Raw genomic sequence first — 144,179 nt, forward strand, 5'->3', positions numbered from 1 at the left:
TACAGTATCACTGGGGAACGTACGTACAAATGAACCGAGGTTTCCTCTTTAGAATCCGGTTACATCAGGAGATGAGTCTGGTAGGCGATAGAAGAATACAATTATTATTTTACTCCCACCCCTGATACTGAAACTACCCAAACAGTCTCACATATAGCTTCAATTTATGCTTCGGTGAATTTGAGTTTATATTTACTGCGACAAGTACACCACATCCATTTCCTATTTGCTTATCCTTTCCATATACAATTAAATTTTCCCTCAAAATTATACACTGCTGCTAATTTCAGCTTTCAACCAGCTTTCTGTACCTAGTATTATGTGAGCGTGATTGCTTTTCATGAGTGCTGCAAACACTGACACTTTGCTTCGGCAGTTCACCATTAGGATTTTAATATTGTCAAATGTGGGAGGCATTTATTTTGAAATTACACTAATTCTTACACCATGACTGGGTGTTGTGTGATGTCCTTAGGTTAGTTAGGTTTAAGTAGTTCTAAGTTCTAGGGGACTGATGACCATAGATGTTAAGTCCCATAGTGCTCAGAGCGATTTGAACCATTTGAACCTACACCTATCGTTATATACACTGAGTGGAGAGCCACCTAACCTAAAAAAAAAAAAGATCACGCTTTGTGCACCCCACACAAATTCAGCTACCTGAGTAGTGCACACCTAACCCATTTAGGGGACCTTGCAGTTCTCAACCATTTGGTGCAAGTCCAGGAAGTTACAGACTAGCTTTTCACTGAACCTTCGAAGTCTCTGGTTCAGTTCTTCTAGTTGACTCAGAACCAAAGGGCCACGATCAGTTCTGGGGCCAATGCTGGAAATTGTGAGCTTCACTGAAACTCCACGTCCAAGGCTGGTATTCTCAACCTTCTCAGCCAGTCGCTGGAATGATCCAAGAATGACCTCGGTGACCAGACAACAGGTATCATCTGTTCCAACGTGCGCCACAGTCTGCAGTTGGTTGCAACCTGTTCCCTCAATAGCTGCCGGAATAGCCTCTTCAACATGCTGAATGAGGCCCCCAGGCATACACACTGAGTGCACCTGGTGTCCTTACCTGTCCCTTGCTACCATTTCCCGAAGGGGTACTATCATTCGCCGTACGTTTCAACAGCCGACGATTAAAAGACCCCTACAGAACTTTTCTGTTTGCTTCCTCCTCACACCAGATGGAACAGGTTTCCTCAAAACAGGTGAAGTGAATCCCACTGGCTCATCTTCAGTTTCAGTGAAAGACAGCACCTCAGACTTGTTGGTTAAGGGGATCAGTACAACAATCTGAGCCCTCCCTGGTCGTCAACCAATCCTACTTTTGAACAAAAAGATTAGCTATGTAAATTACTTTTTATGTGTGTGATACCAATGAATGTGGCTATTTGTAAATGCAGGTGAATCTAAAGAAGGGTCATCAATGATACGCAGGATGGCGTCCTCGTCAGACGGTTGCACGCAAAGCTAACTACTGCGTATTAAAACTGTGCCCTGTTAGAAAAACGCGTCAAAGCTCGTTTAGGCCCTACAATTGTTTCTTACCTTGCAACGGATAACTCTGCTCGCTGCTTACTGCGTACTGAAGTGTAAGACCCTGAAATGAATCGCTGGTCGGCTATTGCTTTATCTTGCTTTTGGCTGCTTTGCCAAGTGACAGTTTTGTTATCTTTCCAAAAATGCGGATACACGTTCACTCAGCAGTGCAAGACGAGACAATGCAGTAAAATTATACTTTTCGCTCAAATTCTGAGGATAAGCTTCACTGAAATATTTGGAAATAAATAAAAGGATATTTCGAAATTACTGTGAAGTCCTTTCAATAACACGAAAGTGACTTGTACCACCATTAAGTATGGTATTTTTCTAGGATTGTCAGACACCAAAAATACTAATTCATACAAATAATATTTAAAATTACGTAAAATTTACTATTTGCTTCATTAATTACGTATTTTAACTGAATGTGGGAGGTGAAGAATGGTAAGATTCTGAACACATGTGTAATGATTCGCCGTGCACACCAAAACGTAGATATTATTGAACACAATGTAATGTTTGCTCTACATTAATTATTCAGCTAGCGTTTGCAGCCAATAAAACTCAGTGCATATTACCTTTTTCCAAAAGTTTCGTATCTCTGTAAAATCATATCAAATATGCATCGTCTATATTCAGTTACAACAGGGAGCATCTCAAAATTCATTCTCTGTACGCCAGGTGCACCATCAAAACTCTTCATTCTGCGGCGACTCAACACTCACTCTCTCAAGAGTACTGCTCATTTCACTCAAACGTGACGTCATTTTGACGTCACGCGCAGTATCGACAACCACATGACCGGCTAACAACATTGTGATAAGGAAAAATATGAATTTTATGGCTCCTCGATTCACTCGCAGCAGTTGAAGACGTCCTCTTAGGTTCCTGCCTAACCGCACAATCGGAAATCGCCACATATTCGGAAATAAACAGCCAAATATTTCTGAAAACACAGTATATGAATTTTATTGCACCTCGTTTTAGTCACCGCAATTAAAGATGTGGTTCCCGCTTGATCACATATTCGGTCGGGCACACAGTTTTAATCTGCCAGGAAGTTTCATATCAGCGTACACTCCGCTGCAGAGTGAAAATCTCATTCTGGAAACAGCGAAATATTTGTGACCAGGAAGAATATGCATTGAATTGCTGTTTGTTTCAGTCGCTGCAGTTTAAACGGTCTTCTGCAGTTCCTGCCTAATCAAATACTCGAAAATTGCTAAATATTTATGTCTTCCTTCATTCTCAAACAACAAGGAATGTAAATAACAGTGGATATTGCAGAACATACTTTTTTACATTCATAAGCATGCGCTAACTACGCTAACATGAAAAAAAATATTTGTGTGTGGTGGGATGCGAACCTGCGCTAGTACTTAATCATGTGATGTTTGTCGCCTGTCTTGTTATGATATTCTTTCTTGAAGGCGTATATCGTTGATGCATTATTAAATGACATTCAATGGCAGTGGGGACGTGTTTGTGAAATTTTCAGTGCTCCGTTACCTTGAAATGGCATACTATAAATTATACAAGTGCGGATCATGTTTAATTTGTAAATTATTAACGATAATAACTCACCGTTGAAAGAGCACTCTTATATGAAGGCGCAAACCATCGATAAATCACTGTGTAACGTTTTATTGCAGCAATAATTATGATAAATCATTCCAAGAATAACTAATTTTTTACAAAACTCCGGTACCCGTACATTATTCCATGTGAGAGATCCGTATTTAAAGCTAACAAAAGTCGATAGCCGATCATGCGGTCGTCGATATTGCGTTTAATGTCAAAATGATGTCACGTTTGCGGAAACTGTTATGAGACGAGCATTACCCCTCTCCCTCTCCATCTCTCCCTCCCTCCCTCCCTCCCCCCCTCTCTCTCTCTCTCTCTCTCTCTCTCTCTCTCTCTCTCTCAATCGCTTGTGCTCTACTAATAACACAACCTTTCGTAGCCAAAGTATACGTATGACTCACGTGGTCGGGCTTCCAAAAGCGCTCATAGTGTCAAACATTTCAAACAAACTGCCATTTCTCATTATAAACTCCTGGAAATGGAAAAAAGAACACATTGACACCGGTGTGTCAGACCCACCATACTTGCTCCGGACACTGCGAGAGGGCTGTACAAGCAATGATCACACGCACGGCACAGCGGACACACCAGGAACCGCGGTGTTGGCCGTCGAATGGCGCTAGCTGCGCAGCATTTGTGCACCGCCGCCGTCAGTGTCAGCCAGTTTGCCGTGGCATACGGAGCTCCATCGCAGTCTTTAACACTGGTAGCATGCCGCGACAGCGTGGACGTGAACCGTATGTGCAGTTGACGGACTTTGAGCGAGGGCGTATAGTGGGCATGCGGGAGGCCGGGTGGACGTACCGCCGAATTGCTCAACACATGGGTTGTGAGGTCTCCGCAGTACATCGATGTTGTCGCCAGTGGTCGGCGGAAGGTGCACGTGCCCGTCGACCTGGGACCGGACCGCAGCGACGCACGGATGCACGCCAAGACCGTAGGATCCTACGCAGTGCCGTAGGGGACCGCACCGCCACTTCCCAGCAAATTAGGGACACTGTTGCTCCTTGGGTATCGGCGAGGACCATTCGCAACCGTCTCCATGAAGCTGGGCTACGGTCCCGCACACCGTTAGGCCGTCTTCCGCTCACGCCCCAACATCGTGCAGCCCGCCTCCAGTGGTGTCGCGACAGGCGTGAATGGAGGGACGAATGGAGACGTGTCGTCTTCAGCGATGAGAGTCGCTTCTGCCTTGGTGCCAATGATGGTCGTATGCGTGTTTGGCGCCGTGCAGGTGAGCGCCACAATCAGGACTGCATACGACCGAGGCACACAGGGCCAACACCCGGCATCATGGTGTGGGGAGCGATCTCCTACACTGGCCGTACACCACTGGTGATCGTCGAGGGGACACTGAATAGTGCACAGTACATCCAAACCGTCATCGAACCCATCGTTCTACCATTCCTAGACCGGCAAGGGAACTTGCTGTTCCAACAGGACAATGCACGTCCGCATGTATCCCGTGCCACCCAACGTGCTCTAGAAGGTGTAAGTCAACTACCCTGGCCAGCAAGATCTCCGGATCTGTCCCCCATTGAGCATGTTTGGGACTGGATGAAGCGTCGTCTCACGCGGTCTGCACGTCCAGCACGAACGCTGGTCCAACTGAGGCGCCAGGTGGAAATGGCATGGCAAGCCGTTCCACAGGACTACATCCAGCATCTCTAGGATCGTCTCCATGGGAGAATAGCAGCCTGCATTGCTGCGAAAGGTGGATATACACTGTACTAGTGCCGACATTGTGCATGCTCTGTTGCCTGTGTCTATGTGCCTGTGGTTCTGTCAGTGTGATCATGTGATGTATCTAACCCCAGGAATGTGTCAATAAAGTTTCCCCTTCCTGGGACAATGAATTCACGGTGTTCTTATTTCAATTTCCAGGAGTGTATATACAGCTTTTACGAACTTTCATTTTTGTAAAAGAAAAGATAGTTCAAATGGCTCTGAGCACTGTGGGACTTAATATCTGTGGTCATCAGTCCCCTAGAACTTAGAACTACTTGAACCTAACTAACCTAAGGACATCACACACATCCATGCCCGAGGCAGGATTCGAACCTGCGACCGTAGCAGTCGCACGATTCCGGACTGAAGCGCCTAGAACCGCTCGGCCACTCCGGCCGGCGAAAAGAAAAGCATTCGACTCAGATCGTCTCCGCGGCAAAAATTACAAATGAACAACTGCAGGATTGAACAAACGACTGTTGATGGATCATCAATTGAAGGCTTGTGATGGCTTGGTGGAGAAAGTTGACAGTGAAATAAATGGCACTTTTTGCACTTTTTGCTGACGCTCTGGACAGGGGCGGTGAAGGGGGGGGGGGGACGAGGACTGAAAAAAAATTGTTTATGATAGTAGCCAAAATTCGTTTCAAAAATAGTCGAACACATACGATGGCTTGATCTGGCATTGCGAATATTCATGGATGGTGGACGGACAGCGCTTTCGGCTCGTAAGTAGCCTTTAAAAATATAAATGGAAGGAAAACCAGTGTTTGCAACATTAAGGCAAAAACGATACGAATATGCGAAACTATTATTTGGCACGAATACACAATTACTCGAAATAAGACTCTAAGCAGCTCTTGAAGGGACTGTAAGAAAGCCAAAAAAAAAAAAAAATCAGTTGCTTTTAGGATCCCTTGTGGCTCTTGCTAGTGACTTTATAGCAAACTCTTGCAGTTACACCAAAATCGGCTTACGTGGATAAACTCTACACCAGTGGAAGTTCGTAAAAAATCATTAGAAAGAAATTTTGTAATCATTTTGCAACAGTACAAGAACAGATAAACACAATAAACGCATATGTTGTCATAAATTATCGAAACTTTGTATGGTTGTGCGAAAAATCCATCCTTGTACCTAAAGATGACGCTGTGTGTGATTTAAACAGCCGAGTTCCAAATATGATACCGGATCCAGTTAATGAATTTAAATCTTTAGATACGGTAACGGACACTGATGATTCAGTCAATTTTCACCACACAATTTTCGAACGTCCTTACGGAATGCCACCTAATCTCTGACTACTCTGAAATTCGTATCTAATCGCCTGGCGTACGGTTCATAGAACCACTTTCACTATTTCTCTGATGTTTCACTTTCAAACAGCACATGGGGAAACGAACACTTTCGTCTTTCTGTGCGACCTCTGGTTTCTTTTACTTTACTACAATGATCATTTCCCCTATGTAGGTGGGTATCAACAAAATATTTTCGCATTATGAGAAAACTGGAGATTGAAATTTCGTCAAAAGATCACCCCGCAACTAAAAATGCCTTTGTTTTAATGATTGCCACCCTAATTCGCGAATCATATTCTCGACACCCTCTCCCCCTGCCCCGCCTGCCGCCCCTCACCTTTGTCGAAGGAATTTCGGAAAACCGTGTGTAGTAACTTCACTTTAGTGGCACTGGCATCTGTAACATTACCGTTGCTATCGTACAATGAAGGGATTGATTTTGTATCACCGCTGGCGTACTTTGCATACAAACAGAAATCTCTCTGCGTTTTATGTTATATTCCGGCACAGTTGCAATGTGGGATGTGTTAAAAGCATCTCACATTTAAGTCCATACTAAATTTCGACCTTCAGTAAAACACGGCCAATCTTAGAGATTTGGCGTCCTTTTAAATTTGGCACAATGTTTTCGTAGCTTCAGCAGCTGTTCTCTTACCTGTTTTGTGTGCCGTGTGGATGAGTTCCATCTCTTATTAATTTATTGACATAAATCTCTCAATAGCCTTCAATACTATTTCTTTGAATTTAAGCCACATCTCATCTATATTAACGTAGTTTGGAAGGCATTACGACACTCTTAGGAAAGCACCAGACGATTTTTTATTTGATTTTGTAATTAGATACATTTTGCGTTTATTTTTGGTGTGTCTGGATGTTACGGTATTCAGTATGACTAACGACCTTCTGGTCACTAATCCCTGAATCCGTCGTAATGATTATTATTTGCTCGGGATTCTTTTTGCTAAAAGATCAAAAATATATCTTCGCAACCATTTACAGTTCTAGTTGGCTCCTGAATTAATTGTTCAAAACAGCTTCAGAGTAAGCTATTAGAACGATTTTGGACGATATATTATGCTTACCATTGACTTTAAACATGTATTTTCAGCATCATATCGAGAGTAAATTGAAGTCATCACCATGTATAGTTGTACGTGTGGGAGGGGTGCCTATCTGAAATGAGACTCAAATAGTCTTTGAGCTGTTCAGCAACTGTGTCATCGCACTTGGCAGGTCGGTAAAACGAAAATGGGGTCAATAACGGTGCTCCTACAAAATTAAGATCTGCCAATGTTTTGCTATGGTACGAAGTTAACGCTAGAGAGATTGTTGCTAATGGCATAAAAACTTCAGTACCAACATGAATAATTGGATTAGATTAGATTCAGTTTTCGTTCCACATATCCAAAAATGAGATGATCCTCGTGGGTGTGGAGCAAGTCAGAAAGTATAATATAAAAACAGAAAAAAATGAATATAACACTCACTACTCTGATCATTTGTCAGAATATTATCAAAATAGCTGAATACATTACAGTAAACTGGAACTGCTAATATTTACAGAATTAACACACTATCAGAAAGAGCCGCAGTTACACTCTTAATAAATTTGTATACAAAAAGCACCTAATCTTCACTGCTGTGACCACGTGCTGACAAAGCTGAAATCTAACAGACATTTTTACTGAAGCTGATCTAACAATCCCTGTTAAGATATTCATCTATAGAATAGAAAGAGTTGCCTATCAAAAAGTCTTTCAAACTCTGTTTAAACTGTGCTTTATCTGAAACCAAGTTTTTAATGGTTGCTGGCAATTTATTGAAATTGTTGGTTCCTGAATATTGGAGGCCTTTTTGGAGCAACATAAATTATTTTAGATCTTTGTGTAAATTTCACTTATTCCTCGTACTGATACTATGTATTGACCCACTGACTGGAAATAGGGACATTTTACTAGCGACAAATTTCATTACAGAATAAATATATTGAGAGGCAACGGTTAGAATAACCAGTTCCTTGAACAGGTTTCTATAATATGATCTTGAATTTACACTGCAAATGAGGCTTGCTCTCTAAAAATTTTTGCTCGGTTTGACGAGATACAGCAGAATATGATCCCACACGACGTAATAGAATGAAAGTAAGCGAAGTATGCAAGCTTTTTTTATATTTATATCTCACATGTGACGTCATTCACACTGCGAATACAGAGCTGTTCAGGCGCTCTACCAATCTGTGATCATAGAAATTTAACATTGTCAACCACTTTGATCCGCATCTCTTCATTTGTTATACAAATTCTGGAAGGGAATCTCTTACAGGTTTTGAATTGCATGTAGTGGATCTGTTCAAAGTTTAATGACAGTGAATTAGCTTTAAACCATTTAGTTATACAATGGAGGAGAAAGGTTAGTCATTCAACGAATACCAGTACCAAATTCCGATTTTCCCTTAGCTTTCACAAGGTTTCTATTGCGGTTAGACTAATTTTTGCCAAAACAAATAACCAAGTTCATGGACAGCCTAACTGCATGACATGTGTGTAGTATACAATACGTCCGATTACTAGACATCGTGATCCACTGTAATTTTTTTTCTTTATCGAGTTGAGCCTGTATGGACTGCGTGGTAACATCCAATTAAATTTTAGTGTCTAGGTCTTGTTCCAGCTTTGTCTTCCTGCCAGCATCTTCTGAGCCTCTCAAGAAGTGCCTGTTCATGCTCTTCGGACAAAGGTCCTCTCCGTCTTTTGGACGTAATTTTATTACATTTTTGTTATATAATTATCATCATGTCTATTTTTAATTTACACTAATTATTGTGTAAGAAAATTTGAGACAACACAGAAAATATAAAAATGATCGTTGAGAATACGAGCGTGTCAGTATGGGAATCAGAATGAGTGAGTCAGAAGGTGTGCTATTGAATTCAGGTTGCTTTAAAAAAGGAAATTAGTTGTTTCAAGCCTTTAATTGAGGAGGCTCCTCGCAAACACCTGTGAACTTCTGCAACGAACGTAAATAATATTTAAATATGACTAACAAACCTCGACACCTCCGATTCAATCAGCTGAGGAACTGGATATTTTCGATACTTTTCCTGCTCCAAAAACTCCATATCTCATTTTGCACAAACCACGATATTATGATATGGATACTGCAAATAATATTGTTGAACTTAAAGTTTGAGTTCATACACATCTGTATTGATACAGAAGTGTAGTGATTGGTGGAATGGATCAAGTATGTAAGTACTGTCTTCATACGAAATCCTGCATAAAGAAGAACCTCGAGATAAGTGTCGTTTCACTGGTAAAGCGTCTACCATCACTCATTGCAAATCCAGAACTGTTTCTCTCTTACAGGCGTGGGGCTACATCAGATTACGAGAACTACCTCAACAATTCAAGGACATTCCCACTGATCTGTGGGAACACTATGACCACCTGCCTGATAGCCGGCATGTCTACTTCTGGCACGGATGACAGTGGTAAATGGTCATGGCATGGAAACAATGAATCCTCGATAAGTGGCTGGAGGGAGTTAGTACCACATTTGCACACACAAGTCACCTAATTCCCTTAAATTCCAGGGAGGAAGGCGATAAGCTCTGACGCCACATCTAATTACATCCCAGATGAATTCGATAGGGTTCAGATCTGGAGAGTTGGGGCTGGCCAGCGCATCAACTGCAGCTCGTCACTTTGTTCCTCGAAGCACTATCACTCTCCTGGCCTTGTGACATGGTGCATTATCTTGTTGAAAAATTCTACTGCCGTCGGGAAATATGATCATCAATAAGGGGTGAAAGTGATATGCAACCAGTGTACGATACCCCTTGGTCGTCACTGTGCCTTCCACCAGCTCCATTTGACCCACGGATGCGCAAGCGAATGTTCCCCAGGGCATAATGGAGCCACAGCCAGCTTGTCCCCATCCAGGAGTACAGGTGTCAAGGAGCTGTTCACCTGGAAAATGACGGATTTGTGCCCTCCCACTGGCATGATGAAGAAGGTATCGGGATTTATGAGACAATGCTAGTCTCTGCTATTGCGCCAACGTCCAATGCCGGTAATCACGCGCTTGTTTCAGTCGTAGTTTGCAATGTCGTGGTGTTAACATTGGAACACGGATGGGATGGGTCGTTGGCTGAGGAGAAACATCGTTAGGAGAGTCCGGTGTAATGTGTGTTCAGACACACTTGTACGCTACCCAGCATAAAATTCTGATGTTAGTTCCGCCGCAGATCGAAGCCTGTCGAGTTTTACCAGCCTGCCCAGCCTCCTACGTCCGTGATCTGTAATGAGGGTGACAACCCAACCCCACGACGTATGGAAGTGGTTTCACCTCGGTTTCGCTGCGTGTTGCAGACACCACAGCACTCCACAGACACCCAACAGGATGTGTGATTTCCTAAATGCTAGTGCCGAGCCTCCGGACCATCACAATCTGCCCGTGGTCAAACTCACATACATCATACACCTTGCCCATTCCGCTCAAGGACAGAGCACACTCACAGAGGCTATATGCACTGTGTGTGTCTGACTAGCAGTCCTTCCTTGCCAAGTAACGCTGCTATAGCCTGGGAGGGTGCATATCGATAGTACGTCGATGGTCATAATGTTCTGGCTGATCGGCGTAATTCAAGCTTTCAAATAACTTCACTTGGAGCGCAATTTGTTTTAGACCAACGTTGGCTTACAAAAACTTTCAAGGTTCAGGATCAAAAATATCACAGTGTGGGTCAGTGCCCTCCCTAGCAAATGAAAATGCAAAGCTGCTACAGCTGGGAGATGAAGGACTGGAGAATCATCGAAGACGTCGCTTTGTAGTAGGAGTAAGGCGCTATGTACTGAACTTTCAACTAATGTTTCGCGAAAACAATGAGCAAATTTTTTTGGCACACTGTTTAAGTTCCAATACATGTTGCTTTCAAACCTCGACGTTTCATTTAATTTCGAACTCCTACGACAAACGAAAGTTAATAAAACGAAGGAATGTGAGTGAATAAGAGGAAATGAGATGAAATAATGACACTATTATACATTTAAAAGTGTTTCATTTTTCATTTTAACATCTAAAGAGATCGAACCATTGTTCACAACTTTTTATACTTTTGCAGAGGCAGAATTGTACGTCGGCGAAGCCACGGGCAAAATGCTACTTTTTTAATAAAGTACTGTAATTAGTGTACGTATGGCAATAACATACTGAAATTAGTGTAAGTACGGTAAACCCCTCCTCTAGAAAAGTTGTCTCTTCTTTATTGTATTAAAACTACAGATCACTGTGAAAGAAATTACACAAATAACCAACGTATCAAATTTATAAGAATATTTAATGCTGTGGTTTTCTCGCCACAGCTACCATAGAAATGTAATGGTAGAAGACCGTTATCTGTCCTGACTTTTCGTCCTTTTCTTTTGTCAGCATCTTCACTTTGTAGCAGTCCTCTAAAAAATCATCAATGTACGATTCCTTTTCGTCGTCTGGAATGCGACTGACGAACGCGTTCACAGATTTCACTGCGCCTGAAACAAGAGAATTAAAGCTCTTAATGTTCTGATACCCAGCCTGTTTTTCCAGGACTTACGATTATATTTAAAACCAGATTCCTTGCAGAACTGATTTGAAATCTCACAGCAGTTACGTAACTGAACTCAGATGTCAGAGAATGTCAGGAGAGACCCATAAATGGCTGTCTGAACTACAGAAAGGAAATAACGAACGAAGTACTCAACTGTTACCGCAGCCCTCATATAAAATGAGAAATGTGGAAGAGAAAGTAAAGCACTTGTTACAATGGGAAGCCTCTACAGAATACGACAAAGTAAAGATTCAGAGGTTTCCTGAGAGTAGAAGGGAAGATACTGTAAGTAGGCTGTTTATGTTTTCTTATTGGCAAAGTTACGTAGCGCTCTGTATGAAAATCACTGGCTGTGCTGTGTGCCGTCTGTGGCTAGTTTGCATTGTTGTCTGCCATTGTAGTGTTGGGCAGCTGGATGTTAACAGCGCGTAGCGTTGCGCAGTTGGAGGTGAGCCGCCAGCAGTGGTGGATGTGGGGAGAGAGATGGCGGAGTTTTGAAATTTGTAAGACTGGATGTCATGAACTGCTGTATATATAATGACTTTTGAACACTAGTAAGGTAAATACATTGTTTGTTCTCTATCAAAATCTTTCATTTGCTAACTATGCCTATTAGTAGTTAGTGCCTTCAGTAGTTTGAATCTTTTATTTAGCTGGCAGTAGTGGCGCTCGCTGTATTGCAGTAGTTCGAGTAACGAAGATTTTTGGTGAGGTAAGTGATTTGTGAAAGGTATAGGTTAATGTTAGTCAGGGCCATTCTTTTCTAGGGATTTTTGAAAGTCATATTGCGTTGCGCTAAACATATTGTGTGTCAGTTTAAACACAGTCATGTATAATTTTCTAAGGGGACGTTTCATAATAGTGGAATATAGAAGAAGTTGAAATCTGAGTTGGGGGACGAAACCAGACAGCGAGGTCATCGGTCTCATCGGATTAGAGAAGGACGGGGAAGGAAGTCGGCCGTGCCCTTTCAAAGGAACCATCCCGGCATTTACCTGGAGCGATTTAGGGAAATCACGGAAAACCTACGTCAGGATGGCCGGACGCAGGATTGAACCGTCGTCCTCCCGAATGCGATATGAAATCTTAGCAGCTGGTACTGGAGGTAAAAATCTGTACAGAACTCATGCTGGAAATATCACTAACAAAAATTTAAAGGTGTTTTGTATAGGAGAAATTTAGAGACAATGGGATTTTAAGGAGGCATTTTGTTAAACTATACTCACATGAGACCAACTTCTTCCTGCTGAAATAAATGAAACTAAATACAAGGGCTGGAGCTGGACCTAACATTTAACCATGAATTGCACAACAATCCATTCGTGAGGTACTACCATCAATCTAAAAATTGTCAAAATTTACCAAATCGAGATAAAATCTGGTTGCTGATAGCTATAATTTTACTATTCCTTTCCCAGTCATCAGCTGTATTTCTAGTTTTTCAGACGGTTAGTACAATTTACACCAAGCAAATTTTCACATCTGTTTTACAGGCGACAGAAGATCTAATATTCTTCCCACAAGCCATTATTACAGTAATGTTTCTTCATTTCTCATTGCATCAACAGTTTTCCACGAATATTAATTTATATGACCAAAATTTTTAACTCTGTCTTGGAACATTATTCAGTTTTGTCGACTTTAAAGGGTCTTTCTGAAATAAACTGCAGAGTTGAATTTACGCTCTATTGTCTTCGTGGTTCCTTGAATTCCGGTACTTTTCGTTTTGCGTGCTGGTTCTGAAGTCTGGCAGAACAACGCCTAGCAGCTATTTCCCATCATTGGGCAATTTACCTCTGGTCTCTTGTACAGAAATCTTATGTTTCTCACTTCCCAAGAAACTTTGATTGGCATTTCAAAATGAATAAATATGAAAAAGTAGCTGTCATTGTTTCAGTTGTGTGTTCTATATTTTCATATATTTTACCATTGACTCCTAATTTTTTGAACCCTATTTGCGTTAATTCCTTCTCGTAACTTCTTTAGCTTAGAGAAATTTCTTTCTGAATAAATTTTAGTGTTTTTATGTTAGCAACAAATTTGGTTTTCTCTATAGTGGTTCTCAAACCTCGCTTTAATATTTCAGGCATTTTTATTTGGTTAGCAGTGAACTGCTTTTACATCTATAGGATGTAAATATTATTAATTTAGTTTCGGCTGTTACAATCAATACCTCACATTCAGCACGACTTCGCATTCCTGGCATAAGATATTTTGATGTCAGATGTTTATCACCGTTGTTCCTCATTACTTTCCAATTCAAGTTCTTAGATGTCAGAGTTATGACGACAAAGCCCTGTAGGATTACATTGAAGATGTAAACAAATTTCTCAGCTGCTGTAACTGTCTGATGAACGTCATCCCAATCTACTGTCTTGGAACTCTGTCAGTTTTCTGAGCTGTGCTTATGATTCTTTCGTGTAGTAGCGTTCCTGTATTAACTGTAAGTAACTACTAGGTTACGAAACAGAGATGATACAAACCATTTATAATTGCTTTTGTAAGTAAAGTGGCAAGCAGATGAATATAAATAAAAGATGTATCACGTTTTGCTTCAAGAAGATTAAATCAGATTCTGAAACCACTTTCTACAACGTACAACTGCATTTGCACTAACAAGCATTTCTATTAAAACTTGAAATATCATTTACTCAAACCACAATCAGTAGCGGTCGTTTTCACTTTCTGCAAATACTAATGTGTATTGATTTATTTGATATCTCCTCAAGTGTCACAATGTGAGGATATTGTGCAAGCAGCACGAGGTCCCTGAACCAGCAACAGAAGGGAAATTCTTATGAGAAGTCTTTTCTTGTCAGAAGACTTGTGGATATCGTAATGCAGATCTATATCACAGACTATGAACAAGATAGGTATGAGAGCAATACAAGAATGAAATATTACCATGTGAAGTCTACCGTTTTTAGGTTCTCTACTAGAGCATTCTATTCAAAACGCTGACGTTTCATACTGAAGCCTTTGTGGATGTCTTTTGTAGCTGTTGTTCCAATCCTGGCAGTTTACGAAATGCTTCAGACTGCAAATTTACAACACATCCGTTACAAATATTAACTCTACAGCTGTGTAACCTTTACATCATTGCAATTTCTACATCCCATCTTCCCAGTTGCATCAAGCTGGAGCAATTTTCTATAACGTGAGTTGTTGATTCATTCAGTTGTCAGATTTACGAACCATAAACGAAGCGTCATGAATTCACTGCCTAACATATTATAACAGAGCTTTTGAGAAAAGCACCCACATTAAAACACGTTCACAAGGAAGGACACGTTCATTAGATGCTACTCACCTCTGGTTTCAGAATCAGAATGAAATATGTAAGTTCGAGGCTCCGCCTTGACTATCACTGGTTCAAATCCCTCTTCAATCAACATGTTACGAAGATCACAGGCAGGATCCTTCGAATTCTGATATGGAGTAATGTATTTGTCGAAATCCTAAAATTACAAATCATAATACATTTTACTGATAATTATTTTAAAAACAAATTCATGCATTAGAGCAGAAAAAACACAAGAAACAAAGTGGGCTGGCGTAGATACAGATGTCAGGCCCCAGAAACTTCCAGCAGCTCATGACACTATACTAATTATTTCAAATAATTAGATTTAAGGGAATGGTCACCATACATTGATTATCCTATGCCGATAAAACTTTTCATGTACATTGCTCTATAAAATTTCAGGCATTGTAACAGAATACGCTAGCTGACACTAGCATTTATCTCAAAACCTGCTGAATGACTCATATAGAAAGTTTAGTATTTATCCTGTGATCATTCACAATAAACAAATGAAGAAAGTAAACGTGAACGGTTCAGGCACCATGTACTTTAAATTTTATGTAATTTAGTTATAAGAGTCTTGTCCAGGAAGTAAGTTCCAATCGGTCGTGAAATGGACTCCACAATGAAAACCCATTGAAGCTTTGCACAGGTGTGTTTGGCAGTGTCTCTAGTATGACCGTCGACCGCATCAAGATGGTCTTTTCATTTCTGAGCGCACTATGAGCGAGTAAAGGTGCCTAGAACAAGGCTGTCTCCCCCCCAAGGAGGAGGGCCCACTGAGAGGCTTCGCCTTAATGAATGCAGCCCACCTAACACAACTGCCACGCACTACCTTCATGACAATTCTCAGCCGCATTCTGCAGGGGCAGTGAAGACGCTCCTGCAGCCTTTTCGATGGGAAGTGTTCGATCACCCACAACACAGCCCTAATTGGTTCGTCCTGAGTATCATTCCTGTTCACATGAAACGCTGGATACGAAGGAAACACTTGGGCGCAGGCTACGCGCTATAGACCAGCACAGAGAATTATCGGGAAGCACAGGTGGCTGCCTTCTATGACAATGGTGTTGGAAATTCGGTATAACGCTCCGACAAATGTCTATGTCAGAGCAGTGAATATGTAGAGAAGTATCTGGAAAGTGTAGCTAACTCTTGCAAATAAAATGTTTCTGATTTTCACTGTGGTTTCCATTTAGCGACCGATCGGAACTTACTTTCTGGACAACTCTAGTATATGAAAAAATTGTGTATATTGCCTAATTGCATAGAAATTCTCATTTAAAAACAACAGCATTTAATTTTTTGTCATGAAATTACATAGTGAATTTTTTATAACAAAATCGTTTCATTTAAATTTCTTGTACAATATGATACTCATCAGTTATACAGATTTTTATTTGTATATTTACTTCATCTGGCAAGATTTGGAACTTCAGTTGCTGTCTTCAGTGTAACCAGACTTCCTAAGTTAGTACAAATAATAATAATAATAATAATATAGAGTAATGACACATGGAATTCAAGAAATGTCATGAATGGGTCAAAGGACGAAAAAGATGAAAAAAGATTTAGTGGTGAGTAAAGATATGTCCAACGTGCTGGACGTATCTCGTCTGGTACTGCAGTTGTGGAATAATGATAGGTATCTGATATGTGAGTTGAGATACTGAGAAGACCAGTGACTAAGGAACCTATTAGGTGAATCTAGCATAACAATGTAGAAGGGACGGATATGACCAAAGAAGCAAATTTTGCACACCTATCTTCATTCATCCCTAGCTTGCGTCATCAGTAGTTTTAGTTATTTGTGCCATTTTTAACTACATCACAGTAGTTCAGATTTGGTAGGACAAAACAGTTGACTAATTTTAGTTTCATTTAAGGTGAAACAACTTTTCTAAATCTGGATTACATCTAGGCACGAGAGGAATTTCTGCAGAACACTGTAAAATGTGTTCATATCCTTCCGCATTTGGAATTTTCTTAAGCGCAATAAGGCAACCACGCCCTAACCATTATGGAACACCCAATCACCCAATCCTGTAACCGTCACCTCATTCGTACTTCACTGTTGGCACCACACACGACGACAGATCACTTCGACAACCCACACCCTTTCATCGAATTGGTGTGCATACAGAGTTTTACATTACTTTGAATCACTCGTTTCCAGCCATCCAGTACATAGTGACGTTGCTCCTTACACCACCTCAAGCGTTGTTCAGGCAATGACTTCAGAGGTGTGTGGCTTGTGTGGAGCTGCTCGACCATTGTGTCCAGTTCTCTTTTTCATTCGTAAGTCAGTGTGTTAGCTGGACTGATGGTAGCACTTTAGAGCCGACAAGTGATTACTGTCGTTTTCACCAGATTTTTTACAATCACCCTCCGCAGTGCTCAAAACTCCTGTCTTTCGGTATTTAACGTCTGCCTGGTTTAGCTGTGCTTGTTCGTTCATGTTTCCACTTCGCAATCACATCACCAACAGTAGACTTTAGCAGCTTTAGAATTGCGGAAATGTCCCAGATTTATTACTCAGGTGACACCTCACGACTATTCCACGTTCGACGTCACTGAGCTCTCCTGCCCGACGCCCTGTGGTGCTGCTTCTTCTCTATTGACAACACAGTAACCCCCCAGTCCCTCCTTTCACAGTGGCGGGTCCACCTCTCGTGACCTCTACCGGTCAGTTCCGCATTACATAGGGCTGTTCGGATACTTTTGACTAGATATTATGTCACAGACGGTTCGTTCGCACACCGGCGTGGAGACTGACCTGCGCCGCAGTTACCCGCCTGCCGGAAGGCACACAGAGTTCGGTAGTTGTTGAGGTACACAGTCTTCAGGGGGCGACCAGAGTTAGCTGGCAGCTGTGACGGAGCGATTCTAGGCGTTTCAGTCCGGAACCACGTGGCTGCTACGGTCGCAGGTTCGTATCCTGCCTCGGGCATGGAGGTTTGTGATATCCTTAGGTTGGTTAGGTTTAATTAGTTCTTAGTCTAGGGAACTGATGACCTCAGATGTTAAGTCCCATAGTGTTTACAGTCATTTTTGAGCGACCAGAGTTAGGGTTGTCACGATCGTCTGTAGGCTGCGGGGACCGACCGACAGACACACAGACAGACAAATTTCGAAGGAGGAGTGGATACGTAGTAGTTTCAACAATACCGGATAATCGAGTCCACTCTAAGTGTGTCATAAGAAACAATTGGGATATTGCAGAGTAAAACTTAACTACAATTAATTGTAAGATTCAGAAACAAGTGATTACTATAATTCTACGATGCTGCCAGAAGATGGAAGTATAAATCAAGTTGTGATAAACGAAGCCACTTACACCTGTTGAGCACTGAAACAATTTAATTAGACAATAGTAGTGAGAAAAATCAAAAATTTGGTTTTAAAAAGGTAGATTGAGGTAATTATTTCGAGCATAGAATATCTATAGCAACCAGACTGACACATGAAGATAGGAGTACATAAAAAACGAAGAAAATAAGTAGTAACAACTAACTAAAGTAGTTCTTGAAACAAAAAATATAATGAACAAAAGACGGAAGTGTTAGTGTGTATTGTGAGATTCCACTTCATGTCTTTCAGTTGACATATGTTTGTTTTTGATCCTTCACTTTCTACTTTCTTTAGTGTGATCCTGCAGTCATATCACACACTGTTTATACTAAACTCTGATATGGCGACCTTCAACAACTTCTCTTTCGTGTGTGAGATCTTTCCTGGCAGTGGTTTCAGTCTTCGCGATTTTTCTCTTCTGGCTGAATATTTCCCTTCATTCCCGGTAGGGAGCAAATGTAATTATACCCCTGTGTTTCGTGGCACCAGGTCCTCTGCGTCCAACACGCTGGCTTCTGTCGATGTCAGTCATGTTAACCTGTTTGTTGCGAGCGATAGTGATTAAAAGGTCATCAGTGTTCTACCGATAGGTTTCATCCGCTATGAACAGGCCCGAGTTGCTTCTCTAGTAGTTCGTCGGCGATCAAACGAAGCATATTTCCTACATTGACATTTTTTTGTTTGTTTCGTATTCAGGCAGGGACTTCCTTAGAGATCGTATTTTGACACGTAATTACTTCCGTCAGACCCGATGACGGATTCTACAATGAGATCTACACCGTCGTCTATGTGAGATCTACCGTGTCGTGTATGTGCAACGCTGCACTTACCTGGGACCGACCAGCTCCCAGATGTCAGGAATAAAGGACATACACCCTTGATGTTGCGGCCTGTTGGTTTTTCTCATTACAATTCGTTGCCACTAGTGATACCCAACAGAAGAAATCACAGCGAAGCAAATAGCATTTCTATCCTACGTTACCATCTTAGTTCTCTACCGTACTACTCTAGAACACTATCATTATTGTTAAAAACTCTCGAACCAAAGGCACACATGCAGCGGCCACCATCACACAGGTTGTACGAAGGAGAATTTTTTTATTTAGACGAAGAAACGATTTCCTACAGTTATTACTACTTCTGTTTGTCACCAAAGAATGACAGTAAATATCTATAACCCTAGGCTATCGTTTCCAAGCCTGTGGTCCACGAACCCCCTGGGGGTTCGTAAAATATTTAAAGGTGTTCGTCAAAACACTTTTTCATAAGGTCAGGTTTCGAAGTTAGACCCAGTACTGTTTACTTAGCTTCTGCAGCACTGTTATTATTATTATTATTATAAAATTAAATTAACTCTGTCACACATATGTAACATCGGGAATTTTTCACATTATTTCCACCGTAAATTAACATTTACCGGGAATGCTTGACTTACAGTTATGTAACAACGTTAGGAACGTATTTGATTTCACTACAATGGAAATTTAGTCTGCCAGCTTCTTGATGTTCTAACAATACTAACAACAGTACCACAATCCCGCTGAGGAACGCTGACATGGCGGTCAGGCCCTTGATTTTCAACAATAGCCCACTACTTCCTTCCTTGTGTCAAGTGCAGCAAGTCGTCAGTTGTGTATCAGAATCGTTCCCATTCACATTCAAATGGAAAAACTTGAAGTTCTAAAAGGAAACATGGTTTAACAAAATCGCAAGTTAGTGCTGTGACAGCTTGTGATTCAGCTTCTAGAGACGCGTGTCAGTCCAAAAAAACTGAACTGTATGTAACGAAAAAGAGCAGTGATAATTGCATTAGGTTTGGATTTTCGTATAGAAGTGACAAGGACTGTCTGTGACCACAGAATGCCGTTTGTACAGATATGCTTGTTAACAGTAGTCTGAAACCTTTACCACTTAAAAGCCATTTAGAAACTGATCACTCTACCCACGTAAACAACATTTTTTTATAATTTTTCATTTTCTCTTACAAGAAAAACTGTTGTTGTTGTTGTTGTGGTCTTCAGTCCTGAGACTGGTTTGATGCAGCTCTCCATGCTACTCTATCCTGTGCAAGCTTCTTCATCTCCCAGTACTTACTGCAACCTACATCCTTCTGAATCTGCTTAGTGTATTCATCTCTTGGTCTCCCTCTACGATTTTTACCCTCCACGCTGCCCTCCAACGCTAAATTTGTGATCCCTTGATGCCTCATAACATGTCCTACCAACCGATCCCTTCTTCTTGTCAAGTTTTGTCACAAACTTCTCTTCTCCCCAATTCTATTCAGTACCTCCTCATTAGTTATGTGATCTACCCATCTAATCTTCAGCATTCTTCCGTAGCACCACATTTCGAAAGCTTCTATTCTCTTCTTGTCCAAACTATTTATCGTCCATGTTTCACTTCCATACGAGTACATGGCTACACTCCATACAAATACTTTCAGAAATGACTTCCTGACACTTAAATCTATAGCCGATGTTAACAAATTTCTCGTCTTCAGAAACACTTTCCTTGCCATTGCCAGTCTACATATTATATCCTCTCTACTTCGACCATCATCAGTTATTTTGCTCCCCAAATAGCAAAACTCCTTCACTACATCAAGTGTCTCATTTCGTAATCTAATTCCCTCAGCATCACCCGACTTAACTCGACTACATTCCATGATCCTCGTTTTGCTTTTGTTGATGTTCATCTTATATCCTCCTTTCAAGACACTGTCCATTCCGTTCAACTGCTCTTCCAAGTCCTTTGCTGTGTCTGACAGAATTACAATGTGATCGGCGAACCTCAAAGTTTTTATTTCTTCTCCATGGATTTTAATACCTACTCCGAATTTTTCTTTTGTTTCCTTTACTGCTTGCTCAATATACAGATTGAATAACATCGGGGAGAGGCTACAACCCTGTCTCACTCCCTTCCCAACCGCTGCTCCCTTTCATGCCCCTCGACTCTTATAACTGCCATCTGGTTAGCTAACGAGTGGAAAATGATTTAACTACTTGTGCATCCGCTGCAAACGGTGACGATGAAAATGCTCTTGAAGCGTCTTATTGCGTTAGCTACAGAACTGTTAAAACTACAAAATCTGATTCAATATCTTAAGATTAGTGCGAGCATGTATCAATGATGTAGTGTAGTGCATGCTTGGAGAACCTTTCACAAACGAAGTCAATATGGTACCACTATCGGATAACACGGTCAACCGCCACATTAAAAGCATGTTATGTCGAAAACGAAATTCTGGAAACAGTTCGTGCCAATCCTTTTGGGATTCAACTTGATGAATCGACGGAGGTCGCCAATTTGTTACGTTTCGGCCGTTATATTGATGGGAAGTGTAGCAGAGGAGCTACTATGTTGCAGACCCTTAAAAGAGAGAACGATGAGATGAGATATATTTAAATGAACATCGAATACTTTCGCGAAAATTCAATAGACTCGACTAGCTGTGTATGTATTGGTTCAGATGGAGCGAAATCTATGACAGTGTGGTATGCTGGGTTTGTCGCCAAAGTGAATTCGGTAGCGCCGAACGCTTCTTGGACACATTATTGCGTTCATAGACAGACTCTTGTTTCTAAACACGTTCTCGATGGACTCAAACCTATGCTGGACGATGCAGTGAAAATAATTTTATTAAGGCTTGTGCTACAGATTCCGTCATTCTTGCAGTGCTTTTTGAGGAAATAGGAAGCATTTATAAGTGTTTATTGACTCACACTGAGGTCGGGTGGCTATCTCGAGGTAAAACACTTTCTAGACTGTATGAGCTTAAAGACGGAAGTTCACGTTTTTCTCACAAAGCAAAGTACATGGAAGATGAAGCTTCTGCCTCTGAATCACTGGGTCCCGGGTTCGATTCGCGGCAGGGTTTCGGATTTTCTCTGCCCGGGGACTGTTTGTGTTGTCATCATCATTCGCGACAGTGGCTAGGTTGGATATTGTAAAGATTAGGACTTTGTAACCTACATCTACATGATTACTCTGCAATTCACATTTTAGTGCTTGGCAGAGGGTTCATCGAACCACAATCACACTATGTGTCTACCATTCCACTCCCGAACAGCGCACGGGAAAAACGATTACCTAAACCTTTCTGTTTGAGCTCTGATTTCTCTTATTTTATTTTGATGATCATTCCTACCTATGTAGGTTGGGTTCAACAAAATATTTTCGCATTCGGAAGAGAAAGTTGGTGACTGAAATTTCGTAAATAGATCTCGCCGCGACGAAAAACGTCTTTGCTTTAATGACTTTCATCCCAACCCGCGTATATTTGCCACACTCTCTCCCCTATTACGTGATAATACAAAACGAGCTACCTTTTTTGCACCCTTTCGATGTCCTCCGTCAATCCCACCTGGTAAGGATCCCACACCGCGCAGCAATATTGTAACAGAGGACGAACGAGTGTAGTGTAAGCTGTCTCTTTAGTGGACTTGTTGCATCTTCTAAGTGTCCTGCCAATGAAACACAACCTTTGGCTCGCCTTCCCCACAATATTATCTATGTGGTCTTTCCAACTGAAGTTGTTCGTAATTTTAACACCCAGGTACTTAGTTGAATTGACAGCCTTGATAATTGCACTATTTATCGAGTAATCGAATTCCAACGAATTTCTTTTGGAACTCTTGTGGATCACCTCACACTTTTCGTTATTTAGCGTCAACTGCCACCTGCCACGCCATACAGCAATCTTTTCTAAATCGCTTTGCAACTGATACTGGTCTTCGGATGACCTTACTAGACGGTAAATTACAGCATCATCTGCGATCAACCTAAGAGAACTGCTCAGACTGTCACCCAGGTCATTTATATAGATCAGGAACAGCAGAGGTCCCAGGACGCTTCCCTGGGGAACACCTGATATCACTTCAGTTTTACTCGATGATTTGCCGTCTATTACTACGAACTGCGAACTTCCTGACAGGAAATAACGAATCCAGTCGCACAACTGAGACGATACCCCGTAGGCCCGCAGCTTGATTAGTAGTTGCTTGTGAGGAACGGTGTCAAAAGCTTTCCGGAAATCTAGAAATACGGAATCAACTTGCGATCCCCAGTCGATAGCGGTCATTACTTCGTGCGAATAAAGAGCTAGCTGCGTTGCACAAGAACGATGTTTCCTGAAACCATGCTGATTACGTATCAATAGATCGTTCCCTTCCAGGTGATTCATAATGTTTGAATACAGTATATGCTCCAAAACCCTACTGCAAACCGACGTCAATGATATAGGTCTGTAGTCCGATGGATTACTCCTACTACCCTTCTTAAACACTGATGCGACCTGCGCAATTTTCCAATCTGTAGGTACACATCTATCGGTGAGCGAGCGGTTGTGTATGATTCCTAAGTAGGGAGCTATTGTATCAGTGCAATCTGAAAGGAACCTAATCGGTATGCAATCTGGACCTGAAGACTTGCTCATATCAGGCGATTTGAGTTGCTTCGCAACCCATAAGGTATCTACTTCTAAGAAACTCATGCTAGCAGCTGTACGTGTTTCAAATTCTGGAATATTCCATTCGTCTTCCCTGGTGAAGGAATTTCGGAAAACTGCGTTCAATAACTCCGCTTTAGCGGCACAGTCGTCGGTAACAGTTGTAAGTAGGCTGTTTAGGTTTTTTTTTGGTAACGCCACCTCTGTATGAAAATCACTGGCTGTGCTGTGTGCAGTCTGTGGCTGCTTTGCATTGTTGTAATACTCGCCATTGTAGTGTTAGGCAGCTGGCTGTGAACAGCGCGTAGCGTTGCGCAGTTGGAGGTGAGCCGCCAGCAGTGGTGGATGTGGGGAGAGAGATGGCGGAGTTTTGAAATTTGTCATGAACTGCTATATATACATACATATATATATATATATATATATATATATATATATATATATATATATATATATATATATATATATATATATATATATATATATATATATATATATGATGACTATTAAGGTAAATACAACGTTTGTTCTCTATTAATATCTTTCATTTGCTAGCTATCCCTATCAGTAGTTAGTGCCTTCCATAGTTTGAATCTTTTATTTAGCTGGCAGTAGTGGCGCTAGCTGTATTGCAGTAGTGGGAGTAACCAAGATTTTTGTGAGGTAAGTGATTTGTGAAAAGTACGGGTTAATGTTAGTCAGGGCCATTCTCTTGTAGAGATTATTTAAAGTCAGATTGCGTTGCGCTAAAAAAAATATTGTGTGTCAGTTTAAGCACAGTCGAGTAAAATTGTTCAAAAAGGGGACGTTTCATATGGCGACCCTGCCAGGATACCTCATTGGAATCTTCTGATTTTTTCTTGTAGTTTGTGTAATTAGTGTAGATTTTGTTTATTGCTAGCGCGTAATTGTAGAGAGAATCTCCTTTGTAGTTGCAGTCTTTCATTGTTGTACAGTAAAACAGGTGTGGCATGCATGTAGATTTGCACCAAGTATTTCGCAGCTGTAATTAACTAGATATTATTTTCAGTGCTATGTTAATGTGTTTTCTTATTTTTGCTCTTCAAATTGTGTTTTTCTGTGTTGTCGTGTGAAATACTGTGACAATAATGGCGTGTGAAAAACGTAATACTAGGCTCCAAAGTAAACTGCGAAATGACAGTGAAAACGAAAGCAGTGTGTTAGCGCCACCAAGTAATGAATTAACTGATGTTCAAAGTAATGATTTGGTAATTGTGCATAGGGAAATGGAGTGGGCGGCAAACAATGGCGTAGACAGTGAAACAATTAGTGAGCAGGGAAGCATTATCGATCGGTCGGTCGGCAACAGCTCGCCTCAGGAATCCGAAATGACAGGACACAATTTCACAAATACTATAGATTCAGGTTCTGGGTCATCACCGTTTTCTCAAATGAGTCAAGACACATTTTCTGCTTGTCAAAATGTGAATGTTGCCGGTGAAAATGCACTGCCAAAAAGCATAGAGAAACAGATTCCAGACACTAATACATTATTATTGCAATTAATGCAACAAATGGAACAAAATCAGAGACAAACACAGCAACAGTTAGACACAATGGAACTAAATCAGAGACAAACACAGCAACAGCTTCAAAAGTTAGACTCATTGGAGCAAACTCTTGAACAAACACGTGAGGATTTAACTACTGAGTTACATCACATTGAATCGAAATGTCAAAAAGTCGGTAATGACGTAAAAACACAAATTTGTGAGCATTTCCAACCTATTTTTTCACGTCATGAAAATGCACTACAGAATCACGAAGCAGCCATAAAAGAACTGCAAACTACTGTTCATGAAAATCATGAGACCTTGCAAGCTAAATTTGACTCAGTTGCATCTACCGATTCGGTTACGCAACTTGCAAAAACTCAGGAAAACTTGAAGGACACAGTAGATTCGATTTCAACACAAATGGACACTCTGAAACTTGGTTCAGAAAAACACACTGAGGAAATGTGTTCACTATCGGAGAAAGGAGCCGAACTTTCGGATCAGCTAAATAATTTATCTACGAAGGTAGATGATAATCTGAATGACACAAAACCGGTAGTCTTTAATGACACAGAAGAGAGTGAACAAATTAGGAAACTGAAACAAAAACTGAATCAAATTAATACGCAACACCAAAGAGAAATCCGCGAAGTACAAGATCAGCTGACGCAGGTAATACAAGAATTACATATTTCAGAGGACACTCGCACTCCAGTACAGGAAGGGGGACACAGAAATATGGAACAGCCACAAAATAATAACACAGCGCATTTCGGAAATTATGAAAGAAATTGGCAAGGCACACCGAATTTTGAGATGGAACAGCCGACACGACCTAACAATGACCGATATGCGACTCGCCGACATGATGACTTTGACTATAAGCTGTTCATTACTACACGTAAATTCAAAACATTTAAGAATTCTGCCAACGACATTCATCCACAAGCGTGGCTCCATCAATTCTCTCATTGTTTTCCTCCCAACTGGTCATTGGAGCACAGGTTAGAATTTATGTGTCGCTACTTGGAGAATGAACCAGCTGTAAGAATGCGATCGGTCATTCACGACTGTCACAGTGAAGGAGAATTTTATCATGCCTTCCTCTCAGCGTATTGGTCTCAAGCTACACAAGACCGAGTAAAACATAGCATCATAATGATGAAACGTTTCGAACAATCTGAATTTTCCAGTATTATGAAATATTTTGAAGACATGTTGCATAAGAATCAGTATCTTTCAAACCCATACAGCCCCTCAGAACTCATCCGCATTTGCTTAATCAAATTACCTGAACATTTACGGCGTGTTATTTTAGCAGGACGTTGCAAAGACGACATTGAAGCTTTTCAGGGACTGTTACAAGAACTGGAAATTGACACTGACAATCGCGGAACGCGGGAACAGGAGCACAACAATTACAGGTCACATCTGTTACAATTCCGCGATGACAGAAATAATACACGACAAGGCTATTCTTATAACGTAAATCGTGACCGAAACAGACACCACCCGTATGACAACCATTGGCAGAGTAGTAATAATTACAGGGAAAGATCACCTCTCCGCGGTAATGACTATTACAGAGACAATCAGAGAAACAGACAATATGGGAACCAAAATAATTATTATTACGGGAGACAGAATAACTTTAGACGCAACGGTCCAGCGTGCAGTTACGATTCAGGGAGAAATTCTCCACCACTTAACCGACAAGAAAGAAACTACAGGAATTACCAACATGACGACAGACGATGTGAGCGTAACGACAGACCTGAATTGCATCAGAACTGGCGGGATTTAAACAGGGCAGGGCCCTCTCGTCACGGTGAATTTGTAGATGTTAGGTCTCCTAATTCCAATAACGACGCGCGCCAACAAAGGAACAGACAATGACTCGCACCGCAGGCAGGCACCTGCGCCGGCTGGCTCAGGAAAAAAGAACATAGACGCTAACCTTGAGAAAAATTCCAGTATTCTTTAACGACGTATACCGCATGATAATTGCATTGTTCAAACTCTGAGTACTATGAAGAGTAAAGGATTGCACCACCCTTCACATGTAAAACCGTTTATTGAAAAATAATCTGCTTTTTAACTTTGTCTTTGCCATATAACTTTTCACTTTACATTGCTAGTGAGCTTTGTCAGACTTAAGAAACTGTTAACATGCAACTATGTTTTAAAATTAACTATCCAGTCAAGAACCAAGAGAACTTATTTAAACAGAAATTACGAATGTAATGTTATTGTGAACAGGCGACACACTGTTGTATTTGTACATTCTTGCTTGTTTGTTGCACGATTACGTAACGACTATAAGGCTCACATACTTAGAACATTTACCAGTAATGTTAATGAGATTTTAATGCAACATTTTGGTTTATTTGAAAATACATTCTGGATTTAAAGTGCTTTCTGAGAGATACCAGATGACACAGAGGTTACTTTATGTGACAGCTACACGATTTTATCACGACGCTACTAATAAGTGACAATTTACAATGTTGCTTTTGCGGTGTATCTGTTTTATATCTGCACAGTTTTCCGAATTCTTCTGGAAAGAAAAACATGTTTTAGTAGTAACTTTTGTGGTATAGCTGCAATGAGTCAGCCTTTTCCGTAGCACAACAATACGTTACATTATAGTACTTTCTTGATCACGGTAAGGTACGTAATAACTAAGATATCTATACGCAAAGCATTTCACTTTAGTTTATCATGAGGTAAGTACATTGACTTCTGCAGAACTTAGCTTTCGGAGGACGATAATTACGACACTTCCACAGAATTATCTTACAGCAAGACGCACATTTAGCGCTACAGGACACGTATTTGAGTGATTAATTTTGTACTTAAAACATTTATTTTTAAAGATTTTTTAATTGCAAAGAAGGTTTTCCGTGATACATCTCATTCCATTGCTGTAATCTGTAACACCTGAGGGTATAATTACATTAATCCTCAGGGGGGTACACGCTTACTTTGTGTACCATGTGTTTGGCAAGCACAAGGAGCCCTAGCTAATATGGTATTTGCTTATACAACTTTACACATCGGTACCATATTTCTCTAACACACAAATTACACAGCTATCTGATCATTTAACTGAGAGATAAACTTTTTTTTTACTACATCAGTGACACATGTTTACGCAATTACACAGTTGGGTAACTTCACACTTACGAAATTGTATTTTGTCTGTAGTTTGTGAACTGTTCATATTTTTTTGGAACCATTGTGATATTATGAGAGCTTTGAATGATATATTTGTTATGGGATCACGATTTTTAAAGTACGTTTGAGGTAGATGACACTATTGAAATGAGCAGAGAATATGTTTTAGGGTTTTGAAATTATTGCAGAAAGCTACGACGTTTTTGAGATTTGACTGAGGTGTTATGATGTTATTTTTACGACGACGATGTGTATTATGCTGTTGAGGTATGTTTATGATAAATAAGCTGATGCTATATGAGGAATTTGATTATGCTACCTATCTGTTATGATGAAATATTGTCGAAGTGTCGACGATATGTATATGTATAATAAGGTAAGGAGTAATGAGTAGCGGTTAGGGCCTCTGACTTGTGAAGAAGTATGTTGGAAACCAAGAATCGTACTTTAAGAGTTATGAAATTTGTGTAAATGCGTGACTGTATCACAATGCTGACGAATATGTTTTTTGGACACTTATATTTATAGGATTTTGTTTCTACAGATTTGTAACCCAAATTCTTGACCTGTGAAATATATTTATATGAGACTGTCATTGTAGCGGAAACTGGTGTCGTAAATATTTCGGTAAGAAAGTTCAGTGACCACGTGCACTAATGCGTCGTGGGCACCCAGCTGAGCGGCCAGGTGTGTCAGCCGCCTTGAGAAAAAGCCATTAGGTGGTAGAAGAAAAAAAAAGGGAGGCCATTATCCTCGCTATTGACGTTCCTTTGTAGAGAGCATCGCAAAAACGACACGGTCGAACTTGAAAACATATGTTGACACTGTGTAGCTCTTAATTTATGATATTTACAGAAATGCCTAATGAAATGACGAGAAATATTTTTACATCTGCACACCTGATTATGACAAGCGTCTTTCTACGAGAGTTGAGAGATTTTCTGTACTACCTTATGAAATGCCCTATGGCTAATGAATGATGTTTCATGCCTTCCTTTGTACATATTTACTCATTTTGTTTAATATCTAGTTTCTAGCTGCACTGCAGCATTGGTTAAAATAAAATTTTATAGATGTACTAATATAAATATTTTCTGTCTACAGATCGAGTAAATAATTTTTTCAAAAAAAAAAATGAGGGAGCACAAAAAGACATTTACCTTCACAGGAACTGCAATCATAGTTTTCTTTTCAAGTACTTGTTAATTTCTTTTGTAGAATAAATTGTGATGCATCACTCTAGTGTTAAGATGTGACATAGGTATTAGACATGGCCATTTTTAGTGTAATACTTTTTCTGCTTGAACTTTGTCATGTTTAGGTATAAGTTATGCTGTTTGCCAGGCATAGTGCTACTGAATTTTAATTTGTGTTACTCTACTAAGCCAGATTTATTTTTCTTGTTTGCTTCACATTGCCTTATATTAGTCGTAATATTGCAATTGCTTCGCTAATTTCTAAAATGCTGCTTCCTTTGCAAATCTGCACTTTTTTGTCATTGCTGTTTGCGTTAATTGTTTTATGTGCTGCTGCATTGCCTCGTCCCTTAGTTTAGCATCTGAGCTCAGTAGATTTAAGTTAGCTTAAGAGGGGGTAGACTATATAAGAAACTAGTTGTGATGAATGGAAAGAAATGCATTGAAGGTATATGAAAACGTTTTGGGCCAAAATGAGTATTGTACAATGATCCGTAATTATTTTGAAAGAAATATGAACAGAGTAGAGAAAGCAGGTATTGATAGGACTTTTTGGAAATAATGAGGAACGAAGGGAGATCTCCGAGAAGTAAAGAAAGTTTTGTTTGCAAAATACTGCAGTAAAAGAAACCCTGTCCTTTCCTTGTGTTATCCCACTATGTGTTTGTGTTCCCTTGTGTATTTGTGTTTTTCCTGTCTTTGTGTGTTTAGCTGATGTTGTTATGTTGTAGAATTTTTCAAATACCATGTTATTTACCTTGTAAATATGTTTAGACATTATTTATTCTGTTTTGTTTTAATGCTCATGTGTAAAGTTGATGTTTCAAAAGTTATTCTGATCTTTTATGTATTTACTTATGTCATAATTCCTGTAACACTGTTGTATAAGTTATTTTGATTCTTTTGTAAAGCCTGTACTACAAATGTTATCTGTATTGTTATGTTCTTTAATGATGTATTTTGTACCTTTGTAATTGTATTCTTATGTTATAAAATTGTAATTGACACCAGGTCATCAAATTAAGTAACTTGTAAGTTCCATTTCACTGCACACGTTTCTGTTGGTCATAGTATATGGACAATATGTGAGAAGTAGGGACTGTTAGTGTTTCCATGTGTGTTAATAAATCAGCAAGGGACTGGATAACTGGTTCTAAGGACAATTCCAAAAACTCTGTGAGTGCACAAGTGGTGGTTATGGACTTGCTATATTATCCGCAAGACTCTTCAATGGTGATTGTGCACCTGCACAGTCACAACAGATGGCTGCTGGCCATCTCTACAAGGACTGCAGTGGGTCTGCACCTCTGGTGGCCCACCAGTACCATTATCTCTACAAGGACTACAGTGGGTCTGCATCTTTGATGACTCACCAGTACCATTATTTCTGCAAGGACTGCAGTGGGTCTGCGCCTCTGGTGGCCCACCAATACCGTAATCTCTACAAGGACTACAGTGGGTCTGCATCTTTGATGACCCACCAGTACCATCATCTCTACAAGGACTGCAGTGGGTCTGCATCTTTGATGACCCACCAGTACCATTATCTCTACAAGGACTACAGTGGGTCTACATCTTTGATGATCCATCAATATCATTATTTCTACAAGGATTGCAGTGGGTCTGCACCTCTGGTGGCCCACCAATACCGTAATCTCTACCAGGACTACAGTGGGTCTGCTCTGTGATGACCTACCCACCGATACTCTTCAAAACTTCGACTGACTCCGCTGTGGGTTTGCTCTGTTGTGGCCCATGACCTGTCTGCATGCCGAGAGTCAGCATTGTCTTTCCGTTGGAAGGACAACGCTACTTCTTCAAGACTGCATTGAAATCCACTACTTCCGTGTGCATTTTCTTTTACTGCTCAGACTTTGAGAAAAACACTGATATTTTACGGTGATGAACGATTAGGACTGTCTTTATGGACTGTGAGAAAATTTTAGCTTTTGACCAACATTGTATCAATAAGTGTGTGCATTTGATTTCTTTGTTATTGTAATTACGATTATGAAAAATTTTAACACATATGTATTGCCCAGTGCCCAAACCAATTTGTAAAATTTTTTGTGGGGAGCATGGGGGCTATGTAAGTAGGCTGTTTAGGTTTTTTTTTTGGTAACGCCACCTCTGTATGAAAATCACTGGCTTTGCTGTGTGCAGTCTGTGGCTGCTTTGCAATGTTGTAATACTCGCCATTGTAGTGTTAGGCAGCTGGCTGTGAACAGCGCGTAGCGTTGCGCAGTTGGAGGTGAGCCGCCAGCAGTGGTGGATGTGGGGAGAGAGATGGCGGAGTTTTGAAATTTGTCATGAACTGATATATATATATATGACTATTAAGGTAAATACAACGTTTGTTCTCTATTAATATCTTTCATTTGCTAACTACCCCTATCAGTAGTTAGTGCCTTCCATAGCTTGAATCTTTTATTTAGCTGGCAGTAGTGGCGCTAGCTGTATTGCAGTAGTGGGAGTAACCAAGATTTTTGTGAGGTAAGTGATTTGTGAAAAGTACAGGTTAATGTTAGTCAAGGCCATTCTCTTGTAGAGATTATTTAAAGTCAGATTGCGTTGCGCTAAAAAAAATATTGTGTGTCAGTTTAAGCACAGTCGAGTAAAATTGTTCAAAAAGGGGACGTTTCACAGTACCATCGGCACTGCGCAGCGAAGGTATTGACTGCGTCTTGCCGCTTGTGTACTTTACATACGACCAGAATTTCTTCGGATTTTCTACCAAATTTCGAGACAACGTTTCGTTGTGGAACCTATTAAAGGCATCTCGCATTGAAGTCCGTGCCAAATTTTGCGCGTCTGTAAAATTTAGCCAATCTTCGGGATTTCGCGTTCTTCTGAAATTTGCATGGTTTTTCCGTTGCCTCTGCAACAGCGTTCGGACCTGTTTTGTGTACCATGGGGGATCCGTTCCATCTCTTACCAGTTTATGAGGTATGAATCTCCCAATTGCTGTTGCTACTATGTCTTTGAATTTGAGGCACATCTCGTCTACATTTGCATAGTCAGTTCGGAAGGAATGGAGATTGTCACTTAGGAAGGCTTCTAGTGACACTTTATCCGTTGTTTTAAATAAAATTATTTTGCGTTTGTTTCTGTGTCACTTAGGAAGGCTTATAGTGACACTTTATCCGCTTTTTTAAATAAAATTATTTTGCGTTTGTGTCTGGTGGATTTGGAAGAAACAGTATTGAGCCTAGCTACAACGAACTTGTGATCACTAATCCCTGTATCAGTCATGATGCTCTCTATTAGCTCTGGATTGTTTGTGGCTAAGAGGTCAAGTGAGTTCTCGCAACCATTTAAAATTCGCGTGGGTTCGTGGACTGCTCGAAATAATTTTCGGAGAAAGCATTTAGGACAATCTCAGAAGATGTTTTCTGCCTACCACCGCTTTTGAACAAGTATTTTTGCCAACATATCGAGGGAAGGTTGAAGTCCCCATCAACTATAACCGTGTGAGTGGGGTATTTATTTGTTACGAGACTCAAATTTTCTCTGAACTGTTCAGCAACTATATCATCGGAGTCTGGGGGTGGGTAGAAGGAGCCAATTATTAACTTAGTTTGGCTATTAAGTATAACCTCCACCCATACCAATTCGCACGGAGTAACTACTTAAACTGCACTAAAAGATAAACCACTACTGACAGACACAAACACTCCACCACCAATTCTGCCTAATCTATCTTTCCTAAACACCGACTGAGACTTCGTAAAAATTTCTGCAGAACTTATTTCAGGCTTTAGCCAGCTTTCTGTACCTATAAGCGATTTCAGCTTCTATGCTTTCTATTAGCGCTTGAAGCTCAGGGACTTTCCCAGCACAACTACAACAATTTACAACTACAATTCCGACTGTTCCCTGATCCAAGCACGTCCTGTATTTGCCATGCACCCTTTGAGATTGCAGCCCACCCCGTACTTTCCCGAGGCCTTCTAACCTAAAAAAACCGCCCAGTCCACGCCACACAGCCTCCGCTACCCGTGTTGCCGCCAGCTGAGTGTAGTGAACTCCTGACCTATTCAGCGGAACCCGAAACCCCACCACCCTATGGCGCAAGTCAAGGAATCTGCATCCAACACGGTCGCAAAACCGTCTGAGCCTCTGATTCAGACCTTCCACCCGGCTCTGCACCAAAGGTCCGCAGTCGGTTCTGTCAACGATGCTGCAGATGGTGAGCTCTGCCTTCATCTCGTAAGCAAGACCAGCAGCCTTCACCCAAACAGATAGCCGCTGGAATCCAGAGAGAATTTCCTCAGATCCAAAGCGACACACGTCATTAGTGCCGACATGTGCCACCACCTGCAGCTGGCTGCACCCTGTGCTCTTCATGGCATCCGGAAGGACCCTTTCCATATCAGGAACGACTCCACCCGGAATGCACACGGAGTGCACACTGGATTTCTTCCCCTCCTTAGCCGCCATATCCCTAAGGGGCCCCATTACGCGCCTAACATTGGAGCTCCGAACTACCAAAATAAGCCCACCCTCTGCGATTGCCCCACAAACCAAACATCGTCACTGAAGAGTCATCAATTTTAGCGTAAATGAAAATGTGCGTTTTATTTAAATTTCCACAGATTTTCAGTTACAGAAAATTTATAAGTCTTGTCATTAATCGGTTTTCCGTTAAGTTTAAATGAGTTATGAGTGTTAGCGAATAAAGGCATAACGGATTTATTACCATTTTCATCCACATACTTGTGGGAAAAGTCGCTTTCTTCGTACTCCTATTGAAAAAATAAATACAGAAACAGACTTCGTGCTGAAAGTGATTTGAGGCTTTATTTAACATCTGTGGTTCCTGACTTCAAGGCTCTTTGCCATGCAAAGAAGGCGCAACATTCTCACTGAATTCCAAGGAAGCGGTGAGTAATTTCAATGAAAACTTGTATTTAAGCATTGCAACTAGGTCCACATGTTGTGCAACATTTAAACCGTAAGTAGAGTAACTTTAGGTTTTAATCATTAACGATTAAGTTAATGTAAGGTTATACAACGTTTTGCTTGGAATTAAATTTTATGCATGTCTGCTGTATGTTATATTTAAAAGCCAGTGGTTCACCCAACTCAGATCGTTGTATAAGAGATCGCGACTCTAAAACGGTTAGGAACCGCTGCCCTAAGCTGTTCTGTGTTGTGCTGTGCTGTGCTGTGCTGGTCAGCCAATACAATTAACCACACGAAAATCAGAGGATTTGCATTCTAAAGCAGGGAAGTGGTTTGATATCAGTAGCTTAAATTTTAATGACAAAAAAAATGGGTCGTCAACCTTACCTTCATATACTTACTCCACCGGGAGTTCTTTGCCATGTATTGGTAGACGTCGAACATCGTACAATAAGCCTTCAGAGTAAACACCGCTTCACCACCCGGTGCCAGAAGTTTGTATATATTATGGAAGGCCCGCCTGCAAAAATTGCACGTCAAAGTGTAAGGTGTTTTTGTAAAACAATTAACAAAATTCACAGTAAATATTTAGCTGAGTGATTTGTCTGGTTTTCTCGGCGCGACTGTAACTCTGTACGAGGGTGTTCAGCATCGTTGTTTCTATTTATCTGCAGATATTTTGACGACTGATTTAACCTTTTTCACCTGTTTCGAAATGTTCTAGGGGCAGAAAATGGAAATGACTCCGGTGAGCACCCGAAGGTACGCCCTCAATGAACACAAGTGTTGAGGCAACATGAGAGTACCTCAACTCTTAAAACTTCAAACTTCTAGCAACTTCATCAAGGAGAATATTATATTAGGCAAATAAGCTGAGCGGAAATAAATATTTTTCTGAGAACATCGAAATGCAACATTACAAAACAATAATGGATCACAGATTCAGAATAACCCAATTTTCTTAACAGAACCTGTAAATCTCGTCGATTTTCTTTCGGTTTGATCGAACAGTTCCATTCTGCAGTCTTCAGTGGTTTTTCATAAATCGAGGAAACGAACTAAAGTGCCATTACCTCGTAAAAAAGAAAAACTCATATGAAAATCGGCTAAGCTGTCAATACAGTACTATTTATACCTAAGTTTGACTACTAACGCCCAATACGAAGTTTGATGGTTTTCTTTCCACAGACAGCACTGGCATTCCATGTAGAGCTCATCAGACCTAGAGGATATGTTTATATTTTAGAACTGGGGAAACGAAAGAGTGCCTGTTAATGGAAAGTATAGTGCAGACTGCTGTTCATTGCAGAATGCTAGGGAAATGCAATCAAGTTTACAAAAGCAGTTGCTTAAAATACTCTTGTGAGCCATCCCAGAACATTGTTCATCTGCATGGGACCAATACCAAATAGCACTAGAAGGGGATACTGAATGGATAAATATTCAGCAAGAATAGTTGTCTGACCCTCCGGTGAACAGATGCTAAAAAAAATAATCTGCCAGACGCTTGAAGACAGACGGACATTATGACGTAAAACCTATTAAAAGTTTCAAGAATCATGCTACAACATTCCACGTATCGCTCCCATAGGGATCGCAAAGATTACTACTGTATATGCACACAGAGGTTCTGAAGTAAGCTTTAATCCCGCTCTCCATACATAAATAGAACAGCAAGCTACCAAACTGTTACAATGGGACTTACTCTCTGCCACGCAACTCAGTGATTTGCACAATATGGATGCAGATGGACAAATATATCCACCAGTGAATGTCAATTGTATGACGATATTAATTATAATTTTCAGACTGAATTTCTTTCAACCTCATCAGCATTTATAAGAGAGACGTAGACCTACATTTAGAACTTCCCCTTCGGTATTAGGTATTTTCTTGTAACTCGAAACATTATCCAAAACTGATTAAAGAAACACTTACAGGTTGATATAAATTTTTGGCGTTAATTTTAGACGATTAATTTACTGTTTAATATTGCAAAACTGACGGCAGCGGTGTAGAAACAGATAGAAAATCACCAATTAAATTTCTAGTAAAGAAAGGACACTTAGTCATTGTTTCCTTATGTAAGTTAAATAAAATACAATGACATCAAGGCGGTGCTCGTATACCGCGACAGTGCATAAGAATATCGGTGCAAATATGGCCGAGATGAAGTCTGTTTCGTCATTAGAGTTGCTGCTGGTTTTAATTCCAGGAGAAGCAAGTAGGGTGGCAGTGAGAGAACCAGCACAAAGTACTGATATAGCACATAGCAGTGATATGCACATCTGTTTGTGGAATTCTGATACCGCTATCAGGTGTTATAGTACACAGATTTGCGACATGTGGCTTTTACCACCACTTACATCCATCGAATTCTGCGATTACGATATTACGATACTTCAGCCGCCTTATAGGCACGTCTGTTTCCGAAATTCTGTACCGGTATCCCTTAATGTCTGGTAACGTCTGCAGAGCCTGGGAAGCAGAGAGACAGAGAGCACATCTTCTTATGAGCATCAAGTCACAGTGTTTGTCCAGCGACCAGTGAGGGCCACCCGGCGTCCTTGCCACAGTTGTGTCATGATCCCGGCTTTGAGTGCCCCCACAGAGAGCACTGGGCCAACAGCATCCATGTTTGTTTTGTACCCAGCTATATGTATATAAATTACAATCAAATGAACACCCTTAGCGGCTTACAGGCGTTGACATACGTCAACGGGGACACATGAAAATGTGTGCCCTAACCGGGACTCGAACCCGGGATCTCCTGCTTACATGGCAGACGCTCTATCCATCTGAGCCACCGAGGACACAGAGGATAGCGCGACTGGAGGGATTTATCTCTGGCACGCCTCCCGCGAAACCCACATTCTCAACGTATTGTTCCGCACTACATTCGTAGTGCCCCCGCCCATTATACTCATTACTTGCGGCGCGTTGCCGATTCCCGTAAGAGTTCGGGCAATGTTTATGCATTCGCACAGAAGAAGCAGATGGTCAAGTGGCTGGTGAGCCTTAACTGTATATATACTAAGATGGTATCTGTTCTTTCGGACATCTGTCCCCGTTGACGTATGTCAACGCCTGAAAGCAGCAAAGGGTGTTCATTTGATTGTAATTTCACTCTAACGAGCTGCATGATCACCGATGGTATCTGTTCTGTCGGACATGTCCGAAAGAACAGATATCTTAATATCTATATGTATATGTTTGTCTATAAACAGCTAAACGTGTGTTTTTTCTATAAGGCCTCTTGCATACTAATGTAACCACCTAGATGCTGGCCGGCCAGTGTGGCCGAGCAGTTCTAGGCACTTCAGTCTGGAACCGCGTGACCGCTATGGTCGCAGGTTCGAATCCTGCCTCGGGCATGGATGTGTGTGATGTCCTTAGGTTAGGTAGGTTTAAGTAGTTCTAAGTTCTAGGGGACTAATGATCTCAGATGTTAACTCCCATAGTGCTCAGAGCCATTTGAACCTAGTTGCTGGTTATGACCAAGTGGACGAAATACACTCACCACAAATATCTTATCATAACCAACCTTGTCCTCCAATAACACTGGAGGCTGTGAGAAGAATAAAAATGCTTCACTACTTCCCAAAGAAATGCGCTGCTTGATTTCTGGGCCTTCTGGCTGTGTAAAGAAGAATCTCGTTCTTTCACTGTTAACACAACATGAGGCGTACGTTCCAAACGTATATATTTTCAAAGACTACTTTTCAGCCAAAATATCAATTTTTACAAGAAATTTTGCACAGAGTAGCCTACCAGACATTTGGTGGAAGCAGTGATATTCCACCAACAGAGAAAGTAAAGCCATAAAATATGTTCGTATTTGATGATGTCATAGTGGAGAGCAAAGACAAGATACAAAGATATTTTTGTTTGGGCCATCATATAAAAGTCGACGTCATTTATTTAAGCCATATGTATTCCAAGATTCCTCAGAAGGTGGAGGAGATAAAGTCAACCTTATTATCATTATTCAAAGAGGACAATGTGAATGTAAAATACATTTACCCAGAACATGTTGAGGCTGACATGCCATCAAACGAATTTGTTAAGGGAACCTGGACGTCGAGACCTGTACTGTTTAATAGTATTTTAAAATTTAATAACACAAGACTTTAATAGATAATTAAACTTTAACCAGAAAAAAGTCTATATGAAGAAATTTAAAAACTGTGAAATATATCAAGCAGTGAATACTTGTTTTTGTCTTACATGAAGAATTACGTGTAATTTTTACACACTACTCAAAATAGGTCAAAACAATTTTTTTTAATCATTACCTTGTTGAAACAGTAAACACGGAATATTTACCAATTTGTTGTTTCTTGTATTTTTGAAAATGTTTTTAGAAGTCAATTTTTTACCTAATAATTTAAGTGCATATGACATTCTCCAGCTTAAAATATTTAATACGTTGCTGAATAATGCGGTTCATTGTATAGGCAAGCATTACATTATTATTTACGTAAAATTTTGTTTTTCTTGCTTTAATATTGGATGAGATGCTGATACCTACAAATGCAAAAACTTTAATGAGAGTAAATTGAAACTAAAGATTTGATGCCATTTTCTTCTCAGTGATAGCGTGTCAAAACATTCCAACTCCATAATTTTGTTGATTCTAAGTGTCCTTTTCATCTTCTTGGGTCGAGTGTGCATATATGTGTTTATGTCCATTTGCTTCACACTTATTATACTGTAAGTAGGCTGTTTAGGTTTTTATGTTGGTAACGCCACGTAGCGCTCTGTATGAAAATCACTGACTGTGCTGCGTGCCTCTGTGGCTGGTTTGCATTGTTGGAATATTTGCTATTGTAGTGTTAGGTAGTTGGATGTGAACAGCACGTAGCGTTGCGCAGTTGGAGGTGAGCCGCCAACAGTGGTGGATGTGGGGAGAGAGATTGTAACAACAACAACGCTGTACTATTAGACAAATAATATTTTTTATTTTTCGATAAATTAGAATAATCGATGTTCTGATTTCATTTTTTTTTTTTCGTTTCATGTCATGGTGTTAAGAAAACTCTAAACAAATTTCGATGTGGATATTAATGTTTATGTCAAATTTCAAGCAATATTGTAATAGAATTGAAGTGTAACAAACGTTGAATCTATTGTAACATGTTTAAAATTGTAATTGTGCGTCTGGTCCATACGTAGGCAATGTGTTAGGATATGTAGAATGCAAAACCTCTGGTGAATACCCTGTCTGTAGGGGAGCGGTAAAAGGTGGATGGCAGGTGAGCGCGGGAAAATGCACACGGGCGCTGCACGGCATAACGGGCTCAGCAGTAGTAGTTGGAGTTTGGCATTGGTCTGAGCAACACGTCCTGGATCGAGGAGGCTCTCCTGGAAGACGTAGTTTCATTGAGCCTCGGATATGCCGTTCCGACGCCTACACAGCATGGCAAAATTCCATAGGCACTAAATGGAAAAGTATTGCGACGCTATAAAGAAGTAAAGTGCCGATACATCAAGTGCCATTGCTGTGGTTGTATGTGTGCTCCGTGCCTCGCCATCTCGCCACCCGCCAACCGCCGCATCGATACGAACAGGTTGAAACTTTTAGTACTGTATTCGTGTGGACCAGTGTTACTTTTGTTCCATATTGTTCAATAACAACTTAAATGATATGACAGTTCTGGTAAAATTTAATTATCCTCACAACTAACCTAGCCAGGGTCCTTTCCAAATGTTGTGCAATCCGAGTGTCCCGAAATGAAGAATTAAAGTTTATGTTAATAATAATTACCTGCAGACCTAGCTATGTTACAATGATGTTTAAAGAACTTTTTTGTTAATGAACTAATAGACGAATAACGAAGGTCTGACAAAGTTGGAAGATAATTTTGATATTGATTTAGTAGTGAAGTTTAATCATTTCGAGACAGATATAACGGTATTTAAATGAGCAGGAAATAAAATGAAATGAGTAGTAACTAATATTTTGGAAATCTTGAGCACATAATGATTTCAGTAATCGAATTTTTTAATACAGTGATCATAACAGTTTCAGGGTCCCCACCCCCCTCTTTTTTTATTCATTTGAATTCTGAAGTGTTCTAGACTGATTTGATCAGCAAAGTTAAAGTCAATATAAAAAACCAAAATTTATCAGTGTTTTACCTTTATCAAAATTGACATTGTGTGTGTGATTCGAAAGTGCTATTTCTAGGATAACCTATGCCCGATTTTAATCAGATCAATAGACAGTACGAAGTTTTGTAGTAAACATTATAGTGTAGTATTATGTATTTATGGTTTATCCCTATCAGTACAGAAAGTGAAATTATCAGTTCAATAAATTTTCTGGTTCTAAAATTTACCATATTATGCTGTGTTACTACGTGTTGTTTTGCTTGTACTTACATCAACTTGTACAGGGAAGAAACTCAGTTAATGCCTAATTAGGCTGGCGACCGTATTATTAACAAATTGGTAGCATCTTCTGTGTTGTTTCTTGTCCGTCTTGACGTGTAGTTGCATTTCGGACTTGCTTGACGTATCATTGTTATTACAGAGTGGGTGTAAGTCTGATTTGCCTCCATTCAGGTACACGCGGTCAATTCCTATACAAAAATCCTTTCTCATAAGGTGAAACCCGTCAACTTACCATAGTACAGGCTTTAATGAGTATTGTGCCCCAAAGCGCAGTGTTACAAGATGGCAGAATTTTGAGAGCGGACGATCTTGGACGTGTGTCCATCAGAAAGAGTAAATTTGTAATACTGGATATCATGAACTGATATATGTATGATGACTTCTGAACATTATTAAGGTAAATATATTGTTTGTTCTCTATCAAAATCTTTCATTTGCTAACTATGCCTATCAATAGTTAGTGCTTTCAGTAGTTAGAATCTTTTATTTAACTGGTAGTATTGGTGCTCGCTGTATTGCAGTAGTTCGAGTAACGAAGATTTTTGTGAGGTAAGTGGTTCATGAGAGATATAGGTTATTGTTAGGTGATTCATGAAAGATATAGGCCATTGTTAGCCAGGGCCATTCTTTTGTAGGGATTATTGAAAGTCAGATTGCGTTGCGCAAAAAATATATTGTGTGTCAGTTTACTGTTGATCAGAATAAGTAAAGAGAGAAGTGTCTGAGTACGTTCAGTTTTGCTCAGCTGTTTGAAAATCAAATAACGTAAGAGGTTTACCAGCACAGTCATTTCTAATTTTCCAAAGGGGACGTTTCAATACGTGCAGCATGAAATGTTCTAGTTGCTTATCAATGGATATGTTGTGAAACAGAGTTGACCAAACTGCTTTTGTTAACTCACTGACATTTTCGCTGTTTCTCGTGACGGCTAGAGCATAATATTCGATGAGGTTTTTTATTTCTGATTCGGTAAGTTTCCTTGTCCACCATTTGCTTTGTCATCAGAGTTTTTATCCTGTCATGTCCTTGCAGAGTTTCCTGAGTTGCCCCAGTTCTCTTCAGCTCATGTCCTATGCATTCTAGTTTTTTATTTCAGTTTAATCATATGGTTTAGCAGCCAGAACATTAGTCAAGTCCATCGCGTCACCATGATGAAAGTAGTATCATGCATGTGAGTTACCGAGCATTGCCCTCTCATTTAAGTTATGGCCGAAAGAGTCAGCCTACAGGAATTGTGAAACGAACCCTGTCGTCCAGGACCGCGTGCCACAAAGGGCGCAGATTCGCCACGAGATGGGGAAACTCACAGGCGTCTATTGTCTATTGATGCCTAAGTGCTGTAGCTTGCGAGTGAGGCAGACGAGACCGTACGTCATAGGGAAACCCAGTAGAAGGCTTTTGTGGCAAAGGAGCCGTAGCAGTGTAAAATTTGGCGGACCTAAGATAGGCCGTAAAGGGAAACATTTATGGAAACTATTAAATTCTGTAGTAATTCAGGGAATTAAGCAACAGTTATTTTAATCTACCATCCTTCATAAATTTTCATGGTGATCCCAATAAAACTTGAATATTGATCATATCTATAAGAGTTTAGGATTTACTGTTATAGTGAAATTCACAACTTTTGTGACAAAGACCTGAATGCTAAACTCTGAACGCTTTAATCGATCTTAACGATCGACATTTCATACAGAAGTACATAATTAAAATGACAAATGTTGTAAATATCAACTCTTGGAACTTCATTTGTTTAAAAGATATAGTAAATTTAAATTATCAGTATGTTCAGTTAAGCATCAGATCATCATTTCCTCCACACAAAACACACTGAACGACGATAGCATGACACATTGAATCATTAGGTAATAGAATATTTATTGTAAAGTTTAGTGCATAATAGTTAATTTTGTTCTTAATTTATTTATCAGAAAGCACACTGGCGCAAGGCTACTGGCCGCGACATTCAAAGTTAAGAAGGAAATTTTGTTGGTTTTATATAAAAGAATTTAACAATGGGTCAAGATTTGATTATTTAAATATGTTAAAATGTCAAATAATGTAGAATAAGCTGTAGCCAATAAGATGGACGGCTTCAGGAAAGAACTGCCCTAGTCAGTTGAGCGATATTCGGCGTGCGGGAAACGCGGACGGAAACGGGCAGAGGGTCAGTGCGGGTGCAGACGCGAAAGCGGACATTTCGGCTGGAGACACCAGACGCGAAAGTGGACAGTCGGTCTTTAGGCAGCTACGAAATGAAACCACTTAGAAAATTTCGCGTTGTGTGGTATCGCGGGACTTAGTCTGAGCGGTGAGCAGCCACGCGCCTGGTGTCAACTAACTTGCATTACATTGTGAATGATCGAACTGTGTCAAATGGATATGCGCACGAGTGTAACAGTATCTCTAAATACGACCACTTTCGCTTTTATTTTGCTTTCTGAATAAACATTATTCTAACCAAATCGCAACTGTGTGGCCTATATCATTTATGGATCGTTAATTTAGTTCCCAATATTATTATTATTGTTATTATATGTTATTTAACTTCGTATTTCGCAAACTTGCCATCAGCCAGGCAATTTAACCAAAAGGCCACAGGTGTCTAGTTTAGGGCGTGTAATGCGACACGTCCGGTTCAACCCCTAGACGAGTCTGAGTCAAGACACTACGACGAAGACGAACCGCATGTGAGCCCTAACATCTTTGGGACGTTAGCTCGCATGCACCACATCTAGCAATTTACTTACTAAAAATAGAGACTGCCTCTTTGCTTTCCACACCACCATTGAAATCGTCGAAGTTCTTGTCACATTTCTGTTAATTTACCTTAGTGGCACAACCGTGCCAATGTTTTGTAAATCACAATCCAACACATTGCCTATATCTACGGAAGCAATTGTGAGAACAACATGCAATGATACATAGCTCTCTTCTGTCAGGAACCGTCCAATGCAGCAAGAATATCAATAGACTGTCTAATACCTAAATAGTTTCTTTCGCTGCCCTCTGCTTAGATGCTTCACTGACTTCTGTTGTGGTATTATGCAAATGCTTATCACATCTTTCGAGTTTGACAGGTGTTGGTGGGACTTCTTTTTTTATATTCTCAATACACCTCATGGAATAAGTAAGACGAATATTGAATTGGTTATATTTTGTGCATCTTACATGACACTGTGCATATCGTTATTTTACACACTTGATATTCCATTACGATCTTTCTGGATAAGCCTGTTCTCTTATATGATCACTAACCATAATGGGCTTTTCACTATTACAGTGTTTATATTTAGCAACACACAAAAACAATTCTGAAATCTTGCTCTTACTAATCAAAATGTAACGGTTATTTTTATATTTTCAACACCAACATGTTGTTCATTTTTGGTAAGATGTTTCAACTTGCGTTCTGAAGCATTGCCTGGCGAAGTTATTGACGAAACTGACTTTGTTGTAGCGTAACAATTTCTTCATTTTTACGATTTCCAATAATACACTTATGTTGACTACCGCAAAATTTACGACCGCAATTAAACTTCTTCGTTTTTCGTATTTTACGATGTAAAATAGTTGAAATAAACATTCACAATGGTGAGGTACTGTACATAAGGTATATATTTTCAATATCAGGAAGAATCACAGAATTTTATTAAACAAAAAAACATTTTTTGGGTCCTCCTTGACATATGCATGGATTTGGGGAGTCACTTGCAGTATGGCTTCCCGGTTACAGAAAATACCTGACTATCAGTATACTGTGGGCTATGGATAGGCTCATGCAAATACAGTGCACTCATCTAGGGGTGCTAAGCACAGGTCGTACATGCAGACAACACGAAATTAATGGAACTTGATGATATTATCGAAACAGTAGCCAGAACCCAGCAACAAATTGAAGAAATCAATGCAAAGCTATTGGATATACTCAGCTTTGTTCAGACATTAGCTTTGGAACATGCATCCCATCACCACCAGTAGTCTCAGAGTATATGGAAGCTGCATGCTAACTCAAAACCAGTATAGCAAACAATACCATGTAAGCGACAAAGTGTAAGGTTATTGAAGCGCATAACGACATTCAGTGGAAATTACGATTGCTAAAATTAGGGCAGTCACAAACAAGTCAGTCTCTTAGAAAAGTTTAAATCGGTAACAAAATCTGCAAAGATTGTCACACACTATGGATGGAGGTAGAAAAGAGGAGGAGGACGAAGAAAAAGAAGAAGTATGTGCTATTACAGATTTCATTAAAAGTCCCAGTGATGATGAGTTAGACAACTTTCGGAGTCATATATGTTTGGTAATCACACTATACTTTTAACCGAGAATGCAATACCAGTTGGGAATAATGAATTTGAAAGAACACCTGGTTTATTGACTCTAATGTTGTTAAAAACTTCCAACGCCGAAGTGTATTCCCAGAGAATAAAGCACATGGTAAAATATTACATATGACTAAGGCACATAGAAAAGCCAAGACACCTAAAAGACGAATATAAAATGCAAGAATATAACTAAACTAACATTAGAAGCTACACACAATGCAGGCAAAGGCAATGAAGTTCAGCTTAAAAGATTAAAAATTCTACCTCTGGAATACATATTATATACATATTACTATGACCTAAACGAAATCGTGGAACAAACAATTACTCACAGCATCAGCAGTTGTGGAGAATACAAGTCACACAAATTAAAACATATCAATAATATCAGAGCTTAGGAAAGACATATTATCGAGTAATTATGGAAACCGTTGTTTGTGAACAGACCAGGCTACAAAACATTCATGCACAGCCATGTCATAATACAACGACTGGATGATCTATGGCAGGCTGACCTAGTAGACATGCAGGAATATTCACAACTGAATAAGGCTTTCAAGCACGTTTTAATGGACGTAGACGCATATTTCAAATTTATATGGGCCCTCCCCGTGAAGTTGAAGGCATAGAACAAAACTGCACAGGTGTTTGTACAATTGCTGCAAACTGGAATGAATCAGTGTCCTGACAATCATCACACCGATAATGGAGGCGAATCTGCAACACACATTTCGAGGTAGTAATTGCACAAAAACTCCTATTTGAAAACTAATTCTGTTGGACACATTAACAGAAAAATCAAAACTCGGATATGGAAGCAATTTAATACCTTAGTACCATGCAAATAGCTAGACATTCTATCAGAATTCATTGATGAACATAATGAAAATACTCATCGTACAATTAGGGCAAGATCTATTGATGTCCATATTGGTGCAAGACCACACTGGACTTGTATGTTGTGAAAGGCTACCGGCGATTAGTTTACTCCGGGATCGCAATCACTTTAACTAGTAAGCCTTCCACTTCACTACCTGGCTCATGCATCTGATAAACTGATATTTCCCTGTGACTGTGTTTGTAGTTGACAGCCAGCATTTGACGTTATCAGATAGAAGTTTGTATGTGTTGGAAACTCTGCTCTGTGAAGGAGTAGGTTAATGTTTAACGTAACGTCGACAACGAGGTCACTGAGATGGAGTACATGCTCGGATTACGGACGGATGGAGAAGGAAACTGGCCGTGATCTTTCAAAGGAACCATCCTGGCATTTGCCTTAAGCGACTTACTGGAATCAGGGGAAATCTAAATCAAGTTTGCCGACCGTGGGTTGAACCGTCTTACTCTCGAATGTGAGTCCAGTGTGCTAACCGCCGCGCCACCCCACTCGGTGGTCATCACATTCATTAGAATCTAAATAAGCTCGAGTGCTGAAATAATATTAATGAAATGGCGGTCCTTTCATTATTTCAGTCAATTGTTGATGGGTGATTAATGTATCAATGCAGGACTGACCTTTTATAAAAGTTATGGCTAAATTAATAGGAAAAATAAAACATGTTAGCGTGATGACAAAACATGATCTGTTGGCAACAGAAGTATACAACGAATAGTTAACACTCCATTGGTTGGCGACTGGTTGGGAAGGTCTAAAGTTGGTTTGATTCAACAATTTACTCTGGCTCAAAACTTGGATAACACTGAATCAAGTTTGATGGATCTGTTCTACACAGAAGTTTTACTACGTTGGTGCAGCTGAGAACAAGTGGCAAGATTGTGATCCTGTTTGCCGTAACAAGCCGGAGCAGCGATACTGCACGCCTTCTCGATGCGTAATGCTGTCTCAGGTCACCGTCGTGGTTCACGTATCTGCAGAGCAGCAATGTGCGGCGCCTGTAATTCCCAACCGCAGACACGAAATACACTATGTGATCTAAAGTATCCGGACACCCCCAAAAACATAAGTTTTTCATATCAGGTGCATTGCGCTGCCATCTACTGCCAGGTACTCCATATCAGAGACCTCAATAGTCATTAGACATCGTGAGAGCAGAATGGGGCGCTCCGCGGAACTCACGGACTTCGAACGTGGTTAGGTGATTGGGTGTCACTTGTGTCATACGTCTATACGCGAGTTTTCCACTCCCCTAAACATCCCTAGGTCCACTGTTCCCGATGTGATAGTGAATTGGAAACGTGAAGGGACACGTGCAGAACAAAATCGTACAGGTCGACCCCGTCTGTTGACAGAGAGACCGCAAACAGTTGAAGAGGGTCGTAATGTGTAACAGGCCTGTTCACAATGCACGCTCTGAGGTGGAGTGGCTACACGACAATAACATCTATCCAGACCATTACACAGGAATTCCAAACTGCATTAGGATCCACTGCAAGGACTATAACAGTTAGGCGGGAAGTGAGAAAACTTTGATTTAATGGTCGAGCGGCTGCTCATAAGCTACACATCACGCCGGTATATGCCAAACGACACCTCGCTTGGTGTAAGGAGCGTAGACATTGGACGACTGAACAGTGGAACAGCGTTGTGTGGAGTGACGAATCACGGTACGCAGTGTGGCGATCCGATGGCAGGGTGTGGGTATGGCGAATGCCCGGTGAATGTAATATGCCAGCGTGTGGAGAGCCAACAGTAAAATTCGGAGGCGGTGGTGTTATGGTGCGATCGTGTTTTTCATTGAGGGGGCTTGCTCCCGTTGTTGTTTTGTGTGGCACTATCATAGCACAAGCCTACATCGATATTTTAAGCACCTTCTTGCTTCCCACTGTTAAAGAGCAATTCGGGGATGGCGACTGCATTTTTCAACACGATCGATCACCTGTTCACAATGCACGCTCTGAGGTGGAGTGGCTACACGACAATAACATCCCTGTAATTGGCTGGCCTGCACAGAGCTCTGACCTGAAACCTATACAATACCTTTGGGTGGTTTTGGAACGCCAACTTCGTGCCAGGCCTCACTTACCGACATGATACCTCTCCTCTGTGCGGCACTCGGTGAAGAATGGGCTGCCATTCCGCAAGAAACCTTCCAGCCCCTGATTGAACGTATGCCTGCGAGAGTGGAAGCTGTCATCAAGGCTAAGGGTGGGCCAACACCATATAGAACTACAGAATTATGGAGCTGCCAGGAACCTGTGACCCATTTTCAGCTAGGTGTCCAGATACTTTTGATCACATAGTGTATGCAGAATTGTAGGTGGCAGTTTGTTAGATGGATCGCAATTATTCTATTATGGAGCCCTGAAATCTTAGATTCCAGCGTGTGACGCTCCAGGTCGCTGGTCATACCATGGACGAATTTGACTCACTTATATGGCAATGCGCACAAGAAAATCAAACGTCAAGGCAGCTAGACCGGCAGGACAACGTGTATGGGCTACTGTATGACAGGTACGCACGGTTTTACTGACTACTACGAGTACGATGGGTTCATATGCACACTCAGCCCACAGAAGTTTGATTGATCATCCCAAGTGGTGAGGCCTTTTCAAAGCAGTACGAGGGCTGGTGTAAACCAATTGTGTACATACATAGTGTATTCGAATCATCAGAAAATTTCCCTTCAGTTACTGCTGCAAACATGATGTTAATTCATGATCGGCTTGTGAATTATTCACCAGTCACAGAAATAGTGCCGTGTGTGGCATAAATGTTGAGGTTTGACACAACATATGAGGTATTTTACGATGGCGTCTCAGGATGCAAACATCATTGCAAGTGCAAAGGGGTTTTATGATGAGTTTGGGCATTTAATGTTTAAAAATGTCACATTGATCGCATTCTCCAATGTTGGGTATGTACTAACGAGGAACTCTACAACCGTCAGTTCACAATTATTATGTAAGTGTGCTAACACCAGAAAAAACGTTACATGGTTAACCGAAAGTACCTTCCGAATATGATGTAGATTATATATGATGTAGATTTCACCATGCAAAACAGTGGGATGATGAGGGACTGAAATATAAAGAGATGGTGTCGGCACATCGGACTTATTACCATAAAGGCAACGTAGCTTATGTAAAAGGTAGTGAGAAGATGTCTTCGTTTCAAGAAATATTCGAAAATGCGTCTATTCAGAACCTCGAAAGACAGGGATGTCCTGTCCTCTAACAGCTGATGGAATGAGCACAACATGAATTTATGCTCAGCTCAAAAAATGTAGAATCACTACTGCATTGGTTTGTTGCTAAATAATTTCCTTTTACTTTAAAAAGAACTTTTCATTCGTTTCATAATTTCATTTCACTATTAACAAGCTTAAGATGAGTATTTAACATATCTTGTCTATGCTTCTCATGGAGAACTGGTTGGATAATTTCCGATAACTTCTCTGTAGGACTCTTCATATCTGCGACTGCATGTGTCCAGAGGCCAATACAAGCATCTCTCTACACACGGTATGTAGTCAGCATCTAATACGTATACTGTGAGATAAGGGAGCGCTACTTGGTGCACGTCTTGCTCTGCATGCAAGAACAACATGAAGCGAAGTCTTTATGTATACATGCACTCTGATAGTTAGTAGATCTTATTTCTAGCCCTAAACTCTCAGTGCAAATGAAATATAAAATCGTAGGTAGCGATACAGGTAGCCCCGTGTGAAACTATTCTCCCCTATTTTCAATCCGATTGTCATTGACACTGACTGCTTTTCCATTATGAAGGGACAGTTTGACTGATGAATGTACTCGTTTAACTAACTAATTGAAGCGTATCTTATAAAGAGAATGTAATTTTTCACCTTTTTTATTGATTTTTTTCTAAACAAAAGTAAGGAAGCGTGGACTTTCTCTTCTGCGATTCACTACTTTTTGCGTTTTCTTACTGAACAGAGCTATGTGTAACCGCTCTGTTCAATTTGTAATTTTTATTGAATGATAACTGCTAACTTCATACTTAAAAGGTGTTTTGAAAATCATTTGTAGCATCCTTTAGTTCGTCACATTAATCACTTATGTTAGTTTCTTTATGTTTCAGGGGAATCCATATGTATGTGTATCCATTGTTTGAGAACGGAACAACCGAAAGCTATATCGCATTTTGTCGTTTAAATGTTGCTTACATACAAAGTCAAAGCTGCACACATTTTAAGTCCAAACATATGCTTGTCATCACATTTTTTACATGTAAATTAATACATTATACTTATGGTCAAACAATGTTATTAAACAACGAAGAACTACAATAACCGCCAGGGTCTGATACATGACAAATGTCAATATTATGGTAAAGTGTAATCCAGCGACGTTAAATACACTAATTCAACTTTTATGTCATTTATGTGACATTGATAACTGCATCATACCAACACACTTCTGACGTACTTTTCCCGAGGCAAATAACTCTTAAATTGACTGCATACTTTTTTATCATGTCCAGATATTTTTTTCAAATCTTATTCTCCCGGTAAGGAAAAGTTTCATTGAAATTGGCAACGCATGACTGGAGGCATTCTATGTACATATTTTTCAAATATTTTTCCTGTTACATGTATTGTCTTGCAAACAAAGCCTGATGAGAAGACATAAAGACGAGTGCGAGGACAAAACCAAAAATCAAGAAGGGAAACCATAATAAACCGCAATCTGAACGTACTTGGATTTAAAGAGAAAAAGATCAGATATCAAAATATGAGATTGCTGCCATCCAAACGACCTGCAAAAATACCGGGTGAGAGCATCTTTGATCTGTAGCTTGCCTTTTAATTTTATGAACCCTGAGATTTTACTGTATACGTATGATAATCTGTAAGGAATTTTTCATTTCAATTTAAAATTTAAAGAAAAATTTTATATTAACTGTTGTATACTCAAGGTAGTGGCCCTAAGGCGGCCGCTTTTGCTGTGCACGTTGTTAAAATGTCGGCGCAACTTTTTCTGTAGTTTTTGCTGGAATTTTCTGTGAGTAATTTCATTAATAATAGCATTGCTCCTACGCACCCCAATTTTTGCAAAGCAGTTGACATTAAGTTTATAAATATCTAATTTTGTTATAACGAACATTGGTAAAATGAATTAAATTGGGCATGTAGAAGAAATAACTCCCCAGGAAAATGTCTAAAGTGGCAACATGGTGGAACCCATCTTCAAAGCTGGCAGTGGTGGCTGAGCGGTTCTAGGCGCTACAGTCTGGAACCGCGCGACCACTACGGTCGCAGGTTCGAATCCTGCCTCGGGCATGGATGTGTGTGATGTCCTTAGGTTAGTTAGGTTTAAGTAGTTCTAAGTTCTAGGGGACTGATGACCTCAGAAATTAAGTTCAAAATGGTTCAAATGGCTCTGAGCACTATGAGACTTAACATCTGAGGTCGTCAGTCCCCTAGAACTTAGAACTACTTAAACCTAACTAACCTAAGAACATCACATACATCCATGCCCGAGGCAGGATTAGAACCTGCGTTAGTTAACTAATAGAGAAAGAACTCTGACTATGAAAATCTTGTTTTTGTTGTTCCAAGTACCTGCGTTTAGTTGTGAACATACTTCCCTGTTAGGAAAGAGCCACGAAGTTGGTTACTTGTTTCTTTTGATGGTCAGCGAAGACCATTTGTGTTAAATTTATTTTGTTCTTAAAGATAGGGGATGAACTAAATGCCCGTGTATTTCTTTTAGAAGTATTCAGAGTTCAGGATAGTTCGAAACGTATTACAGTTGAATTGTGCTGAGATTTGTGCGCGCTTATAATGGTGCTGAAATGCTCGTCGCTACGCGGCAGTAAGAAGACTTTGTATGGACAGGCAGTATTTGGAATTATGTGAGCACAGAACAAGATTTCAAGATGTTAACTGTCAACAAAACGTGCTGTGGGCCCAATGCTGCATACTGTAAATCGACGCCATGAAGAGCCAGTACCATTTATTGCTACATAATGTTATCCGCCGAAGCACCTAAGAAAATTCAGCCTAAAGTAAGATCTAACCAGTTTATCGTACGAGTTTGTACAGGCATACCAGCGTTTAGAACTGATATTATTGACACAGTTTTTCATTGTGATGATATTTGTTATATTTCAGCCCAAATATTTTCCATTATAGGCTCCTTCCTTTTCTTAAGAGAAATTCCGAGTTGTATTAAAAGAGAACTTTATTTGCATGAGTGAATATTAGTCTGACATTTTTTGTGATAAGTTTGAAACAGTCGAAACTTTGATAATGCTTTGTGTTAGCCGCTCACAATTTAACAAATTAAATATTAATGACAGTGTGATCTAAGTTTTTCTGAAACCAAAAGGTAATAACCTTAATTTCTTGAAAAGACTATTAAAGTACTTTACAAAAGTAACTGGTCATGCACAGATTAAATGATTTTAACAATCGTCAGTACTATCACGTTTCCAGTGACAGCTTTCAGTTTCTTAAATGCCAACGGCCTTGCCGCAGTGGTAACACCGGTTCCCGTCAGATCACCGAAGTTAAGCGCTGTCGGGCTGGGCTAGCACTTGGATGGGTGGACCACCCGGTCTGCTGAGCGCTGTTGGCAGGCAGGGTGCACTCAGCCTTTGTGAGGCAATCTGAGGAGCTACTTGATTGAGAAGTAGCGGCTCCGGTCTCTGAAACTGACATACGTCCGGGAGAGCAGTGTGCTGACCACATGCCCCTCCGAATCCACATCCAGTGACGCCTGTGGGCTGAGGATGACACGGCGGCCGATCGGTACCGTTGGGCCTACATGGCCTGTTCGGGAGGAGTTCTTTTATTAGTTTCTTAAATAAAAGGCATTACGTTTCAACCTTCAAAATATGAAGGTCAATTTTTCAATTTTACGTTATTATTATTAACGTCCTAAGCATTGCTGTGAGCATTACGCTACAGTTACTGCTAAGATCACTACACTAAAAAACGTATTCAATTACTGCTCCATTTTCAAAGCTAATACATAAGAGAAAATGCAAACGTGTTTCCATACAGGTATACTCAATGCACCCAACATTAAGCACTAACGTGAGTAACGTAATATTCTGCTGTGCACAAACCCTTTTGCTAATGAGAAATTAAAGGGCAATGCCAGTGCTTTAAGCAGTTATTCTGTTTAACAGCCAGAAAAGAAACCTTCATTTCGCTGTAGCATTACCATTTCACAGCTGTGTCAATGTATTGTTAGAAGTTGGGTAGTGTCGTACGTGAGTAACAAAATGAGCTAAGTTACGCTACCATTGTCGTTATTTCAGTATACTAGAGTTGATCGTCCAGTGCACTGGCTACTGTAAGTCTGTTTCAGTTAACTTTGCATGACACCTGATAAGTTACTACAGGATGATTTTACTTCGAATCAGATGCCTTATTCCACTTTGTGGGGATCCTTAACAACACTTGTCATTAAAAAGTGTAGCACAGAGGAGGGGGTGTTACAAGTCCCGAAATTTAGCTGCGGAATTAAGGAAATAAAATTAAAGAAAAGCACCAAGAACATGAAAATGACTTTTCGTCTTAGCTGCGAACCCAGAAAGCACATATAAATGAATCAGTCAGGAGTGAATTACGTGCAACTGCACAGGCTTTAGGTCAGGAAGTTGTGCGTAAATGCAGTCCACCGAACGATGCCGTAAACAATGAATGGAAACAACTCAGGGAAAGACTGAACCACGAAATACCACAATGGCGCGAAGATCTAAGCGCACAGGTTAGTAACCTGCGGCAAGAATTAGCTGCGATCAGAAGTACCGCGCATGAGCTGTCACCCTTAAATGAGTGTGTCAGTGATGCATACAGTTACGCAGATCCGCACGACAGACAGTACAGAGAACCAACGGGACCGGTCAGTCCATGCACCAATTGTTCATTCGAAGAAGCAGGTGCTGGACCGACACTTTCGGCCATCGTGCTAGAAGAAAGGCTTCTGAAACACCGACGATTTCATGTACATGTGCCGGAGAAAAAAATTCCCGACATCCGGATGTTGTTATAAAAGGATTTAGAGGCATACTACCTTAATACTGGAGTGACGAACAAAAGATCAAATTGATAACACTTTATATACAAGGAGATGCTGCCCTCTGGGCTTTTTTGAACCGGTTCTGGTCGGCATCGATCCAGCAACGTCTTCGAAAGGAAGTATATGATCAAGAACAGTGCAATGCGAAGTATGGGAGTTTAAGAAAGTATTTTGAACGAGATTTGAACAAGAAGAGATATTGGAATAAGCACATATCTCACAAACACAGTATCTGGCTGTTGAAATCTAAATTACCTACACATATATAGGAGAAATTTATACACGTGCAGGAGGCAGATCTGGAACAGTTTATGTCAGTTCTCCATCCGTTAAATCTTATACATGAAAATTTAAAGAGCAATTCCGGCAATGTCGCTAGCTAACCAGCGATAGCCACTAACGCTCGCAATAATCAAACTACACGGCGTCCAAAATTAAAGCAGCAAACGGAAATTTTGGAATGTTGCGTTGCCACAAAACAGGTGGAAGCAAAGTAGAAACAATTTAAAAAATACATAACGTAATCAACTACAACATGCATAACTGTAGCCAAAAACGTTCCTTTTTTTTCAACTTAACGATTTTGCACACGCATTGTGCTCAGTATGGGGTGTGGCCACCTAAGGCACCAATACGGGCCTGACAGCGACAAGACAAGATCTGAATGAAGTCATCAATCTCATGTTTAGGCAATATCGCCTATTCTTCCTACAGAGCTGCTTACGAGTCTTTGAGAGTGGTTGGTGGATGCAGACGTGATGCAACCCATCTCCCTGGTACATCCCAGACATGCTCTATGGGATTCAAATCGGGAGAGCGAGCAGGCTACGCCATGTGTGCAATATCTTCCGTTTTCAAGCAACTTACGGGAATTCAGCCAAGTCGTCTTAACAGCGACCGCCGATATTTCGGCGGGAGCACACCCCGCCATTTTCAAGGCAAACTGCAAAGGACAGGCTATGTACAGGCAAATTTAAAACCTCGGTACTCCGACTAACGCAGGAAAGATACACACACACACACACTGAACACCAGTGCCACCAAAGGTGACCAAAGGCAGAGATATCGATAGAGAGACTACGAACTAGCATGTAAAATTAGAGTGCTTTTGGGTTGCGTTAAGGATGATCTTGGTTTGCGTAAGGCGGATGTATATCGCATTCCTTGTAGCTATGACATGGCGTATATTGGTCAGACTAGCAGGACCGTGGAGGACCGACGTACTGAGCATAAACGGCACACACGATTACAGCAGCCAAGTAGATCTGCTATTGCCGAACATTGCTTGGATACTGGTCACTGTATGTAATACAACAACACCGAGATATTGGCATGCACGTCCAGCTATTGGGACAGTGTTATTAAGGAGGCAGTTGAGATTAAATTAGCGAGCAACCTTGTAAACAGGGATGGAGGTATTTGTTTAAGCTCTGTTTGGAATCCTGCTCTCTCCCTTGTCAAAAAACAGAGGGACAGAGTCAACGTTACCTCACCTGCTAGTTCGTAGTCTCAATATCGATATCTCTGACTTTGGTCACCTTTAATGGCACTGGTGTTCAGTGTGTGTGTGTGTGTGTGTGTGTGTGTGTGTGTGTGTGTGTGTGTGTGTCTGTGTGTGTTATCTTTCCTGCATTAGTCCGAGAATCGAGGTTTTAAATTTGCCTGTACATTGCCTGCTTATACTACCTGGCTGAATTCCAGTAAGTTGTTTGAAAATTGTGTACGCCAGGAGAAACTCAGGTCTCTCAATATCTTCTGTTTCCACAAAAACATCAACCACTCGTGCTCTATGAGGTCGAGCATCATCGTCCATCAATACGAAGTCTGGGACCACAGCACCTCGCAACAACCGTGCATGAGATCCCAAGATCTTTGACAGCAATTAAATCTTGCTGATTCATCCGTAGAGTTTCATGAAGAGGTATTCGAGTGCTCAACATAATTTCTGTCCGCACCATTAGGGATCCTCCTCGATATCGTTCTCCTTCCATAATGTTAGGGTTCCGAAATTGTGTACCACGCGCCCTCTAGGTGCGAATCCGTCGAGAATCACTCTCCAGACCAAATCGGGACTCCTATGTGAAACGAATATTGGCTCAATGTTCGACCGTCCAGATGGTATGTTGACGACTCCAGACTAGACATTCCCTTCTGTGAAGACACGTCAGGGATAGAAATACAGCAGGTATCCGGCAGTAAAGGGCACGCTACCAAAGACTTCTGTACACTGTTTGGCGTGACAACACGATCAGTGGATGCTGCGATGTCAGATGCCATTTGCAGTGCAGTAGTAAGGCCGTACCATTGTGCCGTTACAGCCAAATAACGGTCCACTCTTTCTGATGTCATTCGTGGTCGACCCTGTCCTCGTCTCTGGGATATACTTTCAGTTTCTATACACTGTCGCGTCATATGAGAAACAACAGAACAAGTCACATTAAGTCGCCGGGCCACATCAGTTTGCAACTCTTCTGCACAGCCGAAAGTTTGTAGGCATCTTCTCTGTGCCACACTGCACCACCTGTGATTGTGTACAGAGTTATTGTGGATGTGGGACCCTCCTGCAAACACAACTCCACTTGAGAAGTGCTCTGACGTCATTGTGGGCATGGTTTTCCGTTGATTGGAATGCTGTCTTCCATGCAGAACACGATTGTAACGACGTCTGTTGACAGTTTGTATGATTATATCGTGAATTAATTAGACGCATGATAGATAAATAGCAATCTGCTGCTTTAATTTTGGACACCATTCTAAGTGTAAACAGAAAGAAGACCAGTAGCCTGCATACTGACTCTCCGCACTGTCCAGTGGAGCTATGCGCGGATATGGGTGCACAAAGACTGTCCTGGTTAGCCTCCTAATCAAGGTGTAGCAGCAGCAGCAGTATGAATAAAAGGTCATGAATGCTCCACTAGCTCTGCTGTCTTTCTCAGACGATTTTACACAAACTATTCATCAAATTTATTTTTACGCTACATATAGCTTTATATGTCAGCTTCATGCTTAACTGGCCATGATCTCCCTAGTGGTCATAATTACTGTGATATTATCGTTTAAATAAGACGCTGCGCGAAATTCGAAAAAGTTTGTAATGAAAAATATGGGTTGCCATGATTTTGCATTTGGTGCGTATGTTGCTGCAAATGAAATTTAGCTAAGATGTTGAATTTTTCTTTAGACTTGGGAGGAGATCTGTCTTCAAACTCTCAAAAATGGAAATTGTGTAGCACATTCACTTCCCACGACTCGCATCTGAGTATGAAATGTTTACAACATATTTCATAGCGCAAACTGTTTGGGGCATCGGAACGAGATTTTGGCAAATGATAGCACACAATGAGCAAGCATTTGCCACATGGTTAACATATAGAACTTTTTTATCTGTCAGTATAGCCAAAGCCATAGTTTTTATTTATTACTTTTTTCAATCCATTACTGTAATTTTTTAAGATCCTTCAACAGCCACTAAAAAGAGAATTTACTAGTATGAACATAAACGTGAAATTTTTTATATTTCAGCAAACTGATACAATGAGGTTTTTCATAAGGTATTGACCACACTAGTAGCCTTTTGCTCGTTTAATAAAACACTTAAAAATAGTGCTTCAATAGGTATTTGAAGACGAGTCTGAGCAATTTGTACTGTGCAAAAAATTCAAAATTGTCAACAATAGAAGTCTAGCCATTCCTTATAACTGATGAAGATTCCTCAAATGAAAAATGGTTAACAACGGCAACAAAAATAAATCGCCAATTCTGTTGTCATATTTGCAGAATCCTGTAACCTACTGTATTCTTACTATGGAACAACTGAAATGGAAAATTACCTAAGGATTTTCCCCTGTTTTCATCTGGGAAGTATGAAAATAATTCGCAGCAATTAGTGTACCATATTTCTGTTCCCATCCCCATTTGAATGGAAGTGGTAAACTTGTCTCCCCTAATTATTTCTTAATGTATTAAAGGTAGATCATATCTTTATGATCTATTTTAACTGTAACAGTTAGTTTCGTGTGGTTTGTTAAGCAATGAAACAATGTAATTTTTAAGGGCCATCGATAGTAGGTGAAACGAGATTTGCTGTAGGTTTTCACAACAATATTGCCTTATCAGCGCTGACATCAGCATTCTTTGGGCTCGATCTGTCACTGCTACCCTACTGAAGCAGCCTTACCTGTTGTCTGGGACCCAGTGCAGCACCATCACGCCGAACACCTTGCCGTAGGGCCCATGCTGCCACACGGCCGTCTTAGTCACGTCGGCGTCCATCACGTCTAGCACTTCGTACGCCTTGACGGCCGGCACGGCGTTCTGCTCCTTTGCGTGCTTCACCATGGCTGGATTCACGTCACTCGCGACGATGACGGTTGACGGAGGCAACCGTGGAACCAGTACCTACACACGCAAACGTTTTATATCACATATGACATGAACATAAAAAGCTTTCATATACAACCGACTTCAGTAAATCAGGAGGCTGGACGATACAAATGAAGTACGTTTGGTGCGCTTATACCTGTCATCAATGTGCTTCACCTGACGGTAAGATACTAAGAGCAATTAGATGGAGGGGCAATGGGATTTCCAACGTGATTAGGATTGCTAGACTCTGAATGCAGAATAGTAGTTGGAGCTAGGTGCACGGGACATTCCATTTAGGAAACTGTTAGGGAATTCAGTAATGCGAGATTCACAGTGTCAAGTGTGTGCCGAGAATATCAAATTTCAGGCTTTACCTTTCACCACACATAATGCAGTGGTCGATGGCCGTCACTTAACTACCGAGAGCAGCGACGTTGGCGTGTAGCTAATGCTAACAGACAAGCGAAGAACGTATCCATTAGGACAGTGTGGCTAAATTCGGGGTTAATTAATTATGACATCAGACGACTGACGCGAGTGCCTTTTCTATAGCCTACGGCACCTCTCCTAGGCTCGTGAACCGTATTGATTAGACCCTATATTACTGGAGAACCATGGTCTGGTCAGATGAGTTCTTATTTCAGATGGTAAGAGACAATGATAGGGCTCCAGTGTGGTGCCGGCCTCACGAAGCCACGGGCCCAAGTCATCACAAGCCATGGTACAAGTCGGTGATGGCTCTGTAATGGTTTGGGCCGTATTTCTATAGAATATACTGGGTCCTCTGGTACAACTTAACCCATCAATGACTGTAAATGGTTGCATTTGGCCATTCTGGAGCCATTTGCAGCCATCCATGGACTTCATGTTACCAAACAATGGTGGGATTTTTATGGATGACAATGCGCCATGTCAGTGGGCCACAATTGTTCACGAATGGTTTGAAGAGCACTCTGGACAGTTCGAGAGAATGATTTGACCACCCAGATTGCCCGACGTAAATTCTATTGAATATTTATGGGAAATAATCGAGAGGTCAGCTCGTGCAGGAACTCCTGACGCGCCAACTCTTATGGACGGCTATAGAGGCACAATGGCTCACTATTTCTCCAGAGGACTTCCAGTGACGTGAGTCCATGCCACATAGAGTTGCTGCTGTACGATGGGCAAATGGAGGTCCGACACAATATTAGGGAGTATCTCATCACTTGTCACCTCAGTGTAAACAGCCTACATATGAACACAGTTCACTCAGGAAACTGAGAACAACGGTGCGTTACCATTTTTGGACATGGAAACTACACAAATACCTCCTTTGAGTTACCCTATCGTGACTGGAAACCCTATCTTGTTCCACAAAGCCCTTGAGCTGGCTCAAGTCTTGGGTGTGCCACCGAAAAATACGAAAGGTGACAAATCATTAAGCAATAGAGATTATGGCTACAAACTTTCAGAGTCCTTCTGACCATCCCTGTCCGACTGGCTGGGAGCGATTGCAGGGCAGATGCCTCACTGGTCACGAATATGACAATCTAAACAGCCGTAGGAGGACTGTCAGTGCATTTATGTGCACTCCAGGGAGAGAACATGGCCAGCAGAAAACTAGCACGATGTTGATTTGCAGAGTGTCGCCAATCACAGGCAAGCTGAACAGTTCACGAATAGATTCTTTCCTATACTCTCCCTTTACCCATGACTAGCCTGTTATGTTGTAGCGCGAATAAACTTTCACAAAGATGACATATTGATACCGATCGTCTGCAATAGAGGCACCTTTCGTCCACCAAAACCAGTCTTGGCCCTAGGAAAGCCATTGTAATACGGACTGAACTTAAGTTTTACAGATTGCAATTGAAGTGTTTCATATCGTGATGCGGCATGGTCTCCAGAAGAATTAATCATTACACTGGCCTATGTAGTTATGTCAATTTGATTACACCGATGAAACACTGGATCACTAAGAAGAAGTTGTGCAACATAATGAAAGTTGGTAGCTGTATTTCTACATCTGAAAGATGCCCGTTCAGATTTCTTGCCAGTCGCATGAGAGAGGCGCTATGAGGATGCAAATCAGGTTTGCATTGTATACCACTGTAATGGCCGTGAGTACCTCTGAGATTGTATGTGGTGAGTTGGTCAGCAATGAGTTAGACAAGAATGCCTTTAAGGTGGTGATGATGTTTGGTTTGTGGGGAGCTCAGCTGCGTGGTCATCAGCGCTCGTTCAAAGATCAAGTTTTTAGACAGTCCAATTTTTACTTTAGACAGTCCAATTTTTACTTTAGACAGTCCAATTTTTACTTTAGACAGTCCAATTTTTACTTTAGACAGTCCAATTTTTACTTTAGACAGTCCAATTTTTACTTTAGACAGTCCAATTTTTACTTTAGACAGTCCAATTTTTACTTTAGACAGTCCAATTTTTACTTTAGACAGTCCAATTTTTACTTTAGACAGTCCAATTTTTACACAGCCCAATCGAGCCACTGTCACGAATGAAGATGATGACACAAACACCCAGTCACTAGGCAGAGAAAATCCCCAACCTGGCCAGGAATCGAACCCGAGATTCCTTGATCCAGAAGCAGCAACGCTTTAAGAGTTAAAGGTGATGAGGACGCCATTATCAACACCTCGCTGCTTTTGAACGAGGTCGTGTAATACAGCTACGTGAAGCTGGATGTCCCTTCTGCGATACTGCAGGAGTATAGCCACTGTGCATGACTGCTGGCAGCGGCGGCCACGAGAATGTACGGTCGCAGGAAGACTGGGTGTCAGACTGGCGCGTGGCAACAGCGAGAGGGAAGACCATAGTGTTCGGTGAATGGCAACTTGAGCAGTGGTTGGCTCCACAGTGGCACAACGAACTGTTAAAAATTGTTACTTCAAGGACAGCTCCTAGCCTGCCGCCCTGTAGCGTGCATTCCACTGACTCCAAACCACCGCCATTTGCGACTTCAGTGATGTCAAGCGAGAGCTCATTGGAGAGCAGGGTGGAGGCGTACTGTGTTTTCTGATGAAAGTTGGTTCTGCCTCATTGATAGTGATGACCGCGTGTTGGTTAGGAGGTGGTCAGTTTACGTCGTACAACCAACTTGTCTGTGTGCTAGATCCAATGGACCTACACCTGGAATTATGGTCTGGTTGCAGGAGTGCGATGTCATACAACAGTAGGAGCACTCTCTTTGTTATCGCAGACACCCTGGCTGAAAATTTGCACAGCAGTCTGGTGATTCGACCTGTTGTGCTGTCATTCATGAACAGCATTCCAGAGGGTGTTTTCCAACAGGATAACGCTCGCCTACATACCGCTGTTGTAACCCAACAAGCTCTACAGTGTGTCGACATGTTACCTTGGCTTCCTCGATCACGAGATCCATCTTCAGTGGAGTACATACAGGACATCATCGGACGACAACTCCAGCGTCACTCAATCAGCATAAACCGTTCCCATACTGACCAAGTGCAACAGGCATGGAACTCTATCCCATAAACTGACATCCAGCATCTGCACAACTCAATGCATGCAGCCAACATTTTGGACGTTACACCGGTTATTAACGTGACAGCATTTCATATTTGTAATGGCTTAAATCGTACTTACGTTAAGTTGTGATCTTGCACTGTTAAACACTTAAATATGTTACCTAGACAAACGTATTCCCGTTATTTCATTACTACACATTGAGATAATAGGTATGCTATCTAATGCTAGCTTTGTGAATGTTTAATGTGGAGCACTTGCTACTTGATGGCTGAATGTTTTGGCAACCTTTGGACAATTAAACCGTAATTTATTTCGTAAATGTTCTAACAAAATGATATCCTACCTAGCTCTAAGAGTCACATATAATATGACATATTAAATGTAAGACGTTTTAAGGTATCTTAAATTTAAAAAATATCTTAATGCTAAGTTCTTGCTGTTTTGTAGTGGTGATAGTGCGCGGGAAAGAAGGACGCTGGATAAGAGATATTAATAGCAACAGTTGGACAGAGGCTTAAGCATAATAAAGCCATATATGACTATACATCAACGCCGGGCAATTTGGGATATTTAAATAGCAAAACAGCATTTGCATACGCCATTGTCTTTGTAAAGTGGGATCACGACCCCAGCCTTGAAACACTGTCGCAATTAGCATAACGACACGTTGATCGTACAACACTTACAGTCAGTCGCTGGCTTATGATAGGTGAGCTGTCACTTCGGACTCTCTCTCTCTCTCTCTCTCTCTCTCTCTCTCTCTATGGGATCCCGCACACATTGTGCTGCGTTCCAAGCACAAGTCAAACAAGTCACTGTAGCGTCAATACTGGCAAGTAGGAAACAGTTGTCTTATGCACCTGAAATGGATCTTTTTCATTAAAATCAAAACAATGTTTCGTAGGCAGCAATGCTGATGATAGAAGCCCTAAGTAGAAACACTTGTCCATTCTTCTGTTCAACATTTCTCCTGAAGTTTTTTGTTTGGGTTTCGAGTTGCTTACGCCGAACATGTATTTGCAGCTATGGCGTTCGTTGCTGAATGAATGATGATGCTCTGTCTTCAACTCGTCTGACAAGAAAAAATGCACAATGCAAGTAACTACGTCTCATCTACTGCAGCAGTGCTATGCTCGCCGGAGAAAGTGTTTCTTACTGGCGACCTTTTAGCAGTATCGATGGAGAAGAAATGCGACAAAGCAGTTCCGTGGCCTTTCACCGCTGACTCAAGCCATGACCTTGTGTACTGCCAGTTGATTGTACGAAATCTGCGCAGTAAAACTGGTCCACTTGATAGAATGGCACACAGTGAAGTGAATGAAGTTGCCTGATTTGTTGCTGTACCAATGCAAACAACCCAACGTAACCGCAAGAAATGATGTACCATTTACGTCTACACAAACTCCGCAATCCACCTTACGGCCCGGGGAGGATGGTACTTGCACCACTACTAGCCATTTCCTTTCCTGATCCACTAGCAATAAGGCCGGTATTACAGTATCAAATTTCTTTGTCAAAGATTTGATCAAAGATGTGATCCAATATTCCGTCCAATATATTTGACAAAGATCTTTGACGTAGCGCTACAAGGGGTATTACACTGTCATCAAATTTTTCGTCAAAGTTCAAGATGGCTGACAACAACTTGTTATTAACCGCAGCAGTTCTACGTACTCCAATTGCATTGTGTGCACATGCGGAAAAGAAGTGGGGGGGAAAAAATGGAACCATACATACGAGGTTGACAGTCTTAAAAGTCCTGGGATTACAACTTGATAATAAATTCAGTTGGGAGGAGCACACCACAGAACTGCAGAAAGGCCTTAACAAATCTGTATTTGCAATTCGAGTGTTAGCAGACATAGGCAACATAAAAATGAAAAAGCTTGCATACTTTCATTCCATAATGTCATATGGGATAATATTTTGGGGTAAATCTTGAAGTCAAACAAAAGTTTTCAAGGTCTAAAAGCGTGTAATACGTATTATTTGTGTAGAAACCTCTTCAAAGAACTGGGTATACTAACTACTGCCTCTCAGTATATTTACTTCTTAATGAAATTTGTCGTAAATAATATATCTCTTTTTCCAACGAACAACTCAGTTCATACATACAATACCGGGAACAAAAATGATCTGCACAAGGACTTAAAAGCACTTACTTTAGTTCAAAAAGGGGTCCACTACTCAGGAACACTCATCTTCAATAATTTGCCAGGAAACAAAAAATTTAATTAGTAATAACGGTCAGTTTAAAAGGAGCCTGAAAGACTTACTACTGGCCAACTCCTTCTACTCCATTGGCGAAATTTTTAATAGAAACAAATGATGTATTGTATTTATTCATACTATTAGTATTGTTATTTCAGCTTAAAAAATCGACATGTTCCACATCCACGAGGATCTCCTCAGCACGGATCTATGGAACGAAAAACTAATCTAATCTGGGTGAAGCCATGGGTTTTACGACGACACGATAAAAGCATTCAACAAAACTTGTTACGTAAGCTTACAGTGGAAGACGTCAAGTCGTACATCAATTACTTAAGAATGGATTAGCATACATTTCTGTATGTGCTCAATGAAGTGTATCCTCATATAACAAAGCACAATATTCACTTAAGAGCTGCTACATCTTCGGAAGACAGGCTCACTATAACATGCCGATTCCTTGCTACAGGAGAGGGTTATGTTAGGTTAGGTCAGGTTAGGTCTCCAATCTTCTTAATCTATTTTTGTATTCAGGGTGCCTCACGTTGTAAAGCGCCTCATCAGCTTCAGACATCTCTATTAATTTTGTAGTTGTCGGCACACACCAATTGTATTTACTGGCAATGTTTATAAAAACACTACAGGCGACAGAACGCTGCAGCGATGCTAGCGCTCCATGTGGTAACATGTCACATTGCAGTGAACAGAAGACAAGCGGTTTCTTTGATCAAATATACAGCGACGCCCTAGATTTGATCAAATATTGGACGACATTTGACAAAGTCCCTATTACACTATCAAATATCTTTGACAAAGATATTGGACAAAGATATTGGACAAAGACATTTGATAGTGTAATACCGGCCTAAGAAAAAGGAAGAAAAAACGACTGCTATTTGCCTCTGTATGAGCCCTAATTTCTCGTATCTTCGGGATCCTTACGCGCAGTGTATGTGGGAAGCAACAGAAACGATCTGGAGTCAGCCTCAAATGCAGGTTATCTAAATTTTCTCAAAAGTGTTCCTCGAAAAGATTGTCACCCTCCATCTGGGGATTCCCAAAGCATGCTTGTAACACTTGCGTGTTGTTCGAATCTACCAGTAACAAATCTAGCTGCCCACCTATGAATTGCTTCGATTTCTTCCTTTAATCTAACCTTGTACAGATCCCAAACACTCTAGCAGTACTCAAGAATAGGTCATACTAGCGTCCTACATGCGGTCTCATTTGCAGGGGAACCACACTTTCTTTGAATTCTCCTAATAAATCGAAGTCGATCATCTGCCTTTCCTACCACAATCCTCACAAGCTCGTTCCACCTCATATCGCTTTGCAATGTTACGCCTAGATATAAACAACATGACAGTATCAAGTAGGACATCACTAATGCTGTATCTGAACATTACAGGTTTGTTTTTCGTACTCACCCGCACTAACTTACATTTTTTCACATTGAGAACTAGCTGCCATTCATCAAAACCTAGAAATTTTGTCTAAGTCATCTTGTATCCTCCTACAGTCACTTCACTTCGACACCTTACCGTACTCGACATCATCAGAAAATTACCGCAGATTGTTGCCCTCTGTCTGCCAACTCATTCTTGTATACAGCAAATAACAGCCGTCCTATCACACTCCCCCGGGGCACTCCTGACGATACCGTTGTCTCTGATGAACACTCGCCATCGAGGACAAGGTATTGGGTTCTACAACTTAAGTCCTAGAGCCAATCACATATCTGTGAACCTATTTCCTATGCTCGTACCTTCTTTAACAGCCTGCAATGGGGCAAAGTGTAAAACACTTTTCGGAAATCTAGAAATATGAGATCTACCTGTTGCCCTCCTCCCATAGTTCGCAGTATATCATGTAAGAAAAGGGCAAACTGAATTTAGCACGGGGGATGCTTTCTAAAACCGTGCTGATTCGTGGACATAGGCTTCTCGATGTCAAGAAAATTTATTACATTGGAACTGATATGTTCACGGATTCTGCAGCAAGCCTTATACACAGGAGTCACCTGCGATGGGACTTTCGCTGGGCGAGAGATTGGCGATAAACGCAAGCTACGTAAGATCCACTGCCATAGATTACTCTTTGGAAAGCCGAATTGGGATTCTATCCGGACCTCTTTCAGTTGTTCTATACGCCAGGGGTGCTTATTATTATGTCATTCATATGGAAATCTGTTATATGGTCAAACGATTGTACGTCTGTACGATTCTCCTGCGTGAACGATTTCTTGAAAGTTAAATTTGAAACTTCTGCTTCCGTTTTGCTATCTTCAAACGCCACACCAGACTGATCAACAAGTGACTGGATGGAAGCCTTAGATCCACTTAGCGATTTTATATAGTATTAGATTTCTTTTCCGGTTCTCTGTCAGATCTTTTACTAAGGTATGACAACGATAGCAGTCGTATGCATATGATACACACACATCAAAAAAAGTTTTGCATCACCCCGGTTCCCAGGACTCCTGAAGATAGGCGTTGATTGTGGATATTTTATCACAGACACAGTCCCTTTGACTCTTCAGAGATGTCACTAAACCCGCCCAAAGATGTAAACAACCATGCATGAAAACGCCTATTAGACGGAGGAGGTCCGACGGCCGATCAGTTCCAGTCATTCCACCAGGGAGGAGGTGCACGGCTCGTGTTGTCTGTAGTTAACCATGCCGAGACGGTCAATATCGCGGTTTGATCGATAGCGTCCTCATTGTTACTTTGTGCCAGGAAGGGCTCTCAACAAGGGAAGTGTCTAGGCGTCTCGGAATGAACCAAAGCGATGTTCTTCTGACATGGAGGAGACACAGAGAGACAAGAAATGTCGATGACATGCCTCGCTTAGGCCGCCCAAGGGCTACTACTGTAGTGTGTGATCGCTATCTCCGAATTATGGCTCGGAGTGACCCTGACACCAACGCCACCATGTTGAATAATGCTTTTCGTGGAGCCACAGGAGGTCGTGTTACGACTCAAACTGTGCGCAATATGCTGCATGATGCGCAACTTCACTCCCGACGTCCACGGCGAAGTCCATCTTTGCAACCACGACACCACGCAGAACGGGCCCAACAACATGCCGAATGGACCGCTCAGGATTGGCATTACGTTCTTTTCATCGATGAGTGTCGCATACGCCTTCAACCAGACAAACGTCGGAGACTGGTCTGGAGGCAACCCGGTCAGGCTGAACGCTTTAGACACACTGTCCAGCGAGTGCAGCAAGGTGGAGGTTCCCTTACGTTTTGGGGTGGCATTATGTGGGGCCAATGTACGCCGCTGGCGGTCATGGAAGGTTCCGTAACGGTTGTACGATACGTGAATGCCATCCTCAGACCGATAGTGCAACCATATCGGCAGTATATTGGTGAGGCATTCATCTTCATGGAGGAAAATTCGTGCCTCCATCGTACACATCTTATGAATACCTTCCTTCAGGATAACGACATCGCTCTATTAGAGTGGTCAGTATGTTCTACATCTCCCTATCGAACATGCCTGGGATAGATTGAAAATGGTTGTTTACGGACGACGTGACCCATCAACCACTCTGATGGATCTACGCCGAATCGCTGTTGAGGAGTGGGACACACTGAACCAACGGTGCCTTGATGAACTTGTGGATAGTATGACACGACGAATACTGGCATGCACCAATGCAAGAGGACGTCCTACTGGGTATTAGAGCTACCGGTGTGTACAGCAATCTGGACCACCACTACTGAAATGCAATGTGTGGTTTTGATGAGCAATAGAAAGGGCGGAAATGATGTTTATGTTGATCTCTGTTCTTATTTTCTGCACAGGTTCCCGAACTCTCGGAACCGAGGTGATGCAAAACTTTTCTTGCAGATATTTTCACAGATGCACGAATCTCTACTAACCTTTGCTTGTAATTTGCCCGTTCTCTGCTTCCTCAGCAGGTTCTGAATCTCGTTATTATTAACGGCGGTCGTAAATATATTCCAAGTGACAGAAAAGGTGACTATAATGAGGCCTTGTCAATGAAAACCGGTTTCTAATTCGAGACGTACTGCTGCTGTCATTTAATGCAGGCCCATCTTTCCCATTTTCCAAGTGAACATTGCAATGCGAAACGCATGCATTGGGCACCTGGAGTCGGGTATCTCACGGAAGGCCATTGCTCGCAGTAGCACAAAGCTGCATGTATACAACGGACCAAACACAGAAGCTGGGCTCAAGCTGAAGGTGTACGTAGTAACCGTAAGAGTCGCCACTTTGACTCTTTTCAAATGACGCTGCATCAGGCCACTGAGCCCTGTAAGCTGTAATATATCGAGGGTGTACTTTAGGGGGGAGGTGGCTCGGCGGTGTTTTGGTTTTCTTTCCGTAGCATGGCTTGAGCCGCGTCTTTCAGGTTCACGTCGACATGAACCAGGATGCTCATTTCGGCATTCTGTGTGACCATATGTTGCCCTTCCTTCTACGAGGGGGATTTCAAGAAGTTACCCATTATTATGGTGCAACAAGAGACATTTGTTGAATGCTGAGCTACACTTGAAAGCGACGTACGTGGTAGTGTTTCTCAGCACTGTCACCAAGTCTTCTCAAACCACTGTCAGAATGTTCTACCGATCCTTGAATTAGCCGATCACAGAAATCCACTCCTTGGTCAAGGAACCATTCTAGAACGCTATGTGAACGTCGCTGTGTGAACGTCTTTATAGCTGGAATATCTGCTTCTGTTCAGATGTTCTTTCAGCTTATCTAAAACATAAAAATTGCCTGGAGCAACGTCTTGACTGTGGCCTTACTTCCCGATCAGCATCACCCAGGTTAATGTGGCGTTGACTGATTGATTGAGGGGGCTATGGGACTAATCAGTGAGGTCATCAGTCCCGCAATTCAAAAATTACATACTGAAAATAGCGGCATCAACTACAAGTAGGCGAATCCAGTCAGAAGTCAAACTACAAAGATAGGAAGCTAAAACCACACACAGTAGAAGGCCTAAAAGAGTTGGCCAAATCAAAAAACTGGAAAAACAGACGGACGAAAGAGAGGTCTTTGCGCAGGAGATGGGGGGGGGGGGGGGGGTTGTTCACGGGTCCCACATCCAGAAAACACGAAGAGATCGTAACTACCCTGCCCTGCTCCAGGAGTACAGCAGAACCCTATAACTGAAAATAAAAACCAGTTTAACGAAGGAAACTGAGGATCAGTTCAACCATCTGTGAAACCTCTGCTAACGTTTAAGACAACAAATCTGGACAGCTATACTTAGTATGAAGGGTTAAAAGGAGGGGACTTTTTACCAATGTATGGGATACCGACAGTCCGGCTCCACAACCACATTGTGGGGGTGGCTAGTTACACTAGTGAAAACTGGGTGAGCCTAATATGACTCATGTGTAGACAGCGTAAGACAGTGGGCATCTCCTTGATTGTCTGTTCATTACGGAGAGCAGTAGCGCACCAGATATCACTCCAATTTTGGGCAAAGAGAGATTTAATGTGTACCCGCATATCTGCACTTGTAATCATAAAAGTCTACCCCTCTAGCCAAATGGCCAGCCAGTTCATTCCCTGGGATTCCCACATGACTTGGGACCCAGGGGACAGCTGAGCAGGCGGCATGGCAAAGGACAGAGATGAGCAAGGACCAAAGGCTGCGAAGAGTAGCATCGGTCTGTGGCCTTTAAGCTGCTTACTGGATTGGTACATATTAAAACACTGTCGAAGGAGGCATGAGTAACAAAATGGAGGACCTACTTAATGGCTAGCAGCTCTGTCGCGAACACACTACATGAGCCCAACAGTAAATGGTGCTCCATTCCAGTAAGAGACGTAAAAGCATATCCCGCCTTATCTACCGTTTTAGCATCATCAGTTTAGAGGATGGTATCACACTGGAACCCTTCAAGGGTGGAATGTGGAAGATTTCGGAATATCATAGGGGTTACAGGGACCTTAGAACCCTGGAATAGGTCGGTCCTTATCCGTTGAAGAGGCACCATCGGCGGGAGGGTTCAGGAGGAAATACACGGGGCAGTTTCCAGTAAGTGGAGATCCAACACAGAGAAGTGAGATGCATTCCAACCGCCAATTCCACCCAAGAGCAGGTATAAGGAGGGAGACATCCCTCGTTTGGAAAGAGGATGGGAAACACAGGATGGTCATGGAATCGTCGAATGACTATTGTATAAGAAACGAAGAGCTGGCTCCATTGTATTTTAGAGTGGGAATCCCTCTTCCGCGAGGAGACTTTCGACAGGACTAGTGCAGAAGGCGCCAATAGTCAGAAGCACCCCAAAAGTATGAACAGGGTCAGGTAATTTCAGAGTAGAAGGTGCTGCTGAGCCATAAACCTGACAACCATAATTTAGTCTGGACAAAACCAGAGCATTGTAAAGATGGAGAAGAGTAGCATAGTCTGCACCCCACGATGTGTCGGCCAGGTGGTGGAGAGCATTAAGCTTCAGCATGCATGTGGTTTTCAGTTTGCGAATTTGGGGCATATAGTTTTCAAGTAGAGAATATGGGGCAGACACGTCAGCTTCTTATCTAAAAAAAGACTGGATCGGGGTGTACTGTGGGTCGATGGCAAAAATGCGTAACCCACGCTGTTGAAGGGAGAAAATTGGAAGCCATAGGAAAGGGCCAACACAGAGGTCTGTCTGATGGTGCCTTGGGAGTGGCGTTCAGCATATGCTACCGTGTGGGAGCTGCAACAGATGCAAAAATCGTCGACATAAAACTCTGGGGCAACCAGAGGCCCATCAGAGACACAAGTCCAATGATGGAGTTGCGGAAGAGTGTGACACTTCACATAGAATCCTAAGGGGTATCGTTCTCCTGAATCTGAGGGGTACTGAGTGAAGTGCCAACTCAAACCAAGAAGAGTTGGTGGGATAAAAACTCGGATAAAAATGAGGATGGGGCCTCGAAAGCCCCAGTAATAAAGGGCAACTAAAATGTGACGGTGCGAAGCCGTGTCGTATGCCTTATGTAGGTAAGACCGCGACAAGATGTTGGTGGTTAGTAGAAGCCTGTCGGACTGCTGTTTCCAGTCTGGGTAAACAGTCGGTTGTAGATCGGAAGCCACACTGTTACAGGACCAAAAGGTCCTGAGATCCGTATTCCCAACGTAAACAGAAACTAATCATCCTCTCAAAAAGTTTACGAAGTAATCGGTGAGGCTTGAGCGGTAACGGGCGAGTTGTGGCGTCCTGGAAGTACTTTAAGTTCAGAGTTTGCGGCCACCGTTCGGGCCGCTCGGCAAGCCGCAGCTCGTTAGCAACCGCGTGATGTCGCACAACGGCCGGACCACGTGATCCAGTCGACCGCATGGCTGGGAATGCCACGGTGGCACTGTGTCGACGAAGGAGACATGCCGTAAGTGCCAAATATGGCGGACTTCGTGAAACCATAATGGCAGATATTTCACCGATCATATAGAAATTAACAGTAGCCAGGGGAATCATGATAAAAAAAAGTACATTACCATTATTTGCACGACGATTCTGCTGGTGTAATCAGATTTTCAATCTCTTTATTAGTTTAAAGTTAAGTATCTGAATGTAAATTATACAAGTAACACCCAGCAAGGAATTTCCAAAATCTAAACGGTTCGTCCGATTTTGTCGATCGACATGTCTCTAGAAAGCGATTAGCGTAAACCTAAATTGGTATGAATTTCAGGAATGTAACTTTAATAGTACATGAGTTATTGGAGGTCAAAGTGGGCGATTACTACTGATCGCGTCAGGCCAAAAGTACTCCACAGTTACTCGAAAAATCGGTAGCAGCATGCTTATAAATATATTTATTCATCTATGACTTGTTTATATCCGATATATACTATTCATGAAGAAATTCGTCAATTATTTACTGTGTTTTAGAAAGCACAGAGACATTACGCTGCTGGCTTCCTTCTGTTATATTCCTTTGATATATGTTTATTTTATTTGTTTGTTGTTGTTGTTGTTGTTGTTGTTGTCTTCAGTCCTGAGACTGGTTTGATGCAGCTCTCCATGCTACTCTATCCTGTGCAAGCTTCATCATCTCCCAGTACCTACTGCAACCTACATCCTTCTGATGTTAGAGCGTGTTTATGGTCCAGCCATAGGAATACTTATTTAATTTCTAGTTATTTGAATGTAAATCCAGTATTTCGAATGTGTTACATTATATTTGTGAGTATGCGTTGGCTTGGAGACAGGGCGGGAGCACTCTAGCCAATCACAGCGATCTTTCCTAAAAGGACACATGGAGAGAGTGTATGGAAGTGGGGGAGGAGCATCATTTCGAGAGAGGACAGGGGAGTTCTGAACAGGGTGGCGCGACTGACGCAAAGTCGGGGGAAAGTCTTGGAGAGTGGAGCAGTCTGCGCGTGGTCGTGGGAGATAGAAATATTTCGTAATGTCGACTTGTGCATTGGTGAGATTTCCGTGGCTTCTGCAGTGAAGACGTAGTATGCGTTTAGAAGTGAATATCTCGCGAGCTATTTTGTTGTTCATAACGAATTACGTGAAGTGGGATTCTATTGTTTCCCTGTTATTCAACTTATATATTATTTAATTGCTGGACCATCAAACCAATAAGTGTTTTACAGTAATAAAGGGCATTCTTAAAGTTACTTCTGCTATAGTACCCATCATTTAAAGTAGTTAAAATAGTACCTGCAGAATTTATTTAATTACAATCTTTCAGTTATAATTTTCTACATTACATTCAAAATTCGCAATTGCCAAGTGATATTAATCTTCGACCATTCGATTCATGTGTACATTCATATTGTATATTGTAGACTCAGCAGTATTTGGCTTGTAATGCGACAAGTACGTATCCCAGCCCCTAGGCAACGAAACCAGAAAAACTTTTAATATTTCAACTCTGAGTCAGAGGGTACATAGTTGAGGACCATCACATTTCATTTTGTTTTCAGCAGGCTAATCAATTGGTAGCTGTTGAGTGACATTGGCTTCTTCCCAGGCTTAAGGATGGGGATAACTACACTGTCACGCCATTGCGAGAGGAAGGCACCTCTGACCCAAATGCATTGAAGACACTGAGAAGATGTTCCCTCTGAGTAATGTCCAAGTGTTGGATCATCTGGTTTTGGATGGAATGTGGACCTGCGGCCATACCATGAGAGGAAGTAAGAGCCTGCAAGAATTCCCATTCAGTAAAGGGTTCATTATAGGATTCAGCTCGGTGGGTGTTGAAATGGGGGAGATTTTCTTTAACTCATAGATTCCGCTGTAAAAATGTATCAGGATAGGAAGAGGACACTGATGCAGTCAAAGCGTGTCGTGAGGTTTTCTGCAAGTACAGATGGATCAGTACACCGAGAACCCTGTAGGACGAGAACCCGGACAGTTGATCGTCGCAGACGATCCAAAAGTATACAGAGCTTGGAGCAAACCTGCGACAGGAAGACATCTCCAAGGACCAAACATAGCAATCCCAGTATTTCTTTTTACTCTGCTTAATAAGGTAGCGAATCTTCGCATCGCAATGCTTAAAAGCTATAAGGTTGGTCTGTGAAGGATGTCGTTTCCAATGTTGCAGCGCCCATTGGCGGTCCTGGATAGAGACTGCTACTTCCTGGATTCACCACGGTACCGGTAGACGACGAGGAAGACTTGTGGATAGGAGGATAGCAGTGCCAGCGGCACGAAGAATAGTGGCGGAGAATTCTAGCACGACTGCAGCAATGCAGTCAAAGATAGAGGCGTCGAAGTGTACAACATATATATATATATATATATATATATATAGGCCAGTTGGAACTGTAGAATGACCAATGTGGGTGTGTCTGCCTGGTGGCGACGGGGGAACGATAAGATCACCGGAAAGTGGTCTCTGTCACGAAGATCATCAGGCCATCAGAGGCACTGAAGTGGATTGGGGAACTTTCATTGAGGCGACACAAATCAAGTCTCTAGTAAGTTGGCCAATTAGAAGACCCTAGCTGTCGAAATGGCACTCCCCACAAGAGGTCGAGTGTATTTAAGTCCCTGAGAAGGAGCTATGGAAGCAGGAGTTGCTGCAGATCAACATAAGAAAGTGGCCTGCCTGGAGGGAGGTAAACATTGCAAATGGTGATTTCTAGCGTCGTTCACACTCTTTCTGCTATTGTTTCCAGGCTGGTATGAAGGGGGATCCAGTCACTAATGGCATAGGTGCGAACGAAAGTGCAGACTTCTCCAGATGCTATCCCAGGGATGGCACAATTCCGACAGAATGGCCGATAACCACTAAACGTTGGAGAGTGGTCATCATGGAATGGCGTTTCTTAAAAAGAAAGACAGAATACAGAATAAGAGAAAACATGTTTTATTTCCCATAGGCGACAGTAATATCTATTGCCGTTCCAATGGATTGTGTGAAACAGAGGGGAGGTCATGTCATCAGGGCCAGTGGTCGTCACTGAGAGGGATGGGATGATGTCCACAAATAAGACGTCAGACTCGGGTTGTGAGGGGAGAGCTGGCACCTCAGGGGGCACCAGAGAGGCCTTATCCTGAGGCTTAGATTTTTTCTTCTTCTTCTTCTCATTCAGAGGTTGATGAGGACAGGACACAGAGGGAGAGCAGGCTTCTGCAAGATCCGGAACCGAATGAAAACAGCCGACCTTAGGGCGCTCAGATGGTGTGTCCCGTGGTCAAGTGTGTCCCGTGGTCGAGCTGTAGTAGATGGCTTACAGACTGAGTGACGCTGGGGGAGTGGTGCTGGGGGGATCCCCATCACCAGTGGGCGCCGAAGAAGAGGGGCACTTCTTTGGCCAGGGAGTGGGAGCAGCAGCCATAGGGGAGGGCACAGGAACTGCATGGGAAGGGGATGGGAGAGGGAGAAGGGGCTGGGGTAAGTAAGAGGTAGGGAGGAGAAAGGATGTAACTGAGGCAAATGTAGAAGAAATTGACACAAGGTCGAGTAGCTCATATTTTTGGCGAGCCTCAGCATAAGATAGGGTCTACATCTACATTTATACACCCAACGGTGTGTTGTGGAGGGCACTTTACGTGCCTGTGTCATTACCTCCCTTTTCTGTTCCAGTCGCGTATGGTTCGCGGGAAGAACGACTGTCTGAATGCCTCCGTGCGCGCTCGAATCTCTCTAATTTTACATTCGTGATCTCCTCGGGAGGTATAAGTAGGGGGAAGCAATATATTCGATACCTCATCCAGAAACTCACCCTCTCGAAACCTGGCGAGCAAGCTACACCGCGATGCAGAGCGCTTCTCTTGCAGTGTCTGCCACTCGAGTTTGCTAAACATCTCCGTAACACTATCACGCTTGCCAAATAACCCTGTGACGAAACGCGCCGCTCTTCTTTGGATCTTCTCTATCTCCTCTGTCAACCCGACCTGGTACGGATCCCACACTGATGAGCAATACTCAAGTATAGGTCGAACGAGTGTTTTGTAAGCCACCTCCTTTGTTGATGGACTACATTTTCTAAGGACTCTCCCAATCAATCTCAACCTGGTACCCACGTTACCAACTATTAATTTTATATGATCATTCCACTTCAAATCGTTCCGCACGCATACTGCCAGATATTTTACAGAAGTAACTGCTACCAGTGTTTGTTCCGCTATCATATAATCATACAATAAAGGATCCTTCTTTCTATGTATTCGCAATACATTACATTTGTCTATGTTAAGGGACAGTTGCCACTCCCTGCACCAAGTGCCTATCCGCTGCAGATCTTCCTGCATTTCGCTACAATTTTCTAATGCTGCAACATCTCTGTATACTACAGCATCATCCGCGAAAAGCCGCATTGAACTTCCGACGCTATCTACTAGGTCATTTATATATATATTTTGAAAAGCAATGGTCCCATAACACTCCCCTGTGGCACGCCAGAGGTTACTTTAACGTTTGTAGACGTCTCTCCATTGAGAACAACATGCTGTGTTCTGTTTGCTAAAAACTCTTCAATCCAGCCACACAGCTGGTCTGATAATCCGTAGGCTCTTACTTTGTTTATCAGTCTACAGTCCGGAACTGTATCGAATGCCTTCCGGAAGTCAAGGAAAATAGCATCTACCTGGGAGCCTGTATCTAATATTTTCTGGGTCTCATGAACAAATAAAGCTAGTTGGGTCTCACACGATCGCTGTTTCCGGAATCCATGTTGATTCCTATAGAGTAGATTCTGGGTTTCCAAAAACGACATGATACTCCAGCAAAAAACATGCTCTAGAATTCTACAACAGATCGACGTCAAAGATATAGCTCTATAGTTTTGCGCATCTGCTCGACGACCCTTGTTGTAGACTGGGACTACCTGTGCTGTTTTCCAATCTTTTGGAACCTTCCGTTCCTCTAGAGACTTGCGGTACACGGCTGTTAGAAGGGGGGCAAGTTCTTTCGCGTACTCTGTGTAGAATCGAATTGGTATCCCGTCAGGTCCAGTGGACTTTCCTCTGTTGAGTGATTCCAGTTGCTTTTCTATTCCTTGGACACTTATTTCGATGTCAGCCATTTTTTCGTTTGTGCGAGGATTTAGAGAAGGAACTGCAGTGCGGTCTTCCTCTGTGAAACAGCTTTGGAAAAAGGTGTTTAGTATTTCAGCTTTACGCGTGTCATCCTCTGTTTCAATGTCATCATCATCCCGGAGTGTCTGGATATGCTGTTTCGAGCCACTTACTGATTTAACGTAAGACCAGAATTTCCTAGGATTTTATGTCAAGTCGGTACATAGAATTTTACTTTCGACTTCACTGAACGCTTCACTCATAGCCCTCCTTACGTTAACTTTGACATCGTTTAGCTTCTGTTTGTCTGGGAGGTTTTGGCTGCGTTTAAACTTGGAGTGAAGCTCTCTTTGCTTTCGTAGTAGTTTCCTAACTTTGTTGTTGAACCACGGTGGGTTTTTCCCGTCCCTCACAGTTTTACTCGGCACGTACCTGTCTAAAACGCATTTTACGATTGCCTTAAACTTTTTCCATAGACACTCAACATTGTCAGTGTCGGAACAGAAATTTTCGTTTTGATCTGTTAGGTAGACTGAAATCTGCCTTCTATTACTCTTGCTAAACAGATAAACCTTCGTCCGTTTTTTATGTTCCTATTCACTTCCATATTCAGGGATGCTGCAACGGCCTTATGATCACTGATTCCCTGTTCTGCACTTACAGAGTCGAAAAGTTCCGGTCTGTTTGTTATCAGTAGGTCCAAGGTGTTATCGCCACGAGTCAGTTCTCTGTTTAATTGCTCGAGGTAATTTTCGGATAGGTCTTGGATCTTCTTTTCTCTCATGCAATCTGGGGAGGACAGATAGTGGCGGTCATGACAATTCACACACACAGGTGGTGGAACACTGGTGCTCCCTCATGGAGTGAGTGTCCAGTCACCACACAGAGGGTCTGCTGTACAGCAGGAAGACATGCCCAGAATGCAAGCACTGAAAGCACCTCATGGGTGCGGAACGTGCGACTTCATGTCACAGTCACATCGGTAACACACAACCTTGACCTTCTCCGGAAGGATATCTCCCTCGAAAGCCAGAATAAATGTGCCGTTATAGGTGTAGCAGTTTTTACGAGCCCTCCGCAAAAGTTGAATAAAATGAAAACCACGTCGCTCCAGACTATACCAGCGTTTCTCATCAGTTTGTAGGATGAGGTCCCTATGAGAATCACTACTTTGGCTATATTCGCAGACTGGTGAAGTGCAATAGACACCGGGACATCGCCAAGACGATCACAAGCACGAGGAGCTGCGGAATGTGCGGCAGAAGAAGCTTTGATCAACAGGGAGCCCGAATGCATCTTACTGAGATACTCCGCTTCGCCAAACTTGTCCTTGACATTCTCCACAAAAAAACAATGGTTTTGTGGCGGTCAATGCGTCCCTGTCCATCTTAGTACAGACCAGGTAGTGGGGAAAGTGTTCCATCCCAAGATGTGTTGTGCCCCGCCGATCTTGCGGTAGTGGCGTCGTTTATGTGTCACGGCGATTTGTCTGGAACAGAGGCAATGGCCAGTGAAGAAATTGGATAAAATTTTTATTTCGTCTGTTTCAGTTGCATTGATATACTTTTTTGCTGCAGTGGTTACCGGTTTTGCGCTGCCGTGCGCATGCTGGAACTACACACCTTGTTAACAACCGTAACTGGTCTTACAGCTTGATGCCAAAAGCACGAATAGCTACTGTACAAAAGTGTTAGGTGCAACATACACACAGGTTAATATCAATGACAGTGCTTGTTGCCCATAGTGTACCTTCCTGTACAGAAGTATTCGTGTTTTGGCACCATACTGGACGACTAGTTAATGTTAATAAAATAGTGTGTGGTTTGAGAATGAGTGTGGCAGCCCAAAATCAGCAATCACTGCAACAAAAGCTCAACATCAGCGCAACTGAATCGAACGAAATAAAGTATCCAATTTCCTCAGTATCGAACAATTGCGGACCTACCGTCCCGTGGCAGCATGCCTCAAATAAGCAAATGACGGCAGTCGGTTGGGCTGTAGTACTTCCTGGTGACTGACCTGTTTTCGTCACCTGGTAAGCTGTGCCTCTCATTAAGTGTGTCACTGACCAGCGCCGGCTGTGTCTCTTGTGGCCTGATTACTGCCCTGGCTCTCCATCTCTGGCTCAAAGTTCTGTAGTAGCTTTTTTTCTTTTTATAGTAACAAAATGATTCAAATGGCTCTGAGCACTATAGGACTCAACATCTGAGGTCAACAGTCCCCTAGAACTACTTAAACCGAACTAACCCAAGAACACCACACACGTCCATGCCCGAGGCAGGATTCGAACCTGCGACCGTAGCGGTCGCACGGTTCCATACTGTAGCGCCTAGAACCGCTCAGCCACCCCGGCCGGCCTTGCAGTAACAAACCCAGAACATGTACTTTCTTCTGACAATGCTCCACTCTTGTTGCGCAATGGTCTTAGCGTGTAATAACGTATGTAAATTACTTTGTGAAGGTTCTAACAAGGGAACCTCCCCATCGCACCCCCCTCAGATTTAGTTATAAGTTGGCACAGTGGATAGGCCTTGAAAAACTGAACACAGATCAATCGAGAAAACAGGAAGAAGTTGTGTGGAACTATGAAAAAAATGAGCAAAATATACAAACTGTGTAGTCCATGCGCAAGATAGGCAACATCTAGGACAGTCTGAGCTCAAGAGCGCCGTGGTCCCGTGGTTAGCGTGAGCAGCTCCGGAACGAGCGGTCCTTGGTTCAAGTATTCCGTCGACTGAAAAGTTTAATTTTTTTATTTTCAGACAATTATTATCTGTCCGTCCGTCCGATGCGAGGCAACTGTGCCGCAGTATGGGGACGCTACACCTAAACAAACATATGTTTTGACAGAGCACAGGGAAAACTGTGCGACTGTGAAACTGTTGCATTCATTTGTTGCAGTTTATGTGACAAACTCTTATGTTTTCATCACTTTTTTGGGAGTGATTATCACATCCACAAGAAAACCTAAATCGGGCAACGTTGAAGAATCTTTTTACCCATTCGCCAAGTGTACAAGTTAGGTGGGTCGACAACATATTCCTGTCATGTGACGCACATGCCGTCACCAGTGTCGTATAGAATATATCAGACGTGTTTTCCTGTGGAGGAATCGGTTGACCTATGACTTTGCGATCAAATGTTTTCGGTTCCCATTGGAGAGGCACGTCCTTTCGTCTACTAATCGCACGGTTTTGCGGTGCGATCGCAAAACACAGACACTAAACATATTACAGTGAACAGAAACGTCAATGAACGAACGGACAGATCATAACTTAGCGAAAATAAGGAAAGTAAACTTTTCACTCGAGACAGGACATGAACCAAAGACCTCTCGCTCCGCAGCTGCTCACGCTAACCACGGGACCACGGTGCTCTTGAGCGCATGTTATCTTGATGTTGCCTATCTTGCGCATGGACTACTCAGTTTGTATATTTTGCTTGTTTTTTTTTTTTTTTCATAGTTCCACACAACTTCCTCTTGATGTGTGTTCAGTTTTTCAAGGCCTATCCACTGTGCCAACTTATAACTAAATCTGAGGGGGGTGCGACGGGGAGGTTGCCTTGTAAGTACACTAATCAGTACACAGCACACTTGTCTTCCAAGATGACTTATGTTCACAGGGCTGCACGCTTATGTTCCTGGTTTGGCTGACACTCGGGCTCATTACAGCAACTCTACTGGTCCGATCTTAATGCCATAAAAATATGTTTGACTATTCGGGCAACAGGTGGTAAGTAGCAATCGACATCCTCCACAGTTTGGTAGATCTAATAGATCTGGTACGAGATGTCGGATCATTAATTAGATTGCAACAGGGCGCAGGCATCTGCTTGGGCCATATGGCACGACAGTTTGCCCCGGCTGGATGGCGTACCTCTCTGGTGAGGATTCCCGGCCCGCAGCCGACCTCGAGCACCGGCTGCGGCGCGTCGGGCCAGCTGAGGCTGGGCCACACCTCATCCAGCAGCTGCGCCGCCAGACGCCTGTAGGCGCCGCCGTACTCGCTGAACAGCTGAGGGTCCTCCATGGCGTCTTCAGTTGACCTTCAGCCCTGAACAAAGAAAACATTAGTCAGGTACATCGTGAAGACCAAACAAAGTGACAACTGCAAGGCCGTACATTCTTTTTGTTCGTGAAAGAGTTCTATCTTTCCTTTCTATAGTACAAGGTGTCCTAACGCTGCAACCAACACAGCTTCTTTACGTATGCTGGTGGCCATTAAAATTGCAGCACCAGAGAGGACAGCAAAAGACGAAACTTCTCTTATTGTACGTACACAGTGAAGTGGACAGAATGGTCTTTAAAAAAAAAAAAAAGAGAGTATCTTCTCCGGTGAAGTTTCTCAGAGCAAAATAACATTGTCTGAGAAAGTTCTCAATGTCGTACGAATAACAAATTCAAAGAATGTTCTGGAAGGGTTGCACAATGTTTCGATTTTATGTCCGCCAACAAATTAAGGTGATTACGGACAGTTCACGAAAAGCCGTGCGGTTATAGGCGCTGCAGTCTGGAACCGCAAGACCGCTACGGTTGCAGGTTCGAATTCTGCCTCGGGCATGGATGTTTTTGATGTCCTTAGGTTAGTTAGGTTTAACTGGTTCTAAGTTCTAGGGGACTAATGACCTCAGCAGTTGAGTCCCTTAGTGCTCAGAGCCATTTTTTAGTTCACGAAAAAGCATTCTCTTGCAATGTTGTCGATTTTTCGACATATGGGAAACTTTTATTACGTCAGGTGAAAACATTATGCGAACGAAATCTTAAGAGCAGATGACACGAGTAATTTTAGCTTAAATGTGACTCATGGCCCGCTCGCGCGTCGAGTACGTAAGCGGTCGCCCGTGCGTTTCGTTACTAGGAACAGACCGCTAGATTTGTAATAAACGAATTACGAAATTTTTGATCCGTCTACTTATTTCTAACATAATAAAATATTAGATGTTTGCTGCGAGAAACCTGATAATGAACATTTAAAAATGCCAGTGAGAGTTGTCTGGTGAATAATTCAGTCTTCTCGTTCATCAGTCTGAAAACTTGGGGTCTACTAAATAGCAACAAAATGTTTTGATTTTCACTTCGTTTCCAATGTTGCCGTGATTTTCAGTAAGGAAATAACGCTTTTTAAACTCTTATAAACTAAAGTTAATCTTTTCAGTACTTCTTTGGGCTACGTATCCTTTTTTCCTTCCAAGCAACAAAAATTCTCCCATTCTTACTAAAATGAACTCGGTAAAACAACTTCAACAGGAGTTCCTCAGCTGAAAGTAAGCTACACAGCTCACTTTAAAAAACGGATAATGTTCTCCGCTTGTGAGAAGCTCCTCTAGTTTTATTCATACTAAATCAGAGGAAGTCTTTTGTTTTGAGCAACTTCCCCCACCTCTTTACTCACACTGAGAACGTTCTCGGGTGAAGTATATTCACCGACTCGCTTTATTCATGTGAACCTGAGAATGTTCTTCGAAATTCAGAGTACAAAGTACGTTCTCCGTTTCGTTCATACGACCCAATATTTTCTCCAATTAAAAAAAAAAAAAAAAGAAAAATGACGCACTACGAAGGAATTATCCGAATGGGACAGAAATCTGTAGATGTGCCGTACAGCTTCAAGACGATTACAATTTCAGAAAAGCTGTATGATTTGTTGAAGAGAAATACCTTGACAGGTTGAGTAAGTCAACAACGCGCTGGTCCACTTCTGGCCTTTATGCTTTATTCGGCTTGGCATTGACACAGTTGTTGGATCTCCTCCTGAGGGTATCATGCCAAATTACGTCCAACTGGCTGGTTGAAGGGCCTGCCCATAATGCTCCGAACGTTCTCGATCGGGGAGAGATTCGGGGACTCCGCTCGCCACGATTGGGTTTGTGAAACACGAAGACAAGCAGCAGTAACATTAGTAAACTTCGTCTACTCTGTAAGCCAGTTTTCTTGCGCGTTGTCATCGGTGCACCACTCCGCTTTGCTGTCATTATTGGTCTGCTGATTGCTGGTCTCCGCACTTTCGTGACAGTGGGTTAAAATGTGTTAAATGGCTCTGAGCACTATGGGACTTAACTTCTAAGGTCATCAGTCCCCTAGAACTTAGAACTACTTAAACCTAACTAACCTAAGGACAGCACACACATCTATGCCCGAGGCAGGATTCGAACCTGCGACCGTAGCGGCCGCGCAGTTCCAGACTGTAGCGCCTTTAACCGCTTGGCCACCACGGCCGGCTTCGTGACAGTGGCTAAGTCGTCCTTTAGCCACGAAGCTAGTTCTGAGGCCCTTGCTATTATGTGGGATTAATGTTCATTCCGCGCACACATTTAGAGGAGTACTTTCCTAAATGCCGTCCTTAGATCTTGTTTCCTTCGTATTGTTTAGGAGGGGAGAAATTTCTCCTGACATACTTTCATTTAAGGAACACACCATTTCTGATAATACACTCATTTTGTCACAATGGGAGACGTAATCATAAACCCACAAGCGATATCGGCGAGCTCCTGCAAATCAGCAACATTGACTGGAGATGCCAGCTGCTATTAAAGCCGACCAACAGGCTACAGCACGGAAGCCGACAAGCTCGCACACTAATGCACAAACAAATCGCCATTACTACCCAACATTGTTAATCTAGTACATGACCTATCGGACACGAAACAATGATGAACCTAACTATTAAAGGGATGCTGACGCTGATCTACAACCCAACACCGGCACCCAGCTCCACAACGTCAAAGGTATCCGCCTGCATCATACCCACTACTAACAAAGCCCACCCTTGCATGACCTGTCGCAAGCACCAAGGAAACCGCTACTGTTCTTACAGACCGACCCAACTATCGCAGAGGTTTCTTTCCCTTGACTCTTCCTTTGGAACTTTTTTCCCTCTGCCCTTCAAACCGCTACCGTTTGTTCAAATTTCGACCTAATCTGTCTCCAGATGCGTGCTTATTAATGGTTAAACATAACCAGACGTACGCAAACATCGCGGAACCCATATTCTGCGACACCTCAACTCGTGAAAACTAACCAATATGCAGCGGTGGCAGTAGACCTTTTGTGTTGGCCATCATGCCAGTGTAGGCGTGGAGGGGCTCCACCCTACAATTATATAAACAAAATGCATTAAGCCATTTAGATAACATGGGACATAAGATCTTTTAAGTAATTTTATGATAGAGACTCAAACCTTTTTTTATTAATTCGCTAGCTAAGATTTTAATTTTTAGTATTAAGATCCCTGAACAAGTCAGTAGTACAGTTCTTAAAAGTTATGTATAAAAATCTTTTACGCAGAAATACACCTGAGGATGTACCTGAATCTGTTGTACCAGTCTCTGAGCGACTACAGTGAAACCAGGACTATTTTGTCTAGGAATCTTGCATACTCCGTTCGCTAGACAAACAACCAACTCGTATTAATTAGTTTTATTACAAAAGACAATTAAAATTACTTAACTTTGATACGTACTGCAAACAAAGGGTGACTTGCGAAAGAATCAGTCATCTTCAGAATAGACAAAAGAAATGAGTGTGTTATCTTATGGGACTTAACTGCTAAGGTCATCAGTCCCTAAGCTTACACACTAATTAAAATAAATTATCCTGAGGACAAACACACACACCCATACCCGAGGGAGGACTCGAACCTCCGCCGGTAGCAGCCGCACAGTTCGTGACTGCAGCGCCGTAGACCGCTCGGCTGATCTCACGCGGCTCAGAATAGACAAACATAAGTCTGTGTTACATAGAGATAGCTAACGAATTGGCTAACGTTGAAGCTGCTATCGAAGTTGGCAGCCACCATTTGGGTGCGGCGCTTATGTCCTCTGCACCTGGAGGCCGCTGCTGTCACGTTGTCTTGGAGGGAGGTCCGTTAGCGTACCATTGGCTGATCTCTTCTCACAGCCGTCTCTTCTCTGTTGTTCCCTATGGGAGTGCTGGCGCTGACTTGGCTCCGTAACAGCGATAAATTGGACTCTCGATGAATTTTACCAGCATTTCAGCACCTCAGTAATTTAAATTTGTTTCAATATTCCTTTCGGTACGTGGGTGCCCAGCTTATAAGATTGTTCGCAATAATAAAAATAAGACGTCGGAATGGAAAAAATTTCTAAGAACAACAACTGCTCTTGAGAACAGCCAAGATCGGTTTAGCAACAACGCTATACATTTCCCGACGGAATCAGACAATCAACGGCACCTACGTGTTAATCACAAAAGAGCATCCACATGGCTACTAGCCCTATAGTCCGATTAAAGTTACACGATACTTGATGTCGTCACTTGCCGCTACAGTGCTGCAAAATCCGCCGACAGCTACCGTTCGGTTATAAACGAAACGCAAACGCGTTTTGTGTCCCTGAATTTGAACTCATGTCCTAACCTAACCACAACCTCGTGACATGCAATGTGTTCCAGAAAACGGCTATCAACAATCTTCAGCAGAATTAAATCAAGATTACTTTGTTCACAGTGTTTAGGTATAATCCCCACGATCAAATAGGACAGAAAGGTTTCATAATATGCTTGTCTGCATAGCAATCCTCCGCAGCAAAAATTCAGCGGTAAAAGCAAACCAATTTTCCGCTGATACTGGTTAACTGAAACCATCGCCCCACTACTACACGGGATGCCGCGTTACCATCGATGAGCACTCCTGGATGGCACTTGGTTGCAGATTACAGACGAGTAGACTCCAAACGAGAAAAGAATGATAGGAAGATAAATAACAGCACATAAAAAAAATCAATACGAGCAGGAAACTGATGCGGAATTGGACTACAGTACACCAACACTAAAGGAACTGACAGTATTAACGTTCCAGTTACTGTACATAAAATTTAGCAGGATGGTTCACTAGTGTTGATTTAAACGGGCCTCAATCGGTGCAACTTTCAAGAATATGATGAAACTCTGATGCATCCACAGTTATGGCTGGCTATACTGCAAAACGCGCTCCTCCTGATAGAGGGTGGGTATTAATAGTATTTTAGTTCCGAACAACCAGGATTTCTCAGTACTTATTTGGTCTCTATTAAAAGAAGTGTGTTTATTTTTGCAAATAACCAAGTAAAAAACCGGAATATCAACAGCGCTGTATGTTTTTAAACATACCTTTCTTAAAAAGAATTTTATAAGTAAAATTTGCGTTATTTTGAAGTGTTGTGCTGTTACAGAAAATAGGAAAAGCGATCGTCGATATTTTAGTAACAATGCCGACAGAAACGATTAACAGACACGGCAAATAAGAATGGGTACAGTATTGATGAGACAATGTCCGCGTTGCCGTGTGTCATTATGTAAGGTACGACTCTGCGTGTGATGTGCAAGACTTGGCCCCACCTGGCGTGTACGTTAGTTCCTCGCTGTCGTCACCGGACGCACGGCTTATTGCAAAATGGCACCAACCCTACTCTCTAAATATTTTTACGAAGTGACGTAACAATGAATTACAATGCTTCGTTTCCTTAGAAAGATTGAAGATTTGTCTGCCATTTCTGTGAAATCAGAGAACGGAAATTATAGCAACAGCAATAAATCAAAAGCTTAACTATTCATTCACAACAGGCAATAAAAATATAAAGTAGCTGATATGCTGCCGGTGTCGACATAATATGCCTTTACCTGCCCGCAGCCCTTGAAAACGGACAAATTAACACGAAAAATAGAGTCCTCCATCCTCGGATTTCACTGGCTATTCGTAAGGCCCAGATACTGATACGATCCCTTGTTACAACATGATTTGCGAGCAAAGTTTCAAATAATTAAAATCAATATTGGTGACTTTTTTCTAGCTTTCAACCACTTACCAATTTTCTTTGTTCAGTTTCTACGTCTATCATAGGTAATAATTGGAAATGAAAACTGAAAATCGGTTATTTCAGAAACCGTTTATTTTGAGTGGGTTTAACAGTCGGGTTAAACTGGTGTGGAAAAACCGATATAACCTAAAGCCGGTTGTTTCAGCGGTAACCACCATCCCTAGCGAAAGTACTACACAGAGGGGTCAACAAACACCGAACATAATTCAGCAACGACACGAGCCGTTATGAGCATAAGCATTGTCTTCAAATTGCAGTAATTTTTGTCTCAGTTTTCATTCTTTGAAAAATAAATCTAAACTATCAGAACCTGCAGTCATATGTCTACATTGTGTTACATGAATTTATTTTCCTTTTTGTAGTTAATCTTCTGTATTACTTGAGACTGATTCCTAGCTCTGTACTATTAACGTAACCAACGGAATTGTTTGGTAGATCATGCATGAGGGCCAGTCACGCCTTCGTTAAATGGTAGTAATCAGTTCGGCGTACTTCTGCAGTTAATCTAGTAACATTTCCTACGCCAGATGACAGAACAGTAAGTACAGAAAATGGCCAACATTAACGTACGTATAAGGCAAACTTCTCTAATTGAATCTCCTTACAGCAGAAGATGAAACACCAAATCGCATTCATGAAATGTTCAAGACGGTGTACGGATTTGCTACGGCCGGCTTCATCACCGTTAGACGATGGGTTCATCACCAGGGAGGACCTTGAAGGGTAAACACAGTCGGATGACGCAACGCAGAGCGGCCAGCGACTACAGGGACTTCACCCGACGTCCAGCGTGTCGACCAAATTAAGCTCAGGACAGATTTTTCAGATAGAGTATCCGAAATTCCCGCATAACGGAGAAAAATGCCCCAAAATATTACTTCGGCTTCTGTTCCCCCAAATATCTCAAACTTACCTATTCCTTTAAACAATTATTTGTCATCAGTGTTGGCTGCTTGAAGACGGGGAATTTATCGTACATAAAGTAAAATTTTCGATTTAAAAATAAAATTAGTATCCAGACCAGAAAAAATCTGCATTAGGGCGCCACATTTATTTTCCTCATGCTTTTTTTCATTGTTCTCTGCATTTAGCATTAGCCACCTATATCTCACTTCACAACTGGACACCTGTCCACTACGCTAGTGTGAACACAGAAGATCTATCCGTGCCAGACGGCTCTTAACCGCCGGTTATTACCTCATATTTAATTATAATAAATCACACCAATACCCTTGTCTTTTCGAGAGCTTCTCAATACCTGAAACATATTCATAGGACATACCTTACAATACCAAACCCATCAATTCCAAGCTTCAACTAAAACAACTACATAAAATACGTCGTCTCCTCAAGACTCGATACGACCACGAAAGTCGGCAGACGTCCCAAACGTTTGAAACTCGGCATATACATGTGATAGTGACCTCACGGAGAGGTATCACCGATGTAAGCCCAACGTCCAACACAACTGATCTGAAGAGAGAGCGATATTTAGTGAATATCTAGAAAATTGAGTATGATTTGTTTAAACTAAAATATCAGATGACATTAATAGTAAGGTTAGGCAGATAAAATACTTCCCCAATTTCGCCGGTACCGAAATTTTCATCCCCAAAAATTTCCGAAAAGTTTCAGTTTCCCCAACAGTTGTCCGAAAAAATATTTTACGGCAAAATTACGACAAAAACATAAGGAGTCGTTACCTTAGGATAACAGATGATTTTTGCCGCCATATCCCATCGGTACAGGCAGTGTGGTGACCGTTATTGTAAAGACTGGGCTACGCAAAGATTTGTGCACGCTAGGTAACGAAAACCTTGACCGATCAGAACAAAAGGGAAGGCACACAACTGTATCCAATCTGTTGCAGTGCTTTAGTTTTGAGAGGGAGCACTTTTGGTGGAAATTATGTCTGGAGACAAATTTTTTAACCTAGCTGAAGAAGCAAGACCACGATTTTCAGAGCACTTGTTTCAAAGGGAGAAAACAAGAGAAAAAGGGGGTAATTGTTTTTAAAGTGACAAACTAAACGTGATCGTTGTACATATCTCATTTATGGCATTTACTTTTCTTGTAAAATAAAAATAAATAACAGTAGGCATTACTTTGACTGACCCACATATCTCAGTTTGGATTCATGGCCATTAAGGTACAATATATTAATAATACTCGGTATTAGTTTCAGAACTTTATGCAAGGAATATTAATGGCAGCGTTTGTATAGGCCATAACCGTTATGACACGATCTGAGCAGATCATACCGTGACTTCCTAGACTCCTCAATTGTGCGACAAAATTCATTTACTTCTTGACTCTGATTCACAGTGCAGTCAGCTATTTCGTTATTTTGTGAATAAAATTGTCTGCATCAAAAAAATGGTTCTGAGCACTATGGAACTCAACATCTGAGGTCATCAGTCCCCTAGAACTTAGAAATACTTAAACCTAACTAACCTAAGGACATCACACACATCCATGCCCGAGGCAGGATTCGAACCTGTGACCGTAGCGATCGCGCGGCTCCAGACTGAAGCGCCTAGAACCGCTCGGCCACTCCGACCGGCTGCCCACATCACTTAATATTTGTCTTCACTTACAAAGTCATTTTGGCTACTGCCATCATCAGATCAAAACTTAGAACGTGTGAAACAGGGTTCACTGTCAGTCTCACTAAAACCAACACCCAATCGGTGTGCCAACTTACAGATGGATGTTAGTGATACTGACACTCAACCTTGTTTTACGTGCTCTACGTTTTAATCCGTTGAAGGCAGTAGCCAAAACAACGTTATAAATGAAGATAAATATTAATCAATGTAGACAGCCACATTCATAAAATACGCGCAATGATCGCAGACTCATTTACGAAATTTATTTTCATTACTACCTGTTCCCAGCTACGTGTTGCTGCGGCTTAGCCTGTTTGAATGGAAAAGAAAGAAGAAAAGAGATCACCCGGTCTCTGTCCATCTCCTCAACATCCCCCCCCCTCTCTCTCTCCCTCTCAAACCTCCTCCCCCCTCTCATCGTGCATAATCATCACCATTCTCCTTATCACCATCATCCTCGTCGTCATCGTTGTCATCATCTCCTCTTCCTCCTCTTTCCCCCTTTGTACGACAATCTTCTCTTTCATTGTCCATCTTCTCCACCTTTTCTCTGTCCAAGCCGTCCTATCCACTTTTTAAGTCCGTTTGCTCCTAACCCTCCGCCCATCTCTTTCCCCTTGTCTCTGACCCTGAGTCTTATTTATCGTTACTGCAAACTCAGACTCTCTAGCAGTACTCTAAAATGGCTCTGAGCACTATGGGACTTAACTGCTAAGGTCATCAGTCCCCTAGAACTTAGAACTATTTAAACCTAACTAACCTAAGGACATCACACACATCTGTGCCCGAGACAGGTTTCGAACCTGCGACCGTAGCGGTCGCGCGGTTCCAGACTGTAGCGCCTGGAACCGCTCGGCCACCCCGGCCGGCCAGTACTCTAAACTTAAGCTGATAAGCCATTAATACAATTTTCCTCTTTCGCAACAGCATTTCCGTGTTGATATCGAAGTACTCGGCCGGTTTATTTCAGATTTTTTTTACACGTTACTGTAATAGTCTGAAAGAAATCAGTCGAGTAGTTTGAGATATTTGGTGACAATATTTCACCTTTATATATATTACATATCAACTTATATATTCGGCACATTACAATATATAGCCTACGCCCATAAGAATGTTCATTAGCGTTTTATGGAGAAATCGGTTAAGAATTTTTCGATATTTTAGTAATAACGTTTCCCCTTTATATATTACACGTCATTTATATATTATACATATTTGGGAAAATGTTTATTGGAGTGCAACCTTGTGTCAAAAGTTCAGACCAATTTGTGAAAAACTTCTGGAGATTTATGATTTTGAACAAACGAACATTTATATTTTTGTTCATATACGTTAACAAGTTTCCTTGCCCGCTAATTATACGTAAACAGCGTTTGTCACAAAGTTATATTGCAGTGGCATTGTTTCGAACAGCCACGCACACCCAAGACTCTGGGATGAATGTGACAGCAGAGAACTCTAACCTACGGCATTACGCCTGATGTCCGTATCCATTATAACTTCTTTCTTATAGTTTTGCAGATACCCCTGTCCACCGGCTTACCTCGAAACAAGCTGACAACATACCTCGTGTCCTGTCGTCGCGGCAACAGCAGACGGAATGCTCAGCTGCAGCAGAACGCCGTGTCAGTTTTGTAACAGCAGCTCGCGACTAGGCGCTCGGAAGGAAAGTGAGTCTCATTGGCTGACGCAGATAACGGGAGGGGGGAGGGGGTGGGAGGGTGGCGCAGAACAGTTGAAAACAGGGCCGCTGTCATATGTGACACACTTAGAGTTACGTGTGTACATCTGTTGAGTGTCCGACCCGCGACTGTGCCACAGATTGTGCCAGCAGGAAAACATCTTTGCTTTCGAAAGACAAAGCTTTTCTGCCTTTCATACTGACGGAGAGTCCATAGTAGCTGCGCTGTTAGTTGAGAAACGAAGTAACAGCAACAGCAGCAGTAACAGCAGAGCACGCTCCTCTTTGGAACTTCTTTGTTTTTGCTTAACAACACTTTTTGTCTGGGATAATACAACGAAACCGGATTCATGAAACGATACTGTGTTTCATATTTCGGATACAAGAATTTCGTATTCAGTAAGCAGTGTATTTGTCCTCCATGTTAACGAACTAGTACGCCACTTAGTAACTACCAGTAACCCACGCGCCGAATTATTTCAAGAATCAAACTCCGGTGGGTAAAACACTTTCAAACGGCTGTTTACTTTACAGAGAAGTTACTGTGTTAAACATTTGGCGTTAAACATGTAACAGCTTTATGGTTGATGACGAAACATCATATTTATGTTTGTTTTATTAGTTTCCGATTATTCACACACGGATTAACGGAAAAGTCAAAACCAAAACTACGAAATGGTTTGAAATTATATTTAACGTAAGTTGCAAGTCGTTAACCAAACACATGGTGAATATAGTCCGGATAATTTGAGCGCCACCCATTGCGCTGACTCAAGACAGACACACAGACGTGACTTTGCTGTGTTCAACCTGTAATGTAAGAATGTAAGTCTTAATAAGTAGATTAAGACAGCTTTTCAAAATTTGTAGATTGGGTCAATAATTATATAAAATACTGAAAATCAAATTTTTCTCGCCTTTGGAAGCAATTAAATAACCAACCTGCAACGGGGATTGTGTGACCGTTTAAGTCGTATAGTTGTTGGTTGGTTGTTTTTGGGGAAGGAGACCAGACAGCGAGGTCATCGGTCTCATCGGATTAGGGAAGGACGGGGAAGGAAGTCGGCCGTGCCCTTTGAAAGGAACCATCCCGGCATTTGCCTGGAGCGATTTAGGGAAATCACGGAAAACCTAAATCAGGACGGCCGGACGCAGGATTGAACCGTCGTCCTCCCGAATGCGACTCCAGTGTCTAACCACTGCGCCACCTCGCTCGGTAAGTCGTATAGTAATCCAACATCTACAGGGTGGTCCATTGATAGTGACCGGGCCAAATATCTCACGAAATAAGCATCAAACGAAAAAACTGCAAAGAACGAAAATCATCTAGCTTTACGGGGGAATCCAGATGGCGCTGCCATAGGTCAAACGGATATCAAAAATGGTTCAAATGGCTCTGAGCACTATGGGACTTAACATCTGTGGTCATCAGTCCCATAGAACTTAGAACTACTTAAACCTAACCAACCTAAGGACATCACACACATGCATGCCCAAGGCAGGATTCGAACCTGCGACCGTAGCAGCCGCGCGGTTCCGGACCAAACGGATATCAATTGTGTTTTTTTAAATAGGAACCCGCATTTTTATTACATATTCGTGTAGTACGTAAAGAAATATGAATGTTTTAGTTGGCCACTTTTTTCGCTTTGTGATAGATGACACTGTAATAGTCACAAACGTATAAGTACGTGGTATCACATAACATTCGGTCAGTGCGGACGGTATTTGCTTCGTGATACATTACCCATGTTAAAATGGACCGTTTACCAATTGTGGAAAAGGTCGATATCGTGTTGATGTATGGCTATTGGGATCAAAATGCCCAACGGGCGTGTGCTGTGTATGCTGCTCGATATCCTGGACGACATCATCCAAGAGTCCGGACCGTTCGCCGGACAGTTACGTTATTTAAGGAAACAGGAAGTGTTCAGCCACATGTGAAACGTCAACCACAACCTGCAACAAATGATGATGGCCAAGTAGGTGTTTTAGCTGCTGTCGCGGCTAATCCGCACATCAGTAGCAGACAAATTGCGCGAGAATCGGGAATCTCAAAAATGTCGGTGTTGAGAACCCGTACCATATTTCTATGCACCAGGAATTGCATGGAGACGACTTTGAAGGTCGTGCACAGTACTGCCACTGGGCACAAGAGAAATTACGGGACGTTGACAGATTTTTTGCACGCATTCTATTTAGCGACGAAGCGTCATTCACCAACAGCGGTAACGTAAACCGGCATAATATGCACTATTGGGCAACGGAAAATCCACGATGGCTGCGACAGGTGAACGTCAGCGACCTCGGCGGGTTAATGTATGGTGCAGCATTATGGAAGGAAGGATAATTGGCCCCCATTTTATCGATGGCAATCTAAATGGTGCAATGTATGCTAATTTCCTATGTAAAGTCCTACCGATGTTACTACAAGATGTTTCACCGCCTGACAGAATGGCGATGTACTTTCAACACGATGGATGTCTGGCACATAGCTTGCGTGCGGTTGAAGCGGTATTGAAAAGCATATTTCATGACAGGTGAATTGGTCGTCGAAGCACCATACCATGGCCCGCACATTCACCGGATCGGACGTCCCCGAATTCCTTTCTGTGGGGAAAGTTGAAGGATATTTGCTATCGTGATTCACCGACAACGCCTGACAACATTCGTCAGCGCATTGTCAATGCATGTGCGAACATTACGGAAGGCGAGCTACTCACTGTTGAGAGGAATGTCGTTACACGTATTGTCAAATGCATTGAGGTTGACGGACATCATTTTGAGCATTTATTGCATTAATGTGGTATTTACAGATAATCACGCTGTAACAGCATGCGTTCTCAGAAATGATAAGTTCAAAAAGGTACATGTATCACATTGGAACAGCCGAAATAAAATGTTCTAATGGTTCTAATGGCTCTGAGCGCTATGGGACTTACCATCTGTGGCCATCAGTCCCCTAGAACGTAGAACTACTTAAACCTAACTATCCTAAGGACATCACATACATCAATGCCCGAGGTAGGATTCGAACCTGCGACCGTAGCGGTCACGGGGTTCCAGACTGAAGCGCCTAGAACCGCACGGCCACACCGGCCAGCAATAAAATTTTCAAACGTACATACGTTCTGTATTTTAATTTAAAAAACCTACCTGTTACCAGCTGTTCGTCTAAAATTGTGAGTCATATGTATGTGACTATTACAACGCCATCTATCACAAAGCGAAAAAAGTGCTCCAACTAAAAAATTCATATTTCTTTACGTACTACACGATTATGTAATAAAAAATGGGGGTTCCTAATTAAAAAACGCAGTTGATATCCGTTTGACCTATGGCAGCGCCATCTAGCGGGCCAGTCATAGCGCCATCTGGTTTCCCCCTTCAAGCTAGAGACGTTTCGTTCTTTGTAGTTTTTTCGTTTGACGGTAATTTCGTGAGATATTTGGCCCAGTCACGATCAATGGACTATCCTGTATAATTCTGTATTATAGATGACCAGATTGCGATCACGCCATGTCTAACATTAATTACTGTTTATTATATTCTGTCTTGTGGGATGAAAACTGGACGGGGTGAAGGGAAGTGACGGTAATAATTTAAAAAGTGAAATACAGTCTCGCGTTATCACTTTCTCCTCCCGCGTTCCCATCTCCCATTGCCTCTCTTCCCCAATCGTTTCATCTGCAACCACTCCTCCCTCCCCCCAAAGCACAAACACACACACATACGTAAAGAGAGAGAGAGAGAGAGAGAGAGAGATAGAGAGATGTGTACAAAAATATTCTGGGTAACTCCTCACTTAAAACTATTCATTTCACAAAATAAAGTAATTAGCATGATGTGTGGATTACGCAGACGTAATTCTTGCATGCATCTCTTCACTATGGTAAACTTGTAAGTAGGCTGTTTAGGTTTTTTTTTGGTAACACCACCTCTGTATGAAAATCACTGGCTGTGCTGTGTGCAGTCTGTGGCTGCTTTGCATTGTTGTAATACTCGCCATTGTAGTGTTAGGCAGCTGGCTGTGAACAGCGCGTAGCGTTGCGCAGTTGGAGGTGAGCCGCCAGCAGTGGTGGATGTGGGGAGAGAGATGGCGGAGTTTTGAAATTTGTCATGAACTGCTATATTTATATATGATGATATCAAGGTAAATACATTGTTTGTTCTCTATTAATAGCTTTCATTTGCTAACTATGCCTATCAGTAGTTAGTGCCTTCAGTACTTTGAATCTTTTATTTAGCTGGCAGTAGTGGCGCTCGCTGTATTGCAGTAGCTTGAGTAGCGAAGATTTTTGTGAGGTAAGTGATTTGTGAAAGGAATAGTTTAATGTTAGTCAGGGCCATTCTTTTGTAGGGATTTTTTTTTATAGTCAGATTGCGTTGCGCTAAAAATATTGTGTCAGTTTAAGCACAGTCGTGTATAATTGTTCAAAGGGGACGTTTCATATGTCGACCCTTAGCCGAGGATACCTCACTGGAATCTTCTGATTTTTTCTTGTAGTTTGTGTAATTAGTGTAGATTTTGTTTATTGCTAGCGCGTAATTATAGAGAGAATTTCCTTTGTAGTTGCAGTCTTTCATTGTTGTACAGTAAAACAGTTGTGGGATGCATGTAGATTTACACCAAGTATTTCGCAGCTGCAATTAACTAGATATTATTTTCAGTGCTATGTTAATATGTTCTCTTGTTTTTGCTCTTCAAGTTGTGCTTTTCTGTGTTATCGTGTGAAATATTGTGACAATAATGGCGTGTGAAAAACGTAACACTAGGCTACAAAGTAAACTTAGTTGACAACATCGGTAGCTCCGTGAGGCTATTTGCAGATGACACGGTTGTCTACAAGAAAGTAGCAACATCAGAAGACTCGTACGTACTCCAGGAAGACCTGCAGAGGATTAATGAATGGTGCGACAGCTGGCAGCTTTCCCTAAACGTAGATAAATGTAATATAATGCGCATACATAGGGGCAGAAATCCATTCCAGTACGATTATGCCATAGGTGGTAAATCATTGGAAGCGGTAACGACCGTAAAATACTTAGGAGTTACTATCCGGAGCGATCTGAAGTTGAATGATCACATAAAACAAATAGTGGGAAAAGCAGGCGCCAGGTTGAGATTCATAGGAAGAATTCTAATAAAATGTGACTCATCGACGAAAGAAGTAGCTTACAAAACGCGTGTTCGTCCGATTCTTGAGTATTGCTCATCAGTATGGGACCCTTACCAGGTTGGATTAATAGAAGAGATAGACATGATCCAGCGAAAAGCAGCGCGATTCGTCATGGGGACATTTAGTCAGCGCGAGAGCGTTACGGAGATGCTGAACAAGCTCCAGTGGCGGACACTTCAAGAAAGGCGTTACGCAATACAGAGAGGTTTATTATCGAAATTACGAGAGAGCACATTCCGGGAAGAGATGGGCAACATATTACTACCGCCCACATATATCTCGCGTAATGACCACAACGAAAAGATCCGAGAAATTAGAGCAAATACGGAGACTTACAAGCAGTCGTTCTTCCCACGCACAATTCGTGAATGGAACAGGGAAGGGGGGATCAGATAGTGGTACAATAAGTACCCTCCGCCACACACCGTAAGGTGGCTCGCTGAGTATAGATGTAGATGTAGATGTAAACTGAGAAATAATAGTGACGACGAGCGTAGCTTATCAGCACCACTGTGTAATGAATTAACAGACATTCAAAGTAGGAATTTGGTAACTGTGCATAAGGAAATGGAGCGGTCGTCAAATAATGGCGTAGACAATGAAACAAGTAGTGAACAGGGAAGCATTATCGATCGATCGGTCGGCAATAGCTCGCCTCAGGAAGCCGAAATGACACGACACGATCTCGCAAATACTGTAGACTCAGGTTTTGGGTTCTCACCGTTTTCTCAAATGAGTCAAGACACATTTTCCGCTTGTCAAAATGTGAACGTTGCCGGTGCAAATTCACTGCCGAAAAGCACTGAGGAACATGTTTCAGACACCAATGCATTGTTATTACAATTAATACAACAAATGGGACAAACACAGCAAAAGCTTCAAAAGTTAGACACAGTGGAACAAAATCAGAGACAAACACAGCAAAAGCTTCAAAAGTTAGACACAATGGAACAACACCAGAGACAAACACAGCAACAGTTAGACGCAATGGAACAAAATCTTCACACCACACTTGAACAAACACGTGAAGATTTGACTACTGAGTTACATAAAATCGAATCGAAATGTCAAAAAGTCTGTAACGACGTAAAAACACAAATTTGTGAGCATTTTCAACCTATTTTTTCGCGACATGAAAATGCATTACAGAATCACGAAGCAGCCATAAAAGAACTGCAAATTATTGTTCATGAAAATCATGAGACCTTGCAAGCTAAAATTGACTCAGTTGCATCTACCGATTCGGTTACGCAACTTGCAAAAACTCAGGAAAACTTAAAGGACACAGTAGATACTCTGAAAATTGGTTCAGAAAGACACATTGAGGAAATTAGTTCATTATCAGAGAAAGTAGTTGAACTTTCGGATCAGCTAAATAATTTATCTACGAAGGTAGATGATAATCTGAATGACACAAAACCGGTAGTCTTTAATGACACAGAAGAGTGCGAACAAATTAGGAAATTCAAACAAAATCAGAATCAAATTAATACGCAACACCAAAGAGAAATCCGGGAAGTGCAAGATCAGTTGGCACAAGTAGTACAAGAATTACGTATTTCAGAGGACACTCGCGCCCCAATACGTGAAGAGGGACTTAGAAATACGGAACAGCCACAAAATAATAACACAGCGCATTTCGGAAATTATGAAAGAAATTGGCAATGTGCACCGAATTTTGAGATTGAACAGCCGACACGACGTAACAATGACCGACATGCGACTCGCCGACATGATGATTTTGACTATAAGCTGTTCATTACTACACGTAAATTCAAAACGTTTAAGAATTCTGGCAACGACATTCATCCACAAGCGTGGCTCCATCAATTCTCTCATTGTTTTCCTCCCAACTGGTCATTGCAGCACAGATTAGAATTTATGAGTGGCTACTTGGGGAATGAACCAGCTGTAAGAATGCGATCGGTCATTCACGATTGTCACAGTGAAGAAGATTTTTATCATGCCTTCCACTCAGCATATTGGTCTCAAGCTACACAAGACCGAGTAAAACATAGCATCATAATGATGAAATGTTTCGAACAATCTGAATTTTCCAGTCTTGTCAAATATTTTGAAGACATGTTGCACAAGAATCAATATCTTTCAAACCCATACAGCCCTTCAGAACTCATCCGCATTTGCTTAATCAAATTACCTGAACATTTACGACATATTATTTTAGCAGGACGTTGCAAAGACGACATTGAAGCTTTTCAGGGACTGTTACAAGAACTGGAAATTGACACTGACAATCGCGGAACGCAGGAGCACAACAATTACAGATCACATCCGTCGCAATTCCGCGATGAAAGAAATAATAACTGGACGCGACAAGGCTATTCTCACAACACAAATCGTGACCGAAACAGACACCACCCGTACCACAACCGTTGGCAGAGTAGTAATAATTACAGGGAAAGATCACCTCTCCGCGGTAATGACTATCACAGAGACAATCAGAGAAACAGACAATATGGGAACCAAAATAATTACTATCACGGGAGACAGAACAACTTCAGACGCAACGGTCCACCGTGCAGTGATAATTCAGGGAGAAATTCTCCACCACTTAACCGACAAGAAAGAAACTACGGGAACTACCGACATGACGACAGACGATATGATCGTAACGACAGAGCTGAATTGCATCAGAACTGGCGGGATTCAAACAGAGCAGGGCCCTCTCGACAAGACGAATTTGTAGAAGTTAGGTCTCCAAACCCCAATAACGACGCGCGCCAACAAAGACACAATAGGCAATGACTCATACCGCTGGCAGCCACAAAACGCACGTGTGACACTAACGACGCAGCTGCCGTAGCTAGTAATTACGTAAAAATGGAAGACATTAGGGACATCTTACTCCAGGAACACGACGTAAAACTTAACAACATTGCATATCCTGTGATTCACATTACTGTAAATGACGTAAAATTTACGGCAGTACTTGACTCTGGCAGTCCCATTTCAGTAATTAGTGAAACAGCTTTTAGCAAATGCAACAAATCGAACGATTGCCCCACACTTCCGTTACGTAAGATTAAATTACAAGGTGCAATCTTTGGAAAAAGTGTAGATGTACGCCAACAAACCAATTTAGAATTCTTTTGCCAAAGCCACAGCTTCTCTATGAACTTTCTTATAGTTCCATTGTTGTCGACGGAAATTATACTGGGAGTAGACTTTTTGAATGAATACAAAGCAATCTTAAGCTTTCACGATGCTGAAATAAGTTTAGAAAAAGAAGGTAAGTCAGTAGCTTTGAATTTTGAAGATTGGCTCTCAAACCATGACGAGGAAATTAATCGGCTTTACCTTCTGTTAGACAACAGTTCGGAATTTTCTACGGAACTAGACACTAACAATCACTCTGCAAGTACTGACAGGGATGATATCGACGGCGCATTTGACACTAATAAGTTAATTCAGAATAAAATTCAAACAATTGAAAATTGTAATGACAATGATAGGCAAGACCTTTTTGAGATTTTACAAGCACATTCCACAGTTTTTACCCACAAAACAGGAACAATCAAGGGATTTCAATACCAATTTCGTGTTCGTGAGCATACTAAATTTTGTGTTAGACCATACGTAATTCTAGCGCATTATAGGGACCGTGTTAGAACAGAAATACAATCTATTCTTGACGAGGGCATTATTGAGCCTGCAGTAAGCTCATACAACAATCCATTACATGTTGTTGAGAAGAAAAATGGATCGATCAGGCTTGTCTTAGATTCGAGACAAATCAATACTATCATTATTCCTGAAACAGACAGGCCGCAAACGTTGGAAGAACTTCTTCAAAATTTTAATGGTGCAAAAGTGTTGTCTTCCATTGATCTCAGATCCAGCTTTTATCAGATCGAACTTCATCCAGAATGTAGAAAATACACAGCTTTCCTTTGTTTCGGCGTTTGTTATCAGTTTCGGAAACTTCCCTTTGGTTTGAACATTTCTTCAGCACCATTCATTCGTGGGCTAAATTCCATATTACCTGAGTTCTTAAAACGTCACATCACCTTATATGTGGACGATATTCTAATAGCAGAAGCTTATGGGAACAGCATAATCGCATCCTCAACAGTTTGTTACGTATTTTTGCAGAATCTGGAATTACAGTTAACTTGGAAAAGTCTGAATTCGGTAGGTCAAAGGTGAGGTTTTTGGGACATATCATTTCTTCTGAAGGCATTCAGCCGGATCCTGAAAAGTTAGAAGCAATCAGAGCCATTCCAGTTCCATCCACAAAAAGACACGTCCGCAGTTTTCTAGGTCTCGTAAATTTTTACCGTCGTTTTCTGAATATGCAAATTCTTGTTACACCAAAACTTTGTTCTCTCACTGGAAAAAACACTATTTGGAACTGGGACGAACAAGCACAGTTGGAATTCAATTCTTTGAAAGAATCGCTACTTAACGCGCCAATACTAGCTCATCCAGATCTGTCACAAGATTTGTGCCTTAGCACGGATTATTCTAAAGTCGGTCTTGGTGCCCATTTATTTCAAGAAGCCATAGAAAATGACACTACCATTCAGAAAACCATTGCTTTTGCTAGCCGAGTGCTAACAAAATCTGAAAAAAATTATTCCGTTACTAAATTAGAAGCTTTAGCTATCGTTTGGGCATTTAACAAATTCCGTTTCTTTCTTTCTGGTAAGCACGTAAAAGTATACAGTGATCATCGTGCATTACAATTTCTTATGTCTTCAAAATTAAATCATGACAGGTTAAAACGTTGGGCATTGTTTCTGCAAGAATTCCACTTCACAATAGTCTACATTCCCGGCAAGGAGAACATTGTTGCGGACGCACTGTCACGCGCACCGGCTGGGCTTGAGAAAAGTAACACAGAAGGCAACCTCGAGAAAAATTTCAGTATTCTTTACATTCAGAAAGTCGCCTTTGAAAACTTCATCACCACATCTTTAAAGGACATTGCTCATGAACAAGATAAAGATCCGATTTGGAAAGACATCAAAAGCAAATGGCATGAAAAGACACACACACAGATTCGGCATTATTACCTGGTTAGAAACAACATACTCTTCAAACGCTGCACTGTTGATGACAAGCTATGGGTACTTTGCATTCCAGACGATTTTGTTAATAAGCTCATTTGGTACATTCATTTCAGCTACGCACATTTTGGTCCACGAAAATGTTATCATATTCTTCGAACGACTTGTTATTTTAACAATATGGAAAAGAGAATTCGAAGAGTCTTGTCTATTTGTAAACTTTGTCAAAAGGCGAAACCATCTACTGTCTCACATCGTGCTCCGCTGTTTCCTATCATTCCTTCTAAATTAAAAGAATTTGCTGCTGTTGATCTCTTGGGACCGCATGTCAGAACATCTAATGGATTTTCGTACGTTCTAGTCGCTGTTGAACTTACTTCAAAATTTGTTTCTTTCACACCGTTACGTAAAGCCACTGGACGGTCTGTATCCAACGCCTTTGTTAAAAATTTCTTACGTGAAGTTGGACACGTTAGTAAAGTCATTTCAGATAACGGACCGCAATTCGGATCTGCTGTTTGGTCACGCATGCTTCGCAACCATAAAATCAAACCTGTTTTTATTTCATTGTACTCACCACATTGTAACCCCTCCGAACGTATTATGAAAGAAATCAATAAGCTTTGCAGACTTTATTGTCACAGAAAGCATCAGCATTGGGACAGATATTTACACTTATTTCAAAATGTGCTGAATGAAATGCCTCATGATTCCACTGCTTTACCACCTACTCTTGTACTGAAGAATGAAAAACCACCGAACAGAATCAGAGAGCTCGTACCTTTCCCGAATACACGTAAACTTCGACACAAAGACATAATTGATTTGGCTATTAAAAATATAAAATCTGCAGCAGACAAAAGGAGAAAACTACACGGTAAAGCAAATGCAAAGAAATTATATATTGGTCAGAAAGTTCTCATTAAAGCTCATTCATTGTCACATAAGAAGAAACACTTGAGTCACAAATTCTTTCTAGTTTACAATGGACCTTACAGAATCCGACGTATACCACATGATAATTGCGTTGAAGTTGAAACTCTGCGTACTAGGAAGAGTAAAGGTTTACACCACATTTCACATGTAAAACCGTTTATTGAAAGATAATCTGCTTTTTAACTGTGTCTTTGCCACAAAATTTTCACTTCACATTTCTAGTATGCTTTGTCAGACTTAGAATCTGTTAACATGCAACAATGTTTGAAGTTAAATATCCAATCAAGAACCAAGAGAACTTATTTAAACAGAAATTACGAATGCATTGTTATAGTGAACAGACGTCACAGTGTTATTGTGTGTGTACATTCTTGCTTGTTAGTTGCACGATTATGTAACGACTATAAGGCTTACATACTTAGAACATATACTGCTAATGAGATTTTAATGCAACATTTTGGTTTACTTGAAAATACATTCTAGATTTAAAGTACTTTCTGTGAGATACCAGACGACACAGTGGTTAGTTTATGTGACAACTACACGGTTTTATCACGACGCTACTAATGAGTGACAATTTACAATGTTGCTTTTGCGGTGTATCTGTTTTATATCTGCACAGTTTTTCTGCATTATTCTGGAAAGTAAAACATGTTTTAGTAGCAACTTTTGTGGTATAGCTACAATGAGACAGCCTTTTCCGTAGCACAACAATACGTTACAGCACAGTACTTTCCTCATCACGGCAATAAGCGTAATAACTAAGATATCTATACGCAAAGCATTTCACTTTTGTGTATCATGAGGTAAGTACATTGACTTCTGCAGAACTTAGCTTTCGGAGGACGATAACTACGACACTTCCACAGAATTATCTTACAGCAAGACGCACATTTAGCGCTACAGGACACGCATTTGAGAGATTAATTTTGTACTTAAGCCATTTATTTTTCAAGATTTTTGAATTGCAAAGAAGGTTTCCCGTGATACATTTCATTCCATTGCTGTAATCTGTAACACCTGAGGGTATAATTACATTAATCCTCAGGGGGGTACGCGCCTACTTTGTGTACCATGTGTTTGGCAACCACAAGGAGCCCTAGCTAATATGGTATTTGCTTATACAACTTTACACATCGGTACCATATTTCTCCAACACAAAATACACAGCTATCTGATCATTTAACTGAGAGAGACAAACATTTTTTTTACTACGTCAGTGACAGATGTTTACGTAATTACACCGTTGGATAACTTCATGTTTACGCGATTTCCCAGTTGGGTAACTTCACACTTATGAAATTGTATGTTGTGTGTACTTTGTGAACTGTTCATATTTTTTTGGAACCATTGTGATACTATGAGAGCTTTGAATGATATATTTGGTATGGGATCACGATTTTTAAAGTATGTTTGAGGCAGATGACACTTTTGACATGAGCAGAGAATTTTTTTTAGGTTTTGAAATTATTGGAGGAAGCTACGACGATTTTGAGAGTTGACTGAGGTGTTATGATGTTATTTTTATGACGACGATGTGTATTATGCTGCTGAGGTATGTTTATGGTCAAGAAGCTGATGCTATATGAGGAATTTGATTATGCTACATATTTCATATAATGAAATATTAAAGAAGCGTCGACGAATATATATATATATATATATATATATATATATATATATATATATATATATATATATGTGTGTGTGTAATAAGGTAAGGAGTAATGAGTAGCGGTTAGGGACACTGACTTGTGAAAAAGGATGTTGGAAACCAAGAATCGTACTTTAAGAGGTAGGAAATGTGTGTAAATGCGTAAATGTATCACAATGCCAGCGAAAATTTTTTGGACACTGTTATATTTACAGGATTTTGTTTTTACAGATTTGTAACGCAAATTCTTGACCTATGAAATTTTTATATGAGACTGTCGCTGTAGCGAAAACTGCTGTCGTAAATATTTCGTTAAGAAAGGTAAGTGACCGTGAAGTAATTCGTTGTGAGCGGCCAGGTGTGTCAGACGCCTGGAGAAAAAGCCATTATTGCGAGCCCTTTTCAGCGGCACAGGTAGAAAAAAAAAAGGGAGGCCATTATCCTCACTATTGACGTTCCTTTGTAGAGAGCATCGCAAAAACGACACGGTCGAACTTGAAAACATATGTTGACGCTGTGGAGCTCTTAATTTATGATATTTACAGAAATGCCTAATGAAATGACGAGAAATATTTTTACATCTGCACACCTGATTATGACAAGCGTCTTTCTACGAGAGTTGAGAGAATGTCTACTAACTTATGAAATGTCACATGACTATTGAATGATATTTTTATGCTTTGGTTTGCGTAATTGCTTATTTCATTTGATAACTAGTTTCTAGCTGCACTGCAGCATTGGTTAAAATAAAATTTTATAGATGTACTAATATAAATATTTTCTGTCTACAGATCGAGTAAATAATAATTTTCTCAAAAAAAAAAAAAAATGAGGGAGCACAAAAAGACATTTACCTTCACAGGAACTGCAATCATAGTTTTCTTTTCAAGTACTTGTTAATTTCTTTTGTAGAATAAATTGTGATGCATCACTCTAGTGTTAAGATGTGACATAGGTATTAGACATGGCCATTTTTAGTGTAATACTTTTTCTGCTTGAACTTTGTCATGTTTAGGTATAAGTTATGCTGTTTGCCAGGCATAGTGCTACTGAATTTTAATTTGCGTTACTCTGCTAAGCCAGATTTATTTTTCTTGTTTGCTGCACATTGCCTTATATTAGTCGTAATATTGCAATTGCTTCGCTAATTTCTAAAATGCTGCTTCCTTTGCAAATCTGCACTTTTTTGTCATTGCTGTTTGCGTTAATTGTTTTATGTGCTGCTGCATTGCCTCGTCCCTTAGTTTAGCATCTGAGCTCAGTAGATTTAAGTTAGCTTAAGAGGGGGTAGACTATATAAGAAACTAGTTGTGATGAATGGAAAGAAATGCATTGAAGGTATATGAAAACGTTTTGGGCCAAAATGAGTATTGTACAATGATCTGTAATTATTTTGAAAGAAATATGAACAGAGTAGAGAAAGCAGGTATTGATAGGAATTTTTGGAAATAATGAGGAACGAAGGGAGATCTCCGAGAAGTAAAGAAAGTTTTGTTTGCAAAATACTGCAGTAAAAGAAACCCTGTCCTTTCCTTGTGTTATCCCACTATGTGTTTGTGTACCCATGTGTATTTGTTTTCTTCCTGTCTCTGTGTACTGTTTCATAGAATTTTTTTTCTCTTCTAATACTAAGCTACATTCACTATGATGAGGAATACTGTTATCCTCAAACATAATTTGCATTAATAATATGTTATTTTCTTTGTAAAGTTGTTTAGACATTATTTATTCTGTTTCGTTTTAATGCTCATGTGTGAAGTTGATGTTTCAAAATTTATTCTGATCTTTATGTATGTACTTATGTCATTATTTTTGTAACACTGATGTATATGTTTATTTTTATTCTATTGTAAAACCTGTACTACAAATGTTATCTGTATTGTTATGTTCTTTAATGATGCATTTTGTACCTTTGTAATTGTATTCTCATGTTATAAAATTGTAATTGACACCAGTTCATCATATTATTAACTTGTAAGTTCCATTTCACTGCACACGTTTCTGTTGGTCATAGTATATGCACAATATGTGAGAAGTAGGGACTGTTAGTGTTTGCACGTGTGTTAATAATTCAGCAAGGGACTGGTTAACAGCATTGCTGGTTCTCAGGACAATTCAAAAACTTTGTGAGTGCATAAGTGGTGGTTATGGACTTGCTCTATTATCCGCAAGACTCTTCAATGGTGATTGTGCACCTGCATAGTCACAACAGATGGCTGCTGGCCATCTCTACAAGGACTACAGTGGGTCTGCATCTTTGGTGGCCCACCAATACCGTAATCTCTACCAGGACTACAGTGGGTCTGCTCTGTGATGACCTACCCACCAATACTCTTCAAAACTTCGACTGACTCCGCTGTGGGTTTGCTCTGTTGTGGCCCATGACCTGTCTGCATGTCGAGAGTCAGCACTGTCTTTCCGTTGGAAGGACAACGATACTTCTTCAAGACTGCATGGAAATCCACTACTTCCGTGTGCATTTTCTTTTACTGCTCAGACTTTGAGAAAAACACTGCAATGTGATGAATGATCAGGACTGTCTTTATGGACTGTGAGAAAATTTTAGCTTTTGACCAACTTTGTTTCATAAATTGTGTGTGCATTTGATTTCTTTGTTATTGTAATTATGAAAAAATTTTTCAAATCTGTATTGGCCACTGCCCAAACCAATTTGTAAAATTTTTTTGTGGGGAGCATGGGGGCTATGTAAGTAGGCTGTTTAGGTTTTTTTTGGTAACGCCACCTCTGTATGAAAATCACTGGCTGTGCTGTGTGCAGTCTGTGGCTGCTTTGCATTGTTGTAATACTCGCCATTGTAGTGTTAGGCAGCTGGCTGTGCACAGCGCGTAGCGTTGCGCAGTTGGAGGTGAGCCGCCAGCAGTGGTGGATGTGGGGAGAGAGATGGCGGAGTTTTGAAATTTGTCATGAACTGCTATATTTATATATGATGATATCAAGGTAAATACATTGTTTGTTCTCTATTAATAGCTTTCATTTGCCAACTATGCCTATCAGTAGTTAGTGCCTTCAGTACTTTGAATCTTTTATTTAGCTGGCAGTAGTGGCGCTCGCTGTATTGCAGTAGCTTGAGTAGCGAAGATTTTTGTGAGGTAAGTGATTTGTGAAAGGTATAGTTTAATGTTAGTCAGGGCCATTCTTTTGTAGGGATTTTTTTTTATAGTCAGATTGCGTTGCGCTAAAAATATTGTGTCAGTTTAAGCACAGTCGTGTATAATTGTGCAAAGGGGACGTTTCAAACTAGAATGAGAAATGTCCCTATAATTGCACAAAAGCGCGCCGGCTTGTCGTGCCGAGGGACCAGGTTTCGGTTCACGGCTGGGTAGAAGATTTTCTCCGCTCATGGACTGGGTGTTTGTGTCGTCTTCGTCATCACTAGTTCATCCTCACCGACGCGCAAGGCGCCGAATTTGCGTCACCTCAAAAAGACTTGCACCAAGCGATCAGGTCCACAGCCGGCCGTGGTGGTCTAGCGGTTCTAGGTGCGCAGTCCGGAACCGCGCGACTGCTACGGTCGCAGGTTCGAATCCTGCCTCGGGCATGGATGTGTGTGATGTCCTTAGGATAGTTAGGTTTAAGTAGTTCTAAGTTCTAGGGGACTGATGACCACAGATGTTAAGTCCCATAGTGCTCAGAACCATTTTTTTTTTTTTTTTGGATCAGGTCCACACGCCGAGAGGTTGGTTGGTTGGTTTTGGGGAAGGAGACCAGACAGCGTGGTCATCGGTCTCATCGGATTAGGGAAGGATGGGGAAGGATGTCGGCCGTGCCCTTTCAGAGGAACCATCCCGGCATTTGCCTGGATTGATTTAGGGAAATCACGGAAAACCTAAATCAGGATGGCCGGACACGGGATTGAACCGTCGTCCTCCCGAATGCGAGTCCAGTGTCTAACCACTGCGCCACCTCGTTCGGTACGCCGAGAGGCCTTCGCCACTCGACATTTTATTTATAGCACAAAAAACGCTAATAAGTCCCGGGCATCTTTAAAGACATTACAATCAAAACACTTTGACGTATTCGCGCTTTTTTACTTGTTGGTATTCCCACCCTTGCCATGTAATATTATGCACTGAGTCAAATAAAGTAACATGAAATCATAATTAAATCAGGACCATAAGCTATCGACAGGCGTTGACATACATCAACGGGGACAGTTGAAAATGTGTGCCGCGACTGGGACTCGAACCCGAGATCTCCAGCTTACATGGGAGACCCTCTATCCATCTTTCTTTTTTTCGGCATTGTTCGTTGCGTTTGGTCTGGGCGGACGTCACAAGACATCCGTTCAAGTTGATCGTTGATTCCTTTACTACAGAGGGCGAGCAGAAGGTATCGAGAGAAAGGAAATACGGCGTTAGTTTCAAACGTGGTGCCGGCCCGTCAGGCCGCATGACGTCACTCCATCCTGCGGCGGGAGGGAGGTGCTATGAGCAGAGGCGAGGATGGGCCAAAATGGGAAGCTACAACCGGCATTCGGTGTTCGGCTGGCGCTCGCATTACCTGATGCCCCCCACTCGCTACTTTGAGGACTCCATACTGGATATCATCGTATTTTATTTTTTCTATATTATAACTCTCATGCTATGACAGTATGCCGTTTCAGAGCAATAGACATTGAAGATTTATCATAAAAAAGTCACACTTGGTATGATACATTACAATAAATGACAGTTAAAGATAATAATTACGGCAGTTGTATATAATCTGCTAGCCTTATGGTTACAGACGTGCAGTTACAAAGTTGAAGGAAGTAGGTTCGTGCCCTGGTACATGCTAATTTTTCTTTTTTTCATCTTCGAGTTTGTAACGGAATCTGCTTCTGTATTATTTACCTAAAAGAAATATCTTCTACAATATTTGATGTTATTTACGTATAAGAGCGTTCTCTCTCAGGAATAATTTACTTTGTTTTTGTTACTTCAGTCTGATTAAAAAACGAAAGATGCAATTCATGTGAATGAAATGACCAGCAATTTTTATTCTAGTGTGTCAGAAATATTTGTTCATTTTATTCAAATATTTCGCATTTTCCGAGGGTGTAGTTAGGCAGGAACCTAAGAGCAGAGCTTAAATTTCCGATAGTAATGTGAGCAACTATGACGTAAAAACCTTGAATGCTTGGTGCTTCGCTGCTTCCAGATATTTATTAAAGGATATCTTCTATACTCCATGAGCCGCGCTAGAAATGTTTTATTTCCCAAACCCGGGTTTCGGTTTCATATCCCATCATCAGTGACATCTGATACACGGGAACAAACAGTTGTACGCACATTGATTTCTACAGAAAGACAACTACATACAGTAGCAGTAATGTAAGTCTACTTACATTATGCACCTGTATAACAATGACTTGCACGTCAGTTAATACGACAGGATCTGAAATCTGTCCTATCACGTAGTATACAGGTCGTCATGTTATTGCAGTCAAATTTTAGGCAGTGGCAGTTCTTGAAAATGTTTGACATAACTGTCATATAGAATAAACATGGAATGGCAGGTCAAAGAGTCTGCATTACCTTTCTTCTGTTATTTCTAAGATCATATTTATCTATGTATGTGACATGTATTCCTACTGTATATGTAACTTGCAGTTCTTGATAGTTGAAATACACAAAAGGTATAAAATTGCAAAATAATCCAACATATTACGTCAAACTAGACAGTTTTACATGCAGGACATAGACTCCAAACCAAAATTATTCCGTTAAAACATCGTTGCAATTTTGTGTATGTTATTCTTAAATTCTGTTTGTTCACTAACATCGTAATTTCCCTATCAGATAGAGTATTAGCGCTGTTCATTTAGAGATACTGTTACGGGATACTAATATCATCAAGAACACAAGAAAGCAGTGCAATGTTGCACACAAAATCGGGGTTTGATAATGATTTCTGCAGTCCCTTGCATTCTTCCCTTACATTTGATTTAGTAGACATGTCTACTACAATGAGCACTCAAAGCCTGGTAGGACTTCCATACTGCTTGCACTGCTCTAAAGCCACCCAACACACTCAGACTTTCTTAAAGTCTGCACCAAGTTTTCTGCAACAGATGACAGGTCATGTTGATTCTTTAGAGGTTGATGGTACAATGCATACGGCTTGTTAAAAAATGATGAGTCACACCAGGAACCTCTCCAAATTGCATCAGCAACCTCTCACTCAACTCGGTGGCACAAACAGTGCCATGGGAACAGTTCGCTGCACATTTTATTTGACCCTGAAACACCTGAAATCCTACCTAGTATTACACTAGCACCATCACTGCATGCTCCAACCAAATTTCCATTCAAATAACTTGAAGGAAAGCTATGCTTCCTGAGACATTTTTAAACTTCAGCTATATTGTTTCTGCATCCGTTTTTTGAAGTCCAATGACATCCACAAATAAGGTTTTTACATTACACTACTAATTTCTGACCTTAAATACACTGTTAAAACTGACTGTGAAGCCACAGATGTAGATTCGAATGTATACAGAGATCTTAGAATCCTTTGTTATTATGGATGAACAAAGCTTCTGCCTCATAGTGTCCGCAATGAAATCTATGACGTTGGCAAACTGAGTTTACTATGCAGTGTTTTATCATGTGGAGACCATTTTGTATTTGTGCATTCAAAAGTTTGTGAAGGTTGAAATATGGATTGTTCTTTTTAGCTACAAAATATGCTGTGTGAAACACTTTCCTTGTACTTTCAAAAATATCTTTTTGCTGTTCAACTACGCGATTTTCTAGAACATAGCCTTTTTTCTCTATCTGCATGCAGTTGAATTGGTTTCGTAATTCCTGTAATTATGTATCTTTTTTTCGGTGATGTTAACAAAGCTTGTTTACTTTCTCAGACTGGACTCACCGAAATACTACATCATTCTTTAGAAATGTACACTACTTGTAACTTACTCATTGCTATATTCTGCACACCTTTATACACTGAACACCACAACCTGCCTTCCCTAAATATCATCAACTCGTATTTTGTCTTAAATTCTCTCCATGTACTGCCATTCCAAGAAACAGGATAATGATATATGTTTTTTAGGATTCCAAATAACAAGGAATTACTATACATGATTGGTTTTTATACTCAACAACAATTATTCCGGTGCTACTATTCGTATATGACGTAGGTAGGCCGTTATCAGTTACACATTCTTTTGAACAACGTGGACTGTCTGTAGCTGAAACCCCAGAACTAAATCTACTGCACATCTTTTCGTACTGAAAAATGACATATTTCAATTACCAGCGCAATTTATACACTTAAAAATTAATAATGTCTAATGCCTGGTTTTAAAACAACGAAGTAATTCTTAGAGCCTTAGTAGTTGACAAACTTCACTAAGAAGACAATTGAACCGCAATACCTATACAGACTTTGCCTCGTCCAACAATTAAAGCTATTAACAATCGGAAAAACGAAAGTCACGATGACTGTTCGCTTCGGAAAAATAATACCATTCATAGAATGTATAGACGAAATTCGATATTTGTTGTTTTTTCAGATTTATTTGACTTCAGTACAGTAGTCAAGCCATAGTCGCAGCAAATTACAGAAAGTTTACATGACCAGTTTCGGTGAAGCTCAGTCACCATTATTAAATGTAAAAAGTATGAAACAAGTCTGGTATTAATTATGAGAACCTGAAACGTAAGTAAGATCTAACCACAACACCTTTGTCATAGGAAACAATACTGTGAAATTATCATATTAAATTAAACCTCATTATGCAGTAATGGCAAGAAACAACATCACTGCAATTGATCGCTGTGAAACCTCTATCTATACAGAACATTAGAAGTTTAACGTTGTATATGTTGGATTAGGATCAGCATTGACCAAGTAGTTGTTGGCTATGCGTGTAGTTGGTCGACACCGATCCTAATCCAGCATATACGACATTAACCTTTGAATGTTCCGTATAGATAAAGGCTTCACAGTGATCACTTGCAACGATGTTGCTTCTTTGCCATTACTATATAACGAGGTTTAATTTGATATGATAATTTCTCAGTATTCTTTCCTATGACAAGGGTGTTGTGGTTAGATGTTACTTATGTTTCACGTTCTTATAATTAATAGCATACTAGTTTCACATTTGTTACATTTGATAATCATGATTGAGCTTCACGAAAACTAGTCATGTAAACTTTCTGTAATTTGCTGCGACTATGGCTTGACTACTGTACTGAAGTCAAATTAAAAAAAATTACATTTAATCGTGCTCCTTAAGACAGTCACGTCTAATTACAAAATTTGTTGTTGCATCATTGAAAAATTCAATATCAGCATAAGGAAGAGGGAAATGTTTTTATTTTACCAATGTCTTAGCTTACGTTTCAGACAGGAGTCGAGTTTGCTTGCATCGTTAAAGAATGCATCAGCGTGAGGAAGAAGGGAGTTACGTGTTGTCAGACATTATTCTCGTAGAACATGTTACACGATGTGAGTATCAGAATGACAATGTCCAGTAACTCGCAGGTGCCCGATCCCACGGTCCTAATGTTCATTGTTCTCTTGCGTTGTTTGTCTGGGCCAATTACTAATGCTCAGTTGACTTCACAGCTAATATGTTCTACGAGTTGTAACTCAGCATTGAGAATAATGTAATTAAGAGGGACTATGAAAGCGAATTTCTGTAGCAAAAAATGTTCTCCATATAAAGTATTAAGTGGACGGTGTACTCTCGGAATTAGAGTCCCCCCCCCCCCCCCCAACATGGCCCTGAGTATAACAGTGTCTCGCATGCCAGAGTGGCGATCCTTATATTCGCACAGTAGACAATTAATCCGGATCTGCCAAAAACGTTTCCGATGAAGGCTAATTTCAGATGCAACGCGTGTTGACGCACTCTAACGCGGGATCAAATTTCTTACATTACATCCACAACTGAGCGATATTAAGTCTAAATTCTTAATTAGTTCAGAATGTCTATAAAATAGTTTGGTGACTTCCTTCTCACGATATTCAAGCAGTCCAGAATGTCATCAGATACTGCATTTTACTAAAAGAAAAACTCCTAACTGTTTTAAAGTAAGTATTTATTTAGTTTTACCAGCTTAGCCATTTAACAGTAGGGGTACAACTGAGGTTATGAATTTCCGCTGGAGGCAACTGGAGAAGACGTCCTTGGTGCTAAATCCCGTCCTCTTGTTGTGTGGCCATAACTAGAAGAATATTGTTGAGAAGGACAACTGTGTTCGTGTGAATAATCTCATGCTGTTTGAGAGCTGAAGTCATTGTGAGCACTTTGGTGCTGTAATATTACATTGTGTAAGTCTGTCTCACCTCTGAGTCGGCTATGATCAGGGATTGTCTTTATTTCGTTCTCCGAAGATAAGCAAAATAATTTGCCTTCATCTAGCACATTATCATTGTTCTTCGTTAATTCGGTGAACTCAAGATATCTCTGTTCTATACTCCTCTCTAAAACAATAGTGAGTTTCTTATCGCTGTCCTTGGATTTGGGTTTGTGGGCGAGGAAGCTGACGGTGCCAGTGGACCATTATTAGCCTTCACACAATTATTTTCTCCTGTCTCAGCTTCATCTATGTCAGCGCTCAGATTATTATGCCTTTCTTTAGCCGGTATGCAAGACTTTAGCTACAGGAGTAACTGCTCTTGCACGCACCAGACCCACATTTTCCCTTCTTTGTCGCTTTAGTGAAATTATCCTTCAAGTTTTTTCCCATTTTGCTTGTATCAAAGCACATGTAGAATGTAAATACTAATCTACAGTGCATATATTGTCACGTAGAAGAAGGTGTAATTAGATGAACGACGAACACAAACTTCATTTAACGAAGATTTATTCAGCACTTGCACATACAAGAGTGCGGAGCGAACTGCCTCCGGCCAGAACACATACAGCATATACACAGCTACAGAACATTCCAGTAAAACGATTCTTGACATTTGTGGATACTTCTAAATATACTCGGACCGAGTATAGAAATTAAAATCATACAGTCGAGGTAAGTTTTGAACTCACGACCCGCCATACAACATTTTAGTATTATAACCACTACACCACTATACTACTCAGCGTCTTCTGCTACGTTGCCCCCTCTTTACGAGAACAGCATCTCGGAGTTACGTCGTCCTAGTCCTATAACGAGCATCAGTCCTGCATACTCCGAATCCTGATGACTGATACTCCCCCTGGCGGTGATCTTTTTAGAATTTCTTTTGCCGCTACGCTCTTCGTCACCTTTCCGCTTGTTGCCTGTCCCTGGAGCTTCGAATTTACCCTTGGTTGCGGGTATCATTCGAAGGACGTGGACCGTATCTCTGATCTTTCGTCGTCTTGTGTCTGGGTCGAAATCTTCAACTTCATAAGTAACATCAGACAACTGTCTTACAACCTTATAAGGTCCAAAGTAGCGCCTCAAGAGCTTCTCAGAGAGACCAACCTTCTGAACAGGAGTGAAGATCCAGACGAGATCACCAGGCTGCTAGACAACAGGGCGATGGCTCGCGTCATAACTTCGGCGATCGTTTTCTTGAGCCTGCAACGTGAGGAGTCGAGCTAACTGCCGAGCTTCCTCAGCTCTGGTTAACACCCGGCCGACGTAGTCGCCGTCCACGTCATGAGGATGTAACGGAAACACAGTGTCCATCGTCGTAGTCGCCTCACCCCCATGCACCAGGAAAAATGGCGTAAATCCTGTGGTGTCTGGTTTGGCTGTGTTGTAGGCAAACGTCACGAAAGGTAGCACCTCATCCCAGTTGCTCCGCTCAACACTGACGAACACTGATAGCATGTCAGCCAAGGTCTTATTAAGGCGTTCAGTACTTTGCGGATGGTAGGCAGTCGTCATGTGATGGGCAATGTTGCACCGACGGTTTATCTCTGTCGCAAGATTCGATTGAAAAACTTTCCCTCGATTCGTAATTAACGACCTTGGGGCACCGTGTTTTAATACAATGTCTTCAACGATGAATTTGGCTACCTCGGATGCTTCGGCTGTTTTCACGGTTTTTGTAATGGCATAGCGTGTCAGTTAATCAATGCAAACAGTAATCCATCTATTGCCACTAGCAGACGTTGGAAATCGTCCAAACAGGTCAATCCCAACACGCTGGAATGGCGTTTTGGCTGGTGGAATTGGTATGAGTCGGCCAAGTGATTTCTGAGGAACTGCCTTTCTCCTCTGGCACTCTCGACTGTGCGACACATAGTGACCGACACTCCTAAATAATCCTGGCAAGAAAAATCTCTTGCGGATCCTATCGTATGTCTTAATAAATCCTAAATGTCCTGCCTCATGTGTGTCACGGAATTTCTGTAGAACATCTAAGCGCATGTGTTTAGGAATCACTGGTAGTCACCTCTTTTCAAACGGATCAAAGTTTTTCTTGCAAAGTAATCCGTTAACTACCTCAAATTGTCCTTCCGCATCCTCTGACCGATTTCATGCAAGCATAATTTGAGATATCTTGGCGTCCTTCTTCCGCTCAGCTGAGAGATCCTGGAGTGCAGCGAGACTATCTTCATCAAAGTCTTGATGGTCTTGCACAGGGTTTCTTGAGAGACAGTCGCCATCTTGGTGTTTTCTTCCACTTGTGTATAATATGGTAATGTCATACTCTTGAAGACTTAGTGGCCACCTGGCGAATCGACCTGTTGGATCTTTAAGACCTGTCAACCAACAAACTGAATCATGGTCTGTAACAACTGTGAATGGCCTTCCATAAACACACTGTCGAAATTTACACATGTCCCAGATCACAGCAAGACATTCTCTTTCTGTAGTTGAGTAGTTCTCTCGGCTTTTGTAAGTGTCCTAGAAGAATAGGCTATAACCTTCTCTTTTCCAACCGAAATTTGCACCAGAACACCACCGATCCCATACCCGCTGGCATCTGTGCATAGTTCTGTAGGTGCTCTCTCATCATACAGACCAAGTAAAGGGTCATTTGTCAGAGATTTTCACAGAACATTGAAATAATCTTATTGAGCACCAGCCCAGATAAATTTAGCATCAGCTTTTAACAATTCTTGGAGTGGCCCGGCTTTGATACGAAAGTCTTTGATAAAACGACGGTAATAAGAACATAATTCGAGGAAGCTTCTCTCATCTCTAATACTTTTAGGAACAGGAAATTCCGTTATAGATCTCACCTTTTCTGGATCTGGCCGCACAACTTCGTGTGACACAAGGTGTCCAGGCATTTTGATTTCTTTTGCTCCAAAGAGACACTTTCTAGGATTAAGTTTCAGTCCGCCTTGTTGGAGACACTTAAGAACGGCCTTCAGGCTTTTTAAATGTTCATGAAATGTCTCTAAGAACACTGTAATGTCATCTAAATAACAAAGACACATCGTCCAATTTAGGTGCCTTAGAAGATTATCCATCATCCGTTCAAAAGTTTCTGGCGCATTACACAAAACAAACGGCATTACCTTAAACTTACACAGGCTCTCAGTGGTGATGCATGCAGTTTTCTCACGATCAGCCTGGTCTACTTCGATTTCCCAGTATACCTAGTACATGTCCATTGTTGAGAAAAACTTAGCCCCCTTCAGACAATTTAGTGTGTCGTCCATTCGTAGAAGAGGGCAAAAGTCCTTTTTTCTTATCTTATTAAGCTTCCTGTAATCAACACAAAAGCGATAACTGCCATCTTTCTTCCTGACGACAATGAGCTCTGCGAAGGCTGAATGATGTCATTCTTCATCATTTTCTGTACCTCGTCGCGAATTATTCGACGATCCGTTGCTGAAACATGATATGCTCTCTGGCTTATTGGTTGATGGTCTCCAGTGCTAATCCGGTGCATCGCCGTCTATTTGTCTAATTTGCTCTTCACCTGTGGACTGAAGCATTCAGAGAACTCTTGAAGAATGGCAAGTAGCTTCTTCTGTTGTTCCTTAGAGAGATCTGGTGATAGTCGAGCTAAAAGATCTCCTCTCGTAGTTGTAGAGCTAATTTCGCCCACACACTCGGCATTGGAGGTTTCTATGACGCTCAGCTGTTCTGCAATTAACGGCTCAGCGTTTGCTACGCACAAGCGTCTTGGAAGGATCTGAGGGCCTCGGCGACAGTTAACTACCCACAATTCGCCGAATCCGTTGATAAAACAGATGACAGAGACTGGGATGACCAAGTTATTCTTCAGTGGTATGTTTATCTTACATTCCACTACAAGATACATGGGTTGACGCATGGCACGACACATGACAGCTACCTTTCTAGCGCTGACTGCAGGAATGATTACTTCATCCGGCACACATAGTCTCCACACACTCGGATACGCATCTTCCTGTCCACGGTGTCTCATCTCGTCTAGCATAATCTTCTAGAAACCACAATCTATAATTGCCTGAGAAGCTTTCAAAAAGTCCCATCGGAGAATGAAGTCATGATTACACTCTTGTAAGACATTGAATTCTAAGGACTGTGTATGGCCACTTATACCCACACGAATGGTACATTTTCATGTAGGTTTTACATATATTCCATTTGCCACCTTCAGCAGAGTGTTTTGCTGTCGACGAATACGGTTTTCTACAACTGGCGACGGTACTTCTCCGAATTGACTGAATTGATTCTCCAGAGACCACAAGAGCTTGGGCTGGTCGGCCATCCATGAGGATATCGACGTAGTTTCCTATCATTTTTGTAGTGATCGACGGCGGAGGATTTTTCTCTTCGGCGGTCTCACCTCCAAGGAAGGTCGCACCCATGTTTTCCAGGTTGCGGTGGCTGGTGATCGGCTGGAGATTCTTAACGGCGATGGTGAACTTGATCGTCGTGTTGGGGAGCGTCCTCTCCAGCGGCTAGCTTGCGGCGATAGTGTCCTGCACCCACATCTTCTTGTTCATCTTCGTCATTACGCAGTTTGCGTTGGCTAAGATCGGTCTGCTGTCTTCTGACGCGGGCGTCATCAGATATCCGTTACACTATGCATATAAAGTTGGAATGTAGGGTGTATCTAGGAGAAATCATCAATGAAACTAAAGGATATTGGAACCCCAGCCGGCCGAGCGGTTATGGCGCTACAGTCTGGAGCCGCGCGACCGCTACGGTCGCAGGTTCGAATCCTGCCTCGGGCATGGATGTGTGTGTTGTCCTTAGGTTAGTTAGGTTTAAGTAGTTCTAAGTTCTAGGGGACTTATGACCTCAGCAGTTGAGTCCCATAGTGCTCAGAGCCATTTGAACCATTTGAACCCCAACATCAGATGAATTAGAAATGGATTGAAATATCTCAACGGTTTAAGCAGTACGCGAAGGTCCGTCATTGCATCGGAGCTGCATTTCACAATAAAGAAATGCAGAACATTCAAGTTCCTCATATTTCAGTTAGAACATTTTTTTATCTCTTAGTGCCGTTGGCGCTATGTCTTACTATCGCTTTATCAAGGTAATAGACAAGACAGCAACTCAGGAATTTTCAGATATTCCATTTTACATCGAAAACTCACCGTAATTTTTTTTGGAAATATCTATGATCATTATCAGGAAAACACAACATGACACTGTCTTAAGTGTCAGAAGGTGATGAAGCATTTGGGCTCATGAAAAATTTATTGAGAAAGCAGCTGACCTAATAAAATAGATGCTTAACGATCAACTAACTTTAGTAGTGAGGTACGTTGAGTGGTTGGTATAGAGTATAATGAGCGGAGAATACTACATCGCTCATTAGATGTCAATGTGGATTGTGCAGAAAACATCGAAAAGCGATTACAGTATTTCACAACTATGTTCGAATGAGAGAAGATTCAAACACGAAGACACCTTATAAGAAATCTTACAACTACGAATGCTACCCACAATGGAAGACTCGCTTCATCAGTGAATAGCGTCCGCATACCATCTACAGCTTAAGAAGAAAGAAAAATCGATGAAGAACGAAGAAATTATCCGAATGGGACGGAAATCGTAAGATGTGTTGTACATGTACAGACACACAAATTTATACAATTTCGGAAAGAATGGATGATTTATTCAAGATAAAGAAAGTCGCAAACTGAGCAGGTCAATAACGCGTTGATCCACCTCTAGGCCTTATGCAAGCAGTTATTCAGCTTTGCATTGATTGATAGAGTTGTTGGATGTCCTCGTGACGGATATCGTGTCAAATTCTGCCCAAATGGCGCGTTAGATCGTCAAAATTCCCTGCTGGTTGGAGGATCGATACGTTCTCAATTGGGGAGAAATACGGCGACTTTGCTGGCCAAGGTAGGATTTAGTAGGCACGAAGACAAGCGCCCCAACTGGTAGACGAGTGTGTCAGCACTGCTAACAGACGTCCATTTCAGCAGCGAGGTGGTTGAAAAATGGTTCAAATGGCTCTAAGTATCATGGGACTTAACATCTAAGGTCATCAGTCCCCTAGACTTAGAACTACTTAAACCTAATTAACCTAAGGAAATCACACACATCCATGCCCAAGGCAGGATTCGAACCTGCGACCGTAGCAGTCACGCGGTTCCGAACTGAAGCACCTAGAACCGCTCGGCCACCGTGGCCGGCGAGGTGGCTTATTGTGATCTGTAAATCACCTCTAATCAGAAGGTCTGCATGTTCCGGCATTGCAGGAGTCACAACTATGTGCAGCCCACGGCACGCAGGAGATCAGTCGGACAGGTCTGCGCGACCTGTAGCGACGATGACCAACGAATCGCCCAACGACTCACTGTGTTTTTGTTCACTGCCAGTTCTCTGTAGACATTCTGCAAGCGCCTATGAATATCTGCGATGCTATGGTTCTCGGCCAGAATAAACTCAATGACAACTCTGTGCTTGTACAGCACCTCAATTAGAGATGGCTTTTTGAAGGCTACATACAGCACCGCTATCTATTGCAACGTTATGAAACTACAGTAGCTCTATAGGGAATATTACACGATATCCCAAAACAAATTCTGCATTTCATCAACTGAAATTGGGAGAGAAAAATGTGTTGCATTACTCACTGAATTTCCTTTGTACGTGTTAGTATAGCGTCAGGCCCCATGGTGGCGAATACAAGGGTGTAGACATCACTGCTTGAAGTTGTACTGGTCTCGGATGTAGTACTCTGATAGTGCACCCCATGCCGCTTGCACATGCAGCTGCTGCAGATGGAAGTGGGTGGAAGTGGAATCAGGCAATACAGGTGGCCATAGACGAGTATATGCAGCTGCAAGGCACACTCGGTAGGTGGCAGTGGTATGAGGACGAGGGTTGTCCTGTTAACTAGGGCATGGGCATTCACAAATTGCAGAGACACATCCTCTGAGTACCGTGCGACAGTCACGGAGCCCGTTAGAAACACAAATGGTGAATGGGCACCAAAAGATATCGTCCCCACACCGTCAAACTGGGCTGGCGGAATGTCTGGTGGGAGTCACAAAGCAATCTACACTGCGCCATCAGACATGGACGTGTTTGTCGTGGCCTCAAGGCAGAAGACTCATCACTAAAGATGACCCGCTGCCGGTCTGCAGGGCCGGACACGCATCCCTGCAGACACCAGGCGAGTGGGGCGCGATCCTGCGGGGCTGTGAGTGGTAGGTGTCGAAACGGTCGGCGTGTGGCGAGCCCTGTGTCGTGCGACTGCGAGCCCGTGGTACTAGCACCTGTGTGATGTTGCATAGGACGAAGTACAGCCCACTGAATGGCCCCTATCGTTTCCTTTGGATCTGTGTGTGGATGACAGACAATCCATAGGTCGTCTCTTCTCGTGGTGCGTGTCGGACGTCCAAATCACACAGCTCGTACGCCTGTGTCTGTGCCTGTGCATTTCCAAGAACAGCGGGCAATGGTGGATTCTGTACGACTAGTGTGGCGCGTTGACTGGAATACTCTCTTTCAGATTCTGAAGGTGGCAGGGGTAAAGTACAAGGAGCGAAAGGCTATTTACAATTTGTATAGAAACCAAATGGCAGCTATAAGAGTTGAGGGGCATGAAAGGGAAGCAGTGGTTGGGAAGGGAGTGAGACAGGGTTGTAGCCTCTTCCCGATGTTATTCAATCTATATATTGAGCAAGCAGTGAAGGAAACAAAAGAAAAATTCGGAGTAGGTATTAAAATCCATGGAGAAGAAAAACTTTAAGGTTCGCCGATGACGTTGTAATTCTGTCAGAGACAGTAAAGGACTTCGAAGAGCAGTTGAACGGAAGGGACAGTGTCTTGAAGGGAGGATATAAGATGAACATCAACAAAAGCAAAACGAGGATAATGGAATGTAGTCGAATTAAGTCGGGTGATGCTGAGGGAATTAGATTAGGAAATGAGACACTTAAAGTAGTAAAGGAGTTTTGCTATTTGGGGAGCAAAATAACTGATGATGGTCGAAGTAGAGAGGATATAAAATGTAGACTGGCAATGGCAAGGAAAACGTTTCGGAAGAAGAGAAATTTGTTAACATCGAGTATAGATTTAAATGTCAGGAAGTCGTTTCTGAAAGTATTTGTATGGAGTGTAGCCATGTATGGAAGTGAAACATGGGCGATAAATAGTTTGGACAAGAAGAGAATAGAAGCTTTCGAAATGTGGTGCTGCAGAATAATGCTGAAGATTAGATGGGTAGATCACATAACTAATAAGGAGGTATTGAATAGGAATGGGGAGAAGAGAAGTTTGTGGCACAACTTGACTAGAAGAAGGGATCGATTGGTAGGACATGTTCTTAGGCCTCAAAGGATCACCAATTTAGTATTGGAGGGCATCGTGGAGGGTAAAAATCGTAGAGGGAGACCAAGAGATGAATACACCAAGCAGATTCAGAAGGGTGTAGGTTGCAAGAGGAACTGGGAGATGAAGAAGCTTGCACAGTATAGAGTAGCATGGAGAGCTGCATCAAACCAGTCTCAGGACTGAAGACCACAACAACAACAACAACAGTGTGGCGCGCAGTACAACTGAGCCATGTGCGGCCGTTCATAACTTGACGTCGTATTATAGTGGTTGTGGCATCTCGATTCCTTCATGTGATAATGGTGCCACTGACTTGCTAATATTGTTTGTTCACGAGTGGCAGCAGCAGCAGTTATCGATAGCCAGTACTGTGGTACTAACTTTGGTGCCACGGCTAATACTCTGGGTCCTCGTGTGTGTCAGGCAGTTTGGCTTCGGACGGTGCAGCGAGGAGGTCCGCAGCCCGACGGCGGGCCACGACCGCTGGTGGCGTGCAGGCACTGTCGGACTGAGGGGCTGTAGCCGACTACTGAACCCAGGACATTTGAAGTTGAGTGAACCGCGTCCAGTACTGAAACCACCACTGTTTGAGATCTCGCTGTTGTTTGCGTGTTGCTGCTCCCAGGGTCAGTGAGACCAACTGCAACAAGTGAAGTCTGTCAGGTTGGCGGAAACTATTGCTGCCTTCTACTCCTTGATGTTAGTTTGTGTTTAGTAATATTATTATTATTATTATTATTATTGTTGTTGTGTCTTCAGTCCTGAGACTGGTTTGATGCAGCTCTCCATGCTACTCTATATTTTGCAAGCTTCATCTCCCAGTACTTACTGCAACCTATATCCTTCTGAATCTGCCTAGAGTATTCATCTCTTGGTCTCCCTCTACGATTTTTACCCTTCACGCTGCCCTCCAATGCTAAATTTGTGATCCCTTTATGCCTCAGAACATGTCCTACCAACCGATCCCTTCTTCTAGTGAAGTTGTGCCACAAACTCTTCTTCTCCCTAATTCTATTCAATACCCCCTCATTAGTTATGTGATCTACACATCTAATCTTCAGCATTCTTCTGTAGCACCACATTTAGAAAGCTTCTATTCTCTTCTTGTCCAAACTATTTATCGTCCATGTTTCTCTTCCAGACATGGCTACACTCCATACGAATACTTTCAGAAACGACTTCCTGACACTTAAATCTATACTCGATGTTAACAAATTTCTCTTCTTCAGAAACGCTTTCCTTTTCATTGCCAGTCTACATTTTTTATCCTCTCTACTTCGACCATCATCAGTTATTTTTCTCCCCAAATAGCAAAACTCCTTTACTACTTTAAGTGTCTCATTTCCTAATCTAATTCCCTCAGCATCACCCGACTTAATTCGACTACATTCCACTATATTATTATTGGTGAAGTGCAACCAGTGGTATTTTCTGCCTTGTAGCCGCTAACGCCCCAGTTACCTGCCCTGGAGATTAGTGTACTTTTTCGCCATTGTACCTTTCCTCGTCGTGTTGATGCTGACCGACACAGCGAGTAGTTTTACAGCCTCTTGGATTGTATTGTGCATATGGTTTTGGGACGTCTACCTTGGTTCTAGATTTTCCTTCGGCCTTGGGTGTGTTTCTGAAGACAGGGTGCAATCCATCTGTTCGCCCTTGCCTAAAAATATTCCATCGTTGTACCGGTGATCGGACGTTAGACGGATTAGTTAGTCAGTCGGTCGGCGCTTAAGCTACCCCCAGTGTGAGTTACCATCCCGTTATGTGAATACAACTCTTGGTTGCCTGTCTCACCGCTTACACAGCTGTAGTCACCTTCCTCAGGTCAACCCAGGGAGCATTGTCTGTGAATCAATTCGTCTTATTTGGAAAAGTTGTCATATTTTTTTAAAATTTACTCTAATGTTTTAACATTTAATTAACTTATAATTAACATGTAATTAACTTTTAACTTGTAATTCCGGCCTTCAGCCGTTAATTGTTTGTAACACTGCTTGTGGCCTTCAGCCGACAAATAATTTTCAATCCTGTTTTAGCGAGGCCTTCAGCTGTCACTATAGCTCGTTACAAGTTATTAAGATTATTGGAAAGGGTTTTAGTATTTTTAAGATGTAATTGTCCACCTTATTTGTAATTCAGGCCTTCAGCCCTTGTGTATTCTGAAATTGCTTGTGGCCTTCAGCCCATGAATAATTTTCAACCTTCTTAATCAGACCTTCAGCCGTTGATTGTGTGTAACATTCTTTGTGGCCTTCAGCCGACCAATAATCTGCAATTTTTTTAATAATACCTTCAGCCGTTACTATAGCTTGTTACCGTTTTGATTATTAAGAAGAAAATATCTTAGTATTTTTTAATGTGTAACTGCCTTCCTAACTTGTAATTCAGGCCTTCAGCCTTTGTTTAATCTGAAATTTCTGCTGGCCTTCAGCCGACGAATAATTTTGAACCTTCTTAATCAGGTTTTATGTCAACCGGTGAGCACGACGTCACAGCACCACACACACTCCCCGAGTAAAAGTAATCATTGGCATAGCTAATGACGTGCAACTCACCAACCCAGATTGTAGTGGATCAGTCGGGTCCTTCTGAGTGTGTCTCCTTTTTGATGATCAGTGTAATTACATGCACACATTGAAGTTTGTTGCGTCACAAATGGTGCCAGTACTAGCACTTGTAATGTAAGTGAAAATCGGAGAGACGCTCCATTCACTGATGTGTCTAACTTCTATATGGCTGTAGTTTCTGCATATTCGACCTCTGGAACTCTAGAGGGTTTTAAGAATAACCCTGTGTATAATTTCAATCCAGTGCATCTATTATCTGCACTCCACGCCATCACAATAAAATTTATTTGCTTGAGTCACAAGCCATTTAGGGTAGTCTGAGTCATATTTCTGATATAAGACTATAATCATTGGAACGTGGAAAATCCCTAGAGCCTCAGGACTATAGTCTTCTGCTTCTTGCATGAGTCATTTCGCAAAGAGCAGCATGGAGCTGCACAGTCTTTGTTGTCAGTATTGCAGGTACGACCTACAAAGCAGTAACAAAAGTCTTACACATGACAGACCAATTTGAAGATCTGTCTGTCGCTCTCTCTGAAAACACAGCCATTCAGTCTCTAGGCAAACGTTCTCCCGCCAGTGCTGCTACACACACAAACACAAACACACACACACACACACACACACACACACACACACACACCACACTACCTTCGTGGGAACACAGTGCCCAGACGTATGTGTTCCACCAGTACATACGACTACACAACTTTCATACGTTCACACTGCATACAACAATGTGGGGGTGGGAACTGATATACGGATCTCAGGAATTATGTATTCCTAGCCCTTCGCTGGTCCTGTGTCTACAATAAAGCCTTTTCCGGATATTTGTCACAAAAAAAAAAACATACAGAGGCTCCCATTCTTCTGGATTCCACTAAAAGAAGACATCGAATAAGTCAAGCTATAAATGCCACTATTACTGAAAAGCTAGAGAGTATCAATTTACCTTTGGTATAAAATCATAAAATACAGGAACACGTATTCACTCAGTTACAAGTAAAAAAGTTCTCAGTAATTAATGGAAGTCATTATAAGCGCATAATGGAAAGCAATTACAACACATATAAGAAAATAATTTTTGCAATAAGGCTAAATACCTAACTGATGTATTTACTCAACTTTTTCTCGGAGTAACTGTAACACAAGTATAGAAATTACAAATGCTTATTGCTGCTTAGGCAGATCAGCCGAAAAGTGTAGTTCACCGTGCTAAATACCGTTGATTCGGTGGTCTGATGTTCCATTGTCACGAAAAACCACGATCGATTCTACTGCGCACCAGAAACAAAAAATTAAATATATACGAGAAAATTCTACGTGGAATCACAATCACAAAATTACAGTCATTGTAGTTTGCAACAAACTGACAAACAATTATTCTGGTTTTTGAAACAACTTTACTGTCTTCTAGTTCTTCACTTACCGCCTCCACGCAACCGATCTGAAAGTGCGTCATGGGCTGTGCTCTGTTCGACACTGAAACTTACTGCTGTTCTGTGAACATCCGAGAAATCTCAAAACATAGAATAAGATTAAATACTCGTCTTAAGTTCGCGATAGCGGCCACTACAAAGCGAAAGAAACAGAGCAAGAGCTCCCGTTACACTGAGCCTTAGAGATAAGGGACAAAGACTACCGAAACCATTAATATTTATGAATCTGTTTACTGTTTCTCTTCCAGCACCTCTTTTACCGCCATGAATAATGGAATCAGGGGAGCTTTGACAAACGTAGACACAGAAAACTTTAGCAGCTCATGTTTGTGAGAGTCCCTACTTCCAAAGGACACGTTATATTGTTGTCGCGTTCTTTATCTCTCCTGTTAAAGTAATGAGAGTCGCTTGTCCAATGTTCCAAAGAAATAAGCGTTTGACTGAACCTGTTAAGGAAACACATCCATCTGTACCAGTAAATCCTTCATCGTTCCCCTCTTACTTAGTGCAAACATTACGTGTATACTCCTCTCCCATCTCCTCCCCTCATATTTTATAGCTGCAATTCTGTTCTTCTAAAGAAAAGAGTCTTGATCTAACTTCCACATTTGTGCCACTTCCTACTATTCATAAGCTTAAGAGGTATCTTCATTCGGTTTCCGTTACGCCTTTTTGAGTGGCAATGACTACAGAGAATAACGGTTGGCTCAAAATACACCTTGTGGCGGTTCTCCAGAGCGCTCACTTCCTATTTAATATCAGTTCTGCTACTCTGGCTTGGCTAAATCGCCCCTTAAAAGAGGCGTAACATGCAAATCCCCGATTAACTCAAAGTATCCAGTACATAACGCCTTAAGGAGGCCCCAGATTTGCATCTGACTGTCTGTTCTTACGTATGTTCTACAATAATAAAAGTCCCACCGCTTGGAGCGAATAACAGCTCCAAGGAGTAATCATAACAATCAAAGCACAATTATCTGTCTCTTAAAACGTTAATATTTATTAATAGGAAAGAAATTTACACTGCAATAGCTTCAACTTAGGTTCACCATACTATCACACACGTCGTTCAGTCAAATAAAAGCCGTATCATGGAATTAAATTTGTGCATATAGTCTGAAACCACCCTTTCAGTCGATGTACTTTGTAATACCTATCTATCTTTTAAATGATTCATTGAGAATCAACGTGAACTTAAAAAAATCTGGCGTAGTACAACAAAAGACTATCACTGGTCTCAAATGAGTACAAGGGCATCATCATCATCATTTGTATGACCCACACAGGCAGTACTTTTATATTATGTAATGAACACCACTGTATAGAAAATAAACCGACTACATATTAATATCTAGGTCTCTAATCCAAGCCACCGCTGTGACATTGGCATTCATCAAATCATTTCACGTTCCCTTATAGCATCGTCGGACGCACTCCACTCCTATATGTCTGTTAGATTGTTTGTGACCCAAAGTTTACTTTCAAATTCGACACCCACAGTACCACAGTTATATTTCTCGAACTGTTTCCATTCTTCGTAATTTCCAATGTGTTGATAGTTCTTGTTCCAGAGATCTCTTACTTTGGTGTTAGTCGTAGCTAGCTGTTCAGCGTACAATAGTGGCGGGTGTCTCTAACGAAACCCCTGTCGTAATTAATGGATGGTTCCTTATTCCCTTGTATATTATGGTAATCTCTGAACAGGACATCAGGTCTGCGAACCTGTGATAGGTAGATATTGCTTAGCAGGGGAAGCCAGTAGGCACGAGTTGATCTAATTGTCCCAGTAATCATGCGTATCGTGTTGTTGAGATGCCCATTAATGAGGCTGGTATGGCAACTATTAGACCAAACTAAAGCACAATACCCTGCGCCCGAAAAAACTGTGTGCTGGACCGAGACTCGAACTCGGGACCTTTACCTTTCGCGGGCAAGTGCTCTACCACACAGTTTTGATCTGCCAGGAAGTTTCATATCAGCGCACACTCCGCTGCAGAGTGAAAATCTCATTCTGGGAACATCCCCCAGGCTGTAGCTAAGCCATGTCTCCGCAATATCCTTTCTTTCAGGAGTGCTAGTTCTGCAAGGTCCGCAGGAGAGCTTCTGTAAAGTTTGGAAGGTAGGAGACGAGGTACTGGCAGAAGTAAAGCTGTGAGGACGGGGCGTTAGTCGTGCTTGGGTAGCTCAGTTGGTAGAGCACTTGCCCGCGAAAGGCAAAGGTCCCGAGTTCGAGTCTCGGTCCGGCACACAGTTTTGATCTGCCAGGAAGTTTTAGCATCAATGTTCCTCTCACTGAGAATTTGAGACAGAGTTTCGCATTTGGATCTGCTTAGTCCTTCAATATTTAGTTGGAAAATTCGGAGGTTAGGTCTGATATTTCTTGTCATGCAGCTCCTGCAGGAGCCATTGTCTGATAGGCTTGCTCCCATGTGCGCAAGACCAGGAGATCATCTAGAGAAGATAAGTCTGGCGCCAGCTATCGTTCTAGCTCATTTAGCATTACCCAGGGTGCACGTGTGGACTTCTTCCACGGACGCGAGCTAGTTTACACCCCGCTATGACCCCTTATGACCCATCGGTGGTGTACCTTGTGTTGGTTGTCATGTTGTCAGCTTTCTTTTATTATTATTTACACGTCAAATTTCGTAGTACCAAATTGAGGCGAAAATCTCCGACGTCTTGGAACGTGTCAGTACACGAAATTACAACAGATAAAAATAAAATGTTTATGAACCCAAAAAAGTCAGTCCTCAAGTTTAAGTAAACGACATCAACAATATAACAAGAATCAGATTAATTTTTCAAGGAACTCCCCGACAGAATAGAAGGAGTGGCCCATGAGGAAGCTCTTCAGTTTCGATTTGAAAGCGCTTGGATTACTGCTAAGATTTTTGACTTAGAGTGGTAGCTTATTGAAAATGGATGCAGCAGTATACTGCACACCCCTCTGCGCAAGAGTTAAGGAAGTCCGATCCAAATCCAAGTTTGATTTCTGCCGAGTATTGACTGAGTGATAGCTGCTTTTCTTGGGGAGAAGCTTATACTGTTAACAAGAAATGGCTGTAAGGAACATATATATAGAGAGGCCAATGTCAAAACACCCACACTCGTGAACAGGGGACGACAAGTGGTTTGTGAACTTACACCACTTATTGCCCGAACCGCCCGTTTCTGAGCCAAAAGTATCCTTTTAGAATCGGAAGAGTTACCCCAAAATATAATGCCATACGACACAAGCGAATGAAAATAAGCAAAGTAGATTAATTTTTGTGTCCAACAATCACTCACTGCAGACACCGTTCGAATAGTAAAAATGGCAGCACTAAGTCTTTGAACAAGATCCTGAACATGGGCTTTCCACAAGAGTTTACTATCTATCTGAACACCTAGAAATTTGAACTGTTCAGTTTCACTAATCATATGCCCATTCCGTGAAAGTAAAACGTCAGGTTTTGTTCAATTCTGTGTTAGAAACTGTAAAAAATGAGTCTTACTGTGATTTAGCATTGGTTTATTTTCTACAAGCCTCGAACTTAGGTCATGCACTGCACTGTTTCAAATCGAGCCAATGTTGCTTTAATTTTCGAGTACTAGTGATGGTGTTCCATAGATTTCGTGTTTCTTTTGAATACAGTCCAGAGACAGTTAGTGCTTATTTTCATTGTTTCCGACAAGAAGTGTCTAGTAACCACAGTTTAGTCAGCTATCAGCCACCTTTAGTGAATTAGCATTCTACTTAAAAGTTAATCAACTCTCTACAGTAAATTGTTGATTTCTTAGGATGGATAGGATGTGTGACTGCAGTGTACGGACGCAAGAGGAGCTGGCCACTCTTCGAGAACAGCTGAACGTGCTGATGGCCGCGGTCAGCCATCTTCAGGCTGCTGCCTCGGAGTGTAGCGGCAGTGGGGAGTCTGGTGAGTCGCATGGTACACCCTAGGTGTTACATGCTTCACCCACAGTACCTGCTGTCGAGACATCTTCGCGGGCAGCGGGTGCGGTTGGGCCACCCTCTCCCCAAGGGAAGTGGCGGGTTGAACGGCGTTCGCATTGCACGAGGCGGAGGCTCAGTGTGGAGGCTGGCAGTGTGGACTCAAATGGAATACTGTTTTTTATGTACACAGTCACATCCCACCGCACAAGGAACTCCTTGAAAGACAGCCAGTTGATCTGTATCCTCTCAATTGTCAAATTATTTGAGTGGTGCTCCGATATACCAATAATTTCAGAGTCAACATCTATAAGCAGTTCACTATCTCTAATACCTCTTATATTTTGATGAAATATGCTCATTAAACCAGAGGTTTTACAGAGTTTCAGGGAGAGCATAAGGGAACAATTGTCACAAATGGGGGAAAGAAATACAGTAGAAGACGAATGGGTAGCTCTGAGGGATGAAGTAGTAAAGGCAGCAGAGGATCAAGTAGGTAAAAAGACGAGGGCTAGTAGAAATCCTTGGGTAACAGAAGAAATATTGAATTTAATTGACGAAAGGAGAAAATATAAAAATGCATTAAATCAAGCAGGCAAAAAGGAATACAAACGTCTCAAAAATGAGATCGACGGGAAGTGCAAAATGGCTAAGCAGGGATGGCTAGATGACAAATGTAAGGATGTAGAGGCTTATCTCACTAATGGTAAGATATATACTGCCTACAGGAAAATTAAAGAGACCTTTGGAGAAAAGAGAACCACTTGTATGAATATCAAGAGCTCAGATGGAAACCCAGTTCTAAGCAAAGAAGGGAAAGCAGAAAGGTGGAAGGAGTATATATAGGTCTATACAAGGGCGACGTACTTGAGGAGAATATTCTGGAAATGGAAGAGAATGTAGATGAAGACGAAACGGTACGTACGGTACTGCGTGAAGAGTTTGTCAGAGCACTGAAAGACCTGAGTCGAAACAAGGCCCCGGGAGTAGACAACATTCCATAAGAACTACTGACGGCTTCGGGAGAGCCAGTCCTGACAAAACTCTACCATCTGGTGAGCAAGATGTATGAGACAGGCGAAATACCCTCAGACTTGAAGAAGAATATAATAATTCCAATCCCAAAGAAAGTAGGTGTTGACAGATAGGAAAATTACCGAACAATCAGTTTAATAAGCCACAGCTGCAAAATACTGACGCGAATTCTTTACAGACGAATGGAAAAACTAGTAGAACCAACCTTGGGGAAGATCACTTTGGATTCCGTAGAAATATTGGAACACGTGAGGCAATACTGACCTTACGACTTATCTTAGAAGAAAGATTAAGGAAAGGCAAACCGACGTTTCTAGCATTTGTAGACTTAGAGAAAGCTTTTGACAATGTTGACTGGAATAGTCTCTTTCAAATTCTGAAGATGGAAGGGGTAAAATACAGGGAGCGACAGGTTATTTAAAATTTGTACAGAAACCAGATGGCAGTTACGAGTCGAGGGGCATGAAAGGGAGCAGCGGTTGGGAAGGGAGTGAGACAGGGTTCTAGCCTGTCCCCGATGTTATTCAATCTGTATATTGAGCAAGCAGTAAAGGAAACAAAAGAAAAATTCGGAGTAGGTATTAAAATCCATGGAGAAGAAATAAAAACTTTGAGGTTCGCCGATGACATTGTAATTCTGTCAGAGACAGCAAAGGACTTGGAAGAGCAGTTGAACGGAATGGACAGTGTCTTGAAAGGAGGATATAAGATGAACATCAACAAAAGCAAAACGAGGATCATGGAATGTAGCCGAGTTAAGTCGGGTGATGCTGAGGGAATTAGATTAGGAAATGAGACACTTAACGTAGTAAAGCAGTTTTGCTATTTGGGGAGCAAAATAACTGATGATGGTCGAAGTAGAGAGAATAGAAAATGTAGACTGGCAATGGCAAGGAAAGCGTTTCAGAAGAAGAGAAATTTGTTAACATCGAGTATAGATTTAAGTGTCAGGAAGTCGTTTCTGAAAGTATTTGTATGGAGTGTAGCCATGTATGAAAGTGAAACATGGACGATAAATAGTTTGGACAAGAAGAGAATAGAAGCTTTCGAAATGTGGTGCTACAGAAGAATGCTGAAGATTAGATGGGTAGATCACATAACTAATGAGGAGGTATTGAATAGAATTGGGGAGAAGAGGGGTTTGTGGCACAACTTGACAAGAAGAAGGACCGGTTGGTAGGACATGTTCTGAGGCATCAAGGGATCACAAATTTAGCATTGGAGGGCAGTATGGAGGGTAAATATCATAGGGGGAGACCAAGAGATGAATACACTAAACAGATTCAGAAGGACGTAGGTTGCAGTAGGTACTGGGAGATTAAGAGGCTTGCACAGGATACAGTAGCATGGAGAGCTGCATCAAACCAGTCTCAGGACTGAAGACCACAACAACAACAAAACATGCTAATTCCCTCTCTGCTCGGAAACATGACCTCTTCTGAAGGTGAGCCCTTAGTTGGAGGGACTTCCTTTAAGCAGGTATACCTACCAGCTAACTTCAATCTAAAAAAGTTGCAGCTTTAACTCCAACTACTACAGGAATTTTTCCATGAGTTATCCCACCACCACACACTATACTGTCACCTATAAGCTTAGCCAGCCTCCCCTACTGAGGTGCAGGCCATGCCTAGTGAAACCCGATCTACTGATGGACCCAGCTGGCACCACTGAAATATGACCCATGCTCTCTGCCATCAGCGCCCTCTCCAGCCCCATGTTAACGCGCATAACAGCCGCATTATGATGAAGCCGATCATGACGCTGAAACATTTCCACGAAATGCACATTAGTGCCACCAGCCTGAGTAGCTACCTTTAACAGGTCACCATCTACACCATATTCCCCGTCCCTATCAAGACTGTTCCCTGCTCCATCCACTATCACTACCTGATCCTCCTCCGTAAAATTCCTACCTGCTGCCAGTCACCTGAGCCAACCCTAAACTAGGCTTCACAATGCTGGTGACCTGGTACTCACTCCTCAACACTTCCAGCAACTGCTAGCCCACACCTCTACCATGCGAACTACCTAGCAGCAGAAGCATCTTCTTTCTTTTTGACTTTGCAACTAACCTAGGCCTCCTAACTGCTGAAGACTGCTGCATGTTCCCTACATCTACAGCTACAAGAGGCTCCTCTCCACGCAACTCTGATAGTTGGTCAAATCTATTGCATATACAGAAAATATAGCTGTCTGAATACCTCCTCCTCCCAGCTGCCTTCTTGCCAACTTCCAGTTCCCCTTCCACACCACACTTCACCCTTCTCAACTTATCTAGTTTCTCCTTTGCGCATTGTAAATGCACCTGGAGGGCACAGATCTTACGCTGTTGCTCCACTATCAACTTATTTCTTCTACATGTTCTGCATTCCCAGGAGAGGGTCTCGCTAGAATTCCCACTGGCTTCCCCACTGTATTCCCCCCAATGAAAATATTTTGAACAAATCCCACACCGTAACCCACTACTCACAAACCTACGACAGAGCCCACATTTCTCACTCATGGTAAAATTTTACTGAAAAAAATTATACGTCTACGTTACCTAAGTTCAGTTACACCAATAGAACTATTTATAGCAACAATAGTGGTCTCGAAATTCCCTGTCTACTAAGAAAGCAACTATTTGTATTAATGCTACTACATCACAGCTAATACCAATACCAACAAAACTTTATAAAATTATTAGATGAAACCAAAAATTCAAGCAGCCACTGGAACACTCAAGGAAGTTAAAACACTGAATGAAAACTTTACTGAAATATTTCACTAGAAACAATAAGAAACGTCAGCTGAAAACTAAAGCACAAAATTTGGTAAACGATTTCAAAGCAGAGAAAGCTCTAAAAAACACAGTGAGCGAACGTTTCTAAAAGTTTATTAAATCGTTATTTCGTCACAAACTGCACGAAACATCGCTGAAAACTATTAAATTTAATAATTGTATAGCAGTCTTCAAACAACTTTGTCAGTACTTAGTTCTATAATCGCTGCAGCTGCGACTGCACGTCGCAGAATGTAAACACACTACTGAGGCGTGAGGCTTGGGCGAACGACGTAAGCACACTCACGAATAACAGACTACTCGAGTCAATAACAACAGGAAGAAAGACTGAGATTAATGAAAATCCACTAATAAATTACTTTTACAGCAAATATTAACACAAATAAACTTTAAAATAAGTAACTGAAACTAAAACTTTATAAAATGTTTACAAGCAATTTCAACAGCAGTCCAGCACACGTGACGTCACACCAAAGATCTCCTCCTCTTAGGTTTCAGCACCTGTAGGCATCTGGACGTTGAACAGGGGTAGATCCCAAGAGGCCCTGCCACTGGCTTCAACACTGAAGATCAGTGCTGGCAGCAGTCCGTGATGTGATGTCGGAAGACAGTTCCTGCATCACCAGATGGTAGATGCCGAGCAGCCGGAAGTTCATCAGCTGAAGAGCATCACCTTGAGTACGTCTCTAGCTAGCTCCTAGATTATGCTGGAGCATGGAGGACATAGTTCCACTTCAGTGTCGTAGTCATGGAACTGAGTGCTATTGCTGTGAATGTCAGTGATTCCAATGATTGACTCATGACAAGAGCCGGAATACTGGAGTGCTTAAAGGGAGGCTATGACAAGAAGTTCAGTTCGTAATTACTGCACGTATCCTCATTATTCTGTTATATTCATTTAACAGGCTGTTAACTGCTTTGTCATTTCCTCAATATGTGCTCTTCTGTAAGATATATAGAATCTCTTGCGCCGTGTCTTATGAGCTAATACACATCCTTGTCTTGCTTCCTTTGCTTTTCTGTCACAGTCTTCCTTTTGCTGAAAACGTACTTCCACTCGGCAGTCGGTGTTGTAATGTGTCATGGACCAGACCCACTTGCAACATATCAGTTCGCTTCCTGCATCAGCCTCTGTCTCTAGCAGGACTTGATTTTTCCTGTGGCAATGTTAATGAGTTTCAATAAATATTTATGGTTGCCTACCCCTCACTATTTGTGCTATAACATCACTCTTGAAAGCACAATAGGCAGCAATTTTTGACAAATCTGACGAAAAAGTACAATGCTGGTGCTGGCACAAGTGTGTCGGTTTCGGGGTGCACCGTTCATCACACCTTGTTTAACATGGGTCTCCGCAGCAGACGTGTTCCTGTGTTGACCTGAAGGCATAATCAGTTACGATCGCAGTGGGCATGGGATCAGCTATTCTGGACAATGGATATATGGAAAAGTATCATCTTGTTATGTCAATCACTTTTCATGATGCACCAGGTGGATGACTGTATCCACATACAGTAGACTGGATAGTGGATATATGGAGAAGTATCCTCTTCTTACATGAATCACGTTTCTTGATGTACTAGGTGGTTGATGATACCCACATCATGTTTCATATACGTGATAGGCTGCTCAAAACATGCACCGCCCCATGGGCACAGGCCAGTTGATATATGGTGTTATGCTATGGGCGAGATTCACATGGGATTTCATGGTACATCTAGTAGTAATTGGAGGCACAATGACAGCTTTGAACTATGTGGAAATTATTGTAGGCCATCTGCATCCTTTCACGCTTGACGTATTTTCCGATGGTGATGGCAATACACGGCTACTCATGCATGACTGACGGCCAGATGTGAACTTCCATATGTTGTCGTTCATCCGCCACAACCTGTACTCGTACACATTATGTAATTCCTGTTCCTGTTCTTTTAATGAGTCCTCTCCGAACTAGGCATGATCTATGTTTGACCAAGTGGCATGGGAATTTGGAATGGTAATGATTATATGCATAGCCATTCAATAACACTTTTATCAAAGTGCATACAAGCTACAACAAAAATAAATATGATTAATTTAAATTTTAGTTGCCTAGAGTAGGAAATGTTATCTGACCTGTTAACTGTTTCATGACTTTGAGACGGTTGTAGGTGAAACCTTAACATAACCCATAAAACAACTTAATAAAATCACTTGGCACTGTCTGCGCTTATAAACACACAGACCATAAAAGCGCTACTTCAGTGCCTGTATTGTTAAAAAGTACGATGCAATATCACATATTTCCCAATACCGTGCAGTGACTTCCAATTAAAATGTCCCTTCCCCTCCCTCTACGGGAATTACATAATGTATACGAGTAGAGATTGTGACACATGAACGACGACATACGGAAGTTTACATCTGGCTGTCAGTCGTGTATGTATAGCCAAAGCAGTTAAGGCTATCAGTTGCGTAAAGCAGGAAATCCGGGTTCGACTCCCATTGTAGCACAAATTTTCATTCTCGTCATTCCATTACACAGCTGATGGTTTTCCATAAACGCAACTGTGAATGCATTTCACGTAGACAACTGAAACGTGTAGAATATCTCACAATGCATAGTAAATACACATAATTCATTTTCATGGGTTAGTTGTCCACCCCAATAGCTGAATGGTCAGCGTGATGGGCCTGGGTTCGACTCCCGGCTGGGTCGGGGATTTTCTCCACTCAGAGACTGGGTGTTGTGTTGTCTTCATCATCATTTCATCCCCATCCGGCTCGCAGGTCGCCCAGTGTGGCGTCGAATGTAACAAGACCTGCACCAAGGCGGCCGGACGTGACCCGTAAGGGGCCTCCCGGCCAATGACGCCAAACGCTCATTTCCATTTCAGGGGTTAATTGCAAAGTTAACCGTCACTGAGCTGAAGGCTCAATGCACTCTGTAGTGGCTGGTGTTAGTTTGCGTGGGAAAGTAATGGTTCAAATGGCTCTGAGCACTATGGGACTTAACATCTGTGGTCATCAGTCCCCTAGAACTTAGAACTACTTAAACCTAACTAACCTAAGGACATCACGCACATCCATGCCCGAGGCAGGGTTCGTACCTGCGACCTTAGCGGTCGCGCAGTTCCAGACTGTAGCGAGGCGTAAAGCTTTGTGTCGTGCAGTCATCAAGGCTAAACGAGAGGACCTTCGGCTCCGAAAGTCCATATCGATGATGTTTCGTTGAATGGTTCGCACGGTGACACTTGTTGATGGCCCAGCAATGAAATCTGCAGCAATCTGCGGAAGGGTTGCACTTCTGTCACATTGAACGATTGTCTTCAGTTGCCGTTCGCCCGGTTCATGCAGGGTCTGTTTCCGGTCGCAGCGATGTAGGATATTTAATGTTTTACCGGATTCCTGATGTCCACACTTGTGAAATGGTGATATGGGAGAATCCCCACTTCATCGCAACCTCAGAGATGCAGTGTCCCATCGCTCGTGCGCCCAGTATAACACCACGTTCAAACTCGCTTAAATCCTGATATCCTGCCATTACAGCAGCAATAACCAATCTAAAAACTGCACCAAACACTTTGTAACCCCTGACACAGTACTCGTTAAAGCCTGTGCTATGGTAAGTGAGCGGGATTCACCTTATGAGAAAGGATTTTCGCATAGATATCGACCGCGTGTACCTGAATGGTGGCAAATCAGACTTACATCCACTCTGTAATAACAATAATCCGTCAAATACGTTCGAAATACAATCACACGTCAGGATGGACCAAAAGCAAACCAGAAGATGCTACCAATGTGACAATAATACGGTCGCCAGCCTAATTAGGCATTAACTGAGTTTTTTCCCTGTACCAGTTGGTATATGTTCATGCAAAACAACAAGTTGTAACATTGCATAATATAGTAGAATTTTAGAACCAGAAAAACTGTTGAACTGATAGTTTCACGTTCTGTACTGATATGGAAAATCATGAATACATAACACTACACTATAATGTTTACTACAAAACTTTATACTATCTATTAATCTGATTTAAATCGGGCATAGGTTACCCTAGAAATTGTACTTTCCTGACACACACAAAATGTCAATTTTGATAAAGATAAAACACTGATAAATTTTGACTTTTATATCGACTTTAACTTTTGCTGGTCAAACCAATTTAGAACACTTCAGAATTCAAATGAATGAAGGGGGGACCCTGAAACTGTTATGATCGCTGTATTTGAAAAAAAAAATTATTACTGAATTTATTATTCATTCATGATTTCCAGTATATAAGTTACTACTCTTTTCATCTTATTTACTGCTCATTTAAATGCCTTTAAATCTGTCTCGAAATAATAAACTTCATTACTATATCAATACTAAAGTTATCTTTCGACTTCGTTAGACCTTCGCTATTCATTTACTGGTTCATTAACAAAACATTTCTCTAAACGCCATTCTAATATAGCTAGTTCTGCAAATAATTATTACTAACACAATTTTTAATTTTCATTCCGGGACACTCGGATTGCACAACGTTTGGAAAGGACCTTGTCTAGGTTATTTGTGAGGATGGAAAAGTTCTGGTAAAATTTAGGTTATTATTGCACCAAACAAACACAGTTCACTCTCTGATCCATACGAATACAATACTAAAAGTTTCAACCTGCTAGTATCGATGCGGCGGTTGGCGGGCAGCAAGATGGCGAGGCACAGAGCACACATACAGCCACAGCTATGGCTCTTGGCGTATGGGCACTTTAATTCTTCTTAGCGTCGTAAAACTTTTCCATTTAGTGCCTATGGAATTTTGTCATGCTGTGTGGGCGTTAGAACGGCATACCCGAGGCTCAGTGGAGCTATGCCTTCCAGGAGAGCCTTCTCACCCCAGAAGGTGTTGCTCAAACCAGTGCCAAACTCCAACTACTACTGCTGAGCCCGTTGTGCCGTGCAGTGCCCGCGTGCATTTTCCCGCGCTCGCCTGCCATCCACCATTTACCGCTCGCTGACAGACCGGGTATTCACCTGAGGTTTTGCATTCTACATATCCTAACACATTGCCTACGTATGGACCAGACGCACAGTTACAATTTTAAACATCTTACAACAGTTTCAACATTTGTTACATTTCAAATATATTACAATATTACTTGACATTTGACATAAACATTAATATTCACATTGAAACTTATTTACAGTTTTCTTAACATAATGGCATGAAACAAAAAGAAATGAAATCAGAACATCAATTACACAATTTTATCGTAAAATCAGATGAAAAGAATTACTTATATCTACAATAGTACAGAGTCGTGGTTGCTACAACTTGTTGTGTTACATAGGCGTTGCCGACCGCAGTGCCGAATTCTGCCTGTTTACGTAACTCCGTATTTGAATACGCATGCCTGTATCAGTTTCTTTGGCGCTTCAGTGCAAATATCTTCAGGTTTGTCGATGACATAAGGATTCTACCAGAGATGGAAAAGGACCTGGAAGATCATTTGAATGCCACTGATAGTGAGCTGAAAACTGCTATTTGCTTCGCGTGTAGCCTTGTATGGAAGCGAAAAGCGGACAGAGAACAATACAAACGAGAAGAGAGTACAAGGTTTTGAAATGTGTTGTTACAGATGAGTGTTATAGATTATGTTGGTTGATCGAGTAATTAATTAAGAGGCACTGAATCTAGTCGGTTATGAAAGAGTACAACATTATTAAAAGGCAGGAAGGTTTGCCATGGCACATTCTGAGGCATCAAGGAACAGTTACTTTTGGTTATTGAAAGTACATTAGTACATAACATTTTGAGATCGCGACTTGAAAAGAGTAAACAGGTTCAAGCGGATGTAGGTTACAGTATAGAGATATAAAGAGACTTACGGCTAGATAGACTAGGACAGAGGGGTGCCTCAAATCAGTCTTTGGAATAAAGTTCGTAAAATCACTGACTGACATCCGTGAATTCCGTGTCAGATTCTACAGTCAGACCGGAAAATAATGCTAAACCGTTGTACTAAACTTTGCGTACTGCCGCACCACATGGTGCTGGAAGCTGTATCAGGTACACGAATAATTCAAGGTGAACACGTGTCTGCTGCAACAATGTAAAGTTGTTGCTGGCAGCCACTACTTCATAACAAGGTTGTACAGGTGTTGTTACTCTGTAAAGCCAACAAATACTTTGTAAGAACCAACCGGCCCTGACAGTTGTAGTAGATGCTGGTATTGGCTAATAAGCTTTATAGCTGAAAAATAAACACTTAGAATCCTTGTGACGGAATAAATTTTTTATCGCTTGTGCGTCAGACGGCAATGAGAACATAAGTGTGGACGTACAGTTCCTTATTAAGGTTGGGTTGTTTGGGGAAGGAGACCAGACAGCGAGGTCATCGGTCTCGTCGGATTAGGGAAGGATGGGGAAGGAAGTCGGCCGTGTCCTTTCAGAGGAACCATCCCGGAATTTGCCTGGAGTGATTTAGGGAAATCACGGAAAACCTAAATCAGGATGGCCGGACGCGGGATTGAACCGTCGTCCTCCCGAATGCGCAGTTCCTTACTACCCGACCTCGCTCCAGTATTACAAATCTATTTTAAAATCTCTCTCCCGTGTTTCGTGGAATCAAGGCTTGAGCCACTGTCGTGGAGACGGTTCCGCCAGTGGGGACATTTCCACCTACCCTCTCTCTTTCGCCTAATTGAGTTTGTGTTAATAGTCGCGCAGATATAGCAGAGAATGAGTAAGTTATCAGCCTATAGAAATTATAGGACGAACACATGTCTAAGAGATGGTTACAGGTACCTCCATTTATCATTCTATCGCCAACTTGTCTGTAAAATCGTTATATTGTTTCGGATTTCCCCTGTACTTGATGAAAATTGCAAGACGAATCAACATTTCGAAATAAAATTAATAAAACACGGTAGTTAACTACGTGAAGGAAATAAGCACTGATGACTGAAACTGAACCAAGTTTACAAGGTAACTACATAAAGTAAGCTACAAATTATTACGGCAGCTCAAGCAACTTTTATTAAATGCTGCATTACATTTCAGAGTCACACAGACACATGACTATTCTTCAACATCGTCACCAGATCTCTCTCAACAACAGTCGCGACATACATCTATTCATGTATATGGCCCGAAGGAATGCAAGTCAGAAAACAGTGTTGTTACACACGAAACTACTAGACCCCTTTACTTTTTCATGCTCGCTGGTCAGTGTGTGAAACATGCAGATTTATTGTTAATCTCAAAGGTTGAGAAACAACACTACTGTTGGATCGGGAGCATGCCCTGCCTTCTCTCCACCCTAATGAGTATAGAGGGCTATAATCGACGTTTTAGCCCTAGTTGTTTGAACTCATTTACTACAACTGAGCACTTAACATAGCATCTGCAGGACTCAGCACGTGTAGAGATGCCTAATGAGGAGAATAAACTCTTAACGTTTAAAAATTTTCTCTACAGTGATCAATAACTCTTTGCTATATATGCAAACTCTGAATGTCTTCTCCAGCCTGTGGTGGGCAGTAAGGGTGATCCCGCTGCCTCACATACCACTCTCACACAGTAGCACGTGTTTTTTGTGGCAGCATATCAAGTTGTAAGTGCGTATGATCCTAGTCTTAATCGTTTTGGTTCGTACGTCGTGGATGATCCCGTGAGATGTCTGCTCTCTGAGTATGAAAGTCTTGCAAAAAAAGTTGATGTTATTTACAGTGCCAAAATTCCCATGATCAAAATGTGGGAAGATAAATTTCTGTACATGAAAGCAGTTGATGGCTACAATGAGGGCAGCCATTGGATAAAACAGCAGAAACACCGTGGAGAGATCATTGTCATCTAACTGGCAAATGCCGCGATGCAGTACACAAAGCTTGTGACTTGAATTACCAATTCTCATGAAACATACCAGTTTTCATTCACACTTTAAATGGGTGTGATGCTCATTTCCTTGTCCCGTCCTTGGCCGATTTCAGTCTCAGCAAATATCAGGGTTAGTGTCCAGCCTCTCAGCATAAGAAAATACATTCCGTTTTCTCAGAATCACCAAGAAAAGTACACTATGCGTCCTGGACTCACTGAGTTTCATGCAGGCATCTCGACAGAAACTTTCTGAAACCATTCAACAGGAAGATTTACATGTCACTCGAGTTGCATTTCCTGATGATGCTAAGTTTAGGCTCGTAATGAAGATGGAGGCTTTCCAAGACAAATATCTGGATTCGAGGGAGAAATTTCACAAAAACACATTGCCTGATATAACCTCATTCTGCAACAAAACTTTCAGACACTGCCATATTGGTTGCAGAGTATTGGCATTCAGCGAGTGTGCGGCAGGATTTCAACATCTCTAATTTAGGGCAATATATAAAGCCTTATATGTAACACAGATACAGACGTACGCTTACTTACAGACATTTTCGAACGATTCCGGAGTGTATGCGTGGTAGTATACTATATGGATCCTACCTTCTGCTACACACCGACAAGGTTTTCGTAGCACGACGTGGAGAAAGAGACACGTGTCAACATTGTACTCTTGACTGACGTTGACATCTGTTGAGTTTTGAAAGAGGTGTTCACGAGGCTTTTTGCTAATATGTCCACAGGCACGCCAAGGCAAATAATCTGCGAATGCTTTGAACATTTTAGTATAACTGGCGATTTAAGTTAGATCGTGCACTTATATGTAAACAACTTATATGGGCATGCAATGCAACAATCTCATCGTACTGAGTGTTTCAATTATTGTCTGATAATGAGATCGCCAGATGGGATAAATTCCCAGATGTGCAGTCAGATTCTGAAGAAACTGGGCACGTTTTAAGGGCATATTAAACACATCCTGTTAGTTTGGCTGACTCGGACAGTGCGCAGTACCGAGTTCTGGAAAACGGTTCCCACTCCAAGCTTTTGACAAAGTCTCAAGTTCAAGCTCAAACTAAATGAGTCACCCATGTCATTTTCTTCAGTATCCTGGTTGAAGGAATACAATGATTTCAATAACGAAAAGAGGGTCTCCGTGAAGAACAGATTTGAGAAATATTTCGATAATCTTACGATTAATAAAATTTTCGACAAAAGTATGGAAAATATTAGAGAACATTGCGAAATTCAGTTACAAGAGAATATTCACAAATATCAAAAAACGATCTTGATAAAACTTGGTGGTTGTATAGAGGGAGAAAAATGATGCAATATGTATTTTCTTGTTTGTACCCAATTTCGCTCCTAAGGGATAAAACACATCTCGAAAAGTAATTTGGAGTATTAGGTTTTGAGGGAATATCTTCGAAACGGTGTTACATAAAAAAGGTTTTTCATATAAGAATCGATATGCAACTAATATTCTTGAAACTCTAATCAACTTTTATAATAACCTGAAATTTTGCTAAAAACCTCACCACCATAAACTAATTTTGAAAAACGAAAATTTTTGTTACAACATAAATTAAAGCAGTTTTCAAGCCACAAAAATGCATGCATAATAAAACTGCTTTCTGAAATATCAGTTCTGGAAAATAAGATGTACACAGTGAGGTGTTGGATGATTTTCAACACATATGGTTAAAATATCAAAACAGTCATTTTCATCGTAATTATTTATTATGCTTATATTTGCTTTATGTTTTAAATTCTTATTTTGCATTTTACATTCACATTCTTTTTGGTTTACAGTTTATTGATGCACATATGAGTGTTTTGTTAACTGAAAGTAATAACTCGTTGTTATGATACAAAATCGTAGCAATAATGATAATCTGTATGGAAACATTTAGAACGTAACGTTTTTTTTACCCTATGCACATAAAATGAACGAAATTTTTTCACGTAATGTACACGACGGGGAATACAACGTAAAACAAAATTCAGCAGAATCACAAATTTTTGTAGGTGATCCTCTAAATAGCCAGATTTGTATCGCGTATTTCAGTATATTGGTAAGTTTTAGCAAAGAGAATTGATCATGTACTAGTGACTACAGCTTGATTATATTGTTTCTCAAGTGGAGATTGACATCATAATCATTCAAGAGAAATAGATCTGAAAATCGTCTCGCAAAGTTCTTCCAACATTGAAAGCTGTATACGTCTCATGGCTGTGCTCGCCAGTTGGGCCAGATGAAAAGTTTCTCCGTCCTCAGGTTCGATGCTCTAAACAGTTCATTCACACTGACCACCACAATAACCTACCTATAATAAACATGTTTCCCTCTCACTGGGAAAGAAAACATCCTTCAAATATATTTTGACCTGATCAGACGTTTGTTTACCAGATTTCGATGCTGTCGCAAGCACATTTGGGGCCTCAAAAAGAGATTCTCACCATTAGTTTCTTTTCAAATTGTAAAAAGGCAGGTGGTCGGTGTGAAAAAAGAAACATGCATACATGTCCGAAGGAACAATGCATCGTGCTTCTCAGCAACACAGGCATTGTAAAATCGTATTTATCCTCCAACACTGAGCAAGCAACTTTCAATTAAAATGTCTCACCTGTACAGGAATTTACATAATGTATGTACGAGTGCAGCTTGTAGGCACATGATTGATGACATGTGGAAGTTTGGGTCTGGGAGCAGTGCTCGGATAGCCTAATGTAAGGCGACTGCTTACCATAAGCGGGAAATCAGAGATCGAATGCTGACCTGGTACTAATTTTCGTTGTCATCATTCCATTATAGAGCGGATGGTTGTTCATATTCGCAACTGCGAACATGCTTCATTTGTTTCGTAACGGCTGTAGTCGCTGCAGCGCCATGAAGGCGTAGTAGAGTATCCTTTATCACTTCCTGAGGATGAAGCACAGTCCAACACTGAAAATGTCATTGTTGTAAAAGCTGAGGAAGACAATATAGTGAACTTCGACGACATACGTGGGACAGCTTTTCATGAAAAAGTGACTTCAAAATGGTTCAAATGGCTCTGAGCACTATGGGACTTAACAGCTATGCTCATCAGTCCCCTAGAACTTAGAACTACTTAAACCTAACTAACCTAAGGACATCACACAACACCCAGCCATCACGAGGCAGAGAAAATCCCTGACCCCGC

The 144,179-nt window shown here is 41.5% G+C and overlaps 1 protein-coding gene and 1 pseudogene across 2 annotated transcripts; one reads left to right on the plus strand and one right to left on the minus strand.

The window, feature by feature from the left end:
• Window positions 1-11,234: 11,234 nt before the first annotated feature.
• LOC126234342 (juvenile hormone acid O-methyltransferase-like) lies at window positions 11,235-90,916 on the minus strand. 2 transcript variants are annotated; one of them, XM_049943027.1, is made up of 6 exons: window positions 90,825-90,916; window positions 80,712-80,888; window positions 58,486-58,706; window positions 35,020-35,152; window positions 15,047-15,194; window positions 11,235-11,680 (listed from the first exon to the last, which is right to left on the minus strand). In XM_049943027.1, the coding sequence occupies exons 2-6, from the start codon at window positions 80,862-80,864 to the stop codon at window positions 11,487-11,489; spliced, it is 849 nt and encodes a 282-aa protein (XP_049798984.1). In that variant the 5' UTR covers window positions 80,865-80,888; window positions 90,825-90,916; the 3' UTR covers window positions 11,235-11,486. The 2 variants fall into 2 exon arrangements, with proteins under 2 accessions (XP_049798984.1, XP_049798983.1); XM_049943026.1 differs by having other exon boundaries at window positions 90,802-90,849.
• LOC126237586 (5S ribosomal RNA) lies at window positions 52,738-52,856 on the plus strand (annotated as a pseudogene).
• Window positions 90,917-144,179: the final 53,263 nt, after the last annotated feature.

This window comes from Schistocerca nitens, chromosome 2 (genome assembly GCF_023898315.1).
Source record: "Schistocerca nitens isolate TAMUIC-IGC-003100 chromosome 2, iqSchNite1.1, whole genome shotgun sequence".
Lineage (NCBI taxonomy): Eukaryota > Metazoa > Arthropoda > Insecta > Orthoptera > Acrididae > Schistocerca > Schistocerca nitens.

Coding starts and splice junctions, on each gene's coding strand:
- LOC126234342 (XM_049943027.1), bottom strand. CDS start 80,864: ATGGAGGACCCTCAGCTGTTCAGCGAGTACGGCGGCGCCTACAGGCGT. Junction 58,707..80,711: donor CGGGAATCCTCACCAGAGAG/GTACGCCATCCA, acceptor TTGCGTGTGTAG/GTACTGGTTCCACGGTTGCC. Junction 11,681..15,046: donor TTCTGATTCTGAAACCAGAG/GTGAGTAGCATC, acceptor CTCTTGTTTCAG/GCGCAGTGAAATCTGTGAAC.